Genomic DNA, 144,179 nt, shown 5'->3' with positions numbered 1-144,179 from the left:
ATGTGTACTCTTGGGAATAAACAGTTCTTGATGTGCACTAGTTCAACCTTGATTGAAGATAAGGGATGTTGTGTCAAGAAATCGTGGAATCATTGGTGTTCCCTTTCATACTACTACAAACTGCAGGACTGAATTTTGTTCTGAATGAACTTCAGAACAAAATTGAAGTCAGCTAATCCGATAGCTGGTGGGCTGACCCAGCACTATTTTGGGAAAATTAACTGGACAACTTGTTTTTTATGACTTTCTAGCAACATAACATGAAACATGTATGGACTGAACAGAATGTAACCTATGCCTGCCAGGCTGTTCATCTTGGACCAAAATGACCACCAACTAAGCCTTCAACTTTGCACTTCAGGAGGCCAGTTGAATGGAAAAAAATGGACAAACCTTTAGGTTAAATCAAATTCATAAAAAATGTATGCAGTTTTATATAAAGACAAATGATGTAATCATGGACATAAAAGAGCATAGTGATGACAGGAGCAGATTGTCTGGATTAAAGTGGTACTCTATTATAACACGCAACCATACGAAAAGCAACCCACAAACACTTCCTTAAGGGCAGAAGGCTGGGTAGTTGATAAAGCAAACTTCAAATCCAGATTAGTTGGGAAGAAATGACAAGCTGAGGACTGCTTTGCAAGATATGGGCTTCTCTCACCACCCAGTCCTACCGGAAAGCCAATGCTGCTGCTTGTACCTCTAACCAACATCTGCCCAGCAACTACCAGTAGTGTGGAGTTGTTGCAGTGATGGCAGAAGACACTGCAGAGTGAGGGCAGGAATACTCCAGAATGTGGATTATTACAAATCAATCATGCTGATGGTCCGAGCTACAGTCTAGCTAGCTTTACTTTGAAGCTACATGCTTGAGCTCTTGTGTGCAGCAGATATATCAATACGGAAGATGTTGTTCGTGTTTGATTCAGCACCAGTTCAAAGTAAACTCCACCTGGTTCAGTAGGCCAAGCATCCATAACTTAAAAAACTTTGGGGGTTATTTATAAAACTGAGTAAATGTTTGTTAATAAAAGTAAAAAGGCAAATCCCCATTCTGGGCATAATTACTTAAACAATATAACTTAACATGTCAGATCAGTACTTTCAGTAAAGGAAAGCAGATTTATATTTTTGAAAAGGAAAACAACTTAACTCAAAATTCGCCTATCAGATTTTGAAAATAACCCCCTTAGTCAGATATACACGTCTTTGCCCTTGTCTGTTAAAATGCCACAAAGACATTTGTCCAGTCTATTGCATGAAAGGTTTATCATGAACCAAAAAACAGCACCCTTTTAAAAAGATTCAAGTTATTTTATCTTGGATATTTTGGACACTATTTACTATTTGAAAATTAACCAGCTGCTGCAAAACTTATAGGATACTGCAGTTAAAACATTACTGTACAACAGGTAGTGTAAATAGCAGGGATTTCAGGTTTAAACTTGTGCCAATACGCTGGTTACAGTGTTTTGATTTGTTTGTTTTTGTGCCACACTAGGGTTTTTTTCCCCAAGGATAAGATTCTTGAGATGTACATTTTAATACTCAAGATTAAACCAAAGCATCAGAATATTTGAATTTCAATGAACATGACAAGTTGAAAGAGCCTTTATAACATGTATGCAAGACAGACCAAGTGTTCTGTATTTCCTGTAGAAATACTTCAGTGCTGCGTGGGATTTGTGTAGCTCTAATCTCTATCAAAGCTGGGGACACATTGCTGACATGGGGACTGCCTTCATTCTTTTCTGACTGTGTGCACCTCAAGTAAAAATCCCTAGTGCGCGACCTGATGATTAAAGACTGTACTTTGATACTGGGAAGGGAGATAAAAAGTCTATCCTAAATAATTGTGTGTGTTTATTGATAATTCTACTGCTATGGCCAAAAGTTTAGCATCACCTAGAATTTTATGATTGAGATTTAGGATTGATAAATAAATAAATAAATAATATATGAACATAATTTAGGTCTTTTGTTTAACATTGTGTAGTCCAGGAAACTACAAAATTATGTTGCAAAAGTCTACCGAAAGCCATAGTAGACGTACAATATTTTGTTAGATTTCAAAATGTCAGTTTGTCGTTAAGTATGTAATTCAAAGTTAACATAATATTATTCAGCAGGTTTAATTCGACTTTATAAAGCCAAATTAGTTAATTATATAGAGATTACTAAACTTTTTGCCATAGCTGTATATTTAATGTTACCTTTTATCAGTAATGTGACAGTTCTGATTACAGAATCCAGAGAATCCTATACAATCATGCCGTAAAAACCCAACCAAGCTGCTGCTACGATCAGATATTTTATGTTGCACCATTGCATTACAGTCAGTCATTTTGAAGTTGCCCCTTTATCCAGGATTATTTCATTTTCCAAATTACTAAGTACTAAGGTAAGTGTCTAAAAGAAAAGAAAAAATAGTTGTACCAAAACATTGCAGAATTAAAATTGATAACACTATGTAACACAATTTTTGTTTTGTTTCACAAAAGCAAAGTTTGTGGGGAATAATAGCCATTTTCTATACTTTTGAGGCATAAGCAATTAGGAAATAACACTTACTACCCAGGAAAAAAAAAAAAAAAAAAAAAGAAAACGTTACACGCTGTAATAGCTCTTGAAAGTTTGTTTGTGATATCATTTTTAAATGCACTTTTCTTCTTTGACAAGTTAATCCTGTTGGTTAAAGTGTTATGTTTTCATACAGATATCTATATATAAAGAGGACTGAAAAATGTTTTTTACTTTTCGTATTTGAAAAGTAGCTACTTCAGTTTATACATGCATGCAGCTTAACACCATTTACTGGTTGTCATGTCATTACTTTTAAATCTACACAGGAAACTAAAGGAATTTAAAAAGTTGTCTGCAGGCATTTGTTTAAACTGGTCAAAACTCATAGCAGATATTTAAAGGTCGCACAGTTTAGAAAAACTTTAGAGGATGCACAGTTGTAACATTTTACTTTTCTGTTTGCAAATATTGTGTTAAAAATAACAATAATCTTCAAAGGATACAGCTTATAACTGCAAAAGAATATTCTAGTCGTTTAGTATGCTAATGATCAAGGTCAAAATGGTTTGTGTGGTTACCATTGGTGTTAAGATTAGTTGTTTTATAAAAGGGATCATTTGTAAAAGCCCTTGGAGTATATATTCAGATTTCTGAATCTGCTGAAATGTATTAACAGCCTATGCAAAATGTGTGAATTTTGTGTTATTATAGTTGGAAACAAGTATATTTTTTCCATATTTAAAAAGCAGCCACCTTATTGTTTTCTGTAGTATTTATATGATTGTTAATTGTGTATCACGTAGAGCTAAAGATAACTTTAGCCTTACACAGCTTGAACTAAGATGATTTTAAGAACAAACAAAAGTGAAAGATTCTTTCTTTTAAACCAAAGGTCTTTCTGGCGCATCTGTACATGAGTTTTAAGGCCAAAAAAGCTATCAGTAACATGATGAAGTAAATCTCTGTGACCTGCGTCCACTGTACACAGATGTAAAAATGTTACTTCGACTTTGACGGGCGGACAGATACCTCTGTATCTTTCCATTCTGCTCTTTTCAACTTTCATCCTCGCTGGTAAGTGGTTATATACTGTAGATGTAGATTGTCAGACAGACAGACTATGCCCCCAGGTTAGGACTCAGTACTGCTAAAGTTTCTGAACAATTGGTCAAGCCCATTTCAAGGTATATATTTAAAACTGTACAGTAAAGACGTACGTACACTCGCCTCCATTTTAACTCCAGCTGGGAATTTGCATCCCCAGAGCTGGAGACAAAGCTTTTCCCTTTTGATAGAGTACATTTTATTTTATTTTTTTTAAGCAGCTATTGGTTCAAATTGCTGTACAAATTACCTGAAGTAAATCAAATTTACAGGATTTGTGCACCACCAACTCAAAATTATGTTATGAGATTAAATTAATTTGGTGGAAGCTTCTGTGTTTTGGAGTAAAAGGTAGTTTTCATGTTGGTTTCTTTTTATGGAGTGTTATGGATGGCTGTGTTTCCATACAGTAATCCGTGAGTGTGTATTGGCTGACTGTATAAACTATTGACAATCATAGTACATTCTTTACTTAGTGTGTTTCAGGCGCACAGTAAAAAAACAGCATTTTTTAAAAATGTGTATACTGTATGTATTATAGTTATTTTTCAATGTGCACTATTAGGGGGGAAATATGTTAACCCCTCTGGGTTTCTTAAGAGTACTGTAATAATATTTAAATATGTCTTCTTACCTCATAAGCTTCAGAAGCATTACAACATTAGAAAAAGCCCCCTATTTTTTTATTTAGATTTTTGACTTGGGTAAGACCATTTTGTTTTTGCCACAACACTGTAAGTTCCTGTGTTAGTGGTTACAGGGACAGGAATAGTGAGTGGATATCGAGTACTACAATCACACTTTAGGATAAAAGGGAAAACAAAAAAATCAAAGGGGGCTTGCTGAGAGGTAAGATGATTTGTTTAAAGCTTTGATAACCCCTTTCAGGATTTTATATCTAAATGTGTAATATTTCCACCTACTGTCCATGAAGAGGTTTTTAGAGTAGCTTTTGTGTATTAGTTCAAATGTTTTTAGGCTAATTTACAAATGTATGTACACTGTACCTGACAGTAAGTAAAAAATCATTTTAATGGTTAAAAAACAAAATATTGCTCCACAAAATAACCATGTTTAAAAAAAAAAAAAAAAAGAAACTGACAAATGTTTGAACTTAAGGGTATTCTCGGTTCTCTTCATTTGAAAGACTCATTTTAAATGGAAAATTTGTGGGTTAAAAAAAAAAAAAAGTGTTCTCATTATATTTGTAGTTAGTAATCCAGTGTTGTTTGTGTAAATATGTGCCTAATATCATCTTTATAATTTGCTAGCATAGCGGTTATAGTTTTCAGTAACAACCTGCCAAGTATTGTTTTTAAAAATGCAATTTTTCAGGTAAAAAAAGAAAACACCACCGTGTGTGTGTGTGTGTATGTAAGACACGGCATTTTGATGACTCAGCATAAGGCCGTCCTCATATTAAAATACCTTGGATGGATTGATTGTCCCACTTCAAGGGGATTATTTGATTAGGTAGGCCAGGGTTAAGCTGTATGCATTGTGTTGTGCCCATATAGTTATAGAAGTAGTAGATGTCTATCTTTGTCAATGTTCGTGTGGATTTCTGCAGTAATATTTTCTCTCTTGGAATGTTTTATTAAGAGAGTGAACAGTTAAAACGTGATGCTTTTGACTTGGGTTTTCTAGCATGTACATGGTAACTTTTGTATTGAATTTATTTTTTGAGTCAAGCACACACAGCTCCAAAGCCAAACTATCAGATATAAAAAAAGAATGTAAGATCCAATTTTTTTGTGGGTGTATTGCGGTCAGTGTTTTACAAGTCCTAGAAATATTAAAGGAACTGCAGTTTGGGTTCTAGATTTAATATTTAAATCTTTGGTGTATTTGGGTGTAACTTTTTTTTTTCTCCAAGCATCCAACAGCCTTTTTAAAACATGAAAAACTTCTAACTTTGTAATGAAGGGACACACCTTTTTATTTTATCCATTTCTTTCATCTTGACACCATTTTAAATATGTTTTCCTCTGTGTGCATAAAACTTTATATTTGAAAACCCTGTTGCAGTTTTCAAAAATATAAAAAAAAAAAAACATGCAACAGATTTGAACTTAAAGTGTAAGCCTCATGTTTTCTGTGATATTCCTTTTTTTATATTGTAGTCCTTGTATGAGAAGAAAACTGTACATTGTAAGAAATTACATTTTATATATTGTATGAAAGATAAATATCTTGTAAGAATCATTAAAAAAAATAAATAAATTCTAGCATTCTTTTGGTGTTGGTTCTTGATTTTATGGTTTCCAGTGAACCTCAGTTTCAGTATGTCTCTTCTAAAAATATTCTATAGCAGATAGTTTTACATGTATTTTACAAAATATCTGAAAGCTGCAGTGTAACAGTCATTTAATTTTACACCAAAATAGACTCCTTAGTTATAATACTTTTGCCTTCAGTGTGCCTGTCAATCGCATCTAATATTAAGGTACTTTTAGCTTAAAGGACAAAAGTCACACCCCGTCCCCCGTCCCCCATCTACTATTTCAACAACTGTAAATAGATCTTAGGAAGTAAAACAGAAATTAAAGACTGTCGCTGTTTTCTTCTATGATGTTTTTGTTAATCGTTTAATAGGAAATCTATTCAACACCTATGGAGCTGATTTCTTTAAAAACAAAAGTTTAAATAATTAAGGTAAGTTTGACGATCAAACACCTGCTCTTTATCTGCACCTGCAACCTATTTGTCTTAAAACATTTGACAAGCTACATGTAAAATAATGATTTTAAAACAGGGCTCTGGTGATGGTTCTGTATTTCTTTCCCTCTGTGGTCAGTACCTGTAATCTACAACAGCTGAAACATTTTTGGTGTAAACGGTAATCGGCACACACACTTCCTTTCATTCAGTTTGGTGTTTTGTATTGTGATTATTTCTATCATTTTTAGATTTGGTGTTAGTTGTTGCACAAAAGTCCAGTTTTGGTAGAGCTTTGCAGAGTATATTTTCATGGTATATGTAGGTGGACAGACACAGCATTACTAAAGCATTGTTACCACAGCACAAATAATACAACGCTCTGCACAAATAACAATTTGGTTCGTTCGCGGACGTGGATCTTTTCAACAAAAATAGTCTTTCAATAAACAAATAAGATGTGTTCGATAATTTTTAGTACTGTATCGTTAGAGGCTGAAAAAAAAAAGTCAGAGCTGGGTATTAAAATGAAACTGCGCTGAGAGCTGTAAATGTGTTGCCAATAACCAGCCTGTTTCTATAGTTCCTTCAGGTACAGAGATCAGCCAGAATCTGAGCCGAGAGGGTTAAGAATGAGATTAACAAGTGATTGTCGAGATAAATCAAGAGGAAACAATAATTACCACTCAGTACAGCAATAATTTAATTTGGGATGCAAAGTTTTATACAGTGGAATATTTTTCTTTACAGACACAAATCTCCACTGTCATCAGGATCACACAGTGTTTATTTACTTTTACAAGAATGCTCATCAGTCTCGGCTACAGAAAACATTCAATAATTTCTCAGACAGAAAAATCCAACCAAACACAATCAAACTTTTTTTTTTTTTTTTCCCCAAATGTACAAAAGATGCAAATCGCAACAACCCATAACGTAGCTAATAAATGTACAGGAAGAAAAACGATTAACATTTTCAACAAACTAAACAAAAAATTGAGGCAATGTTAACAAAACAAGATACATGCAAATAAAAAAAAAAGATAGTTAAAAAATATTGGTATTAACAAGTTTTACTCTTTGTTAAAACAAACCCATTTGTACATTGCTTTTAATTTAACATAACAGGAGATTAAATAGTGATGCAGATGGAGAGCAAATACCATGTATGATGTATGGCAGAGGATGGGCTTTTGGAAACTTAATTCTGCACATTAAAAAGGATTGATATTTTTAACATCAGACACGAAAGTTATATTAAATAAAAAACAACAACAAAAAAAGTGACACCATAATTGTATTACTCAGTTTGCTTTGCTACACAAGAACAGTGATTCGTTTTCCAGAAAACGATTAACAGAGTAAAGGAAACTAATTCACATCTGTTGATTTAGGAATCTTAAAAACAGATTGACTAAAGGAAAATATGCAATACAATGTAATAATAAAAACTATAAAGAAAAAAGGTATCCATTAAAATGTTAGACAAAAAACCGAACAATTAATAATGGGGCACCTATTTGTTCATAGTTTAAAATAAAAAATGGTACATATTGTACTTAACCCAAATATTGCCAGTACCACGAAGAGAATCCATGGAGCTTAATACATTATAGACTGTGTTAAGCAGTCGAAAGAATCATCTTCAGCAAAATTCCAACCCCTGGAAAGAAAAACATAGCAGTATTTCCTGATCAGGAGAACTAGCCTTATATGGTTTTAGGGGTTGGATTGAGTTGATTTTTTTTTTTTTTGGAGGGGATGTGGGGTGTGGAGGAAAGAAAGGGCTGCCACAGTTTTTAAATGGTGCCTGAATGTGTGATCTGCTTTGTGTTTCTTTTCCATGAAACCAAGCTTAATTCGTACTTTTGCAGGGATTACAGTAAAATGTTGTTGATCCTTTACTTAAACCCTGGTAGTCTAGTGCCCACTTCAATAGGCCTGATCTCTTTCAAAGCGGTTGCTTAGTGACATCCCTTCCTTGTAAAGGTTGTTCTGTTTTGTATATATATATTTTTTTGGGGGGGGAAGAAGGGGGGGGGGGGGGTGGCTGTATTTAGGACACAAGAACATGAATGGCTTTACAAGCTGGATTGAACTCCAAAAGTTTCCTGGGATGCATAGACCATGTAGAGAAAGCCGTCTTCATCCTTCTCGCGCTCGTACACCTCTGAGATTGGCGTGGAGACGCTCACCATGCTGTGTCCGTTCACCAGGAGGAAGAAAGCCTGGTTGGAGTTAAGCTGCAGGCGTCTCCTGCAGGACACAAGAGGGAAGTACGTGCATTTAAAAGTAATCTAATGCGGGTGGGGACAACTATGAAACATTCATCGGTAAAATATGTATTAGTACTAAAACATTTTGACTAGAGGCTTTTCTCAATGCTGAAAGGTTTATTTTAGTATGGCAAGACAGAAGTACAGTATTGTATCGTGAACCCATGATCACTTTGTGTGGTAGATTTAGTGGACATGTATTACAAAACCACGATACCATGGGCAGTCTCTGCTTGAGAGGCCCAGGACTGAGATGCAGGAAGACTAGTCAGTGCCACTGTCCCTTCCCTTTCATGGACTGGATCAATTAAATACTCTAGTGGAGACCTTCACCTTTTTAGCCTGGACAAAAAATCTCTTGTTTTACAAAGTTTGTGGTAGGAACTGGATATAGGAAACAAGGATGACTGCCTGATGCGGTATTTCTAATTAGTCAGCCTCATCATGTGGAATGCTTCTAATAATCCCAGTTCACACACGCTCTACTGTGTTTCCTTCTCACAAAAAAAGAACATAAGTGCTCCACCTACTAAGCACCATGACAGAGAAGAAGCTAATCACGAGAAAGGCCACACTGCTGCCAGCAATAGTCGAAAGCTGTGCTGATGATCTTTTCTAGGACTTAAATCTCAAAGACTTCAATGAAAATCTTTTCAGACCAATATCTTATTTCATTGAAGTGTACAAAAGTGAATTTACTACGTCTACAGGTTGTAGTTTGCATGTAGCACTTCATTATCTCATAAACTAGGTGATAACCCAAAACACTTTTCTTGCCTCTAGCTTCCAGATTTTCCCTAAAGTAATTATTTTTAATTCACTTCATGTGTAGCAGATAGTAGGACACTGCACATGGGGTCCCAATATCTGCTGCACAGGAAATTAATTTATATTGTGGTGGCAGGACAACAAAGGTCAGAAAAACAACCGAGAAAAGCCTGGGTAGAATCTAATTCACAGCAAAATAAGGGCCTTCTAGAAAGCTGCTGTGCTAACTAAAGTAAAATGAATACTGGCTCAATACTGAATGCTCAAAAAGCAATGATGGAATGGGGATTATTGCAGAAATTCTGCACCACCTGATTATCTTGATCAGCTCACTCATGTTCACATGGTCAGGAACCAGGAACTTAGTTTTGTCCAGGATGGGCAGCTGCTTCTCCCCCTTGTACCTCTCAATGATCACCTGAAAATACACAAGGGAGAGGTTTAAAGCACCATGGCTCAGAGTGATTGTTTCCCATGCAAACCCAACAAGTGTTCTGACGAAGGTGAAAAGTATGGTTTCAATTTAAGTTTTAAAAACATTGTTAGGACAGATTTATAATTAAGATCCCTTTTTTTATCTGTTTGAAATTTGCAAACATTTCACCAGGCTATAAATGTTACATATGCAGCAGGTACTGGAGCCCCACCTAAAGTATATGTAGCACTGAAACGTGACAGGTAAGTGGGTTACTAGTACAGTACTTAATACACAGCAAGTGAATTGGCAGTGGGGTGGAAACAAACGATTAATGTAAATGGATTTCACCCATTTATTCAAAGTGCTGCTTTGGTTTTTACCTCTGACTTTCTTGACAACATTTGTAGCCACTGGAATTTGTACTTCAAGAACGTATATACAGTAAGTCAGTGGTTTTCAACCTTTTCATGTCAAGTACCAGTGTTTCCAGCAGAGCTTTTATAGTGTTTATCTGCAAGTCCTCTGCCAGCTACCTGGATCGCTGTTACTGTTGTTTTAGGAACATGTTTTTCATTTTGGAGATGATTGATCATAAAACCAAACAGAAAACACATGAAAATCATTGAAACAGAATCTTGCAAATGGCATGACAATGATTAATGACTTTGTTCTTAGTCCTTTAAGAAGGTTCCCATGCATTCTCTCATTCAGTACAAAGCACTATGACAGCAAGGGAACCACAAAGAGGCATACAGACACAGTTCAGATAAACATGTGCAGGCCACATGAAATCCAAGGTCACAACCTCACTGGCACAGAGCACAGAAACAAATAAACAAGACAGCAAATGGAAGTGTACAGTTTGTGATAAGCCAAGTCATTTTTCAGCTCATTACTTGAACCTCATTACCATGAGGGTTATGTGTAAACATTTTTTCAGTTGGCAGGGCTTTCACAATATAGTTAATTCTTCCAAGGTTCAAAGGGGATCTTGGTGACTCTCCAGTTTGTTTGATTGCTCCCAAAGGTAGTTTAAACTGCAGGGACTCACACATTCCCACTCTGTCACTATGATCAAAGCAGGCATATGTCTGTTACTACTTACAGCAGTAGCAGGTTATAATGAGACAGCTCTGTTATCTCTGGAAACAAAAGTAAAAAAACATTCTACACTCACAGACCCAATCATATTACACCTGCATAATTTTAATTGTTTCTTGGAAAGGACCGCCTACTTGGTTTTGCATAATTAGTTATCATAGTGCATATTCTATCTTTACTAAATACTGAAATGTCTCAAATAAACCATCTTGAAAGGTAGCTGCAGGGTTAACAATGTACCAGTACTGATTACAGACATTTAAGTACAACCACATTTCACAGTGAAGTGTACTCTAATTTCCTGTTTACTGGGAGCTTTACAACCTGCAGGCAGTCTGTTCTAGTTTGAGGCTGTGTAGCACACTGGGTTATTTAACTCTGGTAGGGCTGGGTTCATGTGCACTGCAGTCAGGGGCTTTCCACAGAGGGGCAGGGTTTGAGTCCTTGGCTAAATAGTATGTTTCATGTTTTCCTCTTTATATCACAGTTATTTAGCTCTTAAAATAACACCACACATTAATAGTTTGTAAATTAGATAGTTTCTTACTTGCACTTAATAGTTAGGAAACAACACTTTGTGCAAGTTCTATATGCTACGAAACTGAAAAAAAAAAAAGTTAGTTTGTGTCACAGGGTGAGATTGGGCCTGTTCGGTGCTGACTATCCTAGACTTTAACCCACAGGACTTTAAAAAACATTATTATATAACTCCAGTTAAAGCTATTTGAATATGGCCCATTATTCACACACAACATTGCAAAAATTGAATTACAATCATCAATCCAAATATTAATAATATTAATTCAGAATTTTTAAAAAGGCGGACATTTATGCCAAATGAGCCTACCAAACGACGTCCAAACAAAATGTGTGTGTTAGAAACCTCCAAAATGCTGCATTCGCAACTGATGCAACAAACTGACCTCCTGAATCCTTACAAACAGAAACTGCAATTTTCTGACTTGAAATGTGACTATGTTTAATTGCTGTTGCTAGTTTGAAAATCAAAGTTTAAATGTATTAATTAATATCATTATTAATTGGTAATTTAGCAGAAGTCTTTATCTAAAGCGACTTAGAAACCTGGGGGTGAACTATGCATCAACAACTGCTGCTCCACAGTCACTTATAATAGGACCTCGGTTTTACATCTCATCCAAAGGACGGAGCACAAGGAGTGACAAAAGTGACTTGCTCAGGGTCACACACAGCGAGTCAGTCGCTGGCTGGGATTTGAACCGCGAACCTCCTGGTAGCAAGTCCTTTTCTTTAACCATTGGACTACTAAGCCTAGAAAAATCTACTTCAGGAACTCCAAACTGTTAAGTGCAATGCCCAATACTGTGCAATGTGTTACAGTAAAAGTCTGAATATTGGTAAATGTAAAGCAGTAAATGTCTAAAATAAACATAACATGAATGAGCTTTACCAATAAGCTTTCAGTAAATGTCCAAAAAGCAAAATATTTTTTCTTGGTTCTGGACATTTACCACTTGGTAAACGTTGACAGCTACCAGTAAAACGTAAGATTTAACTGATTCTGACTTTTACCGTAATGTATACATAAAACAATAGCTTGTCTGCAAATTTATAGCTCTATAATGCACTTACTGGTGTAACTGTGCAAATTCATCCTTCGGTAATGGAAAGTTAATACTGTAACATTTGGAATGCATATTTTATAACTTAATTATCTGTGGGGGGGTTTCGTGGTTTCACATTTCAATTGCTATCTTGCACGATATGATACAAAACAAAGCTAAAATCTTGAAAGAACCTCTGAATTGAGTCACTGGCTGTTCCCATGGTGATGACAAAGAAATTCAATCATGTTTTTGTTGGTTGCTTTTTGCCTAACTACAGTTATAGAGTTGTCTTCCTTTTTTTTTTTTTTTTAGAAACAGTTAAACAAAGTTAGTACATTTTGGCTTGTCTAGATACAGTTAAAACTATCTAAGAAACTAACTAAATAAGAAGTGTGACATTCACAGACAACCACTATACATACAAGTCTAAAACCTTCTTTTAAAAAAGGACTCGAACATAATATTTGAAAGACTTTAATTTTCTGTGCTTAAGTTCTGTATTCTTTATTAACTGTGGTCTCTGGCTAAATAAACCAAATTATTTTATCAGACAGGAATGTGTACTGTACAGATGTTGACCAGACAATGATTCCAGTCATGTGACTTGGGTTTAATTGATAAACCATGGATATAAATAAGTGGTAGCCATTTGACCAATAAAAGTGCAATTGTAGCTCATCAGTTTACTTACAGGGATCTTGGTCGGGTGTTGCTCTCGAATGAGTCTTACATCTTCCACTCTTTGTTCTGTGATTTCAATAAAACAAAAAACAATGTTAGTAACACACAGGAGCTGGACAAAAAAATTACATCTGTCATTTCTAGCACCCTTCTAGCGTAATCGGACTGTCACTCAAAAGACAAATTCATTTGGAATGGCTTGATGTATTCTGTGACACATAAAAGCGGTCCCTGTTGCAAGCGAGCTCATAGCAGATACATGATTAGAAGGTGCTCCTCATCCTGCTGACAGTTTTACCAGTCCCTCTTGGTGTACTCTCTCCCCTTGTCCAAATAACACAGGGATAAACCATGAACATTTATAGAGTCCTGCTGGTATTCCAAGAATGAGTATAGTCGAATAAACTTCAAGGCCGTTCTGAATGAATGCATTAGATATGCTATACCATGTTTAATGACAATAAGTACAGTTAAGGTGTTTAGTAAGCTTGACACATGTATGTACCGCAGGGGATAAAAATAAGCAACGAAACAAAATGGCACATTCAGTACCCTCCTGGCTATCACCCTGAAGAGCTTCTTTGCTGCACTTCAAGCATGCTGTCTCTGGCAGCAACTGGCACTCATTCAGCTGGAAAACTAACTCTGGCAACAATTAACAACCAAGCTGCATCTTTGGAGGACACATAAAACAGTCTAATAGATACAGTATCTATTTTTTCTTATTAAACCCCCCCCCCCCCCCCCCCCCCCCCTTAATTTTGTATGTGTTTCATTTCTGGCCTGTATTCTGATCATCTTTACCATCTATTTCTGGAGTAGCACTGATATGTCTACTAATTTTGGATTATGCATTTAAAGTATGTATCCAAAGTTTCATCACAAATAGGGCAGTGGTTCTCAAGATGTAGCCATACTACTGTAAGTAATATGAAACCATAAATGTGCATTAAAACCACAGTATTAAATGGACCTCATTTGTTAGAACTTGAACAGAATGTTTGGAATGTCAATGTTTTTTTTTTTTTTTGTAGTCCCGTAGAAGTGGGTTAAAAAAAGTAATTAAGGCATGTGGATGTCAATTTAGTGTATTGTCATTTTCTTGAATAAAGTTTTCTTATTTAATATAAATAAATCCAATTCTGATGATGCTTTTGAAATCGCAATGGCTAGCATTACGCTCTACATTAGCTTTCTGATTCCAGATATACTCCCAAAGGGCTACACTAGGTGAACACTACTTTGTTAGGTAAAGTTGGAATATTTTTACAACTGGCCCATAGTGCTGTTTTTGATGATATCAAGCAACACTATGGACGACATGTGGAGCAGACCATGTGCCAACTATACTGTTCATAGGTACACCTGCTGTTGATTCCTCTTGTAACTTTAAAAGTACCTAATGGTCAGTATTGTCTTGAACACATTTCCAATGTGTCTCAAAAGAATGTGGTCTGTATCATTGATATAGCTTGAGGTTAAAACAATATGTCAGTGAAGCAATTTTTACTGTACATGACAATGTAACTCCTGAAAAAAAAAAAAAACATAGAATACAGCTGTGTAGGAAATGTTAAGACAATAACTATGGACTCTCTATATCCACAAGCTGTACCTTCTTTGCATCTGTTTTCAGGGGAAATATTAATAACTAAGTCTTTTTTTATTTTTATTTTTATTTTTTTTTAAGAGTAATACATTGCAAGTAAATCTTCATTTCTATAAAACTAAATATAGGAAAAAGAAAAATATGTTCAGATACAGCCCTTTTATTTAGACCATAGCTGTGTGTAAATGAGATTTTATGCATTCTGTTCAACTCTGCATTGTAGTGGAGTTTATTTTATTACCCTAGTCCTTATGAACAGCTATAGCTACTGCTGGAAAATCAGACCCATAACCTTAGCCCCAACCATAAACCTTTCAAACCAAATTATTATTATTTATTGTTGAAAAATAATATGTATACTGTGTAACCGTTGTTTAGAGGTCTGCCTTAGACACTCCAGTGAAGAAGCAACACTCCAATTTGAAAAAGTACAGTTCCTCCCAGGGGGAAAAGACAATATATTACCTGGCCAAACGCACTGATGAATGATTCAGCATCTTCAGGGTACATTTTAGAGTAGGCCTTGTTCTTTTGTTTACCTTGGTGATAACATTGTTGTATACACAGAGATTTAATAAATGACAAGGGGGGGACCATAACTCTGTATAATTCCAACAAGGCGATCTCATAGAAAACAAGAAAAGTTTTGTTTTTTTGTTCTGTTATACCCCAGAGATGGAATTACGTTGTTAAACACTTCCTGTCGTTTGTTATTTTTACAATATATTCTGGTCTTTAAACTCGAGTCGGTGCATTTCAAAAGCACTATCCAAGAGAAATGGCGGTTTACTACTAGCAGAGAGCTAATCAAATATCCTTTTTATACTTAACTGTAATGTTTTGCATTCCTGGTGGCAAGATACAGTATACAGACGCAAAGGAAAGTTGTTTGTTTTATACTACTGCATATACACATTGTGAAAATTAATTTTTATTTATTTATTTATTGTTAATAACAAATACACAGCCTTGGTCCACGGCACTTCTTGTTTGGTGGAAACTTTTGTAACTGCTATTATATCTCGATGTTTCATCTTTAACTTTTTTTTTTTTTTTTTTAAATAACGCCGTCGTTAGTTTTACTTTATTTTAAAACAAAGTACTGTCCTTTTACCAGTCTATAAGCTGCCAAGTACGACACAGACAAATGAGGTACAGGGGTTGTTGACCTGAACAATTTAAAACAATATTATAGCTGCACCGCACAATGTATTCTAGTAATTGAACATCACGTGTCACTGTCTTCGGACAGTCAAGAGTAACATCGGCTGAAATAGTCCCTGGAAGGATGTTTTGTTTTTTTAACAGTTATTCAAAAATTCTAAGGCTTGTGTCGAATATATATATATATATATATATATATATATATATATATATATATATATATATATATATACACACACACACACACACACACTGCAGACGGAGTCTGTCAAAAGCTTTAAGAAACCGAAACTGTGTTTTTATCAAATGTCCCAGCGATTACAAATTAGCGAAAACTCGTTTACTAATATACTGTATAAAAAAGCCGCGCTATTGTAGTATTAGAATTGATATGTAAACTAATGTACGAAATTATAAATATTATGGTACCTCAACATCACAAGCTAAGAATAAAAAACACAAATATTGTTTTACATGACATGAAAATATTTGCTAGTTTACATAGCGTTTAAAAGTAACAATATGATACAATTTAATAATGATAACCATCTTTACTTATTTTCGACTTATCCAGAGGCCTGCATTGGAGTAACATCAAACGGCACCCATCCCCCAATCCTGCAGCTGAGCTGTGCTCTGCTTTCGGACTCCACATCTTGCCTATGTGTATATCATACAGCAGGCCTAGTATACGTGAACCTACATTTATTAAATGGTATGTTCTTCTGTTTAATACGCAAGGCTACCACACAGCTTTCAATAATATTTTGATTATGTAAGTGCACTGTCATAACTAGTGTAACCCCCCGCTTGTCTTAGCCACCACCCTCACTTTAATAATGCTATCATTTTATTTGGGGGAATCGCTATCAAATAACAAACGTGACTACATAATTGCTACCACGTCCTAAATTACATTAAGTTAAACATTTGATCAGTTTATATAATCTTTTCGAAACATATACGACGGTACCCGGCTTTTATAAACAAAACAAAAACCAAAAAAAAAACCCGATTGGTTATTATATATCGACACACATTTATAAGAAGCATATTCTGAAAACACTACTCAATCAACGTCGTTACATTCAGCAAGCTGTCAACTGCATAATGCTTAAAATTACATTTTCATATTAACAAATATACATACGTACCAAACGTCCTTCTTTGTTTGAAGGTCTTTTCTGAAGGCATATTTTTCGGCTGAGGTGAAAACAGCTATTAAGGCCAAAGGAGCGGGCGAATTAAAATAAAATACGATGTTATATGACGTCTTTAAGAGCTGATTTCGGAACAAAAACAACACTGCAGATCTTTTTTCTTTCGTGTTGCTACGCCTGGAGATTCCACCATAACCAGCAAAAACAAACCAGTCAGCTGACCAGGACGTCAAGGGATGAGGTCACGCACTGGATGAAGTTGTCATTTTGAGGGAAGCAAGGAAGGGCTTCATCATTATTACAGCAAGGACATGGCTGGTTAAAATATTGAAATTCAGCGTCAGTTATGTTGGGTGCAAGAAATACATGACTGAAAGTTAGAGGTTTTTTTTTTAACTTTGTGGCAGTAGAGACTAGTCAGAGTGTATACGGTGTCTTTGGTCGTTATACTGTTGGTCCGCTAGGTGGCGATATATATATATATATATATATATATATATATATATATATATATATATATATATAGAGAGAGAGAGAGAGAGAGAGAGAGAGAGAGAGAGAGAGAGAGAGAGAGAGAGAGAGAGACAGACAGACAGACAGACAGACACATATACACACACACACACACAGAGCTGATGTTACCGTACCAATATTATATCATCATGGTTTATATTTATATTTTCAGTTTTAGATTTTAAAATGTTACCGAAAAATCCACCTGTCCCACAAATTCTATAGGCTGTTTTTTACTTTTTCATACCGATTTTTACCCGAGCAACCAAGTGAAAATGCTATTTCATGTCATAAGCATTGCATGACTTTACATAACAGGGTCTAATACATTGATAGAAAATGATACCAACTGAATTGTCCACACAAGTGTCTGTTTAAATTGTTTTGTGCAAAACCCTTAAACTCAAATAAGTTCTAGGAAAAACGAAGGGGAAAGTCCATACGGTGTTTGAAATTAAAACAAGTGGCTCATCAAGGCTTTCTATCTGCCATTAGCTTTAGTATCATTCTAGTACTACTTTATAATTGTCCCCTTGCACTTTCATTGGGACACATCTCTGAAGAATCCCCTTCCATGCAGAAATGTATTTTAAGCATTATGCTTGCCTTTTTCAAAATTGTAAATAACGACTCGTTATATAACAATTTTTGTGTTGTGTGTGTGTGTTATTTTAAATATATTTAAAGTCGGTTTTGGTGGATTCAATTTTTTTTTAGCATTCATAAAACAATACTAGATTGCTGTTTAAATAAAACAAAGAAGGCCCTTTTCACCAACATCAATAGACCCTATAAATCAGATAAAATAATAATTGTACACACATCTCAAGAGGTGTTTTGTTTTGTTTTGTTTTTAATAGTGTTTGCAAATATTCTGGGTGGCTCTTACTGCAATGCACATTTTTTTAGTATTATTATTTTCTGGTGCAATGACTGAAAGGTGCTCTTCAGTTCTATTTACCACTGACATATAATTTGTAGGCTAGATTTGCCAATGTTTTACATTAAACACGAGCTTCATGTAGTGCAGTGGTTCCCAAACTGTGATACGCGTACCCCCAGGGGTAAGCCAGAGATATCTGGGGGGTACGTGGAAGAAGTTGTGTAATGGCAGATTATGTTTTTCGTTTTGTTTTGTTTTTAGCATTTCCTTAATAGGCTTCTAAGATGAAGCTTCTAAACTCTGTCGGAATTTGCTAAATGAGGTAGTTCATTTAATTCAAGATGTACCAATGACAACACAGAGACGTACATGACGTGCAGAGCCCTCTCACCGCCAATCATCGTACAGCGCGGTTTCAGTTGCCTAGTCACAGTCGAATCTAGTAACTGATTTCAGAATAAAGTTTTTTTTTCTTCTTTCGGTGAACTCGTATATTTCACACAAGATAGCAATATCTGCCACTGAAAATGGACAGATGGTTAAAGACAGGTACAATAAAAAAGAACAATGAGCGAATTAATTAATGTTGTCTTGCCAGTGCCAGCGCACTGACATCACTGGCGAGACGACTACTGACTTGACAAGAGACTTTAAGCCTGTGAAGCGAATCCTTGACACCGGGGACCAAACTGAAGAATTGTCGGACAAGGCTGTATAAGTTTTGATACCGTTTGCTACAACTTACCTGTGTGAAAGCGGATTTTCGTCACTCACTGCAGTGAAATCAAAGTATCGTCAGCGTCTTTCTGTAGAAAACAACTTACGACTCAAGATATCAACCATCACTCCAAACATTATGCGCCTATGCTCGAACAAACAAGCTCATCCGTATTATTAAGCCATTGTTTAAGTTTTTAAGTAAACGTATATTAAAATGAAAAACGTACATTAAATGTATTATTATTAGTATTATTATTATTATAGTCGTATATTATGTGTGTTCATGTGTATTATAATGTGTACATTTTATACAATGCTTTGGCATTAAAGGTGTTAAAATAAACCCTGTCTGCGGGTAGGGGTACGTAGACAGTTGGTCAATCTGGAAGGGGGTACGAAATAAGTGTTTAGGAACCATGGATGTAGTGCAATCAACTACAAAAAAGAAAAAAATATATACATTTCCGCTTACATGCCAGAGCCTCGTTAGCGCAGTAGGTAGCGCGTCAGTCTCATAATCTGAAGGTCGTGAGTTCGATCCTCACACGGGGCATTTTTTTTTCTACTTCCACGAAGGATGACAAAGAAAAAGACATCGAATTCTATGTATTTCAAGGTTAAAAAACACATGTTCTTAAGTGTATATATATATATATATATATATATATATATATATATATATATATATATATATTAATAAACTGAATCAACCATAAGCGCATTTTTCTTCGCCTCAGTCCGATCTACCAAGTCATACTGTACACAGTGGCTAGAGGTCTCTTATTTCTGTTGCGTTCTGTACGAGATGACATAACACAATGAGCAGACTCCTGTACTGTGTACGCCCGACCACGCAGAGCGAGAGGAAGAGGAGTGTGCAAGAGGGTGCGCGGTAGAGGGGTAGTGTCGTGATGTAATGTTGATCTGTCAGTGAGAGAGTACGGATGGCTGCGTGTGCCAGGCTTTGCGGAGTTGGGCAGTCGCGGAGGTGCAGAAGGCGACAGCGAAAGAACCAGCGAGACTCTGACACAGACCCCGAGCTCGATCTGGATGAAGAGGAAGAGCGGATAGTGGGGAAAATGCAAACGGAGGGCAGTGCGCGGTGCACGGCCGACACCGCTGCATCATCGCGGCCGGGGAAGGCAGATATTTCTATGTCTGGTGCTGTTACAACAGCTGGCACTAGTGTAAATAGACTTGGATTTGAACCTCCAAACACCACAAAGCCTACCAGTAATACTTTACTGGATCTGCCTCCTGAGATTCTGGTCGAAATATTCTCTTCTCTTCCCGGAACAGCGCTACCAAACCTGGCGCTGGTATGCAAGAAATTCCGGCAGATCATGAATACGGAGACGATCTGGAGAAGACGGTGCATGGCTGGTAAATATGAAACGCTGGTCATGATTGAGTTGCACTTGTTTGCTGGGCAAATTATTAATATGGAACAACATGAGCAAAATAAACAAACAATAAAAGAGTCGTGTCCCGGTTATAAATACCGTACTGTTAACATGTAAGTTAATAACAACATGCATTGCGGTGAGATATCATTGATTAGGGGCGTTGTTGGGGGTGTTTTTAAACAGTGTAACAAGTAAACATGCAACACCCTAGTATAGTATAATAAATATACCACTCAACGGTAATGAAGAACACTGAAATATAAGCATATCAACTACTCTACCAGGGGAAAACGATCAACAATACGAGTTATCATAGTACACAACGGAATTATGTGTTGGGAGTAAAGTTTAGTGTTGTTTTTACAGTAAAGTATCATTATAAAAGCATCCGACGAACAGGTACAAAGTACTGCTGGCAATACTAGCAGTGCATTATACAGGTTGACATTACCTGGGTTATATATATATATATATATATATATATATATATATATATATATATATATATAGCGTGTGTGTGTGTAGTGGACAAAAAAATGGAAACACCAGGGTAAATGAGGGACGCCAAGTATATTAGAACATAAGAACATAAGAAAGTTTACAAACGAGAGGAGGCCATTCGGCCCATCTTGCTCGTTTGGTTGTTAGTAGCTTATTGATCCCAAAATCTCATCAAGCAGCTTCTTGAAGGATCCCAGGGTGTCAGCTTCAACAACATTTGTCAGCTTCAACAACATTGAAAGCAATGGCTTCCACACAGGTGTGGCTCATGCATTAATTAAGCAGATAACATCCCAGCATGCTTAGGGTCATGTATAAAAATGCTGGACAGGCCTAGTTGCCTATAATTATGGCTAGCATGGCTGCCAGAGGAGATGTCAGTTACTTTGAAAGAGGGGTGATTGTTGGGGCGCGTTTTTGACAGGCGCTTCAGTGACCAAGACAGCTCAACTTGCTAATGTTTTATCAAAAACAGCCCGCTGAGAACTCCAAAGAGTGGGATTCCGTAGTCAGGTTGCAGTGCACAAACCATTCATCACACCTGGCAATGCAAGTTTGCGAGTCCAGTGGTGCAAAGAGCACAGGCAATGGACTACCGAGCAGTGGAGAAATGTGATATGGTCAGATGAATCATCCTTTGCCAACCTAAAGAACTCTACAGCCCTGAGTGCTTGGTTCAAACAGTGAAGGGTCCTTGTGGTTCCGTAATGTTGTGGGGTGCATTTTTCTGGCATAGTTTGGGTGCACTCATTCCCTTAAGGCAAGGTCAATGCTAATCGCTACTTAATGGTACTGAGTGATCATCTTCACCCCATGTTGCAGCATTTCTTTCTTGCCAGGGGGTTGTCTTCCAGGATGACAATGCCCCCATCCACAGAGCACGTGTGGTCACCCAGTGGTTTGACGAGCATGACACTGATGTTATCCATATGTCACAGCCTTCTCAGTCACCAGATCTGAACCCAATTGAGCATTTATGGGATATTCTGGAACGACGCCTGTGACAGCGTTTTCCACCTTCATCAACCAGGCGTGAGTTGATTGACTTTCTTGTGGAAGAATGGTGCCACATCCCTCCTGCAGAATTCCAGAGGCTGGTAGACTGTATGCCAAGGCGCATACAGGCCATACTGGCCGCACGTGGTGGCCCAACACCGTATTAAGTGACTTTACATTGGTGTTTCCATTTTTTTGTCCACTACCTATTTATATGTGTCCACTACCTATATTTATATAGGTAGTGGACACACACACTTCTGGGTAGTTTTCTAGAACTTCCTGGACAATCCAAATCTTCCAGAACCAAATAATCTTTACAATTGTAATTAACAAAAGACAAACCAGTTAGAAGCTAGGCTTAATATTTCTATTTCATTTTTATCTGATAAGAGAGTCGATTAGCTGTGCAAAAATTAGCTAAGAAGGGGTTTTGTGATTGCAGCTGAGGCGGGTATGAGAATGTTCCTGTCGGCTGCCAAAATACTATAGTATTAGAAAATCTTCATCTCACAACCAAGTCGTTCAGCGCACACTGTGTTCCTGTGCGCAACTGTTCTGAAGCCCTGCCCTGATTAACACTAATCTTGGACCACCTTGCCTAAAGTAACATTGAGTGGTTAATTTGGCTCTGTGAATTGATCTGTTTGACTTGCACAGTGAATGTTTTGCCAAGTAATATTTTGTGTAAACAGAAACTTTGATAACAGGAACACATCAATTGAAGATTTTATTTGCTGTTGTGTTAGTATTCATTGGCACCCATCATGCACCATGATGGTTCTCATAGAGTCTCTGCTCTCAATGCAAGCACAGCACGTAAGGGTACCACAGGGCTTTTGAATCAAAATCAAATACAACTCAGTCGCTAGTCTTCCGTAGTCCAACACATAAAGCTATTACACCAGTCTTAAAGGGATATTATTATAAAATCTGCAGCCATCATAACAAGTCCTCCATCCCTTTTTAGAAACAGCAAAACTGTACATTTTATTTAATTGTAAATGGAAAAGATTGTGTAGAAATAGTTAATATGAAATGTACCCTCACCTAGACTGTAAATTCACTGCTAAGTAAACAGTAAGGTTAACACCTTTATTTGGCCTGCAAAGCTACTATCACTCCTATCCCTTTGTTTATAATCTGTCCTCATAATCCAGTCTTCCATCATTGTTTTTTTTCAGAGTTCGGTATGTGTGAAGATCTACGGAAGATGGAAGTTGTGGGCCTATCCAGCAAGGATCTTTACGTGAAATGTAAGCACAGAGGGGTGTCAGTACTAACCGCCCTTTCAGCCAGATGCATTACCCCTAAAATAAGCATGTGAGGTCCAGGTTGATTCCCTGCTTCTGTAAAATGCTCTAATAAAATACACCTGTGGCTTATCCCATCAGGGTATTGTTTGATCAAATCAGCACCTTAGTTTTACAAATGATAAATATTTTTAAAAATTGATTATTACTGTTAGAAGGATTCATCAGCACAGTGTAATGCAGCACTTTAGTACTCTGGTCATCAGGAAGCTGTGGCAGAGTTCCAGAGTTCGATTCTAAAGCCTTTCAGAGTACAGACTTACTCAAGGGAACAGCTCCACTCGAACCGGAGGTAACCCACAAAGGTTAAAGAAGAGATAACCAATGCTTTAAAATCAGTGTTCTTATCTTAGCTTTATTAAATGGTCTTAAGTTATTTCATTATTTTTTTTTTACATCAATTTAGGATATGCATTAAATAGAATGATGAAGTGCTACATCCTGGTTGTCTTTGCTGTAGGTGTGAGTGCAGCTGGTCCTTTGAAGTAAGTTTGAAATACAATAAATGAAAGGGTTAGGTATTAAAGAGGGAGCAGTGGTCATGTTGTTAGTACTGATAAGATGTAAGGAAATGGATCTATGTTATTCCCAGGGTTACAAGCTCTGGTTTATCCCAGCAGTTTACAGGTTGATCAAATCACAAGTATGGCGTATTTAATTTAACAAGGTCAATATATAATTCTATAATCACGTTTTCTGTATTTACTACCCATTTATGTTTTAATTTTACTGTTACATTTCATTTCATTTTGCATTTATGTGAAATAGCAACTTGGAATGAAATGTTACAGTTATCCAAATGTTTTTTATTGTTCTTTAGATTCACTTTCTATATCATTTCTATTTCAGTCATCACAAACTTAGAGCTCCATAGAGCTCCCAAACATGTCTTCTCTGTAAGCACTTCTAGGTGGAGCACAGTGTGGTCTTTCTTAAATCCACTGCAGGCAAAGGGGGTGGTCAAGTTAATCTGAAGAGAGAATGTTTGAGAATTCAGAGGTGCTTTCAACTTTCATTTGTGATGGCTGAAGCACGAAATTATTTACAAAGTGATCCTAAACAATCAGAAGAATACTAGTGAAGATAACTGTGATATCTCGTCCCTGTACCAAACTGGCCTGCTGTGTCTGTGCAGGTATTAACCCGCGAGTGAAGTCAGGGCGCTTTATGAAGCTCCTTCCTGACTATGAGCACATGGACTACCAGGATGTGTACACCCACTGTATGTACCTCAGACACGAGCCTGTGTGTGTGCGTGTGTGTGTGCGTGTGTGTGTAGCCCATAACCACTCGCCGCACTAACAAACTTAAGAACTAACAAACAACCACGTTTTGGTTAACCTTTTTCCTTCTTCATTAGAGATGCAACAAATATAGGTATGTTGTGTTTTCATATTCAATACAAATTAACACTTTTCAGAAACAAAATACAAATCAAAGACAATGGCAATGGGGCCATATTACCACAATGTATCCCACGATGAAGTATAGAAGCTGAGTCTAAAGTAAGGCTGAAGTGAGGCGATGCATCCTAGAGTTTGAAAACTATCCATAGTCAAGCCTGTGCATCATTTTTTTGTATAGGGTTTAAGCAAATGAAAGCTATTATTATTATTATTATTATTAAATTTGGAATCAGCAATAATTTTTTGCATTAAGCGCATTGTGCATAGCTTCTCTGCTTCGCTCTAGTCTGCGTCACTCAATCTGCATGCTATTGAGCTCACCTTCTCCCTCTCCCCACCCCTGATCACCACGCCCCATGTGAGTGTTGGAATGCATCTGTGCAGGAGGCTTCAAAGTAACAGAGCAAGTTAAGAGCGTTGTGCTAGAATTACAAATACTGTATCTTCTGAGCTACAATGCCTTTCGTTGTCTGACAATTGTTTTCTAAAGGAAGACAGATAGAAAAAAAAGTAACGACAGTAATGTTTACGATACTCCGGTAACACGACTAATTTGCGTGACCATTTAGCGATGCAGATGTCGCGCTAGCCTTTCAAAATGTGCATTTGTAAAAAGCATACCATCTCAACCATAACATCTGCATTTTTACATATTGCATAAACATAGTTATATTATTTTCCAGTATAACTATTTCAGATTAATGAAGTTAGCATGCAAAACAGTACACAGTATAAATAATGGCAGTAGAAATAGACATAAAGTCAAGCTTACCATGAAATGTTTTCTTTTGAAAATCCCCCAATCCCGACGTAAAAATCAATGTTAGAACGTGTACCAGTGTCTCTGCGGGTAGCTGCCAGCGTCATAACTGCTTACAGTTTTGCTGTTTAAAAGTTCTTTAAATTTCCCTTTTATCACCCAAGTCAAAAAATGACTCGTGCTCATTCCAAATCAAAGCTGGTCTGCACTCTGTTCTGACAGCTAAACCCCGTTCTGCTGTAGATACAGGTATCATAATTGCTGCAAGTTTTGCAAAAGCAGGAAATATGTGGAATAGTGCTCAATAAAAACCCTGCATGCCTCATCCATGGTCTTAAAACCATGATTTGTGAGCATGTGTTTTACTTGTCCAAGTTCTTGGCTGAGAGTTAACAGGTAAGATGCTCTGATACAGATGGTAGCTGCCAGGGACGTGCGCAGTGCTACATGGGATACTGAGACCTCTGCTGCTTTTTTTTTTTTTTTTTTTTTTTTTTTTTTTTTTAAAGAGGATGCAGGGAGCAGTGGAACCATGTTTACACATTGCATTGCATACAATTTATTCGCAATGTAAACACAATTGTTGGCTAGGGATGAAAAGGGGATCTGCTGTCTTTACATCTGCGTTTTAGAAACGCCGTGCTATTATTGTTATGCGTTTTATTAAAATGTCCTGCATAGTTTTTCTCTTGAGAAACAAATTTTTTGAGGGATTTTGCTTTGACCCCCAACTGGTACAAATCAGCACAGTAATCCACAGCTCAATATGTATTACTGCAGTTTTTTTACCCTTTCATAACGTCGATGCATCAGCTTTTTTGGATGTCTCTGATGATGCTGGAAAAGCTGTTTCACATGCATGTAAAAAGCACACATTCTTTCTTTCCATTCCACAGCTTTGTAATACACGCTCTTAATATTTCAATCCACTGAGCTGCTCATCCACCCCTGTTTCCAGAGGAGAGGGTTTTATGCATGAGAGGGAAATGATCTTGCACAGTTTATTAATAGCTGAGACTCATGGGGGAGTACATAACCTGGGTCAGTATAAGTCAGCTGCTTTCTTTCTGAAATGAATCCAGGCCCTGTTAATCTCTTTATTATGGGGATGCATGAAACTGTTTGTCAAGTACCTAAAAGAGAGATGCAGAAACTAGCAAAAAGGGTATTCTATCCAGTGCCTTTGACTAGAGCTGTTTTACTGTACATTGACGAGAGGTCTTGACATAAATATTGTTTAACATGCCTCGTTTTGGGTGGGAAAATACAGACAAGGAACTGCAAAGCCTGATCTGAGAGTGGTTGTTTTTTTTTGTTTGTTTGTTTTCAGTGGTCTGCTTCTTTTTTTTGAGACCATGTACTGTGGAAAGTGGACAGCTAGCTTGGAGTCCATTATAAGTTGGTAAAAGATTGTGGATGAGGTTATAAATCGTGAGCTGCCTTTTGCCTCCCTACTAGTCATCTCTTATCATTTGTAATATGCACCTGTACTGTAAATATAAGAATATGCAAAAATCACTCCTTTTTCATTCTCACCTACCAATGTGGGCTTTGCTGTACTTTGTAGCCCTAGTACATCAATGCCTTTTTTATATTTTTTTTTTTTTTTTTTCCTGTTCTGTTCTAGTGTTGCACCCAAACAGACACATCCTGGGTTTGTGGCAGCCTGATATTGGACCCTACGGAGGGCTGCTCAATGTTGTGGTAAGCAGAATACTACATATTAATGTAGGAGCAGATATTTGATAGAGAAACATGTAGAATAAGGGGGTTCCTGAAGTATATCAGTTAATGTTGGATCCAAGGCAAGAACCTATAAGGCCAAAAGCCCCAAGGTTGAGGTTGAGGCAGAGGATGAGAAACTCAAGGACAATCTTGGTGGAGGTCAGTGTCCAGGCCAGGATCCTGTTTGCCAAGGTCGGTGTCACGGCTGCACTTATAAAATTTTACCACTGTGAAAGCATAGTGTAGGTGTAACAAAGCACAGTGAAAGCATAGTATAAGTGTAACAAAGCAGTGAGCATGGTAAAGCATAAGCAATCATTGTAAAGAATAACAAGTTACAGTAAAGCATATTAATAAACATGGCAAACCATGGGAAGACTATGGTATGATTAAGATCCTCAAAGCTGAGGTTAATGTCAATAACCTATATAATACAAAGAGAAAGTTAAACGTGCAGTCTATTTATTGTGAGGAAAAGTTGAGGTACTGTAAATATGGTCAGTTTTCATCAAACGTTGTATTTAAATGTAATTGTATTTTATTTGGTGTGCTACCCTGCGATGGACTGGTGTCCCATCCAGGGTGTATGCCCGCCTTGCGCCCTGTGTCTGCTGGGATAGGCTCCAGCTCACCACGACCCTGTAAAGGATTAAGCGGTTGATGATAACACTATGTAACACAATTTTTGTTCCTGGGTAGTAAGTGTTATTTCCTAATTGCTTATGCCTCAAAAGTATAGAAAATGGCTATTATTCCCCACAAACTTTGCTTTTGTGACCAGGACAGTGATATTTCAAAATATCACTATTTCCAATGGGAAAACGGGCAAATGTGTGTCTTTTTGTTCACATAAAGTCAGCTATACTGTATTTACAGTATAATCATAAATCTCGAAAAACTACTCACTTCTAAATCTTTTGTAGTCATTTTTGTATTACTTTAGTATAAATACATGTTAATTTGGATTCATATGTTGTTTTTTCTGACTTTATGTGAACGAAAAGACACACATTTGCCCGTTTTCCCATTGGAAATAGTGATATTTTGAAATATCACTGTCCTGGTCACAAAAGCAAAGTTTGTGGGGAATAATAGCCATTTTCTATACTTTTGAGGCATAAGCAATTAAGAAATAACACTTACTACCCAGGAACAAAAAAAAAAAAATTGTTACACGATGTAATGGATGGATGGAAGGATTTTATTTATATTCACACCTGTTTGTCGTTTAGTTCAATTGATCCACATGATTCAGCTACTCAGACATCTGTTCTTGGCTGGTTATTTATTCAGTGATGTTTTACATAAAAGTGTGTAAAATGGTGTCTGTTATAATAAGAGATACCCTACTAACATACTGACACATTTCCTATTATTATTAATAACTACTACTACATTTAAAAATAGTCTTTTTATTGTGCCATTTGCTCTATGCGCAGAATGACATCTATACAAAGGATAAAGGTGTACTGGAATTGTGATTGATTTCTGATATTTGAAGTGGAGACCAGTGGGTGATTGAGCCAGTTCACTTTCCCTGCTGTGTCCCTGTTGTGTCTCTGCTGCCCCAGGTGGATGGCTTCTTCATCATTGGCTGGATGTTCCTGCCCCCCCACGACCCCCAAGTGGATGATGTCATGAGGCGCAGGCCCCTGTTCCGCATTCACATGTGGGAGACGAGCAAGGCCACTGTGGAGTGCATGTATGGACACAAGGGACCTCACAAAGGAGACATCCAGGTATGAGATCGGCAGGGAGTACTGGACTGCTTGACAGCTCCTGCAGTGGTTCAGGTGGGAACGGCTGCAGTAAATGCAAATACAAATACAAATACGCAAACGCAAATGTTCTCTGGCTAACTCTGTTCAAGGTGAGAGGGTATTTATCACGCATTTTTTGCTGTGTCAGGCCTGTAAGCAAAGCGAGTCAGGTCTGTCATAAAAAGATTGGACGAGAAAGCACGCTCTCAACTTGATTAGAGGTAGCCACCAAACACTTAAAAACATATTATAAGTCATTAAATCTAAATGAAAAACAGACAACCCCTGATAATGATGTACTTAATCTGTTGTGGTTTAAACATTTAGAATGCTTTGTCATTGGCATTCTAAGTGCAAAATCTACACTCTGCGGAATTATAAGTGTAGTTCCTGCTAATTTCTTTTTTGTAACATTAACACTATTAACAATAGTAATATTGCATGTGAATATTTTGTAAATATTACTGGAACAACCTGACATTGGGCACAAGACTGATGAAAGCACATAGGATAGTATGTTATTGATAGTATCACAGTATATCAGTTTTTAAGACGGTGGAGGCTACTGTTATCGTCAGATGCTTAAACAAATTACAGACACTTTTATGCACGTCTAATGTTCTCATTGCAGATAGTGAAGAAAGATGAGTTTTCCACCAAATGCAACCAGACAGATCACCACCGAATGTCCGGGGGGAGGCAAGAGGTAAGAGACAAGTCTAGACATTTAAAGGACCTTCTGCACTGATATTGCCCGTTTGGCTGGCTGGCGTACTGGGTATGTTGAACATGTTAATTGCCTTGAATTTTTATGAACTTACCAAACTGTCCCCCAGTCTCCTATAGATCTCTCGTATTACCTTTGTATAATCCGATAAACTGCTGTTATTCATTTTTTTAGCAAATGATTGAATTGAAAATGTGCTTACCCTGCTGTGGTGAACTGTAGATTAATGTTTTCCGTGTGTGTATATGTGCCCTGTTTATCGGTACTTTATTTGAAATATTGGGCCTAGGCCTGCAATAAATCTAAATTATGGCGCCACAACATCTAGAATAAAATACAGCTAAGATGGCACACAGACTTTGGGATTCAATTCAGGCCCAAGTTGCAAAGCTTTAAGTCAGGAGTTATTCAAAGAATCGTCAGCTCGCCGCGCACCAGTGACCCCTGTAGACTCTCCGGGCGCCTGCGGGCTTGCCTGTAAGATGCCCAAAGCTGTATGGTCCTCCGATGATGTAGCTCTGAGGTGGCTGCATGGCGGGCCTGCAGAGTGACAAGAAGCAGACGGCTGACGGCACACGTTTCGGAGGACGAGTGTGTCCGTCTTCGTCTCGCCCGAGTCAGCAGTGAGCAGGGTTGAAATAAAAAATAATTGGGCTTTCCAAACTGGGGAGAAAATTTAAAAATAATAGGAAATTCCAAATTTTTGAAATTAAAATTTAAAAAAGAGCAGGTGACTACATTTTTGTATTAAAGATGTCCTCTATTAGCTTCATTACAATTTCCACGTCTCTCTTTATCATTTTGCATTCCTCTATTACTATCCCCATTTTAACCACCTTTTAACTGGTTCTTTACTTACATAATGAAGAAAGGGCAAACATTTCAAACACAGCATTGTAGACTGCTCTGCACTGGTACATTTTCCTGTTGGTCACATGGTCTGAATGCAACCAGACCATCAGAGAGAGAGTTTGAACTACAACACATGAAGTCATTAGGTACTAAAAATTAGCAGCAACTTTTCATCTACAGCGGTGAAATCTGCTTATTCAAAACCAACAGAAGAAAGGAGGGGGCAGTGATATAACTTTGATAATGGATTTTAAATTCTCATTTTGGGGAGGAGGGGGAGGGTGCTGCTGACTGATGTCTTTGCTGTTTTCGACAGGAGTTCCGCACATGGCTAGAGGAGGAGTGGGGTCGTACTCTGGAGGATATCTTTAATGAGCATATGCAGGAGCTCATCCTGATGAAGTTCATTTACACCAGTCAATACGAGTATGTCTCCATTTCAAACGCTGACACAGCATGCTGTCATTGGTTTCTTGCAAGGCATCTGCTGTCAGCTAACTAAGAAGTGGTAGCAGCTTTATACCTAACTAACCATCAAAGCGTTTTCATGAGCAACACAAGTCTCAGATGTTTAGTTCTGAAAGAAACACACATTGAAGCAAAGCATGAAATTTGGTGCTACTTTGGTACTACCAAATTAGGTTAGAATCTTCAGTTTTCATTACCTAATCACAGAAAATGTAATAAATCAGAGTTAATGGCCCTTTCAGATTCTGCCATGACTTTGAATACAAAATTTGCATTATAAAAGTATAGCATAATGTAGCTAGGAAACTTAACAGTGAACAAAGGGGAAATGTATATATTTTTCAGAAGTGTATAACAGTAGCTCTACCATATGGTCCTATGTTTTTCCTTTACAGTACCATAGTATTCTTGCCGTTTTCCAATTCTTTTCATGACTATACTGTGCATTTCCCATAGTTTACCCTGGGTTTCCACGTTTATTACTCTGTTGTACCATACCTCACTGGTCTTTACAGTGCTTACCTATGCTTTACTATGCTTTCAGTATGCTTTTTGACATTTTGCAATGCTTGTACTGTGGTAAACCTTTTAGAAGCGGTGTCGGTGTCAGTGTGATCCTGGAGGGTTTTACCTGTGTGTTTCAGTAACTGCTTGACCTATCGTCGTATCTACCTCCCCCCATACCTCCCGGGAGACCTGCTCAGACCGGGGCTCTTCAAGGGGACCTATGGGAGCCATGGGCTGGAGATCGTCATGCTCAGCTTCCATGGCAGGCGGGCCAAGGGAACCAAACTCACTGTGAGTGCCACTGCTGGAATAAGAGAAGGATGGTTACCTGCTTGCCAGGGGTCCCCGAGCGGCACACCTGGTAAAAGCACGGCAGTGTGGACTGCAGGGGGAGTCATGTAGTCAGGGGAGAGCAGGTTCGCGTCCTGGCAGTGCAAAGTTCTTTGCTTGAGATTCCACAGGGAGTTTTGCACTGGCTCAGGTGCTCCTGAAGGTTAAGTGGCCATAATCTGCAGGGTGTGTTACTCCTACAGGTGAGCTGAAGCAGACACCTACAGGCTGGCCACTGTCCTGGTGGTGAGATCAGAGGACTGACCTTCAGTTCTCCTGAGCTGTTGTTGAATTTCTGCAGTGAGGGAGCGTGAGTTGAACATTTTAAGGTTGTGAATTCATATATACGTAGCAATTATACAGACACATGTTCTTTTGTGTGATGTCTGTTTGCAGATCGGATTGTATGGTGCAGTGGAATGGACTGAGATTGAGAGACTGGTTTCATAGCGCATTTGTGTCCAAGTGGGTGACTATAGCTCAGGTTTGCATGTTCCTTTATATCGTCAGGGGGACCCCAATGTCCCAGCAGGCCAGCTGACCCTGGAGATTGACCTGTCCCGCCCCATCCAGCTCCCGGAGATCGAGAAGCAGCACAGCATAGAAGAGTTATCTCGTCTGGTGCTGGAGGTCCACGAGCAAGTGCAGCGAGAGAGCAATCCTGCCCAGAGCGGGAGCACAGAGCCAGAGGCCGAGGGACAAGGAGAAGGAGGAAGAGAGGAGAACCGGAATGGACTGGGTGCAGCCCCTGCCACCCCCACCACCGCTGAAGGAGCCGAGGCCAGCGCTAGTCCACTCCCAGCTCCACAGCCCTTTGTTCTGCCACAGGGAGTCGTGGCACGGAATGAAGTTTACCCGCGCACGTGCAGAATATGGTGAGCGTTGAGAATTTCTTAAAGAGCAGAATCCTATCACTTTCTCCTCTGACATTATTAAGCAATAATGCCTGACTCGCAACTGCACAAGGGGTTTCCAGCCATTGACACACTATACAGGATTACTGTCGCGGTCCTGTGTTGTGGATGATTAAAGGTGTAAGGTGCCTTACGGTTTTAAAAATAGTTAAACTCCCTGAAAATGCCCTATTGAATTTTAATTCTTTAGTTTCTAGAGATTTATTTTATATGTGTTTTATGAAAAATAAAGTGGCAGGAGGATCCCTGACAGTTACCTTTTTTATTGCTGTTGTAATTTCAGTACTGTTAATATTACACAGTCCCAAGGAGCAAGAGGCTTACATCCACCAGGGACAGTGTTGCCGGGGGACAGGTTAATGGTTACACTCTGATGTACCAGGTGTACTTAGGGTTCTATTGTGTTTTAAAAAGTCACAGAAGATGATACAAAGTGAACCTAAATGAGAAGAATAAAACTTTGGTTAAGGTAACTTTGAGATTTATACCCCTACGAAGCTGCTTTTTAAGAAATATATATATAAAAATAATAAAAGAAACATAATAAATTCAATGACAAACGTTTCGACAATCAGTCTCTAATCGAAACGCTTGTCATTGAATTTATTTTCTTCTAGTGTTAATAAAGCTATTTAGTGTTGAATAACTTTAGCCCTTGGTTTTAACTGGAGATTTCATGATCATCCAATCCTGGCTGAAATGATAAAATAGGAAGAGCCCACCACCATGCAGTTAAAACAGAATCTTTGAAAACAGTTAATTTCAAAAGGGTTACAACAGGAAGGCGTGTGTTGCTTTTGTTATGTGTTGTAACTGGTTTGTCTTTTTCAGTTTCTATGGGACGGGGCTGATTGCGGGCCATGGCTTCACCAGTCCGGAGCACACCCCGGGGATATTCATCCTGTTCGATGACAACCGCTTCGGTTTCATCTGGCTGGAGCTCAAGTCTTTCAGCCTCTACAGCAGAATCACGGATACACTGCAGTACGCAGAGGCCCCCACCTTGGAGGCTTTTGAAGAAATGCTGAAGAGTATGCAGTCTTGGACCTCCTGACAAGCCAAATCTCCAAAAATGGGAGGGAATTACAAGAAAGAAAGCAAATAATAAGTTGTGATTAAAAAAAAAAAAAAAAAACACTAAAGCAAGCCTGACCTCGGTACCTCTCCGTAGAAGCATGCACTTTTACACAGCTTTTAAAAGTAAAAGAAAATAAAAACATATTAACGATAAAGTACATTTAAAAAGATAATTTTGATGTGTTGTCAGAAGGTTTGATGAGGCTAGAGTCTAATTATTTAAAGCTACAAATCCCCCCTCGCCTTTTAGTTTCTAGAAAGCTGCTGGAATTGCCGTCCTCTGAAATAGTTTCACACTTCGATTGCAGTCAATCTCTGTGGTTCTTACTGCAATTTCTCAAATACCATGCTTTAGTTTAGGAGCTGCCCTTCAGATCTAGCAGCCTGCCGTAGATATGTAATGTAAGCTAGATCAGCCAAATGGTCTTATTAGAAGTTAGAGCCATCAGCATCTATTAATCTGCAACTTTGGATCATTGTGCTTTGCTGGAATACACTGTTGTGCACTAGAAGGTGCTGTTGTTTACTAATGTAAAGACACTAAGGCTGATCTAGTCTACATTCCAGCTATTTATGGCTGGGAACTAGAACTGAAGAGCAGCACCTTAAATACCATAAAAAAGGTAAAATAATAACAAAAAAGAACATGTATAAACCAAGCAACACGAACTGGGTGTTTTTACAGGGTGTGATTAAGAAGTGCAGTAACCGGTTCCCTGGACTGTTTCTGCACTCATCTCAAGCTTGAAAAGGATTATAAAAAGGACTATAATTTGAATACTACTTCAGTGTTGCTAGTAATTCATTCAGTATAGAAGCTACGTGTGGGTGTTGCTTTCCTGTCCAGATTTCCCTCGAGTGTCTTCTATATTAAAGTGAGTGAACTAACAAATATTTGAGAGATCCTGCAATTCCATTCAGCACACAGCTTTCAGAACCACATGTTAAAGCAAACAATTAGTTTCATTTGAAAAACTGCTGATACCTGGTATTACACTAGGTTCAGGTACATGGTTGTCATTTCCCCTACCACTCTACTACTTCCACGCGTTTATTCCATCATGAACCGACTGCTTGACTGATATGCTGGGAACATTCCGCTGCAGGGAAAGAACCTAGGAAATGAAGCAATAACAGACTTCCTATGAAAATGCATGTTTGCTACATGTGTTTATTTCAGAACTATACCTTTAAGACCTAATTAACCAATGGCATTGCGCGACATGTAAGATTTAGGGACTAAGATTTTCCTTTAAAGGCTACTGTGAAATCAGTAGTGCATACCTGTTTTTTTTTTTTTTTTTCTAGAATATGTACATTCAAATGAAGCATGTCTCTGAAGCTGAGCTACTCTTCAGGTGGAGGTTAAAATCTTTGTCTATGCTAAAATCTCTTTCATAAATAATGATAATAATAATAATAATAATAATAATAATACAAGCTTAAAATTCTACTTGCTATTGCTTTTTAATGTTAGTCACCCATGTATTGGTAAATACTATTTTTTATTCGTTATTGATACAAGGAGATTACAAGTGTGACAGAATGAATGTTGGTGAAAATTCAATTTGTATTGTTTTGTTTGTTTGATTTTTAATGCCAACAATTTATTTTACACAATTTAGATATCATACAAAGTATGTTCTATAGTATATTTTAGAAAATAATATCCGACCCACCTGATAGTATTAAAACGTAAGGAGGATATTAGGCCATTATAGAACTGTACTTCTTCCCAGCAAACAGGGCCTTTTACAATCTTCATTGTAAGCAGCGGATGGGATGGCACTAATACCCAACACACATGACATTATCAGTCAGATTATTAACATTTCACCTATCATTAAATCATCTTGGTCTGTAGTCTTACAAGTCATTCCCACTGGTCTGCTGATGATAGTAGTGCGTGTTCCTGATTCTTAAAATGAACTATGCATTACAGCAATATTGCTACAGTATTCATTTTCACCAATCCCGGGCAAAACTGTGTTTTATTATGAAGACAAGCCTTTACGTGGAAATCACCAATACTGGTAAATTTGTAATAGGACATCAATTTTATTTTAAGGACTAGGAACGAAATATGAATAGATTTTACCTGTATAAACATTTTGCAAAACAAATAATAATATATACAGAATAATATAATCAGGTGGCTTGGTTTTTGTATGATCCTATGTTGGAAAAAGGTTTCTTGAATTTTGCATAAAATCTATTTATTTATCATTCTCTTGTGTGCTTTAGTTTGGTGCAATTTAATAGCAATGCTAACAGGTGACAATCGCCCTGTACTGCAAACAAAAATTGGGTTACCATTTCCTCCTGTGTCAGTGAACAGGGCTCTTTCAAAGACATCTGATTGTGGGTTGTTGTGCTTTAGCACTAGCCGGCATTAGTGGAGGCCCAGGAGTCGATTCACTTGGTGGATTTCAATACCGCTCCATTTAAATAAGTGACATTAAACAAAGCAGTCATGTAAAAATACGTCCATCTCAGTGGCTCAGCGGTAAAGGCACTACCGCATGGAGTGCAGGCAGAGGTGGCTGGTTCTAATGCTGCCAAGTTGCCAATCTTGGCTGGTGGCCCACAGTGGCCTTTGCACCTCTTTGCTTAGGGGGATTGTGGGATCTCTGTAAATTACTTACCTACAAATTACAATATAATGGTTGATTGTCTTTGGCAAGTGGAAGTCTTTTACCCTTAATAAAGCCACCGAGTCAGGTTCCTATGCAGAAGGGTTCGGGCTCATGTGAAAATGAAAAGAATGGGTAATAGGCTCCCGCATTTAAAGTGCACCTTTTTTGCAGGGTGCCGTATAGTTTAACGAAACTAGACAAGCATATAATTTTATATGTAATACTATGTAGCTAACTTATTTGATTTGAAATCTGTTTTGCAGTGTGATGCATTATAAACATATAAACATTGAATTATTACTTGTAATAGGTGATTTTTGTTTTCTATTCATGTAAACTGCTGTTTGGTTTTCTGAGTTGTAGTTTTTTTTTTTTTTTCTTGTGTTTTATTATATCGGGAAAGTAAAAATATTTAGATTTAGAAAAAGTTTTAAAGGGGAAGCTTCTAAATGTGATAAGAAATGTCATTTTCAAGACCGTTTCGTGGCTGGGGGCAAGAACACTTAACACAGAGGTACAACTATTTATCTTTTATCTTTAATAAACATTCATTAATCATTTTAATTGCCAGGATGTCCTATTTGTAAGCTCGCAAAGCTAGCCTCTTATACTTACCACAGTAAATCACAGCTGTATTTTGCAGTTTTCCAATGCTTATACTATGGCTTATATGTTTACTGTTGCTCACAAAATGTGAGCATTCATATTGCCTGTTTTTCTCTGTATTGCTGATGTACACAAAATTAATTTTGGTATGTTAAATTAATTAATTATAAAGAACTTGCCATCAAAACATTTTTAAGCACATATATAAGATTAATGTAATAATGAAACGGCATATTGAGTAACAAGAAGTGTTTATGAATACATGTTTTAAATATTTATTTCAATTTTTATTTATGCTGCTGTTATTTAAATGAACTACTTTAGAAAGCAGGGCTTAATGTCGGATTGCTACCTTTCACCCTGGGTTCTCTCAATCATTTGCTTTTATAATTCGAGTTAAGAAACCGTTTGAGTTTAACAATCGGTTGTTTGGCATTAGTGTCACTGTTAGTAACAACAACCATTGACTTTTAACAACATGCCCAGTCACAGTGAGAGGCACTGGTTTACACTGCTGTGAAGAAGAGTTGTTGGTTTGTTGCTGTTATACACTGTTTTAAGAACCCTTGACATCCTATTGCAACACGTAGCAAACATTAAAGCCTTCTAAACGTGAAACGCCTAGCGTCAATGTGTCAAGGAAAAATGATGAAGGATATAATTTACATACTGGCCAAAAATAAACACAATGTCTAAAAAAAACAAGATATTGACACTTTTTGGAGCTATTGTAGCAAGGCTAGCTTCCCCTTTTAAGTCTTGAAGTTTATTTTAGCAACTGCATCGGTTATGTAATCCCGTTCAACCCTTGATATGTATTTACATGTCTATATAAAAGTATTACGAGGTTGTATCAGTTTTACACTAGAATTTCAGGGAGCTTTCAAGTATGCTTTATCAGTTCTCAATAAAATAAAAAAAAACAATTAAAATATTTAAAACATTGTGTCTGATAAATATGATTTGTAATATAATGTACATCTGGTACCATCCTAGGTTAAATAAAGCATGCTTTAGGTAGCCCTTCATAGGTCATTTCACCCAGAGAGTGAAGTTGCCCCACCCCTTCAATGTCTTCTTTCCTCTCATTAAACAACCAGCTGCTTCCAATAATGAGTGGCATAATTTGCAGCCACAGTGACAGGTTTTGATGCAGATATCTGCGATAGTGTGGTACTTGATGTTGCTGAAATGAAAATGTTGGCATCTTTCAATCCCTTGAAGGTTTAGGAAAACTAATGTAATTTTAAGAGAGGGGTGTTAACAACAGTGATGTGAATATACATTATACATTGTGAACTGTTACACAGCAGTGTTAAGGCAGGCATTTCAGATTTTTTGTTCAAACCCTGACGTTGCATGTTATACTATAAGTTTACAGAGGTGTAAAAGGATCATATCATTAAGATGTCTGAAGAAATTATTTGCACACCCTATTCATCTTTTTGTTAAGCAATGTGAAATCTGATTTGTGTAAACTGTTTATAGACATTAAACAATGTTAACATTTTTTCCACTGGCTTGGTAATCTTTCATTCTACTCAATGCTCTGTTGTCAGCCCCGTGTTTCGTAGCTCAGTATGCAATGCAACATTAAGTGCTGCAGCTGCAGCATTCACTTCCTGAGCAGTATATCCCACAGGGTCCAAAAAATCCATAGATATGCAGTGATCTAATCTGACTGTGTGCAATCAGGGGTGCTGACCTGTCATTTCCCTCTGTTAATGTAAAGGTATTGGTTATTTACAGTGTTGAAATACAATACTGTATCATTTGAATAATACATAGAAAGGGAACTGTAACATCCATATTTAAAGTCTGAAATTTTTAGAGGCGGTACACATTGTGATGCTATACTGCCACCTGGGAGCAATGGTAAAGAAGCAATTTTTATTTTATTTTTTTAAGTTCTGATGTTTTCACCACCAGGGGGCAAGTCATTGCATAGAACATCGATGTGAAATGAAAATAAATGACCAATCAAGCATCTGTTCATATGTAAATCATTTATTGGGCATCATACAATTTGATTTTTGTGCAGCACATGGAGTGAATAAAACTGTTATAAAAACTAAAAGAGTGACAATATTACTATTAAACATTTTTATTTAAACTATGTAGGACACCACACCTTTAAGAGTCTTTAAATATTGAATGTAACAATATAAGAGTTCTTATCTGTTTCTGGCAAAATTAGCCCAGTAAGCCATTTTTACCCTGCACAGCTTCATTTCCTCCTCAGTTAGTATACCTGTCGGAAACACATCTCTTCTTAGCAGTGATTCTGACTGAGTGTAACGGCAAAGATCTAGAAGAACAGCATTGGAATGTGCCTTTGTAAATGACGTTATCAAATGAGGACAACACCCATAGGACAAGATTCACTGGAATTGTTAATTCTACATTCTTTTAAGTTGTTTATTCCACGAAGCCAATCTCACATTTGTCATCTATTTTCACCCTAATTAGTTTATCCCTGACTTTCTCTTCAATTTGAAATGTCCAATCATTTTAACCCTTACTGCAGCAGTTCTCTTCACAGCTCAGGAGAACTGATGGCTTAGTGTGCATCCTCTGATCCCACGACCAAGAGCTCAAGAACGGATGTCAGCAAGCTACCGACCTCTGGAGGACAAAGGCCAGCCCTACAGGTGTCCGCACAGAGCTCACTGGGCAGGCACCTGGCCAGCAAAGTTTGCTGTAGTGCGATGAGGAGAAACTGTCCATGATGGTTTTGCAAACCCACGCGAGCACCAGAGCCATTCCCTTTGGAATCCCAAGTGAAGTCCAACTGCTTCGTACAGCCAGGATGTGAACCTGCACTGTATGACTCACCCTGCACACCACGCCGCTACGCTTCTAGCGGACGAGCCACTCGGGACACTACTTCAGATCAATGTTAAAACCTTGTTTAAAATAATAAGGTTTGTGGTCTCATGTGTTTGGAACCAGTACTTTCACAACAGTTTACAACAAACTAACAAATTATTTTCATGAAGCGAATGTGCAGTGGAAAGACGCAACTCACAGCAACATTTATTCTTGCCAATAGCTTCTCAGCTGCTTCAACAGCCCTGATTAGCACTAGTCAAGATAAGCTCTAATCTGTAAAACCTCCCACACCAAGAAACGCAATGAATGCCTAATGTGACTCATTTCACTATTTTAAAAATAGATGTGTGTCACTACAGTGTAACATCTACAATAAAAGACAGCAAGCTACCGCAATTACGGTGTAAGAATGTAAAACAATGAAGACAGTGCCCACCGTTCCATCATGTCCAGCAGGGTGGCTGATCTGCTTTATTTTACATATGTCCTTGGCAGGCATGTGGAACAGGAGACTAGCTCCTGACCTCGGGTGAAAGCACCTGAACACAGTCTTATCAGAAAATAAAAAAGTAATTGAAGGGAGATTCACTCCATTGCAAACATCATAAAAAGGTAAGACAGTAGTCAAAAATGAAATGTGATGCTATTGTTTATTTCAGGGTACTAATAGAAGATGAACAAATCTCCTCCAGGTCAAGTGTCACTAAATAATCAGAGTTGACAGCAGTCACACTGAATCAAAGAAGTAATTCAGGGTAGAGGTGGAATCAGGCACCATTGAGTAAAGTACAGATCCTGTACGTTTTCTTGAAATGGCAGGAGAAAAAAAGCCTATGGTTAAAAAAGATTAAAACATTAATATAGTAATTATATATATATATATATATATATATATATATATATATATATATATATATATATATATATATATATATATATGCAGTGGCTCTCAAAAGTATTCACCCCCTTGGACTTTTCCACATTTTATTGTGTTACAACATGGAATCAAAATGGATTTAATTAGGAGTTTTTGCCACTGATCAACACAAAAAAAAGTCCATAATTTCAAAGTGAAAAATGAAATCAACAAGATGTGCAGAGTTTAAAATCTCAACTCTCCCTAGTTGCGACGCATGCCAAGGGATTGATGGATCTGATTCAGTGAAAGAATGAAAGAAAGCCGTGAAGTGACAGTCCATCAAACAAATAACAAAATTGCAGAATTAACAAATACATACCGAGCAATGGCACAAGAGGTACATAGCACGGACGCCTCAATAAACAAATTAGGTGTAAAAACCTTCCACAACTTTTCTGAAAAACTGACCAATTACTACAATCCGGATCAATGCAAAAAGAAACCATGTTTTTTTCAACCAGGTCCTAACTTTCTGATGGCAGTGAGGATATTCAACCCACAACAAGTGTGTAGTTCCGATCTGGAAGCCCTCCCATTATATTCTGTTCCAGGATTTGATGCTGACTGTAAATCAGAAATGGACAAATACCTACTACATGCAAAACAAAACAGCAGAAGAATGACTTTGAATAAATTTTGGATTAAAGCTGAAGAATTATTTCTCAATTTAACACAAAAGGCTAAAATATATCTCATAGTTGTTACCAATTCTGTAGACGCTGAAAGAAGTGTTTTTTCTTATAACCATGTTTTTACAGATCAATGTCAATCTATGAAAGAAGGCACGGTTAACCAACTGACGATGCTGAAGTTTAACAGCAACATTTAATGCATGAGACATTTTCTTTCATGAAACTGTACGTAACACAATGAGCTGCTTGCAAACAACCTTGCATTATTAGTAGTAGTAGTAGTGGTAGTCGTAGTATAATTTAACGGTTGTGGTAGCTGAATGCAATGAACAGAGGGTTTCTGGGAGATATGCAAATTTAAGAATTACAATAGCCAATCAAACGCACTCGTATTTAATAAATACAAAAATACCAAAATAAACAGTTTGAACAAAACCACACAAAGAAAAGGGCTGTCTGGCCAAACCAAAATAAACTCTAACAATCACATTTACTTAAGCACACAAGTACCTTGTTCACTGACTGATAGCATTCATTCTCAATTTTCTTCTCCTCATAACTCTCCCAGCAATAGGCTAAGGTGGTCCTGTTCTGTCCTGAGGCTGGAGTCTTAACTACCCATTGATCAATCAGTTATCTTATCAAGGCTCCAGCCACATTTTCCTGTGTTTGTTTAAGGATAAGGAAGTAATAATAACAATAATGCTAGCTTTTTGCCAGCCACAAATAATAAACAGTAACGTCAAACGGCTTTCATCTGTCCGCACACAAGTATAGTTGTAAAATAATAATAATAATAATAATAATAAACAACACAAATACAGAAATAATAGAAAGGGCCATCACATTGCCTCAGCCACCCACTAAACAATTCAAGCAGGAGCATCCCAGAGTTTTGAAATACCTGCACTGTTAAATATTTGATTTTCACAACCATGATACACCCTGTTTAATTGGAGGTACTCAGATCCACCACTGTTTAGATCAATGGATTAGACCCCTGCTCATGTAGGCAGAAAATAACAAACTTCATTTTTTTGTCAGTGATATCTGCCAGCACTTTTACAGTCAGTAAGAAACAGTGCTAAAAACACACCTTTTTTCCAACAGCCCTAACTGAGGAGGAAATGAAGCTATGCAGAGCTAATTTTTCTAGAAATGGGTAAGAGATTTTTACATTGCCAGACAGACTGTTCTGTATTTAAAGAATCTTCAAGGTGTGGTGTCCCACAGTTATTTTAAAATATATAGTCTACAATTTTTTTGCTTTTTGCTTTTGCAAACTAAAGTGTTCTAAGCCAATTCATTATTTTCTGATATTCAACTAGGAAATTTGTCACTGATTGTATCGCTCTATAAAAATAGAATATGCTTTTTGTTTTGCTTCTAGAACAATAAAGACTGTATGAATGTACTGAAACAGACTAAGGAATCAAATTTTAGTGTGAACTAATTGTAATTGTGGGGAAACTGCATCTGTTTCATAACAAGTACAAACTATTTTGTAACCATACAGTGCCGTGAAAAAGTATTTTCCCCATGTCTGATTTTATGCATTTTTGTACATTTTTCACACTGAATTTGGTCAGATTTTTTTGTGGGTTGTAGTAGTATATAGAGGGAGTCTGAGAGAAAAAAATGACACCAAAGTTTGGTGCTTCTTTCATTTGTTTGGTGTGCAAGGTAATCAAACATGCAATCTTCAGATATGAAAAGCTGTTTGAATACTTTGGTTAACAATCAGGCCTGATTTGGGCCAGCCCTGTCCAATATACATCTGACTAACTTTGGCCCTTACCATCAGAGTGAAGTTGTCAGCACACAGGTTCTAGAGGCACATCATGCCATGATCAAAAGAAATTCCTGAAGACCTCTGGAAAAAAGTTGTTGATGCCTATCAGTCTGGACAGGGTTAAAAAGCCATTTCTAAGGCTCTGGGGCTCCACCAAACCACAGTCAGAGCCATATTGTCCAAATTGAGAAAGTTTGGGACAGTAGTGAATCTTCCCAGAAGTGGACGTCCTGCCAAAATCTCTCCAAGAGCAAGACGTAAAATCGTCCAGGAAGTCACAAAGAATCCTAGAACAACATCCAGGGATCTGCAAGCCTCTCTTGCCTCAGCTAAGGTCAGTGTTCATGACTCCACCATCAGAAAGACACTGGGCAAAAATGGGATTCATGGCAGAGTAGCAAGGCAGAAACCACTGCTCATTAAGAACATGAATGCTTGTTTGCCAAAAAGCACCTGGATGATCCTCAAGAGTTCTGGAACAATATTCTATGGACAGATGAGTCAAAAGTGGAACTTTCTGGCCAACATGGGCCCCGTGTCTTGTGAAAACCAAACACTGCATTCCACAGTAAGAACCTCATACCAACGGTCAAGCATGGTGGTGGTAGTGTCATGATTTGGGGATGCTTTGCTGCATCAGGACCTGGACGACTTGCCATTATTGAAGGAACCATGAATTCTGCTCTGTATCAGAGAATTCTACAGGAGAATGTCAGGCCATCCATCCGTGAGCTGAAGCTGAAGCGTTGCTGGGTCATGCAACAAGACAATGATCTGAAACACATAAGCAAGTCTACATCAGAATGGTTGAAGAACGAGAAATTTTTAAGTTTCGGAATGGCCTAGTCAAAGTCTAGACCTAAACCCCATTAAGATGTGGTGGCAGGACCTGAAACCAACAGTTTATGCTCGAAAACCCACAAATGTCACTGAGTTGAAGCAGTGGGCCAAAATTCCTCCACGCCGTTGTGAGAGACTGATCAATAACTACAGGAAGCATTTGGTTGCAGTTATTGCTGCTAAAGGTGACGTAACCAGTTATTGAGTCTAAGGGGGCGATTACTTTTTCACACGGGGGCATTGGGTATTGCATAATTTTCTTTACTAAATAAATTAAATAAGTATCAAAATGTTGTGTAATTTGTTCACTCAGGGTCCCTTTTATCTAATAATAGATTTTGGTTGAAGATCTGATAACATTCAGTGTCAATATGCAAAAATGCAGAAAATCAGACAGGGGGCAAATACTTTTTCACAGCACTGTATGCCCTATATCAGTGGTTTTCATGCAAGCCAGCACTTGCAGACAGCTGCTCAGTTTAAATCGGTTTGTTACAGTAATTGTTCTGTGCTATGCTCATCAGTGCTTTATGCAATACAAATGTACCTCGTGGAAACCAAACCTGGAGCAGGGTTGCCAAGCATTGCTACACGACCTGCTCAGTGACGTTAGTTTTATGCATGTTTGAACTTCAGGACCCCCAATGGGGATGGGTTGGTGCACTGGCCAGCTTATGACAAGAATGAAGAATACATGGCCCTCGGTTTGGAGCAAAAGAGCAGGAAGAAGCTCAAGGGAGACATCATGAACTTTTCAACAAACATAATTTCTCAACAAAATAATGAACCTCATGAAGAAAGGGGAGAGCTCAGTGACTTGTAAATTAGTCTGCTGGCAGCTGAGCACATACAAGGCAGAATCATATATTTAAACATATACAGAATTAATTTGTGTTGAGTAATAAATGAATGGAAGCACGGCTGTTTTCCTTCTTTGTGATGTTGGTGCTAATGTAGTGACTGCTGTCAAGGGGTAAAACATCAGTAAAGTCCACTTCTAAATTCACTTCTAAAGCCAACAGGGAGCAGTATAGCTTTACAATGTTTATTCCAACTGAATAATGCCAGGCTCCAAATGGTTAAGTTACATTACAACCATCTAGCTATTGTTCAACTACTGCTGCAGTTTATTCTATATTCTAACTTTTTAAAAGCTAGAATTTGAATGTGGGAATTTTATAATTATGGTTTGCAATCCATCACATTTTTGCTCTGCCACTCTGCTAGACACAGAATACTAAATGTTTTCTCTTTATTTGATCATTCCTACACCTAAATTTCAGTAGCTTACAGTGCTTTTGTGTAGATTTTACACTGTAGAAACACAATCTGTTTGCACATGTTTTTGGTATTGGTCATTTTTTAAATGATATGTATAGCTTGCATCTACAGGGCAAAGCTTTCCAAATTTACAGAAAAAAAGCCCACCTTGCCAAATGCTCTTGATCTTATTAAAAGTAATATCATTACAACGAATAGCAGCAATATTTCATTTTTATTTTTTCCTCTCCAAATTGTGCAACCAGCACAGCCCAGACATGATTACAACATACTACAGCACAATGGTTTCATGGCAATAACAGTGATTCAGTTGCTGTACATTTTACTATTAAACTGCTGTGAAATCATTTAATCCAAGTTCCAAGTGGAAGGAGTCAGCCATTGCCTTATGTAATTTACGGTACATGGTAAAAGCAAAGTATTGAAAAACTAAAATGTATGTGATGTAATACTGCCTGCATGATGTTGGCCTACCGTACCAGAAAATCAGCAGTAACCGCATTGCTCACCCTATAGGGAAAATATATCCCCAATCCTAGCTGAAGCTCACATCATTATTTGTTTAGACCTCCTACTCCAAATACGTTTAATATAACCCTTTATAGCTAATATAACCCTTTATAGCTATTGTTTAGATAGGAGTTAAAGCAGAACCGAACATGTAGTAAAGTAATAGTACTATGCTTTTTTAAACGATTAATTATGTGTGGTGCTTGCAGCTCTTCAAGTCAATTCGAATCCAGGACCTTGTTCCATCAGTGTCCTTAATAATTTAATTAAGCATTGGTTCAACTAAACAATAAATTCCTTGTTTAAAAATGACCAGGACTGTTCAATTAAAAAATTAAGGATGCGACTGGCATAAAGTCCTGGACTGGGGTTCACTGAAAGCGCAATACTTGGACGAGTAGTCAATACAATATGTGTACTGCACCCGAGGGAAATGCATAAGAACCATTCGCTTGAAACAGTAGGGACGGTTGTTGGAAGAGGCAATATCCGTGTTTTTATCTGACGGGCTTTTACTCCACAGAATGGCCGCAGAAGAGAGTCGATTAGAATGTGTCCTTTTGGGAACACGAGACGCTGAAATAGATGCTAAGAGAAGCTCGTCTTCATGTTTTACCAGCAAAATTGGCGAACTGCCGGTAAGGGGAAATACTTTTAAAATACTAATAATCACGCTGCTAGTATAAAACTGTGCTGGAAGAAGAGATACATAAGGACACTTATTCGTTAAGTTGCTGTATTCAAAATTGAGAATTGTGTGTTTGCCCAGTAGTAATAAGATGGAGCCTGAATAAATGATGCTTATGTCCTGTAATTTAGGCTTAGACGAACTTTTGTTCACGTTTAAAGGGAATACTAACCGCGTTAGGAGTTTAATAAGAGCCGGGCAATTCCAAAATCAAGTCCCCGGTTTCAAGCAACTATTATTGATGACACTATAAACGCATGCCTTACACCCGTAAAGTGAATTAAAAACACGTGTGTTTGTATGTGTTTTCAACCCCCTAAATAGCTAAACACGTGACATTTTCTGTAATATTATAAGGAAGGCCTATCTCGAGATACATGTTGCTACTTACTGTACGAGCTTGTTTTTATTTCTGCGTGGTTTCGCATTCTAGGCGATTATTGTTAATTTCGATATGGTGAACATGACAGGTATGCAAGACGAATTTCAATTGAGAATTTCAATTGAAATTTCTATATAATGGTATAGTTCGTTACTACTATAAGGTACGGGTACAAGAGAAACATTATGCGGGCCAGTGGCGCAATGGATAACGCGTCTGACTACGGATCAGAAGATTCTAGGTTCGACTCCTGGCTGGCTCGTCTCACTTTTTTAAATAAGTAATTTTGCATTTTTTAATTACTGTGAAATGTAATATTCAAATGCTTTCTGGTTTGTTTTTATATTCTTTTCAGAACTGCTTTCCATCATTGACACTGCGCTATCCTTCTTGCTCGATTTGTAATGGCATCCTTGTTCATGTTGTGCAAGTATATTGCCCCCTGGAGGGGTCCCCGTATCATCGCACCATAAACGTTTTTGCATGCCCTAGCAGAGAATGTTTTGGAAAATCAGAAAGGTGAGTAATTATAACGTCAATCAAAATGCACAACAAAAACTCAGTTGACACAACAGTACATTATGTAATATTGCCTTGGAAGTAGGAGACTGCATTATTTTTAAACCCCAGTTTTACAGTTTATTCATGTTTCACTTGATTTAAAAAAAAAAAAAAAAAAAAAAAAAAAAGCCTCTAGATAGCATTGCAGCAGTCTGTATGTGTAAAAAATGTACAGTTGGTTTCACAAGCCCCAACAAGAACTTGTACTACTGTAGCAAGAATAGAAATGACTCCCATTGCATAGCAATTTGCTCCATTCCTAGTTTTACTATGAGTTTAAGAAGACACTACTGAGCTTGTTACCTATATTCTGTGGCTAATCAAGCCTGTATTAAACTGTGGAATGGGTGAATCTGCTATGCGGTAGAAGTGTTATTTCCATCCTTGACTAAGGTAACATTTGGTATTCCAAGGTTAGTGCTTGCCCGGCTCTGGGGAAACTGCTTGTGAAGTTATCATTGCCACTTCTGAAATGGTATGCCTCTGTTTCTCTGTAGCTGGACAGTATTGCGTTCCCAGTGTTTGGAAACAGAAGCTACACAGGCACAAGAACCTAAAGCCAACCAGGTACAGTTAAAAGCTAAAAAGGGTAATGTATTGTCAGTATCAAATGCAGGGATGGAAATAAGACTCATTACATAGCAGTCTGATCCGTTCCTGGTTTTACTAGAGTTTAATGAGGCACCCCTGAGCTTGTTACCTATACACTGTGACTAATCAACCCCTTAGTAAAGCCTGGACTGGGTGAAAGTGCTGTGCAACAGGAGTCTTATTTCCATTATTGAAACGAATCAAGTAAATCCTCCATGACACATTATCAGATATACTTCAAGATTAGCTTTATGGCTCAGACTCTTTGGAACTCTCTCCCAGCTTTGGTACGTGATGCTCCCACCGTCGCTCGCTTTAAATCAACTCTCAAGACCCATCTGTTGTCTTGTTTTCCAAGACCTTTAAGCCTGGTATCTGCTATTAGCTGCTGTGTTGCTGCTACTAGTTCATGTATTATGCACTTTCCACTGTATTTATGTACTATGTATTATGCTTTTTTTTTTACTGTATAGTGTGTATTATGCTTTTCTCTGCATTTAAGTATTATGGATTTTCTTGTTACTGTATCTTGTAAAGCGCTTTGTGATAGTGGTCCACTATGAAAGGTGCTATATAAAATATTGATTGATATACAGCAGTATAACTTTGTCTAAGTACTGCTATAACAGTACTGTAATTGTTAAGCATGTTGAAACTTCTTCCTATTGTTTGGATACACTGCAGATGGTGAGGTGAATGGTTAGTCACAGATGTGATTTGTTTATTTTTTTATTTTTTCTTTTTGGAAAGAGGTAATTTAACGCTATGCCTGGCCAGTTTTTGCTTTTTTTTTTTTTTTTTTTTTTTTTTTTTTTTTTTTTTGCTGCGCAATGAATTTAGGTAAATGCTAGTTAGAGGGAATTAAAACTTTAGTATTGGAGTAAAACAAAAACATCTGCAAAAGCAGCATAAGAATGTATGGGGAAAAGTCCATTATATTAGGGGGCTAGGTCGTGCTGCAGCTTAATTCACCAGCCTTTTATCTGACTGGGGCCCAGGTAGGGGGTGTTCAGGTGAGGATGAAGTCAGAGCTGTGAGGGTTAGCCTCCCATGGTGTCTATCTGCCATTTCACCTCACCACTAAATTCACTAAACATTAAATAACACAAAAATAATACGTGCCCCAATATACCAGGAGAGGCCTTATTGGAGGCCCTACTGGGTTAAAGATTGCCACTGACAGGTAAATAAACACTTTACCACCTCTTTTATTCCAGGAGGCTACCATGGCAACCAGAGACTGGTGTGAGGGAGCAGACGACTGGGGAATGGACGAGGAGACAGAATCTTCAGCTCCTCCAGCCAGTAGCTCCATGGATATGGACTTCACGAGCCAGCTGCAAGGCCTTAGCCTGAAAGAGCAAACCCAGAGCTCCGTGCCTGCAGGAGAGGGGCTGCTCCTCCCGGGCCCTGTACCCACCTTCCAGCCCTACTACATCAGTGTGGAGGACGAGGGGGAGTTCTGTGTCGATGCAGATATGGACCATGCGCAGAGATTACTGAAAGAGTATCAGAGAAGAGAGGGGGTTGACGTGCAACAGTTAATAAGGTAAATAAGTGATTGGTTTATGCACTACTTGTGCTATATCACTGCTGTGTTGCCTTGTAAATGTGATATTCTTATGATTTTTATCCAAAATATACTGTATCGTGCTGTACGTATTCCTATAATTGTTTTTGCGCGTCTGTGTTTTGGTCAAGTCAGTTTCTGGTTATTTTCTGCTTTCAGCTGTGATGAAGGAGAGAGTGAAAAATATGAGAAAACAAAAGCCACACATGGAGATGAAATCTTCCACAAGTTCATGAAAAAAATATCATTGTCAAGAACAGGTGTTGAGGTAATTCTTTTAATCGCAGCATCCCACAGTCGACTTCAGTATACCAGGGTGAAGGCGTACTGGTGGCAATGTGTGGTAAAGCACAGTAAAATCTTATTGAAAGCACAGACAAGCATGACAACTTACAACTAATGTTTCTATGCCACGCTTTAGTTTTCAGGGATGCATACTGCACTACATATATTCTAAAACAAACTTTTTTATTGATTGTTTCAACCTCATTTTTCTGGCGGTTGACAGCCTCCCTGCTTAAGACAGTACCAAGCGCCCTGAAAGGCTGAGCATTTCTATTTTCACCCAATGTTTTTTTTTATTTAACTGAATGTGCACTAGTTTGGCATGCCAGTACTGTCCTTTGCAAAGAAACCTGCAGATATTTGGAAAGGTGAATCGATTTTATCAAAGGAAACTACCCACGTGAATTTGAAAATGTGATCACTGCAAACCTTTTCCCTTCCCAGATATTCTCGGAATGGCCAGCCCTTGTTTATCACTGCCCCTCTCTCCAATATGAAGCAGATGGTCCCTTGTTGTCGGAGCTGTGGCAGCCTGAGAAGATTTGAGTTTCAGATTATGCCTGCTTTGGTCGGCATGCTCAAAAGTATCAACGCAGACGGTTGGTGTTTTTCAGAAATGTACTTATGAAGTCAACGGCACAATATCAGACAGTCGCCATGCTGACTTCTTGTGTAGGAGTTTCAAACCACAGTATGTCAATGAGTGCCCTTTGGTCTACAGATGGAGAACGTGAACTGAAAGTGTTCAAGGAAGGCCTCTGATGTCATAATGCAATGTTCCACAGAAACCCTGTACTTTTTGGTTGATCTGTGCGTCTTTTTTAGCAATGTGGGAGAAATCTGGATGTATTAGTCCTTCTTGTTTTATGTCTGATTTTTTTTTTATCACTGCTTTTATAGTAAAACTCTGGAGCTTCCACACTGTACGGGTGTATGATCTGCATGGACTATCAAAATCTGAAAAATGTACACCAAACACTCCATCTGCACTATGTGTGTTGTGTACTGCGCTGCAGCCTATTTAAGATGCTGATTCTTGTCTTCGCTTTTCAGGTTTGACAGTGGAATTCGGGACTGTTTTAATTTACACCTGTGAGAAAAGCTGCTGGTCTCCCAGCAATCAGACACCGTTGGAGGAGTTCCTGTTTGTACAGGCAGACCCTGATCAGAAGCTCTTTAAATAAAAGAAGGGGACTGTGTTGTGCTGTTTTAATAAACCATTCAGTGTGTGAGGCTACAAGTTGGAAGGAGAATGAGTGTATTGAAACTATAGACTTATCAATGGAGTAGCTGTAAAATGCTCAACCAACCTACCGTGCCCAAGGGCCACGGGTACTGAGAGTGGCATGTTTTGGGGTTTTCCCTCCAAACCTAAGTCTTGAAATGCCATTTACTGTACAGTAGTTGAACCTGAGTGTAACTGAGGTGCCCATTTGAGATCCAGTTGGTAAACTGTGGTGGTTTACTGTTACTAGGTAAAGGTAATCTCCCTTATAAATATTTATCTTCCACTAGAAGAAAAACAGGCCTTTATTCCTGTTAAAGTCTGCATATTTTCCAATTGTTTTGCGTTAAGGTGTTGTTTTTAAACGCAGTTTCACACAATGGATAATAACTTATTATAATTTCAAGGAAATGCATTTAGCCTTTTTGAAGTAAAAGTCACATTCTCCTTGGATAGTTGAAACTAGCCCCAATGATGCAGAGGGTACAGTGAATCCACTGGCAGATTACCAAGAGAAGCCACTTGCTGGAAGGCGTCTCAGCACCCGAGGAGCAGATTTCCAGGAGATGTATTGTTTGTATCTGTATCTAGAAGCTATTTATTGTACTGACTATAAACATTTTATTCTATTTTGAGGGACAAAAAAGTTGACGTGGCATTGGGAACCAACTAACTTTTTTTGGAGAAGGAATAGAAGCGAGATCCATGGGGCATTTAAAACGCAGATTCAAGCAAACGCACTGGTTGAAGAAAACCATATAGAGGAAATGTTAGACATTTATAAAAACTAAACTGGCACCTGTGACGGGATAGTTCTTGGTATACGTAAAACAGAATACATAATTAAAACACGACAGTGCCATTCCAAACGATGACTAATGTTGGTAGTTTGCAGAGCAATCGCTAAACTGCAGCTGCTATGTCATTTATAAAATATGGCTACAGTCCTCCAGGCCCACAGATGGAGATGTAGGACTACCAGGCAGCTTCAGCTTGGCGCTATTCGTTTCTCTCTTTATTTTTGATGGCCCTTGTCAGTCCGTCCGGTTTCTGTGTGGAAAGGAAAGTAGTAAACTGTTGTTGCCGTTGCCGCTCCATGATGGCGCTGGTGGGATCCCTCCATAAAGAGCTAGCCGAGACAGTCTCCGTTTGTCGGGTTCTGGTGGTAGGAGCCGGTGGAATCGGTTGTGAGCTTCTCAAAAACCTCGTCCTTACCGGATTCTCCAACATCGAAGTGGTGAGTGGGGATACATGCTGTACCCGCTACTAACTCGCTTTGCACGTTGGGCCTCTCTGTGTCTCTCACGGACTATTAACAAAAAAAAGAGGGAAAAGGAATTCAGCCAGGCCAACACAGCGAGAATGAAAGTGATTTAACTGAATTAAAACTTGCCTTAGTCAGTTAGCAAACTCATATTCTACTTGCTATTGTGTGATTGCCGCTTATTTATATGATTAATAATATACGCGAGGATGAATCGGAACCCGTACTTTCAAAATGTTTTAATTATATGAATAGTTAAAAAAAAAACAAAAAAAAAAACAGACAAATCCAAAATAGGATTACATTTTTTTAAATATATATTTTAAAATCAAAGCAGTAATTCAGTAGTACGGCCATTCAGATTGTGATTGAAAACTGCCATCTCCGTATTCTGTAGAGTGAATTTCAAAATCAGATTTACCCGCCTTATATGGCATTGCGAGTACAAACACTCGGTAATATTGGTTGTCAGCAACCATTGTTTATAAATAAACAATAGTAATACAAAATGATTAATCGATGGCATGCAACAAAATTCAGAAACAAAAAAATGTTTGTAATTTGGAAATGTAATAGGTCGCTGACAAGTAAAGACATCCCGGTTTGTTTACATTCATTAAATGTTTTGAATCTGCAGCAGACGCAAGTCGCAGTGAAACAACATTGACACTAGTCACTACAGCGCCCAGTGTGAGATAAATAGGGAAGCTGCTTCTTACACTACAGCACTAGTTCTACTTTCCCTAGGACTCCAACTCTGTACAGCTATGGCCAAAAGATTTGCATCACCTAGCATTTTTGGATTGAGACATAAATAATAATAATATAAAAAAAAACTATATTAACATAATTTAGGTATTTTATTTAACATCGTGTAATCAAAACCATATCGCAAGAGACTACTGGAAGCCAATATAGTAGTAGTAGAATATTTTAGTTATGTCAATTGTTTGTTAATACTGTATGTAAAACTGTAAAGCGGTATGTAATTCAATATGCTAACATATTCAGCAGCTTTCATTCGATTTAATTAAGCAAAGTTAATTAGCTCTACAGGGTGATGCAAAACTTTGAGAGATTTGTTAATGTAATCTTTGGCAGTTCCAGATTTAGGAGGCTCTGATTGTGATTTTACATGGCTATAAGAACAATGAAAATGCTTTATGTGGCCCATGTTAACTAGGAGATTTTGTGTACACGTTTAAACCACAACAGGGTCTATTAAAACAGATTAAGTATTTATTTATTTATCTATATACAGCTTTAATGACTTGTTATACTACGTAGCCACTAAATACTTATGAACATACATTAGCATATGATAATCAGGCCCATGGCAAATGTAATTGGACAACAGTCACGGAAGGTCTGGTAATCATTTTAAATTTTCTGTAATACTTTCCAGATTGATCTTGACGTGATTGATGTCAGTAACCTTAACCGTCAGTTTCTGTTCCAGAAGAAACATGTTGGAAAGTCAAAAGCACAGGTGAGAGGGAACGATTATTAGGTCATGTTTTGTGTGTTTAGTTGCTTGACAAGCAAAGAGATATTGAGGACAATATTAACAAAGAATTTACCCAGCCTTTTTGTTTTTTTTGTAAAAGTTAGGCTTTTCTAGAGCATGCGGAGCTCTTAAATTAAACCCCACCATATGCTACATATGTGAATATGGCCAATAGCACATTGATAGTCAAGTTGATTGCATGTTTTTTGTTTTTTTCAGGTTGCTAAGGAAAGTGTTTTACAGTTTTGTCCCAAAGCTAACATTACAGCCTACCATGATAGTGTTATGAAGTAAGTATCAGTGTTTTGTTTCATGCTAAAGCATTAAGTATTTCTCTTAAGTATTTTTCATTTTCATGTTCTATAAGTCCCCCCCCCCCAACTATTGTTTCAACGGGTTCGGCTTGCAGTCTAGAGATGGACGTAAACTCTTGAGCAATCACTGAAGCTACACGCTGTTTAAAGACTGCAACTGTTTTTATGTGCAATGGTAAAACGTGCATATGAGAACCAGGATGCAAAACCACTCTAACTAACAAGTAATCAATAAAGCAATTGTTTTGCCTGTTTACTGTACGTAACAGCTTGCTAGTAGTGGTGCAGCAGTCTAAAAGGGCCCCTTTAATTTTTAACCTGTTGAATTGGATGGTTAAAAAAATTAAAGGAAGAGAACTATTTTGACTGCTGCACCCTGACATTGCTGATGAGCTCTCATGTCGATTGCATTTTTTACAACTAGACAATGCATTCCCTGGGTTTTATTGGTTGATTAAGTTATGATAAACTCTAATGCAGGGCTTCTCAAACTCGGCCCTGGGACCCCCTGTGGCTGCTGGTTTTCATTCCAACCGAGCTCTCAGTTACTTAACTAGACCCTTAATTGAACCGATCATTTGCTTAATTAGACCTTTTTACTTGTTTTCAGCTCTTAAACAGTTGCATAGTTCAGGTTAGCTGTAACATTTGATAAGTAACTTGAACTGCAACTGGTTAAGAGCTGAAAACGAGTAAAAAGGTCTAATTAAGCAAATGATCGGTTCAATTAAGGGTCTAGTTAAGTAATTGAGAGCTCGGTTGGAATGAAAACCAGCATCCACAGGGGTTTCCCAGGCCCTGATCTAATGTGTGCTTCTCTATTTTCAATTATTGAGCTGTAGTTGCGCATTCCAGTTCTCCAGAACTAAAAGGACAGTCTGTGCTACTTGACTGAGATCGTGAAATTGTATGGGATATGGGCTTCCTCTGGGATTTTTCTGTACCTTTCTAAAGGGCTGGGGTGTTTCACAATCCTGATGTTATCTCAAGCACAGCTGTTTTTGAACATTATGCTCACTCTAAGGATAGTTTTCACTCAAGTATTTCAGCAATTCACGTCAACGAGGTTTTAAGAATCAAACCAAACCCTCAGGCAAGGATAGAATTCATTTCCAGAGGGAATTTGAGAGAGAGACAACTTGTTACGAAGCTATTGGGCTATTATTGAATATAATTGTTATGCTACTTATTTATTTCATATCATTGAGGCAGCTGACAGGCACAGTTTGTGTACAGAAGAATATTTGCTGTGTTGTACAGTAAGAATGCAGGGATGTATTGGTCTGTCTGTGGCCTTGTGAATTGTTCATTTGTAGTAGTCTATACTTTTTCTTTTTTCTACAGCCCAGATTACAACGTGGAGTTTTTCAGGAACTTCATGCTTGTCATGAATGCTTTGGATAACCGAGGTATAGTCAATTTACAAAACTGAAATATCTGCATGAGCAAATTCAGTGATTTCACTAGATAAGAGCATAGTGTACATTTTAGCCAGGTCCCTACTGTATATAACCTTTTGTACCCCAAGTTATGCCTTGTTATAAGGAAAAACAAGTATTTGAAAAAAGTTCCTGGTTAATTATGAATGGTGTAGGATAATAAACAATTCAAAGCATTGAACCGATGTCTCAACTAGAGGGGTGGTTGCCAAACGCTGCAACGATAGTCTGCTTGACTTGGTTCTTATAGAAATCATCAAAAGAGTGTGCACTGCCAGCTCTCTAATTGCTTTTGTTAAACAGTGGGGTATCTGGCTGACTCAACACTTTGTGCCGCATTTTAAAACAAGTGCAAAAAGAGATTTTCAGAGTGGAATGCAGTTTTTGTCAACTCCAATGTTTTACTTATTTTAGTCCATCCTAAATTGACTTTGAATTTGTTTTCAAAATACGACCTCTTGTTGTTCCCTTTTCCTGTATACTTTATTAACGGTTCCTTGTCTTCCAGCCGCCCGTAACCATGTGAACAGGATGTGTCTGGCTGCTGATATCCCCCTTATAGAGAGCGGGACGGCTGGCTACCTGGGACAAGTCGCTGTCATCAAGAAGGTAAACTCGGGAGGATCATTTTTACCCTCATTCACCACCGCTTGCCTTCAGCCATGCTTGAAAGTTGGGAAGTTTTTATTGTAAAAACACAATCTGCAGGCAACCATTTCTTAACCCTTAGCGGTCCATTTATTCAGCGCTTGTCAGGTGCGTTGGGTCCAATTTATTTTCACGCGCGCTCTTCTTTGTTTGTGTCCGTGTTATCTCTGTGGTGCAGGGGCTATGTGTATTGCTCAGATACGCCCCCCTTTTTTTTTCGGCTTCTCTTGGTCCTGCTCGGCCATTGAAAGGTTTTCTCGGCTTTTTCTGGAGAAAAAACGACTAGAGACCTGTGCTTGACGTCTTTTTGATGTCGGACTGGAAAGGGAAAATGATAATTTTGGACCTGGTACAACATAGGACCGCAAAGGGTTAAACCTCTGGAACTCATTTGTAGTGGGGAGGAGTGGGGGGGGGAATCTGAAAAGTGACACCCTGTCTAAATGTGGGCTGATTTCAGTGGACCAAAATATGAGAACTTACTTCTTCCATTTGTTATTGATGATAGGTAAAATGGAGATGCTGGTGAGAAAGTGTCTATAAAGGTAGTAAAGTGCCCATTTTATCACATTTTTCCTCATATGGGGGAATAACACAGACAAATGACGTCGGTATAACCAAGTCTTTTGTCAAGAGCTTTCATACAAAAATATAAATGTACGTAAGTCATTGGCATAGCCCCCATTGGTCCACTTCAGCTGGAATGACCCTCCTGTGTAAAATGTTTACTTGCAAATTTCTGTGTTTTTTTGGGGGTGGGGGTGCAACACAGTTTGTACACTGAATGAATTGAGAATACAAAACTAGGGCAGTTTTTATTTGTAACTTTAAAAAAATTCTTTACCATCAAGTAAATACAGTGAAACTGAAAAAAACAATGATCAAAGACACTGAACATCTGTGGCTGCTTATTTTAGGTCCCTCTGTCATTTGCTTGTATTTGGAAAACAAAACATTATTCGTGGTTGGTAAGTATTGGACCACTTAGTGAATGGCAAAGGGATCTTAAATAAGCAGCCACAAAGATGTAGACCCCCTGGAGAGAGGTTAGTTCTGGTTTGACTGTATGAGAAGCGACCTACCCTGAAAAAAGTTCACAGTTCTCTCTTGCCACACAGGGAGTAACGGAGTGTTATGAGTGCCAGCCAAAACCAACTCAGAAAACTTTCCCAGGCTGTACCATCCGCAACACCCCATCGGAGCCCATCCACTGCATCGTGTGGGCCAAGTATCTGTACAAGTAAGGAGCTCCACAGGAAATGTGGAGGGAATCAAGAGCAGAACTAAACTTCTTACCAAAATCTCTTGTGTATGAGAAGTACATAGGTTCTTATCTGTCTTATTTTGTGCTTGTAAATACAAGCTGAAAAGCATCATTTTGTGTGGGTCTGCAGTGGCATATCCAGTGAAAGTACTACTATGCAAAAACAAGTTATGATCAGGATCTTGCTGCTTTTAATCCTGGAAGTGACATGTTGCCTATCTTGTCTGGTGACCCACAGCGGTCGCTTGATCTTTGTGCTCATGCAGGGTTAGAGATTTTATATACACATATACACACACAGTATATCAGTTAATTACATACACACAGTATCTATGTTTTTGGTGCTTTTAGTTTCTGTTCTAACACACAATGTACTATTTCTAGTAATAACACAAGAATGATAATTGCTTCAAGAAACAATTGCAGCTAGTCCTTTTCTTACAGCAGTGTATTTGAAAGTCAGTGTGGGGGCTGGAGTGAAGCGCCTACTACAGCATATTATCCAATTATCATTGGTTCAAAATAGAAACACTTGGTGTAGTTCTAAAACACTAGGAGATCTTTCTAAACAACATCTTTTAACTATTGCATTTCTTTCAGCCTTTTGCATGATAAAGTTGAATGAAGCCTGCTGAATAGTGTTGCATTAACATATTGTAGTTTTCCATATGCTTAATGAAAAACTGACAAATTTTTTTTAATGTGACATTCTGAAATTCACATGAAATGCTGTACTACTGTTACGGCTTGCGGTAGTCTTTTGCGATTTCGTTTTATCATTGTGACAAAATTGTACTGTTTTTATATATATATAATAAAATATTTATTATAGGATTTGAGGGAGCGTTGTATTGGCTCTGGCTCTCCCATAGGTTATGCCGGTTATTGGCCTACTGTGGACTCTTCTTGCCAGGTGCCTAGTGAGCTCAGGCAGATGCCTGCAGGGCTGGCCTTTGTCCTTCAGAAGCTGCTTGCTCACTCTTCAGTTCCTGGGTGTAAAAGAGGAAGTTGGTCGTGGGATTGGAGGACTCCGTCTGAGCCTTCAGTTCTCCTGAGCTGTGTGGGGAATTGCTGCTGTGAGAGAACATATTTGGACATTCTAAATTGGGGAGAAAATCCATGCAAGATGTTGTTCGGTTTTTTTTTTTCAACTTTTTTTTTTTTATGTTGTTTATTCTTCCAGCCAGCTCTTTGGAGAGGAGGATGCTGATCAGGAAGTCTCCCCTGACACGGCAGACCCTGAAGCTGCCTGTAAGTTTGATATAAAACGTACTGTTGACACCTAACCATTTCGCCATGCACGTTTTATAAGGCATGTTACAAGGCAAGTCCGTGACAGTACCCAACAGTGTGTGTTTCACAGGGGAGCCAGCAGAGACAGCAGCGAGAGCAGGAGCGTCCAATGAAGACGGGGACATCAAGCGAGTCTCCACAAAAACCTGGGCTAAATCCACTGGCTATGACCCAGTCAAGCTCTTCAACAAGGTACTGTACCAGCAGTCTATTCTATCCTGTTCACTTTTATAATGGAATTCCTTGGTGTCTGTCATTGGGCGTTTTGTTGCCCAGTACCTTTCTGCCCCTAACTATATAGAGGAAAAATGCCTGAGAGCTTATATTTTTAGTATTGGCATATATGGTGGTAAGGTTGCATACATATTAATTGCTGTACAGTACATCCTATGTATGTAGTCAGTCCTGAAGAATAAAGCTTTCAATACATTATTCTAAATAATGGAACTGTTTGACCATTTTCCTGCTGTCATTTCTGGTTCATCTTAACCTTTATTTATTTATTTAAATAGCTTTTTAACGATGACATCAAGTACTTGCTAACTATGGACAAGCTTTGGAAGAAAAGGAAAGCTCCTGTCCCCTTGGACTGGAATGAAGTTCAAGAACTAGGTAAGCTTGTGTACACGGGCGTCCACAGAATTCATTCGGGCGGGCGCAAAGTGTTTAAAACTAGTCAGGGTAATGTGGTTTTGTATCGCATAGTAATTATTACACTTCTAAGCTTTGTTTATGTTTACAACTCAGACGGAAGCTGGCCTAGGTCTGGGTGGCAGAAGAGATCCTTAGCATTTTCAGGTAGTGTTTCCACTTGTCTATCTATTTAATTCAAGAGCACAGACTGTGCTGCACAGTAAAGCTGCATTCACACTGAACGCAAGCAAAGTCGTCAAATGTCATTCCATACCAGACACGACTTGGAAAAGATCCATCAGACTGGAAATAAATGCATGACCCCTCCCATGCATTCCTATTGGACTTACCAGAGTAGTAATGGGCTGTCCCAACACAAAAATGTTACCACCCTGATATTAATATATTTATATATATATATATATAATATATATCTATATATACACAACTTAAAGCAATCTCAATTGTCTTGCTTTACAAATTCTTTCATTGGTCTTTTTTATTAACTTGTTTAAGTATTTTAAAGTGCAACATTATGAATATTAGTATTATTATTACGTTGTTATTGTTAAGCATGCATAATCACATTATTATTGTTATTATTATTATTTGTGTTATGCGCAAGTCACCACTTGTATTACTACCGATGACGTTCTGCAAATCTATTTTACTACTTTATCGTAAACGCTATTGACGACTGACGCCTCAGATCATGGGATGTGTCAAATAGCATACAGATGTGTTTTTTTTTTTTTTTTTTTTTTTTTTTTTTTTTTTTTTTTTTTTTACACACAACAGAGTAGTAGACCTCAATATGTTTGTTTGTTTGAATCTCCACAAAACTTCACTTTATGCGTATGTGAAGACATTCTTGTCAAATTTGTGCCCCAGAACTATTTAGTGAACAAAACGTTATTTATCATGCAAGCAAACAAACCAACCAAAAAAGCCACTGCTTAATTAGGTCACATGTTCAAACTGCAGGACCTTTTTTGTGTCGTTTTTAAAAGCCAGCAAAACCGCTTTTTTTTTTTTATTTTATTTTAAATGCTGGGTATATAGACTGCATGTGTGGTCCGGTTTAATTTTGCTTACTAATAAACCAATTTTTATGCAGCTTGCACAATCAGAAAGAAAATGTCTTGGTGCTGCTAAATGCACCGCCTTCAAGCCACGACTACATGTGTTTGACATGTGTCAAGGGTGTTAACCTTGCTTCTGTGGTCATGTGATGGGGGGAGGGGGGGGGGGATAGAAACGGGTAAGGTTGTGCCGATATTGTAATTTTCATACCGTTATGGTAATATAAAAAAGTATTGTGATATTCAATAATACCATCATTTGAGGCCACATGTGGATTTGAGAACATAAGACTCTACAGCATACCCTCCGCTGTCACATCAAAAAGCATACGCAAAGTCAGAAACATGTGCCTCCCCAAAAAGTAAAAAATAAAATAACGGCAAAGTCAAAATTGAAGCACATAAACGGAAAGTAAGATCAAGTCAACATCAATATTAAAAACCAGCCCATTTAATGTCTGTTTTAACCAACTTAGCATGGTTATCTAGCTGTTAGTTGTTGAACATTTTGAAATACAGTACACCCTCGCTATAATGTCCTTCATTAAAAGAAACCTTCAGCTATAATGAACCTGGCCCCTGGACTCCAACTAATAATAATAATAAAAAAAGATCATATTGTAACGTATACTGTGTGAGCTCTGTGAAGTGCAGGAACACTTCGAATTGGGGGGGACCTATGCTCCCCAAAGGAGCAGCGCAGGTATAGTTCTGTCATGAATATAGATTGTCAAAAAGCATTTTGTTTTTTGGCTTGTTCAGCAACCGCGTGGCAAAGCAAAATTGATTAAAATTAAAAAAAGAAAAAAACTTGGATCTGAATAACTCCTCTTTCATGTCAAACTTTTTATGTCAGGTTGATTTGGAATAAAAACTCAGTTTGGGATTCTTGCATGTTGGATTAAGATTTGGTGCACTTTTAAACGATTTGCGTCAGATTGATTTTGAATAAAAGTTCAGCTTCAGTTTGGGATTTTTGCTTTTTGTACTGCGTTTTAATTATTTTAATGAATTAGGTAAAGGCAGAATAGTGCATGCATGAAACAAACAGGTACGTGTAATTCTACTTTTATTCACAATCTCATCTCATCATTAACTTAAGTTTATCGTTCATTTTGATTGTCCTTTCACTGTGATATAATGACCAAAAGGACCTCAACAGGGTGTGCTGTACATCTACTCTGTCACTGAGAATGATTTTCCCACAAACACTACGACGTCCTGTGTGTTTTTTTTTTTTTTTTTTTTTTTTTTTTTTTAATTCCCGGATCATTTAGGGGATGCAGCTTGCATGTTTGCGTATGCCTAGTGGCGGGCTTGCACATTCACATTTGTTTTTTACCATAGTGAAGCATTAAGTTTAACAGTCTCATTGGATTGTCAAAATTTTAAAAAATTACCTTACCTCATATTTGAACGTAACTTGTCCAGCTCATTATTTGTTTGTAAAATCCTTTGCAAAAACATTTCTGTTTGTATCACACAAAAAACTGCCTCCATGCAGACCTGATATCTGGTTTGTTCCGAGGACCAACACAAACACAGTTTGGTTGAGTAGCAAAGTGTTTCTTTTTTTTTGTCTTCTCGATTTTATACTATTCGTTAAAAGATGCTGTATCTGAACACTATCTATTTTATGTTGTTCTCAATACTGCTTCTTTTGTAAAATTGCATTGTTAATAAAAAGAAAGAAAGAAAATAGTAGCAAAGTGTAATGTCACTGCCTTAACAGTCTCTCTTAGCAAACGGTAATCAATTGTTAAGCGGTGGACTCATGCTGGCTGCAGCCACCGACATTCAAACTCACTCTTTCTCCCTCTGCTGCTTGTGTGTTTGGATGCAACAATGTGGATAACATATCCAGTCTAAGACACGCCCTGCCCCAATGTCACACACACACACAAGCACGCATACAGCAGCAGCGGGAAAAACAGCATCCAGGAACAAAGTAACAGCGGTCTTGTTCTAAACCTCCACAAAGTTCTCTGGGGTGCTACAATGTTTTATCACGGCATGGTATGAATGAAGGACGTTTTAGAACGTGTCTTATTTTATTAGCTATGTTTATTTTAGGACTAGTGATGATATTGATGATATATATAGATGTAGATATGTCAGCATTTTCCTATGTCGCGATATACTATAATATCAAATATTGGCACAACCCTAGAAACAGGTTCTATTTTAGCGACGCAAAATTCTCAAAGCGTCTTTGGTTGTTGCTAGTGTGTGGAGAATCCCATTTGACTGCAGTGACTTCTGATTGATTTGCTCGCTTCCAGTGCGGATGCAGCTGAAAGGGAATTAGAGAATACATGTTAGCTACTGTCTCCACATCTGTGGCGTTAAACCTTGTAGTAACTGTTTGCTTATATGAGTAAAGTCCAGTAAGTATGATAAATGGATGAGATTGATTTAAAATAAGAGCAATTACAAAAAATATGAGTACAGATACCTATAAGAGTAAAATCAAATACAAGCTATAGTAAGTAAGTTATAGGTAGGAGCAGTAGTTGAACGCAGCAAGGTATGGAGCAGTTCAGTACAAGTAAAAGCTGATGCAAGTACTGGTACAAGTGGGTGCCATAATCCAGCATGGTCGAGAGTTGTAATGTTTACAGGTGCGTCTTGAGGTGGCACCGGAAGTTGGTCAAGGACTGAGCAGTCCTGATATCCGTGGGTAGGTCGTTCCACCACTGAGGGGCAAGGGTAGGGAAGGAGTGGGCTCTGGAGGCAGGAGAGCGGAGGGGGGGTGCAGCTAGTCTGCCAGAGGTGGAGAGCAGAGAGGGGGTGTAGGAAAAAGTGATAGTCTAGAGATAGGAGGGAGCAGAGTGGTGAAGACTGTGATAGGCGAGTACAAGAGTTTTGAATTGGAGACTATGATGTCATCACACATAGGTTTGTGTGGCTCCAGAGTCGGAGCACTGACACACCTAACTAGAGGTACAGTATTACAATCTTGTAAATGGCTAGCAGCAAGCCATTTCATTAGTGAGTTGAGTAAAAATTATTTTATTGTAGAAGACATGAAAACAAGTTTCCTGATTATTCATATTTATAATGAATAACTATTAGCAGTATATAGTAATAGTAATTTAATAAGCAGACACCTTTATCCAAGACAGTTTACAGAGGCTAAGCTGTGAACTATGCAACAACAATCACTGTTGAAGGGTCATTGGAATGGGACCTCTGTTTCACACCTCATGCTAAAGACAGAGCACAAGGAAGTGAAGTGATTTGCTCAAGGTCACAGAGTGAGTCAGTGGCTGGGTTGGGATTTAAAGCCAGGAACCTCCTGGTTCTCAACCTTTTCCTTAACCACTGGACCACACAACCTCCACAGAATATAACTGAACAGAAAATAAATAAACTTGTAAAAACATTTTTCACTTAAGTAGTCTGCACTGTCACACATGAAACAAAGCAAGAAAACGATACTGACAGTCTGGCATTCACATTTTAAGAAATTTGATTTAATACACTGCTTCAAGCAAATGCTTATTTAAATGCAGTGCACGCAAAATAAGTTTGTAAAGCTACAGAAAGTACAACATGAATACAAATTTATTTAACTTTGTATATGTTGTACTTTGTGAAAGAAAGAATGCTTTAAGTTGCTTGCAGACGCATAGAAGAATAAACAAAATAGCCCCTCATTGATGCGTGATGTCATAATAGTTTTTGTAAATGCAATTTAGCTGGAGCAATCTGGTTTTCAAGAAAAACACCACCAGTATTCACAGAAATTCTAGTTTCTTGTATAATAAAAAAAACAAATTATCTGCAGTCAGATTTAAGATTGAATTATTTCACATTGAATAAAATCTGTGCTTTCTAAAGTGGGAGATGCAAGACGTTTCTACACCAAGACTGCAACCTAAGGAAGAAGCCTCCATTGTTGACGGCTAGTGAATTTAAACACAGTGTTGACTTTGTCTGTATCAGGGACTCTGTGCAGGCGCATAAACAAGATGTACCGATGTATGTCCCTTTATAGTAACCATTAATGTGATCATTAGATAAGGACATTAATTATCATTTTGAGATTATCTGAATCTGGCGCTCTGTAGTTTTAGGTTTACAGCCATGGCACCTATGTTACTGATATGTCTTGATTCTAATTAAATCTACAGAGTACAGTTTGTGAATGAACGATTGGTTGTATGGTTGATGTATTTGCTTTCTCAGAGGACAGCAGTGCCCTCCAGACGGAGTCCTCCACTGCAGGGCTGAAGGACCAACAGGTGCTGGATATTAAGAGCTGCTCCCAGCTGTTTGCCAGGAGTGTGGAGACTCTGAGAGCCCAGCTGTGTGAGAAAGGAGACGGAGCAGAGCTCGTGTGGGACAAGGTGAGCGTTGAGTAGGGTTGTTAGTTTCCAATTCATTTACTAAACATTTTAACTTTGTAATGGGGATGTTTATCAATCAGAAGAGCTATAATGCAAAACATTCCATTTACTTCTTTTTTGTTTAAATAGTGCAACATGTATTTGTTTGTCTGTGTACAGCATTTAATTGTACGTTGAAGAGATAACTGATTATGAAAAATTGTTTCACACCATAAATTACCTTTATGTAAACACACATAACACCTATACTTGACAATTGTAAACATTTAGCATTGAGATTATTAAATGCATTTTTTAAAGGTAAAATTCAGTTTATATTCTGATAGTAAACTGAAGGATCCACCCTAAATTACGTCACACGTTCTTGGCAGTTGGGTTGAAACTATAGTTCCCTTAGAATTACCACTTTAGGGTTTTGTTTGTTTGCCAGTTTACTTTCCCAAGTTTTTCAGAACAGTAAAGTGCATCTCTGTGATTGCTGCTCACAGGATGACCCTCCAGCGATGGACTTTGTGACATCGGCGTCCAACCTGCGCATGCACATCTTCAGCATGAACATGAAGAGTCGCTTTGATGTGAAGTGTGAGTGCTGTGCTGTACAGAAGAGAGGAATCGATGCTGAGCAGCAGTGCGTTCTGCACATCACTTGCCCCATCTAATAGAATGTCTTGGTGTTTTAGACGTTGACGTTAGCTTTTTGGAAGACTTTTTCGGCAAGGTTTACTTCAGCTGATTTTCCTAACTGCGAGTTTAACCCTTTCAATCCATAAATTTGTCACACTGAAGGAATACTTATCAACTATGCATGAGAACATGTATACTTAATTGCATATGTTTACACAATACCTCAGACTGGGACCTAGCAGTCCCGCGAGGTTCCAACATGGTTTCCGGCGGTGTAGGTTAACATACAGAAGGTTCACAGGTCCTTAAAGTCCTGGAAAGTGTTTGAATTTCGTCTAATGAAATTCAGGTACTGGAAAATCAACAAATTGCTGAGAAATCGGTGGGGTGAGGGTTGGGGGGCTGGAGGCTTTTTATTTTATTTTACTGACACTCTGGGACGGGAAGACACTGGGGTGGATATAAAACTTTTTTTTACTAGACTTGACTTCATATTGGAACTAGAGGTAGGGAGAGGAAGGCGAAATACTGTAAACCCCCCCCCCCCCCATTACATTTTTTCACTATACAACTTGATTGACAAAAAAAAGCCAGTGCTTACGTTTGATTGAGTTATTGAGGCAAACGCCAACACACATCACTAACTTCTTAGTGCACTCTCTTTATTTACTTGCATTCTTATATATTTTAAATTTAAGCTTTGTGTAAATGGCACAAAAAGGCACAAAAGGAGATTCTTAACTTCTTGTAAGCAAAATTGTAACAAAAAAATAGCAGAAATTTAAAACCAATTAAAAGTATCACCTATTTCTAATGAATCAAAGTTGTTCTCTTAACCTTCTGAAGAGTTAAATGTGAAACTGAGATCTACTGTGATATTTGCAGAATTTTTTTTTTACTTTTACATATTTTTACAAGCCTTAGCTAAATGACATTGATTTTAGTAGAAGAGACTAAAAGGAATGTTGTCATACTTTGTTGGGTTAAAGCATTTCCCTGAGTCATGATGTACAAAGGCAATTCAAGTATTTTCTGCAAGAGGAAGTTACCAACCAGCATAGCTACTTCCTTGACTGACGGTCATCCCGGTGGGAAAGTGGCACTTGGTACCTCTTTTGCTGAATAGCTTGAAGGAAATGAGAAGTATGTAGAACTCTGGTACATTATCACACTGGTGCTGGTACTTTCCCGTGGGCAGGCCACAGTCGAAAGAGGTTTTTCAATTCATTCAGATCTTACTGTCATTAACAAGGAGGTCACGTACATCTCCTGAGGCTAATCCAGGATGCAGTCACAAAAGCTGGATGGGTAGAAAAGATTGATTACCCCAAACATGATTTCTTATTGCAAATGTGCTAGGCAGAAATACGAGCAGTACAAGAACAAAAAAGCAAAGAAAAGGCCACATGAGCAAGAAATCATGGCGCTGAATGAAAAGAGGTGGCTGTGTAAAGACATTGAGCATCTGCAGGAGGAAACGGAATAGGAGGCTGTAAAGTCATTGAGCATCTGCAGTAGGAAACAGAAGGCTGCATAAGATGTAGAAAAAACATCAAAACCACAAGAACCGTTAAGTTTCAGAAAGAAGAAAGCTGAATTAGGAGTAGAGAGCAAAATACCCAAAAAATAAAATAAAATAATCGGAATAAATGCTTGGTTTGCAACCATTTTAAAAAAAAAAAAAAAACGATGTCAGATGTTTGGGCTTTCTTCAGGATTCTGCCCCAACTTATTTTGTGTTGTTTTTACATCCCCTGACAAATCATTTTGTTGTTGACAGTCTGTTTTTCCAGTTGAACATTGTTGTTCTTGTTCAGAGTCTGGATAGGGTAGCATTTGTGATTTTTTTGTTTAATTTTTTTTAAGTTAAATGTTTCTTTGTGAAAAGATTTGAAATGACAATACAATAGACAGCTGCTTTAAACTGCATTTCACCCTTTTGACATTTTTAAATCAGTTATTGTGGTATGTGTATTTTACCAAGCATTATAGTAACTGCTTTGATTCCTTAGTGTTTGACTGTGCTCCGCTGTACCTTTTGAATTTTAAACGTACCATCTGTAAATGTAATCTAACTACCTACTGTTAAATACTACAGTAATCTCACCCGTCTGAGTAAACAGCTCATCCCTACTGTTAAAGGCAAATTCTACACCCCCTGTTGAATTGGTCGCATCTGAAGGTTTAAACTTTTTATTTTATTTTAAGCATTTACCACATGGTTTGATCTTTGATCATTTCTTATGTAATGTATAAGGATCAAAGAAAATACATTCGGTAAATGCTATTACAGTTACATAAGTTGGTTTTCAATGCATTTGGTACATGAATGGCGTTTGTTTAATTAATCAGCCAATGATGCCCTTGAAAACCAAATTCTGGTCCTTGCAAAAGGTCTTGAATTTTATGTACCATGTCCTGTATGAACCTTGCATACAGCGCTAAGATCAGGTGGGACCTTGAGCCAGGACTGAAAGGGTGAAAGTGGTTGTAGCTCACACAATACTTCCGTAAGTCTTACATATCGCACTTCCAATAACTATACTGATCTAAAATGTGCAGTTTTGAACAGGCAAGATCCGAGGAATTATTGTTAGTGTTAGCGTTACAGTATTGTTTATAAGCCAGCCTCAAAAGCCAACATTTGCATATGTATGTGATACATATGTTTTTCAGGACTATTATAGTACAGCATTAAAAACTGTAATTGCAGTGCATTCCTTGACATTTGGCGATGTTTTCAGTACTAATGGATTCATCTCTGTTTTTCTCTAGCCATGGCAGGGAATATTATACCAGCTATTGCTACCACTAATGCAGTAATAGCAGGCTTGATTGTACTGGAGGGTCTGAAGATTTTATCAGGGAATATTGAACAGTGTAAAACAGTAAGTATCTCCAATTACTCAGACGTTAACGGTTTAGCAATTTAAATTTGTCAATTTACACATAGAAAATATGGCCAAGTTAAAATGTGTTTTAATGCATAAAACAGATACATTATTCAGATAAAATATCTTTTAAAAAAAGATACTTGGATGTGTTTAAAATTTAGCCTTAATTTTGTTTTTATTTGCCTAGATCTTTTTGAACAAGCAGCCGAACCCAAGGAAGAAGCTCTTGGTGCCATGTGCGCTGGACCCTCCCAATGCCAACTGTTACGTGTGTGCCAGCCGGCCAGAGGTCACGGTCAAGCTGAATGTGCACCAAACACTAGTGCTGAGCTTGCAGGACAGGGTGAGTGGGCTCTTAACCTTGAGCAGTTAGGATTGTAAACTGTATAAACTACTCAAAAACAAGCTTTTAAAAATGCGATGTATGCTGTTAATCTGTGCTTAGCCATTTCCTGAATGTTACGTTTCAAGCAGTGCTTTGCCACAGTACGCCTGCCAGGGCTAGTGCTGTTTCTAGCACCGTAATTCTAATAATGAAACAGGCAGTTCTATACCGGATTAAAATTAATTTATCTTTTGTGTACCAAAAATGACTTTCAGATTTTGAAAGAGAAATTTGGCATGGTGGCTCCAGACGTTCAGATTGAGGATGGTAAAGGGACTATTCTGATTTCTTCAGAAGAAGGAGAAACGGAAGGTAAAGAGATTTTGTTTTCCTTATAGCTGTAGAATTTGTTTAGTTCAAGTCAGGAAATACATTGGGGTTCTGATATTCAGTTTTTAGCTGGATTTATACCACCTAAAATAAAAACATTTAAATGAGGGTTACATTTCATTTGATTAACCCTTCGTTTGATGTGCGGAAGTACAGCAAGATCCTCCTTTAGTCCATTATTAAATTTTTTACACTTTTTATTTCAAGGCAACTCCTATATTCACAGTATACTGGATTCAAATCTAAAGCTTCTGAGAGATAGAAGTAGAATCTGTTGGTTCTATTTCTTGTGGCTGTGTTTATTTTAGTATTTAACCCAACTTTTTAACATGGAAAATGACAGTTTGAACTTGTATAAATACATTACCGATGCATGTTCATCCTGATGGCAGAGAGGCATACTCTGGTTAGAGGGGCTGTTCAGTCAATCTAAACAGAGGTGGGTCTAAATACTACTGCCATTTAAATCGTTAAAAATAAGACACTCACTGGCATTTTTCATGCATGTATACAGGAATACACTGATTTTCATAACCTTGTTACTAAACAAGCATATTTTAACTATATAAATGGTATTTAGATCCACTGGTTTAGGTTGTAGGTTTATCTAATTGCTGCAAAATTAATGCATTTCAAATATTTTGTCTCCATTAATGTGAGTGCAGATCCTGCCCCATGTAACTTTCATAGGCAACTGAATGGCAGTCTTAAGTGAATACATTTACACTACAAGCAGCTTCACGGTTTTGTTTGTCTCTTCCCAGGAAACAATTCCAAGTGTCTGTCTGAATTTGGAATCCGTCATGGAACCCGGCTGCAGGCTGATGATTTCTTGCAAGATTATACTCTCTTGTTAAACATCCTTCACTGGTAAGAGCAGGATTGGGGCCTTGTTCTTTTACTGTCTGTAGCACAGTCAAAATTGCGTTGTTACTAAATGCTGTCTTGAACAGTGGCTATTATGGTTTTCAAGCTTTGTCAGTTATTGATTTTGTATAAATTAATCATGCAAGTTAATAGATTTAAATCCCTGTTATTTTTGAGCTTGTATTTTCCCTGTTGTACGTTATATGTATTAAATAATGTAACAAAATGCAAGTATAATATCGCCACTGAGTCAATGTCCTGTATTTGTTCTCATATAAGACAGTCCTCTCCCAAGTACTAGCTACCCTGAGTTTTATTATTGAAATTCCGAGGAGACAGTTTGTCGGACACATGTTAAATAATCTTTTCCTCCCTGATAGAGTAGCTGCATGAACTCCTTATGGTAAATCTACAGACTCTGGTGAAACATGGAAGTGCAGTCAGTCCAGAGTAGATGTTGCCTGATTGCTGGCACCTAGTTATTTCAGTAATAGTATATACAGTATTAGACTAGTTCTGAAATGCAGACCCATGTGCAAGACTAGTTTGAGTTTCCAACCATGCTACTGTGTCCTGACTTGCTATATTCTCAGTGAAAATGGTGTTGACAGTTTTTTCCCCTCTTTGATTCTCCAGCGAGGACCTGGGGAAGGATGTTGAGTTTGAGGTGGTTGGGGACACCCCTGATAAGCCCATAGAGAAGACTGCAGAGGGGTCTGCCAAGAGCATCACCAATGGCAGTGATGATGGTGCGCAGCCATCCACTTCGAAAGGTGACTGCAGGCTGTTTCATCTCACTGATAACTAGAACCTGGGCTGTACTACTTACTGTGTTTGCCTGTTTAAAACACGCAGAGAGAAATACAAAATCACTGAAAAGCATTCACTGAAACGTTTGTCTGCCTGACCTACTTGGTGTTGTGAAGTTATGGAATAGGTATAAAGTTTAGGAGTCTATGTACGATTTGTTGTAGGACTGGTGCACTTTTGTTTTAAACCTTCATCTGTACATTGGGAGGTAGTGTAAAAGACAAGGGCCGTGGCTTCAGCTGCTACGCATTGCTCATCTGTTACTCTGGGGTCTGTTTCCAGCTCAAGATCAGGATGACGTGTTGATTGTGGACTCTGATGAAGAACCGTCCTCCAGCAGCACTGACGTCAACATGGAGGGTCCCAGCCTCAAGAGGAAGCTGGAGGAGGGGGAGGAGAGCGTGCGATCCAAGAGGATGCGCACAGACCCGCCAGCTGCGCAGGAAGAAGACGATGACATCATCGCACTAGATTAGACTGCCTTGCAGATTGCATTATGTCTGTAATTGGACTGTGTACAAATGTCAGAAGAAAGTTGTTAATGTTAACAAACACCCCTTCACTTTTTGAACAGCCTTGCTACTCTTGTACCGTATATGTGCAAATAGGTAGTTGTGCATATGCAGGACTAGTAGTGGAGAGGTTACAGACTATTAGAAACTCAAGTAGAAGGCTTTATGTGGTCTTTTTTTTTTATCACATTTGAACAATCCCCCGTCCTGTATTATAGTTAATCAAAACATCTTTGCCCCCATGTTGAGCATTTACAGTCAAACATATGTGAGCTTCTGTGAATTTCAGCTTGATACTAGAATACCGGCACATTGGCCAAAATATGAAACCAAAGCAGCAACTCACATGTTCACAGAAAATGTCATCTGTAATGTTTGTAGAATTATTACAAGATGTACATATTGTTGGCAATTACATTTTAACAAACATGTTTACATTTTTTTTTTCATCACAGAAAAATGCCTCAGTTTATTAATGACCTATAGCAGGTGGTTTAAAAAATATCAGAAATTGCACTCCATGTTTTTGAAAATAAATTGGCAGCAGTACAACTAGAGCAAAGCAGTAACCTCAAGTAGTGGACATGTTACAAAAGCCAAAGGGTGCTTAGCCATGTTTATATTTTTGTCAAAAAAAAGCCGTTTGCAGGTCTTGAAGTCATGGGGTGGGTGAATGGAATGGGTTTCTCTTCAAAATGTGTGCTTTTACAGCTGCCAAGTATTTGGTGCACAATTCTATTTTAGAAGAAATATGAAGTATCAGTTGGAAAATCACCTTTGAATAACTATGTACCGCCATTTTCCTTTGAATTTAAGACGCCCTTGATTTATGACCCTCAATTTGACGAATAAAACTCATGCATTTACAAAATCAGTTGCGGCCGTCTGCTATCACACAGCATCACAGTTATGTGCTGCTTTTCATTTCCAGTCGTTATTACTCACACCTGTTTTGCTCTTTTACTCGGCAGTCAGTCACTGCTGTTTGTGGACTCGGGTAGTCACGTCTTGGCGATTTTAATACATGCGTAACTATACTGTACTCAAATTAAGACGCAGGATATTTAAGAAATTTGAAGGAATATGGTGTATTGAGAGGAAAGTTTATTTGTGCCAATGTAAGTCAAGTACTTGATTGAAAAAAACCCTGTTCTAAAGAACTGATAACCATGGCTGTTAGTTAAACCACACACACACATTTTGCCCTCTTGGCATTAAAAACATTAGCGCTGGGCCTCATTTTCTTGTTTTGTAGTGCAGGTATTTCAAAGGCAACTTTTTGTAACCAATTCTGCTGTGACTTACTGTTACCTAATCACTACCTGTGATGTAGGTAAATTCCACTCCAGTGGTCAGACTGACCCACGTCACAGGAAGTGATTAGGTACCAGGAAGCAGCTATTTTAACTTTGCTGGATTTAAAAATAAATACCTTTTTAAAAAATATATAAAAAAAGCAAGCAAATAACCCAGATATTTTCATCACAATAAAAAGGATGGTAAAGTTTGGGATTTTACAGCCATGGTTATTTCATATTTTAATATGAAAAGAATTTGAGTTTAAAAAAAGATATACTTTAGTGATGTGGAGGGCTGACAGCTGTCCTTGTGCACCATAGCTGAACATATTTACACCTGCTATTCAGTGTAAAGTGGAAATTTCGTTTAAAATCTGTGGTGGTTCAAACATGCTCTGTCAGTTTGAATCCGTCAATAGTACCATATACATTTCTGTAAAACACTTTTTTTTTTTTTTTTTTTTTTTTAAGAAAGTATTTTTCAGTGGACAGGTATACGACCGGATTACAATGGTGTAAGCTGTGTTTTTGTGTGTGTTTGATTAGTGAATTATTTATATTTGACATTTTTGTAAAACACAAAACTATACTGTACCTCTTATGGACCAAATAAAGAATTACTAAATATTGGTTATACCTGCAGCTTTTAATGATTGGAGCACTGTCTTAAGAGACAACAGGACTGAAGTAAGAAATTAACCATATTTTACTTTGGGTGCTGATTTGCTGTTTTTTATTTATTTGAGATGTCTTTGTTCGGTAGAAACAAACAATGCACTGGCTCAACTCTGATATGTTGAAATGTTTGTATAATTAACCACATACTTGTCAAACACAACAAATGTAAACTGCTTTATTGATAAGTTTACAACACATAAATAACATTTAAAAAGTAACTTTTTGAAAAGCGTGTAGTACAAAACCACCCAAAAAGTAGCAACTATTTTTAATGTCATATACATAAGTTTCTTTAAAAAAAGCTAAAATTAATGTATGATACATTTTTTTTTTAAATACTTAAAACACATCGCAAAATGTGTAATTATGCTGGTCTTGCTCTCGATCAGCAGTATGCACATGTATTATCGTACTGAGTACCATACGGAAAAGACTAAGCCACTTCAGCATGGCATGACATCAGCAAATGTATTATTGATCTTTTGAATGTGCAGTTTACCGTGAGTGGAATAAAAGAACAGAACACCTGTAGATGATGCAAATTGCCATAGGTGGCGCCACCTACACAGCATATACTCCATCTGCTGGCAGACAGTCACCAAGTTGATCCTTGAGCAGTACCCTGTACGTGTGTATACTTATACGTCAAGCATTAGCGCTGATTCCCATTTGTTTGTGGTGGAGATCTGATGGTTACTAACTTGTTTCTTTTATATAAATTAGTGACAAGTACAATTTAAAGTCTCGGTATAAAGTCACTAAATGTGCTGTAGTCCAAACTGTAGTAAAGCATACAAACAAACATTCTCAAACAGAAGAGAGGGGTAATATTTCTAGTACTAACAAGGGGTATGAAAACTAAACCTTGAACTAAGAATGATATATTTTTGCATCGTACAAATTCAAAAAATGTTCTTTACGTGTCTTGCATTTGATACTAATACCGTAACGTATTTATAGATCTTTAGAAAACCATTAAATGTTTACACGGAATAAATTGCAGTTAGGCTTGTGTCGAATGCAATCAAAACATGTGATTTTGTTTTGCTATTGTTTATAAACCGGCTTAATAATGACAATCCCATAAAGCTAACGGCTGTTTTACAGGCGCATTAATAATATCTGTCGTGTTATGGTAATTGTATTTAATAAACAGTGACAGCTGATAATTCTTTAAAAAAATAAATAAAAATAAAACCTATATTGAATACGTAAGTGAGCCAGGTGCAATTAAATAACAATTATTAGTTGTCATGGAAACAAACCTTTGACTTAAACGTAGCAGCGCAGGTGTTGTTTAGCAAAGCAACTGCACTGCATCTGAATAGCAGCTGATAGATTCTCTCATATCGTGGGTGCCCTGTCTCGCGGATTCCTCAAATCTAATGTAAAAGGTGTTAGACGACCTTCTGCTCTTTTCCAATCTAATGTATCTGTTTTCAGCTGAGTCGAAATTAAATGTTTATCAGTCCATTTAATTTAGGATTCCACATGCATAGGTGGCTATAATTTTATTTAAACGAGCGCATCGCCGTTTTATTTGTAAATGTACAGTGCAGATGCCGCGTTACATCAACCAATAATGGCAATGGGGTTAAACTGATCAGCCTGTACCCCAACCAGGACTGCACCGAGCTCCTGCTTATCCCGGGAGTACCTCTAAAATAAATGGTCGATGCAATCCGAGGATTCCTTGGTGCTGTAAAATATTTACAGTAAAATCAGCTGTATCTTATCCAGGTGTGGTACAACTTGATCAAACTACATCCCAAATCACTACAATAGGTAAAGTATGCAGACTGTAACTGCATTTTTCTACAGTAATGTGTGCAATTTATAGTACTGAATTATTACTGCAATTCATTCCAAATATATTGCTGTTTTCCAGTATTTCACAGCGATATTTGGGGGGTTTAATTATATTTAAAATATAATTAGATTACACTGTTATTTTTGCTCCTGCTATGAAGCATGTTACATCATCTTTGTACCCATAATATGCGAAGCAGGCACTGGTATATGTGTAAATGTTGACACAGTGTATAATATATTCAATATAGGATACAGTTATTTGTTTAATGAACTAACTTGCTGCTTATTAGTCTGTCGTCAATGATTTTTAAGGGGCTTTTTTTTTTTTGTATGTTAGAATACCTTTGAAACTACAGCTGTGTAACCATGACACTGTTCTGTAGTTTATAACCACTAAGTGCCCACTCTAGAAACATTAAAACAATGTAACAGACTACATCCCATAGTTCCGAAAATTATACAGATTTTATTGGTGCTAATTAATTTGCATCCGCCAGACAGCCGCTTTAAACACATTTTTAGGTGACATGGGAACGCAGTATAATTTGTTGTTTTATATTTAGAAAGAAGACCTGGCAGCAAAAAAAATAATACTCATTACCTGAACGTTTTATTACTACTTAGAGATTTTTGGGGGTTAATAATTTTAAATGTGCTTAAATACTACATGCGTGCCTAAACTTTAATGAGTGCATATGCAAAACATGTTTGTTCAAATGCTATGTAAAATAATTAAGGAAATCATTAGATGGTTCATGAAATGCGTGGAGTTTAAGCGCTGCGCTTCTGCTCCCCCCCGCCCCCTCCCCGAGCTCGTCGCTATCATCGTTAACTACATTCCACAGAGACGCAGCACACCCGTCTCCTTCCTCGCATTCCTTCCTGGGAAAGAAGTCCCTTTCTTCTTTTTCTCAGCTCGTAAAAGCTATTGAAGCACAGTTAAGGCAAGTGGCATGAGACATTCCAGCTATCCGTCAATCATTTTTTACAATGTTTGTGGAAGGGATACGACGTTGCAGGTTAAAAAGCTGTAAACCTACAAGAGAAAATTCCTCCGCTCAGCGCGCCATTGACTGCATAGACCTTTCAACTTATTAAAGGCTGCAATTGACGAACGTTTTCGTTTCACGAAATCCTTTGCAAAAAGTGATTTGTGCCTCTAATCTCCAAAGGATTTGGCTGCGCAACGAGTTTAGATGTGGGGGTGGCGAAGTTACCTCGTTGAAACAAGGACTACCACTGATAAAAAAAAAAGACGGCTCTACACAGATCTCTGTATTGTAAACTGGATTTGCGACCTTAAACGAGATAGTTTTCTAACTTGTTCGCCGGGAACACAATCATGGATAAGTATGAGGAGGATATCGGATTGAAAGCGAGTAAATTCATAGAGAACCTTTCTGTGTACGAAGCTTGCAAAGATGGACTTTACAGCGGGAGAAGGGACGTGCTGATTAACCCCGATTTGGATTTAGCTGGACAGATGATTACGAACCACAAAAGTAAAGCAGCGAATGGCAACGCACAGCAGCAGTTCCGCCAGCAGCAGTACTCAGGCGAAAATTACCAGGCTGGGAATAAAGTTTACAACGCGCCCCCTTTGCGCCCAGTCAACGGCAACAGGGATGCTCCCTCGGATATTTGCAACCCACAAAGAGAGATGGTTTATTGTGAAGATGGCCATTGCACCAAATCTGAAGTTGCCTTGCCGTGCTACAGCGGGATTTCCGAGAGGAACCGGAGGTATTCTTTAGAGGCGCAGAGCCATAGGTACAGCACGGATAGTGCATATGACGGAGCGGTCGTGAACAAGCAAGGATCCTTATCTGTCTACCCAAGCTCGGTCACCAGGAGCAACAATGTGTGCGTCAGTACCAGTCAAGACGGCAGGTACAATGCCACCAGCCCCAGGTCTAGCCTGTCTTCTTCCATGTCTTCCCAAGAGCAAAGCAAGCACACAAGCCCCAGATCGAGCTTGGTGGTACCCGGGCAGGACAGATACACCAGCCCCCGATCAAGCCTAGTGCAATACGACCCGAGCAGTATGCTGAGCCCCCGGTCTAGTTATGCAAGCACTGTCAGTGATACCAGCAAGCATTCCAGTCCCCGGGCCAGCTTGAATAGCTACGATTGCGGGAGCAAGCCCAGCAGTAACCGCACCAGTGGCATCAGTATGGGGTATGACCAACGGCACATCAGCCCTAGATCAAGCACTGCAAGTCAGTACTCGTGCACCCCGAGTCCGAGGTCCAGTTACTCGGATTCGCGTTATGTGTCATCTGGGAACACCGAGCACGAGGGCACAATCGTGCATGGCGTTCCAGTGGTCAGCCCCCGTGCGAGCATTTGCAGCCAGGAAGGCAGCAACAGACCCGGGGTAGCCAGCAACTGCAACCCGTGTGTGATTAGCCCACGGTCCAGCATCTCTAGCCACAGCTCCAAAAGCTCCCGGAGTTCGAGGGGCTCCATGACCGCTTACCCAGACCTTCAGCAGCTCTCGCCCAGGTCGTCCATCCTGGGTCCGGGTTTGCAGGAGGAATCGGTGGTGAATGATTTCGGAGATAGCAGGATCTATCCCCAGTTGTTCCCAGCAAGGCATGCGCAGCAGCCGTCTCAGGTCGGATTAAACACAGACGCCGCAGCGAGTGTTCCGGCACCTTTTAACTACTGCAGCCCCGCGAGAACCTCGGCCCCGGCGCAAAAGTTTAAGCTGCCTTACCAAGTCACCCCATCCCGGGAAAGTGGCCCAAGCCAGGCAGAAAGAAGACTAGAAGCCCTAACATTGGAACTGGAGAAGGAGTTGGAGATGCACATGAAAAAGGAATATTTTGGTAAGTAATTACAATAACTCTCCATATGCTTACTGATGCATTTGTTACGTTGCCCAGGTGCACGGTACTGTTTGAGAGTAATTTAGCAAACTGTTAAAAAATGTGATGTAAATAAGAGAGTGTGTTTTTGATGGATGGTGAATGGTCATTGCTACAACACAGCGTTTTAGACTGAAATCGCAGTTTTCCTATTAAATAGGAAAGGCCTATTATCTCACAAGAGGACCACAGGTTTCTGACCCTGTTTACATTTAAGATTCCAAGAACTGCTAGATTAATGGATACATAACATTTATAATTTTAACGCAAGACAGTCATTTATACTTTTGTTTGTGATTTGAATTATACGCTGTGTGATGAAATCATGCACAGAGGTAGGTATTCAGTTGTGTTACTGAACCAGTCGGCGCTCTGCTTAGTGCAGTAGTAGTTTATGGCACAATTCACACGGTCTTCTTCTAAGTATTAGTATTGTTGTTGTTTTTATTTATTTCTTAGCAGACGCCGTTATCCAAGGCGACTTACCGTTATTACAAAATATCACAATACAAAGTATCACAGTACAGAAAATAACATTAGTTAAGAGCAGTTATAAAGTAATCAACAGCTTGAAACAGGCAAATGAAAATATGTACACTGCCGCAGAAACTTCAGTCCTTATTCTGTGTGATTTAAGATTTTAATAATACATTGCTTTTGCATAAAATAACCCAATGGGGGTTCGCAAATTGGGATACACAAAGGTTGCTCAGGGGACTACAGGAATTGGAAACTTGTGTTTTGTTTTATAAAACGGCACTTCTTTCTAATGCACAAAAACATGTTCATTCACTGTTGTGGCCAGAGACAGGCTTGTGAAACTTTGTCAGTTATTTTCAAAAAGGGTTCTCCCAAACGTAACAGGCTGCAAACCTCTTTTTATAGTCATTGTTATCACAAAATAATAATAATAATAAAACAAAGGAGTAGGAATCAAGACAGGGCACCCACTGTAAGTTTTGCCTCGGAGAAGAGTTACAGAGAAACTGCCTAAATAGCCATGCCATCCTCTTTGTGTTTATTGATAGCTGCCTTACCTTGTAGAGATGGGATCTATTTCTTTTTTTTTTAATGGTCTAAGCAGTGGAGGATCTGCATGCCCACACTCTTTAGCCCTGTATTAATCCTGCTGGCAGTTTTGTTTCTTAAGGTTTTCATGGTAATAGTGAAAGTGGCAAGCACACACAGGTTGCTGCGCTATGCAGGCTTACTTAAGGTTTGTCTTGCATTATCTTTTGCACTTTGCAATATCCCAGGTTGTACAGCCCTGTGCAGTCTTTCTGCTGGTCTTTTCCCACATGACTTTCAAGAGTAGCAGATTCCCACAGCAGAATTCTGAATGTCTTCACTCTGGAGATTTAAAATGGCTGCGGGCGCCTCTGTCCACTCTGCTACACAGTGGTTAATGTTCCACTGGGCAGTGGGGTGGCTTTTTTTAAATGTAGTCGTTGCCAATTATTTTTTTTATTTTCTCCCAATTTGAAATGGCCAATTATTATTTATTTATGCTCTGCTCAACGCTACCAACCCGGTGCTGACTCAGGAGTGGCGAAGACGAACACGTGCTGTCGTCCGAAGCGTGTGTTGTCAGCCGACCGCTTCTTTACACACTGCGGATTCACCATGCGGCCGTCCAGGAGCTACAGCGTAGGAGGATAACGCAGCTCCCGGGCTGCTAACAGGCAAGCCCACAGGTGCCCGGCCAGACTACAGGTGTCGCTGGTGCGCGGTGAGTCGAGGACACCCTGGCAGACCTGGACACGAGACCTGACCAAATGTGAAATTATGTTAGTATGAAACCGCTAATGGGATTTATGCAGCCTGTCCTCCTCATTATCCTGTTGTCCATAATGAAAAATGATCACACTCCAGTTACAAATCTGTGGCACTCCAAACTGATTCACACCCCACTTAATATCACTTTGGGAAACAAAAGCATACGATTCAAATGTTTACATGCAAGTAGCTTTACGGTATTGAAAGATGGAGTGAATCTGCAAGCTTTCTGTGCAGCCATATCCAGAACTTATAGTGTCAGACAACCACTCTGTTCTGAATTGCGTACATGCTGGCCTGCAGGCGCCTGGCCAGCCACAAGAGTTGCTGGTGAGCCAAAGACTCCCCAGCCAACCTAACCCCTAGCCCGCCCGGGCAGTGCTTGGCCAATTGTGCACTGCCCCCTGGGAACTCCCGTCCATGGTCGGCAGTAGCATAGCTTGGATTTGAACCACGGACGCCCAAGCTATAGGTCGCATCCTGCACTCCCGGGTGAGTGCTTTTATCGGATGCGCCACTCGGGAGCCCAGCTTTTTCTGTTGACTAAATGGAAAAAAAAAATAGTTCTTTAGTTCTGGGACAAATATTCTAAAACAAGCACTGCACAAAATGTTTCTGTGGCAAAAATGACTCCATGTTCATATTTGTTCAGATAACATAATTTATAAATTACTGTGTATCAAAGTAGTACGATGCTAAGGAAACCATAAATTACACACATTCTGCTGTACAAGAGTGTTCTCCCACTAATACATATGATAGGTACCAGGTTTGTTTTACTGTGGTATGATTTTGTTACTTTTGTGTTGCAGCTAATTCAAAATGAAAGAATAATCTCAGTCCTTTAAACTTGGAAAGATTATTAATATATGAAAAACGCAGTCGTGTCATCACAGCAGTATTTCTACTTATTCGTGGAGGATATCTTCAAAAGGTCTTTTTTTTTTTTCTCAGATGGTGGTATTATATGTGTCAGACTCTGGAGGTTCTGTGTTTTTTCCTTTTTGATTTTCTTTTTTCTCTGGTAAAACTGGTTTATTTCTACGGAAAACCCCTTTCATGTCCACTTTAATTTCTACTGTTGTCAAAAAGAAAGCAGAAATATAGAGAAAAGCATTGTTTTTTATTACGAATTGGGCGTGCAGGTAAAAAGCAACTTGGCACAATAACCCATTTGTACTTTGAGTTGGGGGTGTGTTGTCCTTGTCCTTGTTCTTGGTCATTGTTTTGATATGCAGTGAGATAGTGCCTAATTTTGTGATTACAGTGCCAGCTAAATGGAGCATTAACACAGACAGCACAGAAGCAGAGTGCGGAGACAGTGTACTGGCACAGGAGCCCTGTGGATTCCCAGTCACCATCACAGGCTGGTACTGCTGCTGTCACGGGCACTGGCATTGGCACTCAACCCAATAACTAAACATGTTAAACTTGGTGTGAAAGATGACACCTAGCCTTTGAAATAAATCCTCTTACTGCCTCAATACCTCTTTTTAATGTAGTTTATATATCTGCACAGTGATTCACTACTGCATAATGTTTTGTTTTCCATACTTTGATCCTCCTTTGACAACTTTATTTGGACCCGTTTTGTTCCGACGACAGCCTTAACAGGATGTGGCATAGACTCCACAAGGGGCTGGAAAGGTGTTAATCCATTCAGTCATTAATAGTATTTAACCCTTTGCGGTCCTAGGTTGGACCAGGTCTGACATTACAGTTTTCCCTTTCCAGTTCGATGTCGGACCTTGTCCAACGTCGTCAAAAAGACATCAAGCACAGGTCTCTAGTCGTTTTTTCTCCGGAAAAAGCAGAGAAAACCTTTCAATGGCCGAGTGAGACTGATGACCAAAAAATAAAAAAAATAAAAAAGTAAAAAGGGGGGGGGGGGGGGGGGGGGGGTGGATCTGAGAAATACAGATAGCACCTGCTCCACCGAGAAATAAGAGCTGCTTCCTCATCCAGCGCTTAAAGAATATCACAGACATCTGCAGAGCTTTTTGAAATGTATATACTAATAAAACAATCAGCAAGAACTGACCAATTCACTATGACAGGTGAAAGTAACAAAGTAAATAATATAATGCAAACTCATTTATTAACAAAAAAAAAAAATCTATAAACAAAAAAAGCATACCTTAAATTGAAATTCAATTTACTCAAGGTCAAAAAACAGCTTCCCTTAAATTTGAAATTCAAGGTCTTTATTTGAGCTGAGTGTTTTTGCTCCACCTTTTTTTATTTACTTTTTATTTCAACTGTGCTAGCACAAAGTGTCAATCATACCCCTCAGCCTCGCCCACTTCCATCAGTGAAATCAGGGCTGGCTGTTGCTGTCTCAGCCAGTCACAGATAACATTTGTTGGAACCCAAAATTGACACTCAACAGACAAGTTCTGGATGGGGGCTCAGAGCTTTACAGAAGGACCGGGCTGAAGTTAGTTACTTATTCTCGATTCGAGGGCTGAAGTTAGTTACTTATTCGCGCAGTTAAGTATTGAATATTAGCTCAGATTCTAAGGGGGAATCACATAGATAGTCTGGATGTGCCACGTCAAGCAGGGTATCATTTTAAAGCTTGAGCATTTTTCTTCAACATAATGTAGATTGGAGAGTGGCACAAGTAGGCATTCATAGGCTATGCTGTGAAATATACACACACCCTTCTTTTCCTGCATATTAGTGCACATTTTGAGGGCTTTGCCACCTCAAGCAGGACCACAACATAGGGATTCTTGGAATCACTTTTTGGAGCAACAGTCAACAGTGGAAACCACTTTATCTCTGTGATATGAAGAAAGAGTAATTGGTTTTTATATGATGGCCTAAAGGAAGACTTCCATATAGTTGAAAAAAATTTCAAAATAAAAGCTGCAATGTGTAATGTAGTTTACATACAGGTGCGAGTACTGATGTAAACAACACACTTTATAGTAATTTTAGAGAAATTTTATTTCCAGAAATGTGGTGCATTGCACGTACTAGGCTACTGGTTGATAACATATGTGTTGTGTTGTGTTAAATTTCATTCAAAGAACACAAGACATTTTCATAAGTTAAATGATTTTGTACCTTTCAAATGTTTTAGTATAAAATGAGTATATTTCACATACTGTTTGTTGCTTAGTTCAAAACATGTGACTTTTTAATGAAATATCTATCATCAAACAAGGCCTTTTTTTCTTACAATTCATATAAATGCTCTAATTTTCATACTGAATAGCACTTAATAGTACTGTACATGCCACTATGCATCATACCAGACAGCTGCTTAACCTTCAACATTACACCCAGCTTGAGGTGGCAAAGCCCTCACAATGTGCGCTAATATGCAGGAAAAGAAGGGTGTGTATGTATATTTCACAGCGTAGCCTATGAATGCCTACTTGTGCCACTCTGCAATCTACTTTTTGTTGAAGAGAAATGATCAAGCTTTAAAATTATACCCTACTTGAGGTGGCACATCCAGATTAGCTATGTGATTCCCCCATTAGAATGTGAGCTAATATTCAATACAAAACTGTGCGAATATGTAACTAACTTCAGCCCTCGAATCGGGACTAAGTAACTTCAGCCCATTCCTTCTGTAAAGCTCGGAGCTCCCACCCAGAACTCGGCAGTGTCAGTTTTGGGTTCCACCTAAAGTTATCTGTGATTGGCTGAACGTGTCGGCAGACAGCAAGAACAAGCCCCGATTTCCTCGATGGAAGTGGGCAAGGCTGAGGAGAATGATTTGACACGTCAAATAAAAAGTATTTAAATAAGCAACAAAGGCACACAGCTCTGATAAAGATCATGTGCACCTAAGCATAAATTGAATTTCAATTTAAGGAATGCTGTTTTGTTACATTTTTTGTTAATAGATGAGTTTGCATTATATTTACTTTTTGTTACTTTCACCTCGCGTAATTCACAGCCTAGTGCACCCCTAGTGGCCACTTTTCTACTGGACACTGTTAAAGAACTTCTCCTTGCTCAGAGACTTGCTGGTGACTTTATTAATCACCACAAATACCTTGCAGTGCAGAAACAGTAAATCAAGAGAAACTAAGAAAACATAGCAAGGGATAATAAACAGAGATGAGGGTAGGAAGTGTTATTTTACCTTTAATTGTGAATATATAGATGTTTCACACGTAACCCTACCGATGATGCTGCTCCCTAGTAAATCAGCACTGCGGCTTGCTCTGCTACTGCAGCTCCTGTTTTGAAAAGGTAATAGCCAGAGAACTAGCTGTCAAGATAAAGGGAAAGTCTCATGAGACAAATCCTATTCCTGTAAAGCCTTCAACTGGGGCTGATGTAAGTCTGCTGTGATCAGATGATCAAATTGCAGAGAGGTTTGCTGCTTTTTGAAATAGCAAAAAACTCTGACAGCAAGCGATTTGTGACATTTGAATTTATTCATCCCAAATGTTACGTGCTGGTATCTGACAGCTTGTGTCAAGGTCAGTGCAGGCGAGTGCTTCATTGAGGCGTTTCAATTCATTGAAATACAGCACAAGTCTCGTCTTCCATGTAAGCAAGGTGTATAGAAGATGCAGCAGAGCATTTGTTTATTTTATTTTCACACTTCTGACAGCACCACCTTGGAGCCTGACATTGATGGTTCTTAAAGGCTTGGCAAGGTGGGGCGTGGTCAGAACTTGGATGAGGATCCATAAGGAAAATGAGGTGTGTGCTGTTGGAGGCACTGTGCCATATCTCAGCCAATGCATGTTTTTTAATATTAGTGCCAGAATGAATATTTGACATGCATTCTGATACAAAGAGCATATCATTCTGGTAAGTGTAGTCCTGCTGCAAGAGATACCTGAGACGGGTAAAACATACCAGAATGCATTGTTATATTATTTGAAAAGCCTGAACTGTTTCAATCTGTCCTAGTGTACATGAAGTCATATAGTAACCCTAGGTAAAGCAAGGCCTACACAACGTATTCTTTATTCTACTTTAACGTGTTACATATTGTAAAGTCTTGCTGTAAAAAAGGCACACACACAAGGGTCACGCCCCCCTGCCCCTGCTGCTATGCTCGCTTTGCTTGTATTCTGAGCAATGTGTTGGGTTTTATTGTTTTTGAAGAAAGAGAATATTTTAATTGAGTGAATATCCGAACATGAAAATCCTGTGTTCGTCCCAGTGCTAAATACAGTGCAGGGCTGTCCGCACATTGACATCCACAATATGTCACTTTTGAAGTAGACCATTTAGGGTTTTAATACATTTGAAAAGACTGCAAGGATGATCTGCAGACTTTGATAGAAGCATGTACAGTACAGTCAACATGCAGCAAAATTTTATGTTGTGGTTTTAAAATACAACAAGTTTAATGAGCAGCAAACTACAGAAGCAGCTTTTTAGTGGAGTCTGGTTAAAAGATGCCTGTTTTTTGTGACTTCTTTGCTACTGTTTAATCAACTTTTTACTAAACTTTTTTTTCCCAAATAGTGATGATTCAAAAAAATCAGGACCCATGTTCACTGATCCTCCCTTGATAGCCACCAAACGTTTATCATACACTTCTAGCCTCCTATAGACATTTATGATTGCATTGTAATTCGATAAACTAATGATTTTCAATACAAATATTTTAGACTTTCACGTTGTGCTGTTATTGCTCAGTTATGAGGTATTGTCTCTTAACTCCATGGTCATTATGGCTCTGTAGCCAACAAAGTTTCAAATAGTATGTGGTGCGCTGTGCTGAAGGAGGTATTATCCTTCAGGTGTTAAACTAATGTCTCACATCAAGGACATCAAATAAACTGCCTTGATAAACTAAATTCTACCCTGACCCGTAGTTACTAGTTGTCAAATAGAAGTCTGCTGTTCCACAGGTCCCACTGTTCTTAACTGGATGCCTAAAGCATTTGATTGGATTGAAGACAGTGTGGGCATTTTGTTTTGTTTTTTAAGTAAGGGAAAAAAAAACTTATGTGGAAAATAACTGAAAATCACTTTGTTCAACCCCAGATCATTTTCTTTAAGGAACATTGTGTTTGCACCTGTTTTTTAAGCAGGATAACTTGACCACTTTTCCCTAGGTGCTGCAAGTTTTGTCATTTTTTCAGGGCAAGAAATAAAAGTAGATAATGTTTGTTTAGGTCCAGGTGAAAACATAAAGCATGAACTGAAGAGGTGCAATCAGCAGCAGATTTCCTAATGGAATATTGGACTGGTAACAATGGACAGTAATTGATGAATTGAACACTTTAGTATTCAAAACCAAAATGGGACACGTGCAGACCCGTCACAAACTCAATACATGCATGTGCATTATTATACAGTGCACAGTCTTGTCATATATGGATTGAGGTAACTTCATTATTAAGGAGCAAGAATACAGAGTCTTTCATTTGTTTTTGCCATTTCTTACCACAAAGAAAATACAAACAGAGGATTCTGTAGTTTTATCAACGCGTAAGGAAAGCATATGAGGATCCAAATAGGGCACCAGGGATCAATAGATCAATGTATGTTTTAATTGATTTTCTCAAAATAAAAGCTATGACGACCAATAGTGGATTAACCAAGTCATTGTTGAATCCCTACTGGACTGTTTTATGGCCATCAGAAAACAATGAAAACATCAGGTTAACCTGTTGAGCACAGTAAAATCATAGCAAAGTGTAATAAAGCATAGGTAAGCATTGCCAAGAGAGTTTTAGTAAAGTATATTAAAAAAAAAAAAAAAACATGCAAACTATGGTAAATGCATAGGTACACTGTGATATCTGTGTACTCTTCCACGGGTAGCTGTACAGTAGTTTAGGAAAGGATGCTGTTCTCACACTGGCTGTGCAGTGGGAATATTGTGTGGTGTTGTGCAAATGGGTTGCTAATAAACAGCTGGTGTGGATGGAGCTGCAGCCCTGCTAAGTGGCCCCCTCCTGTGCCTTTTCATTAACCAGCCAGTGGGATAGCCAGCCTCTTGTGAGTCTTGGCAGGGTCGCATGGCTCAGTGACTAGACAGTTACGACTGGGCTAAAAACCCTTTAAAAAAATGCTGGTTGTAATACTATATACTGTTGTCCATCAAGTGTCACGAGATGGATAAATGCAGAGTACATGTGGAATTTGACCCCATTCAGGCTCTTTGCTCTATATATCTTGATATCACTGCATTCAGGCTGTAAATCTGTACTCAAATAGTATTCAGATAGCATCAAGGCATTTAATGAGCAATACCATACTGTACCAATAACACTTAATTGTCACGTGTTCTATTTTACTGTATGAGGCCTTCACAAATTAATTTGTTTTTAATACATTGTATTGCTTTCATAATAGCCAGTTATCAATATTTCATAATTTTATTATGTACAAGTCTGGAGGGCTGTACTATGTAGTTTCCACAGTGAAACAGACAGTCTTGTTTGTGTCAGCACTTCTTTTAATGTTTAATTTTTAAGGTTCTTGATGAAAGTCTGATAAACTGAACTCTGCTTATTGTCTTCATTTGTGCTTTTTGTAGCTAAAGGTTGGGCTGTATCTGAGACAGTTCATTACAAAGATGATTCCATGCAATAAAAACCACCCCACCTTCCAAGCCCATCTGCTTTAATCAGGAAAAAAGCCCAGATGACGCTGAAGCATAACTCTTAAATGGCCTGGGGAAGCTCACTGAGCCCCTCCCCAGTCTTTTCACTGTATTTTACAGCCTTGGTTAAACATTGTGCTGTTTCCTAATATCTTGGAACCGATAATTAACTGTTGATTCATGTGGAAATTGCTTTTCCGACTAAGCTTGTGCGGTTTTGGAAATATTTCTACTACCGTCTGGCTCCATAATAAAATAGAACTCTTGTGCTATTAATATATTGTTTTACAGTACAGTGTTTATTTAAGCATCCCTGTGAAGATTTACAGATCTGTCATTACACCTACTAGTGTTAATATCTCTGGAACTTTATATTTTATTGGGTATAGGGGTACCCCGAGTGGCTCGCTTGGTAAAAGCACTGTGCACGGTGTGCATGGCGAGTCATGCAGTCAGGGGAATGCAGGTTTGCGACCTGGCTGTGCCAAGTTGCTGCTTTTCACTCTGGATTCTTGAAGGGAGTGTTGCATTGGCCCTGGCACTTCCACGGGGCAAGGAAGCAAAACCAGCAGGGATTGTTTCTCCTGGTGGATACCTGCAGAGCTTTGTTCTCCAGTGGCCAGTAGCTCCCTAATATTCACTCACAAGTTTCTGGGTGTAAAAGAGGAAATTGGCTTAGTCGTGGAAGAGGAGGACTCCCACCGAACCTGCAGTTTTCATGAGTTGTGGGGAATTGTTGCGGTGAGGGAACATAATTGGACATTCCAGGGGCTAAATAATTGGGCACCCTAAATTTTAGAAAATATATATAATGGCACTCTTCACTTGGACCTCAGGTGGCTGTCATATTGGGGTATCATGTGTTTACGGATGATAAAGACCTGACACTTCGGGTAACTGACATTGTACTCGGTACATTGCTGTATTCTGTGATTCCTTTGGTCAAGTTTGACCATGGGTATTACACAAGAAAAAGGAACCCTTTCATGCCAGTTGTGTGTGGTTTTTGTTTTTGTTTTTTGTTTTTTTAACGGAAACACAATATCAAATGCTCAGAAATCTTTTGAGGTAGAGTCCTGAACCCGTCGGGTACCCGCGGGTGTCTCGCAAAGGTGGGACAGGTTTTGGATTGGAATGTGAACTTTTTTGTTTGCTGTTCGGGTGCGGGTCAAATAAATATAATATTTGGGTCTGAATTTGAATCCCCAAAAAAAGTTTTCTGTCCTTTTCAGTGTACTTGTCTGTAACACTTTCCCAAATAACATATTGAAAGGTAAATGTACTGGTATTTCCTGCACTAAAGCAGGAGGTGATTAGGGAGGAGTCATTTGACTAAGCAGTGTTCTCACTTGTTTGATACATCGCAAGATCCTTTGATCACATCTGCTTGGTGATTATAAAAATATTTGTGGATGAGGTGAAACAAAAGATAGTGCAGGGTTTATGTCATGTAGTGGATAATAGTTTGAGAGGTAAATCAGAAGTTGGTTGGATTCATTGCTTGTAAAAGCTTTAATTTATATTTATGTAAACACAAAACTGGTGCATCTCTGTGAAAGCACAGGTGTAGCTCCCTTTCAGCTGGTGGCATGAAAGGAATAGACAGGTATTTTATAGTGATGTAGAGATGGTTAATATGTTAAAATATATCCAGACCACTAGAGAAAGCTACCACGCTGTATAGCCTATTGTATAAACTCAATCTGTGGAGAATGGTAGCGATATCTGTGTGAATGTGAGAGACTCTGTTGATGCAGGCAATAGGTACAGGACAGACACTTGCAGGTTCGGGTTGGGTTGCGGGATCGGGTCGGGTCCTGTAGTAGTAGGTTCGGGATGGAAGCGGGTGGTAAAAATCAGACCCATGCAAGACTCTGTTTTGAGGTATGAGTTTTAAATATGCTAAATGTTCTGGTGACCATAAAATTGACCACTGATTTAATATAGCTGCCATATTGTGAAGTTTTACAGTAGCTGCATACTTTAATTTGTTGTCTTAATGTTTGCTACAGAGCTGTATTGTGATTCCATTGGTGGTGATTTTATTGGTTTAATAAATTTAAAAATGCTATGTCAATAGTGTAGAAACAGTATACAGTCATGCTTAAGAGAATCTAGGATACAAACATTTTAACACTGAACTGCTGCCTGCGTGGGTAATTGTCGCCTGCATTACGGATAACTTACTAATATCAGTGAGTCGGATATATCGCTCCCTAGAGGCTTACAGTACTATTTAATTACAGGAGAGAAGAAAAAAGAGCCTGCTAATTATCCAAGTGATTAAAAGAAATACTGAGGGTGTGGTCCTCAAACAAATCCTGGGGACAGATTTAGTCTGCATCTGTTTAATTTCCTGACAAAGTTTTAACCAAACTGTCTTATAATTCCTTTTGCACAAAGAGGCAGAAAATAGCTGATTAAAAAGAGTGCACAGTATAAAGTTTGGACACCTTTTAAATTAATGATAGTAATAATACAAATACAGTTTTTCATTGAAATTGAATAATGCGTTGTTCAGCTATTGACCCTTAGAACCAGCAATGAAAATAATGCCAATATTCCCTGTTCTTACTAAATTGTTAAGGCAATGGCCCAGCCTTGGCTGGGTCCACCTGGCCTGATCTGTCACCTGTCCAGTAGGGGTCACTGTTGGATGGTGAGGCGAACCACCCTGAGTCGATATTTTTACCTCCCTAACCTGTTAACTGACTTTATAATTGGATTTTTGAACAGCGACACTCTGTGGCCAAAACTTGTAACTGGAGGCAGACCTGGGGTTAATTCTAATAATTACAATAACAGCAGAATTGTTTGCTGAAATTGCAATTACAATTACAGTTAAAATTATGCTACAGTAACTACAACTATAATTAGTTGTACAAAAATAAGATGAACAACTATACACATTAACATGTTCACTCTGTTTATACTTTAATAACGAGCAATAATCACAGGTACAAATACAGAAACTTACTGTATAACGTATTTATTTTAAACAAGTGGTTGAAAATGCATTGATCAAATGACAAATACATTTACAATTAATCAATAATCGATCAGTGACAGTATACAGTATAATTACTATTACGCTGGTGTGCCAAGGTTGAACTACAGTTAATTAGGAATTGCACATTTAAAATCTAAACTACTGTTGACCTTTATTCAGTTTCTGAAACTAGCCTGCATAAATCGACCTGGAAGTAGTGTAACAACTTTTTAATCTGAAGCCTAATTTAAATAATTTAAAAAATCAATACAGATTATAATGTTGCTTGAACTTGTAAAATAAATATTGGTGGTAAATGAGGGGTCTCCAGAGTGGTTCACTAAGTTCAAACACTGCTGTGTCACGCTCCAGGTGAGTCATGAGAACATGATTGGAATCCCATTGGCGCCGAGTTGCTGATCCTTCTTGAGAACATTATTAATACAGGGAGAACTGCTTTGGCTGTTGCACCCCACAAGACCAGGGGGAGACTCAGCAGGCTGGTCACTCACCAGTAGTTGGCACATTTGTTGCTTAGGTTTCAGCAAGTGGAAAGGTCTCCCCTTCAGTCTTTCTGATCGGTAAGTGGATTGAGGCAGCAGAAAGCCAAGGACGAAAATGTATTAAAATTAGTACAGATATTAAGAAGGTAAGCATATAAACTTGTTTTTAAACCTTGGCCAAAACTTCTTCGATAACATGATTGTGATGAGCGACCTAGAGACGTCATCCTGTCATAATGACTCATTGAATTTTAGAATTCTGTCTGTTGCTGCAGGCCATTAGCGCACACTATACAGTGGTGACTACAGGCCTTCCTAATCTACATAGAAACATTTTTCTTCATCACATCACAGAAGGAACATTGATGAAACCACAATCGGCAGATTGCACTGTTATACCTGTTATCAGGACATGAAAAGAAAGGTGACTTGGGTGAATATGACCTTGGACTGGAACAAGTGTTTGCTTTAAACAACAAGAGCATTGTCCTGTCATTAGACTGGGCAGAGTGTGTGGACATTCAGACAGGGCTGTGCCAGTCTACGGCACTGGACCCCGCCCTTCAACCCTACATCCAAATTAGAACAGCTTCCTGAAGTGTCTTCCTTTCAGGCAAGGTATTTCAGTGACATGTTTATACCACTCATGTTGCTAAATTCCCACAAGTTATTAAGTTATGATATAAAAGTTAATGACCGGATCTTTTTTTTTTTTTTTTTTTTCCTCGTTGTGACCATGCAAATACATTCTGTTGAGCATCCTGCATATAATTTGAACTCCATTTTAATAAACTTTGATGCCTGTGAAAGGGATGTCTGAGTGGCGACGTCAGGCCAGATGCAGGAACATAAACAAACAAGGCACTACTGCGGTGCAAAAGCGCGGTGGCGCCATGTTTATTTAAACACAGACTTAAAATAAAAGGTTGTACCAAAAAAAAACCTCACAGAGCAAAATAAAATAACAATCAAAAACAAGTGATGAACACAAAATAATCTTAACTAAGCAAATACGGTGCTGGAGTTTCCAGCACTCATAGCAGCTTTTACTTTTTTGTTTTGTTTTGTTTTCTTTCTCTTGTCCGTCTCGCACACGTTCATTCTCCGAACAACCCATTCGGAACCCAGAGCGCTGCAGGCTTTTACATTGGTGACCATCTCCCGATTAGCAACAAATTAAACAATTAATTAAATAGGGAGATGGTTGCCTTCTGCACGAGTTTTAGTAGAGGGGTTTCTAATCACACCCACGATGCCATGCACAACAAAACAGCGTGGTTTTTAACTAAACACAAAATACCTTTAAATCATAACACACTAACATCCCCTGTTGAAGTCACCCACCAGACATTGCATTTGTTTTAAATAATAATACAATACACTATAGCTATTAATTAAATCACCCGTTCTAAAATAAACAAAATACAGTACATTTAAATAGCAGGGCTTTGCCCTGCCCCCTTTTCATGTGCAGGGCTTCCTAGCCCTGTCGCACACATTTTAAAGAAATAAAAATGTTGACTTAGATGACGATATTTTAATAAAGGATTTAAAATTTTAAAAAAAGTAAGAAGTAATAGATTACTGTCCAGTACCTTTAAATGTGTTCGGGCATCTGGTTTTCATATCTTATTTATAGCAAATGTAAACCATTCTTGGGTTTAAAATGTTCAGAATATACAGTAGCACAGAGTAGAATACAGAACACTGCAATGTGTGTGTTTACAGTACAGGTGGGTTAGAGTACTCGAAGCAATTATAATTACTCGACCACTAATTTATTACTCGAGTAATGTAAATAATATCTCTTCATTAATGTAAGTTCATTATGTTGTAGTGACCCGGTCAGTTCAGGTTTGCACACTTTTGTTTCCTCTGGTCCTGTGCTTTCATGTTATTTGTATTGTTCCAGGGTGGGACCATATTACTAGTTTCGGTAGTGTGGGGGGTGGGTTTGTTTGGTGCGGACCATGTCATCCAGACTCACTTGCTCTGCCCCCTAAATTTAAATTCCTCTGTTTCTGAAAGTTATGGGGTTGTCCGTTTTATGACTTTTCCTAAATAAATGCCCTGACTGCATTTGAAAGGGAGGATCATGAAAAAATTTCAGTTTTGAATATACATGTTTACACACTAGTTTCTTTTAAAATGTCTATTACATTGACTAGATGAGCCACAGTATCTATGTCGCTAAGCAGCAGTGAAATTGGTTGGGGATATATAACAACAAATTGAGGTACAGTAAAGAATCTTGCTAAATGTGGTAACTTTGAATAGTATTGCTTCAAATACAGTCAAACCCCATTAATAGCACTTCAATTGTACCGAGCATAAATAGACAATAAGCCGACCTCCCCTGGAATTCATCAATAACCTGGCAAACAATTAATAAAACCAGATTAGTTTTTTTAATAAAGTGAAAGATATTGCATTTATCACAATAGTGCTAATGACATTTGATATACAGTCTATTACACTGTAAACTAGGGGTGGGAATTTGGAGTAAATTAGTGCTTGAGTACTCAAACCTAATGCCAGGCAATATTATTTACATATGCGCCACAAAAATGACCACGTTAACACTGGAACCGCTGCGGTTGCATTAACCCGAAATGACCAGGTTAACACTGGAACCGCTGCGGTTATACCTTAACCGCCGCCGGCAGTCAGTATGACCGTACGTTTTAAACATCAATACTAAAATGAAAGACAACTATCTGATACAACAAATAAAACAAGTTTTATTCAAGCAAGTCATATCAGACGTCTGCACAGCTGAAACGCCCTATTTTAAATGAACAGTTAAACATAAAGGGTTTATTTTCTAACTTGCCCCATATAAAGCACTACTTCAAAAAAAAAATTAAAAATATAAAACATTTTAAAAGAAACTAGTGTGTAAACAGGTATGTACATCCAAAACTGAAAAAAAACATTGCTGTAAGGATTTTACTTTGTTTTACAGAATAGTAACGACCGCAAGAAGACTTACTCATTTGTCTGCGTTATGAAGCCTTTGTCTTTTTGGCTGGAAGTTTCTACGTCATCAATTAATTGTTTTTGTTTACATCTGGTAACCTGTGTTGCCTATTAACAGTGAATGGTCTTTGCTCCCTGCCACAGATGCTGGCTTGGAGAGATCATTTTAACTGTACTTCAATGAGTATTTATAAACACGCACATGTTGCCCCTTTTTTAAAAATATTTTTTACTTGAATCTCGGGTGGTGGGTGATAATGAAGTAGCTTATTTGGCAGTAGATTTTTCACTGGCTTCATCAGTCGGGACAAAAAATAAAATCCCTCCAGCGTGGTATACTAAGGATTTCCTCAGTAGGGTTTCAATCCCCAAGGCTTAATGGCTCATTTTTTGCCCAGGGAGGCATGAGATATACCATAGAATGTCAAAAACAGATTCCGTTCTGCTCAGAATATTACACACAGTAAATAACACACAAAATAAATAATACGTAACTGATATAATTCCAGTCGGGAGTCCTCAGTGGCTTAACTATTAAGACCCTGAGCTTGAAGCGCAGGGGGAGTCATGGAAGCCGGGTTCAAAACCTGTTCACATTGGGGTTCTGTTCTGTTATCACTGCTGACCGAATTCTCTGCTGCACGATAACTTTCCTCAAACTAAAGATAATATGGGATGGATTTAGGATTTCTCACAAGACAAGCAAGCAACAGAAATTGATAAAACAGAGACACCATCGACAGTCCAGAAATACAGGACACTGATGACCTAAAATTTACATATCATAAAGGTTATTTTAAATTAGTGCATATAAGTTACAAATGATATGATCACTATAATCAAATCAATAATGTGCTTGTGAGTATACTGTAACTCAACTCCCCAGCCTATCCTAAATATAGTATAGGGATCAATCCCAGGGCAGTTACTTGACTGGAGTGGAGGCAATGCTGGACTTGAACTGCCTAAACATGTAAATAATTAATCAACTATATAAAGCTTTTTATTATATAATATATATTATTGGCAGCGAACCACCCTCCAGGGCCAAATGCTTTGGCAGGCAGAGTAAGTTTGAAACTGCAGCATTTGGTTGTAGTTTAGCATTGATTTCTAGCATGAGAATACTTATCTTCGGAATAGATGGTTAAAATAGCAGCTACAGCTTGGAGGCACAGAGCTGGGTTGTTCTGTATTATGGTTTGGGGGTGTGGGAAGTTAGTTGTAAGTTGCAGCAGCCTGATCTGGGGGATTTTTTTTCAGTGGCATTTACTATTACAAGGACCACAGGCTCTCCTGTCTTACTGTAGAAACATTTTGTTCTCAGGGTAAAAACCTGCCAGTTCAGAATTTTGGCTATAATCCAATAATAATATATTGCCACTTTTAAAGACAAACTTTGTATATGTATGTATGACAAATCAAAGTTATGTTAACCATTGAATTCTTGTTGTTTTAGAATTACTTTGTATATTATCAGTTTCACTCATTAAATTCTTGGGTCTTTTTAAAACTTGTGTTAAAAGCACCTCAGTGGCCTCTATAGAGCTCTGAAATAGGGTTGGCAGTGCTCAGTTTACTGGCTCCAGTAGCTCAGCTCAGCTCTAGGCTGGCTCCGGAGCCACAAAAAATAGTGCAAACTGGGATGGTATCATTATTTTATAAAGTGGTTTTTTTTTTTTTTTTTTTTTTTTTTTTTAATTGATGTTGCTTGGATATAAATATTCAGAGATATTTTTTAAATGGTTTTAAAGCTTTATTGTTTTATTTTCTCAAATCAACATATTTACAACATAAAAACATCTGTTTAACCATTCAAACATAAACTAGAAAACCCGTTTTGACTGAGAAAGGGTAAATTATCAGTGAGAAACCTTCAGCCACGCATTAACCCTTTTAATATTATATATATATATATATATATATATATATATATATATATATATATATATATATATATATATATATATATATATATATTTTTTTTTTTTTTTTTTACTTAATATATTTTTGTTGCATTGTACAATTTTGAAACAATATTACAACACAAGTATCTCAGCAATTTTACAATTTACTTTAAATTTAAACAAGACATTTATTGTGGTCCTGCCTCTGATTTTGAATCATCCTCTGGTCCTATGCAGCCCTGTCAGTTGTTATCATTGATATAGACTGCATGCTTAACTGGTGGCCTGCATAAAACTGCTTTATACTACTGCATAAAACACTGGCATCTGCAGTGCCTTCAGTTGTAACCATCTCTAGGGTTACTAATTGTTCCATTCTTGGGAATACCAAATTCAGTTTTTCAAAAATGGTCAATTCCATTTGTTCCCACTTTTTATCAACATATTAATTTAAATATGGCATTTGAACATAAATATAATGTTGCTAGTTAAAATAAGTAAATTTTAATAAATATTACAATTCTTTTTTTTCAATCGCTCTTGTTTCTGTAATAAGTAAAACACCTGAAGACACGTCTTCAAACCTGTCATAGTGTTTGTAGATGTCACTTGGCTCATTGCTGGCATTAAAATAAGCAGGAAAACCTAAGAATTATATTACAACAGCTCAGAAAACCAAATGTCTAGCAAAGCTGTGAGAACCCTATTTACAGTCTTCCACTAACACAGTAGTTCAGTCTACAAATAACGGTGTTGTGAAAAGACCTGTTTAGCTTATTGCTGGAATTTACAATAACAATAAAAAATATGAAAGTTGAGTAACAGTCCAGCAATGTCATGTGAGAGTAATCCTATGTACAGTACTCCACACATTAAGTTTAGCGTTTTACTAGCATTCTAATAATAACCAGGATAAAGAAACCCTGATAAAGGCGTGTTGACTGACTTGTTACTATGTATTATTACCTGATTGTAGTTTAAATCACGCTCCTTTTAATGTAAACGCGTAATTAATCCTCTCAATTGTTTCTTTCCTAACTGCAGTGTTATTTGATAACACTATTTAAAGAGGCGTGTCTCTAGACAGAGTGTCTTTATGAAACCAGCGGTGTGTAGTGTGGTGACTACATCCTTTACACAGTAAAGTGAGCAATTTCCTTTAAGGATTGTATAGCTAGAAAAATTGTTTTGAGCTCTTTTCTTCGTTGTTAGAAAATATAATTCAATTAAGAAACGGTCATTGTTTAAAATTGCTAATTATAGCTTCATTAAAGGGAGGTAGCGTGGAAAGAAATAAACTAAACAGTGAAATATGCAATTAATTTAGGTGACTTTGGGAAAGTGTCTGCCTTGAGCGCAGTACCTCTTAGTTTTTCAGCATAGAATGCAGTGTTTTGCCATTGTTGCCGTCTTATTTGCTTTCTTATTCTTTACGTCTTTACGACTGGCATTATGATATGTAATGGTATTGACTCGTACATGATCACACGAATTACAGCATAACTTTAAGAATACTATCACACCATCCTTGTATAGATAATCACATTTCTTTTAGTTCTGTCTTGCTGAAACATTGCTTTTTTTTCTTCGTTGGTGCAGCCGCCATGTTGAGTTTCAGCAGAGACATGGAGTGTCACATAATGAAAAACTTGCAAAAAATAAATAAATCAATAATGGACATGGTATGTCTTCAGCTACTATACACTTAAATGTGTATTTTCAGTTAATGTACTGATTACTGTTTCAAAACGCTTGAGATGATTTCTGAAATGGTCTTTTTTTTTTTTTTTAAAAGGGAAATAATAAAACAAAAAGTCAAAGTGTGAGTATTGTGATTTTAATTTGTTTATCAGAGTATTTGTACTTCTAAATCATGCAGGGAGATTGTGCTTCACTGATTTTAGTATTCAATTATACGACTAATTAAAAACTGTAAAGTTCATGAGCAGCACCGAGCTGCACTCTCTATAGAGGCAGAATCGCCAGATGCCTGCTTCACCCACCCTGTACCTGTAAATTCACTGGTGCCTGAGCGAGCTGTGCACTTGTGACGTACATTTTTAGAGGGAAATCAGAGAATCCGCTGCAAGACAGACACGCATATGCTTATGTTATTGCTTTGTAATAATGGTCTCAAAATAATAGGTTTACCTTGCGAGGCTGGAGTCTCGATTTGAGGTTGATATTTATGACAACTTGTGAAAGTTAGTAAACCGAGTGTGAAGGTTGTTGCCAGTTGCTGAGAAAAATGCGTGCAGTTTAGCCTTAGAGGGAATGCTGTAATAATCACATCCTTCCCGGATGATTTGATTTTTATAAGTGGTCAATTCTTAAAAGCGGACCAATATGATTACAATTGGCAAAAGCGTGCGTCCGCATCAGCAGTTTTAAATACAGTATACAAATGTCAATGGTGCTCAATCACTGAGGACAACACATCAAAACAAGTCCTCATGGGTAAGCCACTTGTTGTATGATCACGATTAAGGCTACAGAATCCTATTTTACTACAGTATACCTGAGAAGCGATCTCGTCTCGTGAGGGTGCCTACTTTAACTGCCATGCAGTGTTACATATAATGGCCTTTGAATTAAAATGACATTACAGTACAGTATTTTACTGTCAGGACTACTACTGCATTTAAGCAGCTATGGCTTGCTTTTGTTCAGTTGTGAAGCAAATCTAAGTTTTTCACTAAGCGAAGATGCAAAGCTCCATAACCACCAACCCCTTCCCCCCATCACGCCGCTATGCAATCCCCCTCCCTCTACATGCATATCACACAGTAACAGTTCTGTACTCGGTATGTATTCAATGAATGTGTATTCACTTTATTAAAAGAAATACCTGTACAGTGCAGTTTTGCGCTGTGTATAGTGCCTAATCACGCGAGATGTGATCAAATTCAAAAACAGCTTTATTGGTTGTTCAAGTCATTTCACATGATACCGTATTGTATTACATGCAGTCAGTTTGCCCCGAAATGATTCTTATACGCGGATTGGTTGATTCCTACAAGCGGAGTATTTTAGCGTGGTTAGTATAGGAATTATTTTGTCCCAATGGTTTTGATTACTATATGTGGTTGATTCTTAGATCAGTAATTCTCATAAACAGAGTGCACTGTATAATAAATAGAGAAACAAAAAACAGTGACATTTTTCCTGTTAAGTTAGGTGTATATTAAATACTAGAGAAAGGAACATATTTATGAGCGATTATTATTTGGAAATATTAACATTACACACATGTTTTCTGTTTAGTTTGACCTATTTTTATACACTAATGTTCAATTATGGTGCCTTCTAGCAGTTACTCCCTTTGTCTGACCGTTTGTTTCTCTTTCTCAGTCCTTACTCAAGGACAAGTTAGGGTTTATCAGAATGTTGTTGTTGTGTGTGTTTTTTTTTTAGTTTTTATTTATTTATTTATTTATTTATTTATTTATTTATTTTAACATTTTGCAGAATTCAGTCTTGGTCTCCGATCCATGATTAGGTCCCACGCTTTGGAGAACAGTTTTTCACTTTCCACTGAAGTTGCAGGTGCACAAGAGAAACTATGTGACAGCTGTACCAACAAAGGCAATTAATCTTTGCAATTCTTCCAATAAGCCAAAGGGCAGGAGTCCAAAGGCTCCCTCTTCTGGGCTGCATACACCTTCAGCTGATTGTGCAAAGCAGATCCTTCCATGTTATTGTCTTCAGGGCTGCTGTCAGAAAGCTCAGAGGTGCTTGTAGATGCGCTTGCTCTCTTGGGTGAAGCTGGATCACCTTCAGCAGGTCTTCATTAAACAGACAAGCCTTTTGGTCACAGCTTCTTTTAGCTCATTGTCGAAGGTGCAGGATTTTTAACGAGGAAGGTTGATATCTGACAAGCAAGGTAAGCTTGATAATCTTGTTGATTTGACTCAAAAGATAGTCTCTTACTTTCAAGCCAGATTTAGTTTCAAGCTTTCCAAGTGCTCTGCAAATTCCAGTCACTGTAGAGACAATGAGAGATGCAGTTGGTTACTTTGCTCCAGAGAGAGTTGTGTTGGCTTCCTGAAATGGCTTGAGCATCTCACACACTTCTTCTAGGAGCATCTTATGTTCAGCAGTAATTTTTAGTGCTGGTCTCTTCAGTTTCACAGCTGAAATCTCTAATTGTTCTGTTTGCTGGATCACTTTTTCAATCATTGGCAAGCTTGAGTTACATCTTGTAACACAGTCCCTTGGAATTTTCTGTGGTTCAGATCCAGTTTCAGTCAGTTACACCTTAGCAAAAGCATGCAAAGGCACTCTGTGACTTCTTTAAAAAGGGTAGCTGTGGGCTGACATCTTCCAATTTACTGAACATATTTATTTTACTGAAACTTGCTTTCCTTCCCTAGGAAAAATCATTTGCCGTAGGGAGATGTGTAAGCTGTGTGCCAAAGAAGAGCGCCGTTTGAGACTGTGGGCACATACCACGTTGTTTCCACTGTCAGTGACAGCACATAAGGCTTGCTTTAAGTTAAAGTAGTACAGCACAATTTGCACAGAGGAGGCAATGTTCTCCCCAGTATGGGACTCATGAGCAGGAATGCAGCCAATGCATTTTAGAGTTAAATTCCACTCCTGGTCAACAAAGCAGCATGTCATTATCTTTGTAACATTCCTCAGTTTGCTCTCCCTGTGCCTCAGCCATGTTGATATGGAGAATACTGAAGTGGTACTGATGCAAAATGTTAAACTGGAGCATCCCGGGGTGGGGGATAATGGGATTGTCCACTCAAGTTGAAAAAAAGGTTTATTTTCTTAAGTAAACAAGTAGTGAAGTTGTGTGTGGAGTAGGGGTTGTGGAGTCAGGTGATATTTGGGTTGGTCAGAAAGAGGCCTTATTTTTATTTCTGTGGCAATTCAGGTGCAGGGGGCTCCATGACTCCAGCATGTGACCTTAACTCACTGTCAGCCAACTTTTGGCCAATTAAAAATCAGGACATCATTTCTGAAAACAGATTGCTATAAAATGAGATGAATGTAGGCAGAGCAAGGGTTTAGTTAACATTACATCATTTGAAAATACTTAACGTGAAAGTACTTGCTGCCTTTTGCAAGTGTTTTACAAAAGATTGCATTGAGATCAATCTTGTATGTTATAGAGTGCCTTTCATAGTGGATCACCATCACAAAGTGCTTTTACAAGATACAGTAAAAAAAAAAAAAGCATAATACATTAAGTACAGTATAAAAAAGTTAGAAGTAGCAAAGACACAACAGCTAAAAGCATGGAAAGCAAGAGAGAACACGTGGCTATCAAAATTCACTTCAATCTACCACAGCTCTAAACACTTTAGAAAATTAATTACTTCAACCAGTTGATGTTGTTACATCAGCAAACTAGCATTTAAATGTACTTGCCAATCACTATTTAGTTTTATCCCGTCTAACTGCAAACAGCATCAGAATGCACGTGCCAAGCAGGTCGAGTCTCTTGAATCAATTGAGATGATAGTCAGTTCTGGAATAAAGAAAGGGAAGGTGTCCAAGGATTAAAATAAATAAATATAATGTGTTATTTACTAATAGCTGGGGTGCAAATTGCTTTTATTTCATCACCCCCAACACTTAACTATACTTATGAAGTTACAAATTCTGTTAATCCAAGTAAACTGGACTTAAAATTTCGGCGTGTTTAATGTAAGATAGGAGAGATTGGACCTCAGCTTCCGCTCCATGCTCCAGAGCACTCTGGTGAGCCTGAATCCAGCTCTGCTCCGGGTCTTGAAGCTGGCTCCGGGCTCCAGAGCTGGAGCATGGCCAACCCTACTCTCAAACTTGTCTTCTGTAAAGTACAGCTGGTACACCAGAGTATAACCGTTAACCTGTAAAAACTATAGACTAATACAAATACACTAAATAAAAAGTTAGTCACATGAGTATTAAATGTTCGTATTGTACTACAGAACATTTGCATTTGGTTGTGAGTTGTTGGCTGATTGGGAACTGTTCATACAGTATTGTTGGCTGATTGGGAACTGTTCATACAGTATTGTGTGCATTTTACTTTTTAAAATGTTAAACTATTCTGCAGGGACCAGCACTAATTTCTGGGGGCTTTTGGTGGAAACAAGTGGATGGTGGTAGTGGTTGTTAAAAAGCTACTTGTTCTTTTCCTGACAGGAATCTGTATAAAGTGTGGGAAGGGGGTGTATGGAGCAAGTCAGGCCTGCCAGGCAATGGGTAACCTCTATCACACCAACTGCTTCATCTGCTGCTCCTGCGGTGAGTACATCCGCTGCTGCTACACATTGACTGATCGACTACCGGGCTGTCTGTCTGTGTGTGTGTGTGTCGTATATATATACATACATACATACATACATACATACATACATACATACATACATATACATACATACAGCTCTGGAAAAAATTAAGAGACCACTGCAAAATTATCAGTTTCTCTGGTTTTACTATTTAAGTATGTGTTTGGGTAAAATGAACATTTTTGTTTTATTCTATAAACTACTGACAACATTTCTCCCAAATTCCAAATAAATAAATAAAAATATTGTCATTTAGAGCATTTATTTGCAGAAAATGACAACTGGTCAAAATAACAAAAAAGATGCAGTGTTGTCAGACCTCGAATAATGCAAAGAAAATAAGTTCAGATTCATTTTTAAACAACACTCAAGCCAAGTACAGGGTTGTCCTAGAAGAAAACTTGCTTCCTTCTGCTCTGACAATGTTCCACAACTCTGAGGATTGGTTTTTCCAGCAGGACAATGCTCCATGCTACACAGCCAGGTCAATCAAGGTGTGGATGGAAGACCACCAGATCAAGACCCTGTCATGGCCAGCCTAATCTCCAGACCTGAACCCCATTGAAAACCTCTGGAATGTGATCAAGAGGAAGATGGATGGTCACAAGCCATCAAACAAAGCCGAGCTGCTTGAATTTTTGCGCCAGGAGTGGCATAAAGTCACTCAACATCAATGTGAAAGACTGGTGGAGAGCATGCCAAGACGCATGAAAGCTGTGCTTGAAAATCAGGGTTATTCCACCAAATATTGATTTCTGAACTCTTCCTAAGTTAAAACATTAGTATTGTGTTGTTTAAAAATTAATCTGAACTTATTTTCTTTGCATTATTCGAGGTCTGACAACACTGCATCTTTTTTGTTATTTTGACCAGTTGTCATTTTCTGCAAATAAATGCTCTAAATGACAATATTTTTATTTGGAATTTGGAAGAAATGTTGTCAATAGTTTATAGAATAAAACAAAAACGTTCATTTTACCCAAACACATATCTATAAATAGTAAAACCAGAGAAACTGATAATTTAGCAGTGGTCTCTTAATTTTTTACAGAGCTGTATATATATATATATATATATATATATATATATATGTATATGTATTTTTTAAATCTATGAAATATGTGTCTAAAACTACTTGCAATGTTTTTCTTCAGCTATTTGTAATGTTTCATATGTGAAGGGGTTAAGATGTGATGTTGGCCACTGAGGTGCCTTTTTACTTTTAAAAATTCCCCAGCATGTGTTGACTGAAACAGAAAGAGAGATGCAAGGTGAATTATTTGACAAATTTGACCCCCCACCCCCCACCCCCCACCACCACTGCTGCAGTAAGCTGGTGTCTGCTGTGGTTTCAGCCTAATCATCTGTTGGCTGCTCACTGCAAGGGAACATGTCTGAGGCTGTTGCTGGAGGGCTGCAGACAGAAACTGTCTCCCAAACTTTGTCAGGAAAATGGCTGGTCTGGCGGAAAGCCCCCATGACCCAGGCAACTTTGGTTCAAAGGTCAATACAAGTAGTAAATCAGAAACCGGGTGCCCGTTCTGGAGTTTAAGGTAGTCTAATGTTAGATAAGTACATTTCCTGCTTTTGAAAAACTACTGAAAACTAATTTTGTAGATAGACCTGTTTTCAGACTTATTGAAGTTAATAGCCATCACTCTTTATTCCTGTTGAAATGTACTCCTGGGCGTGTGTTTTTCCAGTGGGGTTGCCAGGACACCTGAACGAATCACAAGGAGGCTGCTGCAGTTTAAATGTGTAAAATCTTAAAATCTAAAAGGAAACTATCTTCTGTATATCCTACAAGTTAAAAGTGTAGCAGCGTAAATGCAATGTGTTTTTTTATATTTAGTCGTCTCCAATTTTTTTACCCCGGTTTTCTCCCGAATTTAGTGTGCCCAATTGTTATCTGTATCCTCGGCCCACCACTAACAACCCCCCCGCTGACTCAGGGAACAGAGGCAGAAGCACCCGTCCTCCGAAACGTATTCCTGCCAAGCAGTCATTTTTCGCACTGTGGTTCCACAGCGAGGCCACCAGACCTGTAGCTCCAGAGGACAACACAGATCTGGCGGCTCCACTGCAGAACCACAGGCACCCTATCGGCCACCGCTGATGCATGGTGAGCCGTGGATTCCCCTGCAGACCTAAGCCCTCCCAATTGTGCACCACCCCCTGGGAGCTACCAGTCACGGTCGGCTATGACGTAGCCTGGACTCGAACCTGCAATCCCCAGGCTAGAGGGTACATCTGCATGGAGCGCCTTTGCTGGATGCGCCACTCAGGAGCCATAAATACAATGTTTTGAAGAGTAAATAACTTTGGTAGTAATTCCCTAGCTAATAGCACTTTCAAAACAACAGGCATTGTTACACCATGGACTTGGGCGTTACTAAACACACTCTTTGTGAAACCTGCATGTCTTCAAGTGCTCTACAATGTCTTATCATTACCCCACCCCCTGCTGGAGTTTCCATGCGCTACAGCCTCCAAGCTGAAGGTCATGTTTGTGTTTGTGGTACTTATGCGAGGAATGCCGTCCCCCAGCACTCACAAGCGCCTTAAATCAGACCAGAGGGACTGATTGTACAGGGCTGCTTATCACAGAGGCATGCTTGGACTGAGTCCTAGGTAAACAGGTGGACATTCCTTCACATTTAAATGAAAAATGGGCTAGAGAGGACCAGCCAATTAGCACAGCCCACATGGACTGTCGTTAAAGATATTGATCTCTGGTGTTTAACATGGCATAGGTGCTGGGTTTACTTAGGAACCGTGCATTATGAACTCCTTGTTTTAGTTGAACTAACTCAGCACTGAATGGGTCTGGTTTTGGGCAATAGAGAATTACATGGGAGGGAGCTGTTTGTTAAACATATACTTTTTAAGAGATTTCATATTTGTCAGTATTGAAAAATTGATACTGTAAAAACCTTTAGATGTCTATATACAATCTCATGTTAGCACTTCCTCATTTGTGAAGTTTTGCTGTGGATTTTCTTTTAAGTTATGTTTTTTTTTTTTTGTTTGTTTGTTTTTTTTTAAATTTAATTTTATATTTAACTTTTAATTTGACTTCCTGTGCAGCAGAAACCAACCTGAACGCTGTACTTGCTTTCTGTTTGGAGAGTCTATGTGGCATCAAGTGGTGCTTTAATAACTTTTTTTTTTTTTTTTTTTTTTTTTTAAATATATAAAGGTTTTAAATAGTGGTAACCAAGGTTTAAAAGTCAATTTTCTTACCTATAACTGGCATCAGGGTCATTCCAGCTCAAGTGTGCCAACATGAATTACTCTGCCTTTTTTAAGTCAGTTAATTATTTGTTGGAAACGTAATGATTCTAACATTATTTGTCTAGATCATGAAGGTTATAGAAATGAGCACTAACACCACCTTCAGACACAGCCTTGCCATGTGAGGCTGCATGAGTTACACAGCTCTTCTTTTACATGCACGCAACCCCTGCCCTGGCACCAGTTTCTATCATCAATCACAAATGGAGGAAACATCTCTCCAGAATTGGGCCTGCTTGAGCTGGATTGACCAATTATCATTATCACTGATCCAGTTCTGCTGTGCAGAATATCTTTTGGTTCTTTGCCTGCTATAGATCAGGGGTGGCCAAAGTTGGCCCTTCTACTACTTATCCCAACACTGTTTTAAATTGTTTATTTGAACCAATTATCCTCCATCCAGACCCTGAAGTAGGTAATTATATTATTTTACCATTTAAACCTGGAGTGGAATGGCCCTCCAGGACTGTGATTGGGCACCTCTGCTATAGATCATACATTTGGCTAATCAACTAATCATTTCCTGTGCTGTAGGTCAGATTGGAGTTGAGTGAGTCTGACCTACAGCATAAATAGTAGTTGGGTACCAGGAAGCAACAAGCAGTGAAAATGTTGCTAGCATTAATACGAGAAATCCTTGGTTATCTCTCCTGTTTAGTTTCTAAAAGGGACAAAAGTCCTTCCTGCGCTTACCACGAGTGACTTTTGGATTGTAAGTGGATCCTGTTGGCATACCTTCCCTTATCTAGTTATACACAGATTAGGTGTTTGCAAGTATAATTTGAAAGGGGGAAAGAAAATAAATCTGTAGCGGTGATTTTGAAAAAAGAAGTGCCTGCACTTATTTTACAGTGAGCCAGTGGTATTGACCCAACCCCCTCTCCCCCTCAGTTTAGAAATCCATGGCTTAATGAATAAATTCTCCTTGGCATCTCTGAATAACAGGGGTTCAGGGCATTGTTTCCAGCCAAGACGTCTGCAGGTAATAATCAGGCTTTGTTAGTTCAGAGCTTGTGAAGTTTCTGACACGGGAGACTGCTCTGTGTCCTCTTGGCTGTGGCTGGGTCCTGGCGGGGGGTTCAGGAAAAGGATACAGGGGTCTGTCTGTGAAACCCTGGCCAAGAAGTTTTTACTGGCTGTCCCCAGTAAAGGCAGTCACTTCTTTACAATTAGTAACACTAGCTGCTTTTTATTTCCCTAATCTTACATCTTATGGAATTTTAGCATAGCGCACACTGCCACCAGTGCCGTGGCCACATCCTTCAATTGCACATTCTGGGATTGGGATATATATATGTGTGTGTGGATCTCGCTCTGGAGGGCAGGGGGCTCTCAGCCGCCGACCCGGGGTCAGCTGCTTGCCGGATACCGGCGTGTTAGTGGAGGAGTGCCTGCTGGCAGTAGGAGGGATAGTCAGCTATGAAAACATAGTGTCGGCTTCCCGCTTGAATAAAAGATTTGTCATCTTTTTAAAAGAGGTGTCGTTGGTCAATCAACTAGTGGAGGAAGGATTTTCAGTGAAAGGAGATTTTATACAAGTATCCCCCTTAGTAACCCCTGTTACCAAGGTTATTATGTCTAATGTGCCACTGTCTTTAAAAAATGAGATCTTGGATAATGAACTTATGCATATTCAAGCTGGTGTCCCCAATTAAAAACATTCCCTTAGGGTGTAAAAATGCTAATGTTAAGCACGTCCTGTATTTTCGGAGACAGGCGTTTTTACTGCTGAATAACCCTGGGCAGGTGATTGTCGCTTGGAGCTTCAGTGTGGAGGGTACGGACTGTGTTGTATTTGTCAGCTCAGACACAATGCGGTGCTTTAACTGTGGGGAACAGGGACACCAAAGGAGAGCCTGCCCGAGAAAAAATAGAAAAGAGGAAAGGCAGGAGCAGAGTACTGATAGCAGGGAGGAGGCTGGGGATGTTGGGGGTGAGCGGGAGGATGAGTCGGCTCCCCCGTCGCAGCGGCAGCTGGAGTCTACAGAGACCAGGGAGCCGCCGAATCGAATGGAGCCACCGACACCAAAGCCGAGGCTAAAGAGACTAGGCCGCGGTCCTTCACAAAATGAAGTTACTGAAAATGATGAGTCATTTGTCACGGTAACAAAAAAAAAAAAAAAAAGAAAAAGTAAAAAATAAGGAACCTGCAGATCTGCCTAACAGCGAATGGGAAACGGAGCAGAGCCCCAAGTCTGTGCTGGAGGGGAGCCTGCAGTCTCAGGCAGGGGTGTCTGTGCCTCCTGATATGGAGGGAGAGGGGAGCAGCATGGTGACTGGCTCCAAACCCGGCGCTGTGCAGCGCTCTTCTCTCTCTGAACCCTAGCAAGTGGAGACAGAGGCAGAAGCAGCGGTGACGGCTGTGGCTGTGCTGGGAGGAGAAGAGGAGAGTGGGGTGGTGGAGGTGGAGAGAGCCGCAGAGGAACAGACAGTCGTGGATTGTGGATCAGTCAGCGATGACGGAGCAGAGGAAATGGATGGGGAGCTCTCTGACTCCTCACTTATCTCTGACATCCCTGATAGCCAACCCGTTAACAGGGAAGAAAAAGTTTATACCCTGGATGAATTTAAACAGGTCATGGAGAATACAAAAGGAAAAAAGGGGTTGAAATTGAAAACTTCTTCCCAGATCTGAGATTGTCCCTCCACTCAGCACACATCATCACACAAAAGGTAACATTAGAGGAATTTGACCAGCAAAAAAGGTACCGTCTTAAAAAATATGTTCAAATAATTAAGAAAAAGATTGCTAATGTTGCCAAATAATATTTTTAAAATGGATACTTATTTTAAGAATTTTTTACTGTTGCTTGTTTTACTCTGTCAGTTTTATTATTTTTAGCCGCTATGGAAAAGTGCGTTTTTATTTCTTTTAACGTGAATGGCTGCAGACAGTCTTTTAAAAGAGCGCAGCTGTGTGAGTTTTTAGAGCAGAAGCTTGCAGGGGTAGCGCTGCTGCAGGAGACACACAGTGAGAATGAAGTGGCGTGGCTGGCAGAGTGGAGGGGGCCTTGTGTACTGAGCCATGGTTCAAGCACTAGTGCAGGAGTGGCAATTTTATTTAAGCCCAGCCTAGGAGCAACAATTTTAGATATTGAAAAGGGGAGGTTATTAAAAGTGAGAGCAAGGTTAGGTGGCACTGTATTTGTTATTAACATTTATGCACCAAATAAGCGGAGGGAACTTATTTTTACCAAACTAAAGCAAGCTCTTTCAAGGGTTGATAATGATGATGTGGTGGTAGTGGGAGGAGATTTTAACTGCACTATTGATTTTACTATGGATAGAAAGAATGAGGAGCCCAATCCCCAATCCTCCAGTGAATTAGCTGCAGTTTTTCAGTTCAGTGGCCTGGTTGATGTCTGGAGGTGTCTGCACCCTAATGCAAGTCAATACACCTGGGCTGATTGTCGCTCACAACAAATATATAGAACAAGGTTAGACCGCTTATACACGTCACACACTCATTTGAATAAATTCATTAAAGCCAACATCATTCCCAGTAGCCTGTCTGACCACCACTGCCTGTTAGTTACAGTAATACCTACAACCGACATTTTAATGTAAAGTTATTACAGGACACAGTTTTTGTAAAGCAATTTAAGCAATTTTGGAACATATGGAAAAAAAGAAAAAACACACTATAAAAATATAAGGCAGTGGTGGGACATTGGCAAAACACAGATTAAAATCTTTTGCCAGCAATACACACTCAAATCAACTGGGTCACTGAAAGAAGCGGTGAGAGTTTTGGAGCTTAAAATTCTCCAGTTAGAGAGCAGCCTGGACACAGACCACCAGGAGCAGACCCTTCAAACCCTGAGGGAATAGAAACACATGCTGGGCAGTCTGCTGAAGGAGAGAGTGAAGGGGACACTGGTGCACTCTCGCTTTATGGAACTGAAACAGACATCCCCTCCAGTTTCTTTTTTGGCTTGGAGAGGAGGAGAGCAGACAGCTGGCAGATGCATTGCATCCGGATACCTTGCGGCAGGGAGCTGTACAGTCAGGAGGAGATAAGCGGGGAGGCAGTAACATTTTATACTGAATTATATAGTAAAGAGCCATGTGACCAACAGGATATGGACCTGCTGCTTCAGGATTTATGCACCCTTAGCAAAGAAGAACAACATTAATTAGATAAGCCGCTAACATATCAGGAGCTGACCACTGCTGTTACACAGCTTTCAAACAGAAGAGCTCCTGGTACTGACGGACTGCCTGCTGAATTTTTTAAACAATTCTGGACTGTGATTGGAGAGGACTTTTTGCAGGTGCTGGGAGAGAGCTTCAGGGATAAAGAACTGCCCCTCAGTTGCAGGAGGGCAGTAATCACACTGCTCCCAAGAAAGGAGACCTGTGTTTGTTAAAAAAAAATAAATAAATAAATAAATTGGAGACCTGTTTCGTTTTTATGTTCTGATTTTAAAATAATATCAAAATGTTTGGCCAGTAGATTAAAAAAAAATGTATAGGAGCTGTAATTCACATGGATCAAACTTAATGTATACTGGGACGCTCCATTTTTGATAATTTGTTTTTAATTCAAGACTTTTTATCAATGGCTAATAGATGTGATTTGAATGTTGGACTGGTCTCTTTAGATCAGGAGAAGGCATTTGACAGGGTTGACCACACATACCTTTTTAAAACCCTGGGAGCCTTCAGGTTTGGCCCTGTTTTTATTTCTTACATTCAGCTTTTATACTTAAATGTTTTTAGCATTTTAAAGATCAACAATGGGCTGAGTCAACCCTTCCCAGTGTGCAGGGGTATTGGGCAGGGCTGCTCCCTGTCTGGAATGCTTTATTCACTGGCCATAGAGCCCCTGCTGCACCTACTGAGGGGTAGGCTGGTTGGCTTGGCAGTGCCCTCTTCACCCTTCTCTGTCACAGTGTCTGCATATGCAGATGATGTGAATGTGTTTGTGTGCAGTGACAGAGACATCAAGGCACTGCAACAGAGCCTGCACACATTCCAGAGAGCATCTATGGCAAGAGTTAATTGGGCAAAGTGTGACACCATCCTGTCAGGCACCTCCTGGCCTGCCCAAGGCGCTGAGATGGGACAGGACAGGTATAGAAGTGTTGGGTATGTTTTTCGGAGTGGAGAATTATGTGCAGAAAAACTGGGAGGGCCTGGTGGACAGGGTGAGGGTGCGGCTGCAGAGGTGGAGGGGACTGTTGGTCCAGCTGTCCTTTAGGGGAAGGGTCCTGGTGATTATTAATTTGGTGGGCTCCATGCTGTGACACAGGCTGGTGTGTCTGGACCCTCCCTGCGGTATGATGCAAGAGATCCAGAGAATACTGCTGGAGTTCTTCTGGAGCGGGAGACATTGGTTGCGGCCAGCAGTCCTGTATCTCCCCACTGAAGAAGGGGGGCAGGCGCTGGTCAGCATTGCCAGCAGGGTAGCAGCCTTCAGACTGCAGGTGGTTCAGAAGCTCCTGTACGCTGGGGAGGACGCTCATTGGAAGAGGCTGGCTTGTTTTTTTTTCTCAGCAGTCGGGGGGCTGGGGATAGGCAAACACCTGTTTTTAATTGAGAGTACTGGATTAGCTAAAATAGGTCTCCCTTGTTTTTACTTGAGTGTTTTAGATGCCTGGAGGGCAGTGAGGGTGGAGAGAGATGAGGGGTCTCTGATAGGCAGGGTCCTGTTGGAGGACCCCCTGTTCTTCTTCAATCCCCTCTTCCCTGTGCATTTCTTTCAGTCAGTGACGCTCTGAGCCGGTTTTGTGAGGGCAGGAGTGACCAGGCTGAGCCATTTGATCAACCTTGACCTCTCCTGCTGGTTGACTGCTACACAGCTGGCCGGGCTGCTGGGCTGGCACTCTGAGAGGATGGCAGAGAAAATGGTTAGTGAGCTGAGAAGCTGTCTCTCCCCCGAGCTCAGGGAAGCTTTGAGGGAGGAGATGTCCAGCTGCACAGGGCAGAGACAAGACTTCATCTTTCCAGGGTTTCTAGTGTGTCCAGCAGTAGGTGAAGGAGAAGGGGATGGAAGGAATGAGGAAATGCTACTCAACTTTAACACACTCTTCACACAACAGGGAGTAAGAAAATCTACCAGTTGTGTGTGTGTGAAGACATCACATTTTCACCAGTTGAGGGGGTTTGTAGATTCAAGGTGGAGGGCATGTCTGGAGGTAGAGGAGGGGCACAGGCAAGTATGGAGGTTGCTGTATAAACTGCCTCTCACCAAGAGAGCAGGGGACCTGCAGTGGAGGATCCTGCACTCTATTATGTCCACCGTTAGGTTTCTCCACATTGATTCCAGTAATAGCTCAGAGTGATGTTTCTGCTCTGCAGAGGAGATAGTGTTTCACATGTACAGCAAGTGTGTTAGGCTAGGACCACTCTTCCATCTCTTACAGGAGCTCCTAACAGCTTGTTATCTTTGGGGTTCCCTACAGTTTTAAAAAGAGAAGCAGGTGAGTTTTAATTAATTTAATAATGGGTCAGGCAAAATTAGCCATTTTAAAGTCCAGAAAGAACAGGATCTCTAGGACCGGGCTGACTGATACCATGCTGCAGTTCAGGGTGTTGGTGGTCAGCCAGATAAGAGTGGATTTTGAATTTTTTAAACTAAATAATAACCTGGAGGACTTCGAAGAGAGGTGGTTTGTGGGAGACGCCTTGTGTGATGTGAGTGAGGAGGGAGAGCTCCAGTTTTTGTTCTAATTTTAATTTTATTTTAATTTGTTATTGTTGTACAGTGTTTTTATTAATTTGGGCTTTAATCTGTTTTTAACAGAAAGAAAACACTGTTTTGTTTTTTTATGATCCTTTTATTCTGTTTTTAGGGAGAACATGATGTATTTTAGGATTTTTTAATTCTGCTGAGACAGTAGGAATCTTAATTTTTGTTGTATTTTACCTTTATTGAATTTTAAGGGATTTTATTTGGAATGTTTAAATAAAGGATCTTAAGTCTCTCTCTCTCTCTCTCCATGCCTTTCATAGTGCACCACCATCACAAAGCACTTTACAAGATGCAGTAACAACAAGAAAATCCATAATACTTTAAATACAGAGAAATGCATAATATATGATTGACAAGCTCATTTTAGTGGTGATGTCACACCAGAAATAAACACACACAGCACTGCATGGGGATATGGTGAGTGAAATGCACTGCTGCGCTGTTTAATGTATAAACAGAAAATAAGTCTGTACAAACGAGAAACACTTTGTAAAATAAAGTAGCCAAAATGAACAAACAGACAGACAAACAGAGATAAACAAATAAGTATTGTGCTGGTTGTAAGCCAGGACGTAGCAATTGTTAATCTTTAAATTATTTGTCCCTGCCCCCTGCCCCCCCCCCCCCCCCCCCCCATTCTCCACTCACCGAACACTCAACCCTGAGTAAGTGAAAACATGCTGCTTTTATGCAGCTGTACCGAGACTCAATTGCTAATCAATCATTCAACTGGAGTCTCGGTACAACTGCACGTTAATTAATTTAGTGCAATTTCCCATGCTCACATATGACATTTTACCTACACGTGAAGTGCTGTGCAGTCCTTGTGCCTAAATACAAATATACATTTTATATCACCCGTGTTACACAGACCCATTTATATCCCATGTACCAATGACTGTACACCAACATTAAAACACTACGTGCAGCATATAAGCATAAATATGCACAGGCGTGGGCACTCTGCCACAATAATGTACAGTTTAAAAAAAACCCGAAAAACAAGAGGCTGGTTCCTGAGTATAGAAGAGGAAGCTGGCTCAGTCGTGGGATTGGAGACCAACAGAACCTTCAGTACCCCTGAGCTGTGTGGGGAATTGCTGCGCTGATGGGGAAAATACAATGGACATTCTAAATTTGGGTGAAAATCAGGGATAAAAAAATGTGGCACTCTAAAGGGGATGAGGAGAAAGTGGATTTAGTGGACAAATCGATTTCATCTAGTTGAGCTGCAGAATTTCACAGAATCAGACATAAACCCAGCGAAAATGTACTGTGCAGGGACGAAAACAACTGGAGCCATGCTGCCCTATCTTCCATTCTCCTGTATATTATCTGCTTTTATCTGCATATTATCTGTTTGAGAATAACATCTAATGAGATCTACGTATGTAGAAATTAAACTACTGTGCTTACTAATAGCCATATGGAAATTGTTTGCGTCTGAAATGCTGTGCATGTCTTGTGCTTGAGCGGATGGAACTCTCATGTATAAATGCTGAACGCAACCCAGCGTCTGGGGCTCAGGTACGTCTTGCTGAGGTCTGGAGTTAGCTGCTGTGTTTGTACTCTATTACTACAATAAACTAAACCTTTTTTAAAAAAATAAAAAAAACTTCTACCTTTACACATTAGTGGTGTGTGCTTTCTTACACAGCTGAACCTTGAGTTAAGCCACACACATTCATCCCTGGCTAATTGCACAGGAGAACGGGCGAAGGCCTTGCCTCTGCTGGGCTGACAAGGGGAGAACAGTCCTGTGGGAAACAATGCTGCTGTTGTACCTGCCTGCCAAGGAGGGCTGGTTCTCTGGATCAAAAGTTAGACCTGTGGAGAGTTCCTGATTGGAGGGCCTCAGGCCTTGCCGGATGAAGCTTAATTAAGTTTCATTTCAAATAATAGTGTATAGAAGTAGAAATATGCTGTTTTTTGTTTACAAATTTAGTCCCCAGTAAAGGACTAAACGCACTGGATAATACTGTTAGCTTTAACTAAGGTGCATGTTCTCTACTGATGCATTATAACCCTGATGTGAAGGACCACCCTGCTGCTGTTCCAGTCCTGGGCCTCTCCCAAACAAGTTGTCCTAAATCGTGCTAGAATGAGTTGTGATTTATACGTCTTCATCGCCAGTGAAACAAGTTTAACTGAGTCATAAGGAAATAAATCTGCAGTTATGCGGTAAATTTAATAAATGCCAACACTGTAAATTGACTTCCTTTGTGGTAATAGGGCCCCAAATTAGCTTTAAATGTCATTTTAATTGCACCATAAATCTACTTTATGGTGTTTGCCATCATTCAAAGCGGTTCTTGGTTCTGTTCCTCCAATATTGATCTTGCACCAGTCTTCTATTTAATCTGTGTTTTTACCTTTTGAGTTTGTCTGGATCATCATAATTGCTAAACGCAAAGACTTGGCATGTCTTTTAGGAGAAAAGGAACATATGAAACAGTCCAGCTGTGTTTCCTTTGGGTTTAACACAGGATTTGAATTTACAGCACTGTTGCAGGATAAATGAGCCTTTTCAGAATCGCCAGAATTCCAACTATTCCACATCTTAAAGTATATTCCTGAAATGAATGGAGTAGGTAGCTTCAAATTTAAATGTTTTGGATATAGTTTTGCCATATTCATATATAACGTAGGCTAGTTCAGCCAGAGTGTGCCAGCAACATCTAGACCACTGCTATGTATTGCCAGCAAAACAAAAGGAAACTTGTTCTTGTTTCTGTAAAGATACTTTGGCAGCTAGAACAGAAAAGCAGCTCCTCAACTCAGGGGAAAGCACCTTGACACAGACTTGCATGAGAAATAAGTGTTCCGGAACACCAGCTTTTGCAGGCTTCTAGCATGCGATACCACCTTTTTGCTTGGAAGTGTATTAACGGTAAATAATGCTCTAAGCATCGCTGTGACAAAGGAGCGTGAGCGAAGCATCTTTTTCCAGAGTGCGGGCCTCTCCCTGATCGCAGTGCCAGAAGCCCCAGGCTCGACTACAGTTGAATAGGGCAAGCCAGTGACCTCAGGCAGAAGGAATGCGCCTGTTTGCACAGCGCCTCCTCTTTTTTAGGCGCAAACAGCCCAGTTTGCCAGACATGGTGACATTTTGAATGGTTGAGGCAGGAAAGGTACACAGTAAATAGAATGCAGTGTCTTGCATGTAGTTAATGCAGGAGTTGCTGTGGTGGTGGTTTTGTTTGTTTGTTTGTTTGCTTGTTTTATCTTTTAAGTTTGTATTTATTTATGTATTTTTTTTTTTAGTAATGTAAGTAACCAAAATGAAAAATTGAGTTTCCATTTAATACTCTGATTTATAGTCAGTCATTGACCACTTTTATTAGGTCAGTTTTGAATAATAGTGTTCTCAACGCATTGAATTATTGCCGTTTATCAGTCCAATGTTCGATTTAAAAAATCGGAAGCTGCGCCTCTAGTTCTTTACTACGTATTTTTTGATAAAATATGTATATCCACAAGCTTCCTACCATTTGAAAAATCACACTGTGACCCAAAAGATGTATTTCTTGCAGAAGTAGGAGGTTATAAACTCGGAGTAAAATAGAAATCAAACATTAGATTTTCAAAATAGTGTAAAGTTTTACAGGAAAAAACCTAGCGTAGAATCTTAAATATGTAACGCATACGGGTCAAAAATGTAATTTTATCTGATTATCTTTGAGTATTTCCTAAGTGCAGTAAGGTGTTTTGGCTGTGGCTGGTTGCTAAGATTGTCCAGTCTGTTATAGATTTGGAAAGCAATCCCTGCAGGCTGTATTGTACTTGGAGGCTTTCCACTAGACTTCTACACACATTATAATTAAAAGGCTGTGGGTAGGCACTATCTAGAACTTGCTTTGCTGAAATGGATTCCGTTGCTGGCATTGGTGTATGGACTTAACCTTTTAACACCTGAAATGGGCTTTCTATCTGTATTACATGATTGCATTTGAAGCAAAATTGGGTTAAAGACAGATACCCGGTCAAAATTTGCTTGAAATGAGTCCATGGGGTTTATCTTATTAATACCTACAGCAGCTAAACAAGGGTTTAACTTGTTTATAAGCTAATATGATGAATACCAGGTTAATTTCTTAATTGTTTTGAATTTTGTAGGATTATTCTAACACGACTGAAAGACATTGCATGTCTACCAGCTGGTTTCACAGACTGTGATTAGCACTAATCTTGGACTATCCAATGTTGCTTTAGATACTGTGCTCGGAGATGAGTGCTGATCAGGGTCTGTGAAACAAACTGTACTGTAGAGGTGCTCATAGTGAATATAACAGTCTCTAGCCCCCCCCATGATGCCAACCGTACCATCTGTCTCCAATCAAAAAGTGCCTCCTTTTTGGTTTTCTGTTTAACTCAACCTTTGAATTCTATTTACAGGGCGAAGGTTAAGAGGAAAGGCATTCTACAATGTCAATGGTAAAGTTTACTGTGAAGAAGATTTCTTGGTAAGTTATTATTATTATTAGTAGTAGTATTCATGGAGTGTTTTTTTGTGAAGTTAGTGCTCATGAAAAGGAACAATGGCATTTTTACAGAAGTAGTTTCATTAATGGAATTAACCATACCCACCCCCTCCCTTGTCAACACCATATAAATACAGTAATCCTAATCTTGAAAGACATCGATTGAAATAAAATACCTTTTGAACTACCAGACCATATTCATGAGCTATTTAAAGAATTCAAACATTTATTTTGTTGTTAAAGGTCCAGTAGAAGTTCAGAACAGTTTTATGAATATCCACAATTTAAATCCATCTGATCTTAGGACCTATCTGCTACAACACAATTGCCATGATGGTATTCACCTACCTTTTTAAAGAAAGCAATTTCCAAGGTACAAGTTACTGAGATCTCTATTCCAATATAAGTTTCATGAGCAGGTTATAGAAAAGTGCATAGCGACCCAAACCAAAGGAAATATTCAAAACAGCAGTGCTCAATCTTTTTACAAATTGATTAAATTCCGAGTAGGGACAGTAAATTGTCATACTCTTTCACAATTGTAAATATGCTAAAAGGCATGCAACAAGGCTGTAGTGTGTAACAGTTGGTGAGTTAAGTAGATGTTTGGTTTGGCTGTAATAAGTGTGCAGTAACCCACCCTGCTCCCCTGGAAAGTTTTATGAACTCATATAGATAATCGTTAGTAGTATGGTAGGTATGTTTCTTTTATCTGTCAACCCCAATCTGCAATTGAGCCCCCTTTTTCTGCAGAACATTGTGGTTTAAAGCAGCATTTCCACTCTGCGCACTTCCCAGTCCAGGCTGACAGCTCGTAGACCAGTGTGCTAATAGACCAGCTATGTGAGGGCCAGCACTTTGTGAGTAGGGCACCGAGTTTTAGTGGCTACTGTCGGAATTGAGTGCATCCTCTGTTGGTCCTGGACTTGTCCAACATGTCATTTTAGACCAATGTATGACCAGAGCCATCCGAACAGATGAAAGCCTGTTAATATTGTGTATCTGTTTTTCCAAAGCAAGACAAAGTTTTATGAACAGTTAATGTTACTTTTTTTGTTGTTCTTGCTTCTTAAACTTAATATTTGGTCTCCACTGCTCCACAGGGTTCATTTTTAATAGTTCAGTTCATAGACACTATAGAGACACAAGTTGTTGAGAACGTTAGAATCTGTTGATAACTGGGGGCCCCTGTCAGTCTGTACATACACTGCCTAGCCACTTTGATGGGTGCGTTATTGTCTTGCAAGTAGTCCTCTCCATCAAGGTATGAGTGCAGCATGGCTGAGTTGTTAGACTTAAGTATTTGTTCAGCTTTCCAGAGTAATCAAGGGACCCAAGGTATTGCAGGAAAACATTTGTCACATCAGTGCAACGCCAATTCAAATTGGGTAGACAGGTCCTAATGGTGACCATGCAGTGTATGTCAAATGCTTTCAAATCAAATCAAATTTGATTTATAAAGTGCCTTTCCTGGCAAGCCATGACAAGGTATTTCTAACAAAAAGAAAAGCACATTCAGAAGTACATTTTAGTACAATAAAAACAATATAAACAATAAAAACAGCAAGAGAAAACAACATTTTTAAATTATAGCAAATAAAAGCAACAGATGAGCATCTCAAACTGAATAAATAGGAATAAAACTATATATAAAAAAGAAATTATAAAGATATAAAAGCCCTATTATAAAAGTGTGTTTTTAATTTCTTTTAAAAAATTGCCAATGTAGGTGCGTCTCTCACTGTGCATCGTAGAGCATTCCAGAGTTCATGTGCCCTGACTTAATGCTCTACCACCGGCCTCTAAAATCCTTGGGACAGATAGCAGCCCTGCATCTTGGGATCGGCGTAGCCGGCCATATGGGACTAAAAGATCCTTCAAGTAGGCCGGAGCCAAAATGTTTAGGGCTTTATAGGCGATTTAAGAAGGACCTTAAAGTCAATCCTGGACAGCACCGGGAGCCAATGGAGGGCCGCTAACACTGGGATTATGTGCTCACTTTTTGTTTTGGTTAGCACCTTGGCTGCAGCATTTTGTACAAGCTGCAATCGTGAAATTCCAGAGAACAGGGCATTGCAGTAATCAATCCTAGAAGATATGAAGACATGCATCAGTCTCTCAGCGTCATGCCTTGAAAGAAAGCGCCTCACCTTTGCAATATTTCTAAGGTGAAAGAAAGATACTTTAATTTATATTTTGAATATGTGGCTCAAAGGAGAGTTATTGGTCAAAAATTACACCCAGATTCCTCATTTCATTTTTTCTTATAGTATGAACTCTTCTCTATGAAGGCAGACAGATCTATGTGTGTTTTTGTGGGTTTTTTTTGTGTTGTTTTTTTTATCTGTTGATCCCAAAATCATTATCTCCTGTTTTATCTGAGTTTAACATAAGGAAATTATTCGACATCCATACCTTGATATCATCAAAACAGCTTATCACATTTTTTTATACAAGAGACGCCACCTGGTTTTAGAGACAGATATAGCTGGGTGTCATCAGCGTAGCAGTGAAAGTTGACCCCATTTCTACGGACAGTGTCACCCAAGGGCAGCATATATAATGAAAATAAAATCGGCCCAAGAACAGGACCACATGCATAGAGTAGGCAGGGACCAGTCATCATGTTCTCTGTGGTGCTGATCGTTCTAATTGTCCCCCACTGATGATGAAATCCTCTATGCAGGGAATATAGAGGAGGCTGTTGTACATACGTATGTCACACTTCATATGTTATCCAATTGTGACACATTTTGCATTGACATTTCTTATTGTATACTATTCTGTACATACTGTTGATATATGTCCTCGTGATCAACCTTTTTTTTTTTTTTCATACTAACAGCTCTGATTTTGAGTTTGCAGCTATGCTGGGGGATGGCTGTTACTGACGTACTTATTTTGGCACCATCTTAGTCTTCCTTTTGGATTTGACAGTACAGTATATTTCCCAGGCTTTCTATTTATACCAGGAGAGATGTCCACTCGATTTAGCATTTAAAGTCATTTAGATAGATTTAAATACTGGCGTCTATTTTCAAATTTCTTCTGGACACACTTTTTTTTTTAAGTAGTTTATTTTCATCACGCAAAACCGTGAATCAAGGAATATATTGCAGGCATTTAAACTGGGTCTTAATTCTAAAAAGCAATTTACGTTTCTAAATATTGAGAAATAACCTGTAGCCCATAATAGATGTGGACAGTAATTACATTTTCAGAATAACATAACCAGGTTTAGCTTAAATCAGTTTACAGTTTGCATTTTTGTATTGCTGTTCATGGGCTTTATAAACTAAAAAAAGCCAAATGGTAATCCTGCTAAAAAATGAGCTAACTCAAACAAATATGTTTTTCAATTTGATTTAAAAGATTAAACTGTGCCAGCATTCCTGATATGACTTAGGAGGAAGTTCCAAAGGCAAGGAGCATAACGACTAAAGGCCCTTGCCCCGCTTGATTTTAGATGGCTTCTAAGAACTACCAAATGTTCAGCATTCACTGATCTCAAGGTACGACTAGGAGCATAAGGTGCCAACAGTTCCTGTAAGTATAAAGGCCTAAAACCATGAAGGCCTTAAGTAGTAAGCAGACTTTTAAAATCAAACTTGAATTTACAAGAAGCCATTGGAGTGATTTTAAGAGCCAGAGTGATGTGTTGTGAACGACATTTGTGAGCCAGCACTCTACAGCCTTTTGAACCGGTTTAGAATGGGGAAGGTAGCAAACAAAGCATTACAGTAATCCTAACTAAGAAACAAAAAAAAAAATATGAACCAACATCTCAGCATCTTTCTCGGATAGATGGGGTCTAAAAATGTTTTTACAAAAAAGCCATGCCACTGTTTGATCTCACAATAGAGCACTGAATTCAAGTAACTTTCTGATGGCCAATTCCATTTATAAATAAATATATCCTCACATCATAGTAACTTTTTAAAACTCACAATTTCAAAACACTTCTGCAGACTAAAAAAGGCTCAGAAACATGTCTTGTCTCATTTCCTCTCCACTGAAAATGTAGCAATAACTGAAGCAGTACTCAAGTATAGTGAAATTAAAAAAAACTATTAAAAAGTATGGCAAACTATGATACCTATGTCCTACAACCATAAAAAAGCACAGCAAAAAACTGCCAATTGCAAATTTAGCATGGTAAGGGAGAGCAAATGGGCAGAGTGGGAGTATTTCCTGCAATCAATTAGGCCTAAAATAAACACTGTTAACTTGTGCAGTGACTGTTGTGCCATAAGCAGCTATCCACCCCCCCTCCCCTCCATTCTAATCAGTAACTAAGTGAATGCTGGGGCTCCACCACATCAAATGACTGCCAGATGGTATGTCTGCAGTGCTTTCTGTAACAGGATTGCAGAATTAGCTGTCTGGGAGCTATTGTTAATCTGCCGCTGTTGCTCACTCAAACAGGACGTCCACCTGCTTCTAGATACCTCGAAGGGCATGACCTCAGGAAATGCACTGGCCAGATGGTTCATGCAGAGCGACCCACCCAGAGACTGCGGCTTGTCTTGCACAAATTCCTTTTTTTTAAATGTTTTAGGGGGTAAAAAAAAAAAAAAAAAAAAAAAAAAAAAAAAAAAAAAAAAAAAAAAAAAAAAAAAAAAAAAAAAAAAAAAAAAAAAAAAAAAAAAAAAAAAAAAAAAAAGGTTTTTGAATGATGAATTTGGAATAGATTAAATTTTTGCTTTTAACAAAATACATATCTATGTCTGTCTGTCTAGCCAGATTGATCAGAGATATAATATTAAAAACAAAATACAAGTTACACATAGAGTAACAGTGGAAGGGATCGTCAAATGATAGGCAACTACAATAGACCAAGTCTCATTCTTAAGTGCTTTTTTAGTTAAGGTTACTGAACAGTGTAAAATGTATTTGTTATAGTGTGCATGAAACCAGCAGATCTAATCACCCGCACCATTTAAATTTAACCAATCCTGCCCTTTTTTACCTGTTTTTAAAGACAAAAATACTCCGATTCGGCGTTAGAGATGGTGGTTTTCGCAAAGTCTCCATTTATCTAATGTTGTAAACAATGCCAGTATTCAGGTCCACCACCAGTTTAGATCAGTTGTATGGACCTCAGTGTATTTATTTATTTGAAAAAATACCAAAAAACTGCTCCAGTGCTAACGTGTGTTTAGAATTGTGTAGGCAAGGCATACAAGCAATTTTTGAAATATTAGGCAACTACCCCAACTGGTTCAGAAGATAAGTTGTTCAGCAAGTTGTTTTTTAAAAGTGCTTTCTTTTGTTTTTTAGAGTGTTTCTTTCTTATTTACAGGAACTTTTTTTGGCTACAGCCTTCAACACTGAAGAAGGCAAAGGCTGAAACATTTGTCTACTTGACTTGGTTTTGATAATTTAACGTTAGAACATTTTTGAGGTACAGGCTAGTCTTTATGTTCACAAAACTTTTGACATGTTTCGAAGAGTGTTAGTAATCATATCTTTAGTAAGAGAGAGTGTATTGAAACACGGTAATCAACTCCAAACCCCACAAATGCAGAACATGGTTTAAAATAAAAAGCAGGCTTTCAGGCTGTCTTTGAGCAAAGCACATGACATGCTTGAGAGAGGCCCAGGATTTAGGTCTGCTTGCTATTTATCGCTATTGTCTCTAACCTTTCATGAGCACTAAATTCACATACTCCAATATATTATATATTTTTATACAGATAAATGTGCAGTACTGTACTAATCCTTACGTGTTTGCCATCGCATAGCAAAGTGTAATAAAGCACTGTCAAAGCACAGGAAGCATTTCAAAGAATAGTGAGGTATAGTAATCCCTATTAATAAACATAGCAAAGCCAGGGTAGACTATGGTAAAACTGCAAACATACTCAGCTAAACTTTTATAAGGGAACCCTCATGTGTTAATAAATACCTAATAGTAAAAGCTAGTGATAGTCAGGGGCTCTGACTCTCAGTCCACAGTCCAGTAATTGTGGGTGTTTTCTGTTTTGTTTCCCTCCAGTATTCCGGGTTCCAGCAAACAGCAGACAAGTGCTTTGTGTGTGGCCACCTCATAATGGAGACGGTAAGGGAGCAATTTTCTTAACGAGGAATTTGGTAAATATTACTCATTCCACGCTGTAGCAGGGCAGATAGGAGGGCAGCCTGCTATTTAGCAGGTTCACTGGAATTCACTTGCAAAGGGCCATGTTCATGAAGCAACTACCACAGCGCGAAAAGAAAACCGTGAGGTTCAGTAACTTCAATTTTTAAACCCGGGTTCATTTCACTGCTTCCACTTGCACCTTTGTTGTTTCTTGCTAGTTTTGTAACAAACAGTAGTTTGGTTTTCAATTTACAAAATTAAAAAAATGGTCAAACCTAGCAAAGTTCTGTACACAATGAGGCTGAAGTTAGTGTCTAATGCGAAATGAGACCACCTGTGTTTTATTACACCCCAGAATGGCTTGCAATAATACAGAACGTTTCAATAGACTTTGCTATTAAGGGGATGGCCTTAATACTGAAGGTACATAGAAATTCTTGGCGCAAATTTGTAAGTACTTTGAATTATTTAAAGTATATATATATTTTTTTAAATAAAGCATTAACCCACAACAAGTTGTATTTATGTAATTTGATACATCACATTTATACTTAACTTTTGTCAGGTGAAAGTGCACCAACAAATAAAGTAACCTGTCCTCAAATTAGGACAGTGGCATTTATTGGGTTAAAGCATGTTTTAAAGCAATAAACAGTTGAAGGATAATCCTGGCTTGTGGACAAATGTCATGCTTGTCTCGCACACACTGTTTGCTAGCCCTTGCTACGGAGTCAAGTCCCCATATTTGCAAACACAACCCTCCGGAATTGGCAGCCTCTGATGCAAGTGTTACAAAATGTACGATTCAGATACCAGATAGAGGAGGTTGTAGAACTTGAACTGGCCCAGAGCCAGATCTTGGTGTTGTAATCCTTTTTTAATTAGATCTAATTAAAAAGGCTAACAATGTTTAGTTATATTCAAGAGAGGTTATGTTAAGGTTGTATAATGCACTGGTGAGACCATTCTGGTCACTACATTAACAAAGGGACCTTGGAGGGAGCACAACGAAATGCAGCCGGAGTAATCCCAGGGCTAAAAGAAATGAGCTTAAAGATCATTGAGGAAACTGAATTAAGATTTAGAGGGGGACTTGATTTGTAGTCTTTAAAATCTTGAAAGCATGTGACCTCAATTAAACCTAGCAAGTTCTTTTAAGAAACCAGCGCGCCAACGTTTTGAGATTGGTCGAAGGAACTCCTCTCGATCTTATGTTGTAAGTGTGGTGGCTGGATATAAGTGTGTGAGTGGTGCTGTGCTAATGAGGTGCGCTCTCTTGCTTCAGATTCTGCAGGCCCTAGGGAAGGCCTACCACCCTGGCTGTTTCCGCTGTGTGGTCTGTAACGAGGGCTTAGACGGGGTCCCTTTCACAGTCGACATGGAGAACAACATCTACTGCGTCAAGGACTATCACACGTAAGGCAGCACAGGTTTTTTTTCTCATGGGAGTTTGTGTTATAAACCCTTCAAGCTGGGGTTACGCAGTTTGTAATGCAATTTGGATGTGGTAATAAGACAGTGGAAAGCTGAGAAGGTTTATTGCCCTTTAGTTCCTAATAGATTTAACCCTTCGATCATGGCAACCTCATGTGGCGACGGATTAAAAAAAATTCTAGTTTTAATATGGGGACAAATGGAAGATGCAAATGTGTGATGACCTCACATGAGGATGCGCGCCCCCCCATATAAAGCAATGGGATTTTTTTTTAGTTTTTTTTTTTTAAATGGTCAATGAAAGTTGTTATCTGTCCAAAATTACATTTTGTTCATCTATTTTCAATATTTCATGCATAAAATGTTTGCCATAGTGTGTTTCTACAAAAGGCATATTCAGAACCTACACAGCAAACAGAAGTGCAACAGGTCAGATTTATGGAATTATTTTGTTAGCTACACATTAAAGCACGGTTGTGATTCTGTTTGTCTTTCCAGAGTTTTCGCACCCAAGTGCGCGTCGTGTAACCAGCCCATCCTGCCTGCACAGGTACTGTACCCACTGTCTTCCTGTCTTTTTTGTCTTTTTGTTTTAATGACTCTAATCTGCAAAGTCTCTTAAATTGTGCTGCAGAGAGATGTGACCGTTCCTCAACGATTATTGAACTCCTTTTAAGTTAGAGGTGGAAATCTGTAAGGCCCTACCCCCAAACATTTGCCTTCTCAACTTGCCTGTTCTGATTTGAGTGCTCTGAAACTGTGGATGAACTTTTATACATTACAGAATGTCAGGATGCTATTAAACGGTTACGAGGAGGGACGGCTCATTTAAAGTGTGTGCTACATGTTGCAGCTGCTTCTGTCTGGAGGTGTTTGAGTTCTAGCAGGCTCTGGCAGCCAGTCCCTTTCTCCCTGTTGTAAATGCAGCCATTCCTCCAGCAGTCAATGCAGGGGAGAAAACCTAATCAGTTCTAAATTAAAAGGCTGCTTTCTTCTGCCCTACTTGCCATTGGAAATGCAGGGAATGTTGTTGACATGATGGGGCGCTCTCCGTTGGATTCTCCAGCCTGTGCTGCCCTGGATCAATGGCTCTAATGAAGGAGGGGAGGAATCGGATTCCCTCATAAGAGGCTGTCCTTAAACTGTGGCCCCTGTCAACCCCAGAGAGTAAACCAAGCTGAGGGAATTCTCCATGGATTGTCAGACAAGCTATATTAGGGAACACACTGTTTATGCCTGCGTATTTAGGTTGCATCAGTGATGACAATTATGGATTTACCAGCAATTGCTTTATTTACCAGTAATTGATTATTTCTAACTAATATTTTTTTTATAAGTTGAATTAAACCATAAAAAAAATAAAATAAAATTACAAAATTAATGGAAAGGTGTTTGTTATTTCTGACAGGGACATGATTGATATAAACATAGCATTATGAAACTTTGCTAGACTACCTGGGTGTAACATGAAATGGAGTGGGGGAAAAAACAGCATAACAGTGAGCTGAGATTAAGATGCATCATTAACACTGATATAATGAGTTTATATTAGAGCAGGACAAGCTGACTGAAAAAAAAAACATCTTGTTTATCCATAGAGAACACAAAGTTTTTGCAATTTTTCCAGCAGATATAATGTCAGTCAGGTTCCCTTGCAAAGTTTCAAGTACAGTGATGCAGAAAAGAGCTGAGACATAATTATTGGCATATAAATTTTAAGGTTTTGTGCCAGCCATGGACCAAAAAATATATATATATACATTGATACACGTCCTTTTAATATGGAAAACATATGTAGCGGATTTACTTTTCTACTGGTTACATCATGTATACATTCTCTGCCCACAAGCAGTCTTATCGGTTCTTAAACATACCCCTGGTTATCGGTTGTATGTTATCGTGCGGTTATATATTGCCCGAACTGCACAAGGTTAAACTCTTTTACAATAGGTGGTATATTAACACACAATGTATTAACATGTAGCGAGTTCATGCACGTCAACAAGAACATACACGAACATATACAGTGTTCCTTGTTGTTTCACAGTTTGACTTCCACAGCTATGGCCAAAAGTTTGCATCACCTAGAATTTTAGTATTGAAACACAATTTAAAAAAAAAAAAACTATATGAACATAATTTAGATCTGATAGCAGTAATAGTAGTACAGTATTTCATGTAAGATTTTTAATGTAACATTATTCAGCAGTTTCAGTAGACTTTAGTTCATTCTGTAGGGTGAAAGTCGTAATTCTCTCCCAGGTCCTTCACTAGTTGAGGACTGTGTGGTAGTACCCTGCACTGGGGTTTCCTGATTGGTGGATGAAGGTTCTGAGGGCTCTAATGCTTTATAATCTTTTACTGCAGGGTTCTGAGGAAACAATCCGGGTGGTGTCAATGGATAGAGACTATCACGTGGAATGCTATCACTGTGAGGTAACCAGCGCCCTGTTGATTCTCATTTTAGTATCGAGGTTGAGGGTTTGTTGTTGTCGTGGTGTTAGGTAACCTCTGCCGGTTGCCAAGGTCAGAGGCAAAGGATATGCATCAGTACCTGTTTTCAACTTGAGAGAGAGAGACTTTTTGTTTGTATGTACAGTACCTTGTATTTTGTAACACCTGTGTATAGGAGCCAACTGCAGTCTGCTGGGGTTTTGGAATGTCTTGTTCACTTTAAAAATGAAGAGAAGACAGGAAAAGTTTGTCTTAGTGTGCCAGTATAGGAAATCTAACTCCACTCAACACTGCAGACCACTCTAGTAGTATAGGAAAGATAACTCCAGTCAACCCAGCAGACCGCTCTAGTAGTAAAGGAAAGATAACTCCACTCAAAAGTTGATGATACCAGGTCAGGAGAATTGTGGAGGCTACAGTTCTTTTTAACAGGCACTTGTATGCAAAGATATACGGTCCAGGATAGGCAAGTATGTAAAGAAATACGCAGGTCTCCCAAGTGGCACATCTGGTAAAGGCACTCCTCGTGGAGTGCAGGATGCGCCCTATAGCCTAGAAGTTGCCGGTTCAAGACCAGGGCTGCGTGGTCCTCCAATGCTGTATCTCTGTGGTGACTGCATGGCGGACCTGCAGAGTGAGGTCGCTGGTTCAGGTCCAGGCTATTCCACTGCTGGCCATTCCCAGGGGGCGGTGCACATTTGGCCGAGCGCCACCCGGGTGGAGAGGGTCTAGGTCGGCGAGGGTGTCCTTGTCTCACGGCGCACCAGCGAGCCCTGTAGACTGGCTGGGCGCCTGTGGGCTTGCCTGTAAGCTACCCGGAGCTGTGTGGTCCTCCAACACTGTAGTTCCGAGGTGGTTGCATGGCGGGCCCGCAGAGTGGGGAAAAAAAGCAGACATTCAAATTGGGGAGAAAATAAGACAAATAATTGGAGATTCCAAATTAGAAAAATAAAAAAATAAAAAAAGTCTATATGCGATTGCAATGCTATATAAAAACAAACAGGAGATAAATAAGATGCATCAGCTGTTCAATGCAAGATTATGGGTTATGGATTTAGGTTTTAAACTAAACAAAGGGAAATGCAGGTTTACGCCTTGGTTAATACTCCTGAACACTGGAATCTGCCATCGTTTGAGCTCTGTGTGTTAGGCCTTTGGCTGTTGATTTATGGGGCTCTCTTAAGAGATTCAAGTGCAAACAATACATGCCAGCATTCGAAATACACTGCAGAGCTGTACCAAGGCAGGTTAAGACAATCAATTACAATCACACGCACGCAAGCCAAGAGCAAAAGATTTAAACCGGTCTCATCACTGGATCCGGCTCAGTTCTTGAATGACAGTGATGATGCCAGAGCATGTCCGAATGCATCCGGCAGGCTTCTGCTGGCATGAAGCAGAACGCGCAGTCAAAACACAAACACAACAGATAAAGAATTAAAAAAAACAAGTTTGCCTGTCAAATAAAAAAAAAGGAAAGATTATCAGCTCAGGTTTCTAGGAAATAAAGGTGCAGCAATTTCTAAGAAAAAGAGCTTCAGGAGAAACAGCTAGCTGTAGCGTGTTTGCCTGAGTGTGAAATGCCTGTCGTTCTGACTGGGATGTGATGCACTGCTTAGTCTGTAATTAACCCGCCCCGACTGACACTTATGTCAAGTTCAAGGCTAATTTCAATCTCGGACCCCTTGGTCCTGCCGACCATGTAGCTCTCTGTTCAGTGCCTCCAATGCGGCCTGTCATCACTCTACTAATTAGGATTGAAGCTCAGAGCACACTGGGCTCTTTGTTTACTTTTACAAGCAGAAGGAGGTACATTGGAAAGTGAAAAGTTAATTCAGGGATGAAGAGATTTGTTTCAGAGCATTTTTTAAGAAACTGTCCATAGCAAATATGTGGTGTTGGCTGTAATGAGCCTGCGAGTGTGAAGTAACATTCAAATTAAAATATGAGCACAAGCATATTGCAGAATGTTTCATTGCCTTAAAACGAATCACAGACAGTCAGTGTGCAGTGAGACTGAGGCAAACATACCTGATGTGTTTTTATAATAGCTACTCCAGCCTCTAATATCTCATGTACCATTTGATGCCTACTTTATTTTTTCAATGTTATGGATTCTACCCCAGGAAAATATCTTAACGTTACCCTTAAATCTTTATTTATTTATTTATTTATTTTTTTAAAATGAGATATTGATTTCATATAGGTGGAACATCTCTGATAATTTCCCAGGAAAAACAGTGTACAGAGCACAACCTGTTCTACCTGAGGTCAATTGCTTCATCCATCCAGAACTTCAAAACACTCACACAGTATATAAACCTTGTAAGAAACCTTTCAGCTGTTTAGTTGCATCATATTGATCTTGAGGTACAGCATGACATGATCATTAAAGCTGGTTGGTTAATAGTCAAGAAATAATATCTCTAGGGCAGGCTGAGAATTAGTTTGTATGGGGCTAGAATCGGAAACACAGAGCAATGTATTTCAATGAAAGGAATTTCCTTTATGAAGTATTTGAAACTTTAGTTTAACCGTGAATTGGTACGCTATAACAGCAGTTGAAACCCCCCTCTGCTCTTGTTGTGCTCTCCAGGACTGCGGGCTCCAGCTGAACGATGAGGAGGGTCACCGCTGCTACCCCTTGGACGGCCACCTCCTCTGCCATGGCTGTCACATCCGCCGCCTCAAGATCCAGGTGCCGCCCCACCCTCCCCCCGGCTACCCCATGCACGTCACCGAACTGTGAGACCACGAGACCCTGAGGAGACAGCAGAAGGGTGATGAGAGGAGTGTAATGTAGAACAGCCACCCGGCAGGATTGTTGCAGAGGAATGAATGCAAGCGATGAACCTGCGCTTCTGTTTGTGTCTGCTGTAGGCTGGAGCACTTTGTAATAAAGCGTGAGGAGCCACATGTTGAGTAGAGCGGCCCTGGTTAGGCTACTACTCGGCAGCTGTGTTCGGCGGTAACTCACTTATGAGCAGCATTTGGGGGAAGGTCTCATTCTTCAGAAACCTTTTCTTTTCGTAGTTGCAGTACACAAATGATTGAACTTACAGCCATCGACGCACGTGAGCAGCAAGGCCTGCCTCAAACGGACACACTTCCCTGAGAAGAAAGGGAATTCTTATCACCGAAGGCCTCTGAGCCAGGAGGAAAGGCTGCACTTGTGTGTAACCAAAAACGGATGCACAACTTCGGAAAGCCACACAGAGACAGCTGCTGGAGCGACCGCTGACAATTCAAAGTGGACGCTGTTCCAGAATCTCTGCACTTATAAAAACTGCTCATCATTCCCTGCTTCTGCAAAAACACTGTAAGACTGCAACATCACATTGGCTATGCAAGGAAACTCTTGTATGCAATTTTGCATTATTTCACTGTTAACCCAATAATGGTTTGTTTTATTATTTTTTTATCCTACAAGGGGCCATGATTTTTTTTTATTATTTGCAGTTGACTATACATTGTTAGAGCACTGTTTTTGTATTAATTGCAGTTGACATGTCTTCAGCAAACCAATAGCATTTGTGTCCTACAAGATTTACTGGCAATGTCTTAATGATATAACAAGTATTAGATATATGTAGCTTGTATGTACAGTTGTTTTTATATTGGGCAGAACTTTCACCGGCGACCTTAATTTTATAATTTTTTTGGGCAGAGGGGGGAGGAATACATAGATCTTACATAGCTAGAAACAGTTATTTTATATTGTTGCTATTTGTTATCTTAAAACTACTGTATGATGAGGGTGTTGCGGATATAGAGATGTTTTTCTTTGTGCACCACTGAAACGTCTAACAGAACTTGCAATTTGTGATCACCAGATCCCATCACTGTCTCATTGGGGGGCATTACAGTGTTAAACGTGTTTGTTCTTTAGACGCTGTCTGCTGTTTTCAAAGACTTATTTTCTGTTCTGAGAGTGTATGCTGTGCCAACTCCATAATCGTTCAGTGAAATCAAATGCACTGCTGTTTCAAAGGCACATTGTTCCCCCCTTCCTCCTTATCAGCATCTTCTAGTGACAGCTAGTTAACAACTAAACAAATGTGTCTGCTTTCATCAATACCCTCTGATCTGGGTTCTGATCTCATGTTACCTGCAGTAAGAGGCCAGCCCAGTGCGTCTTCAGGGTTCATTCAGGCCTTGTACCTAGAACAAACAAACTAACTCCAGTAAATCTCAACCAATATTACTATAGTTTTCTTGTATAAAAAATGCACACATTACTCCTTCTGGATATTTCAATGCAGCACTTCAGCTGTGTCCCATTCTACAAGTCACACGAAGGAACGTAGAAGGATTGAAATCATTCACTGTTGCTTCTTGGAGTTTTGACAGAACCTCATGCTTTCTGTGATCCTTCAAGTGATCTCTTGAAGTAGAATACTGCAAGGTGGTCAAAGTGTAGCACTGAAGTTTTGAAGGAACGGTGTCTAAATTTTAGTTCATTAGTAGCCATCATACTGTAATGTGTTAATGTTTTTGTAACAGAAAATGTGAGACCCAGGGTTAGCGCTGTGTACTTTAAGGCTGCAGAAACACATTACTGGTGGATCCAAGTGCTGACCACAAACCCATGCTACAGTAGAACTTGGAAACGACTGCTAGAATCTATTCCAACCTTGAACAGGTTCGTTTTCGGTCACTGCATTTTTGGAATGATTTAAAAAGTGAATTTAAGTATAAAAACTGCTGAAGGACAGGAACGGTAAAATTAAAAAATGAAATGACACGCTATGGAAAGCTGTAAAGTTTCGCTTCTGAAAACTACATGGGTTCCAAAGTCATAAGGCTGAAATTCATTCTCTTTCATTTGGGTTTTTATTCGTCACTGGGTGTCTCCAAGTTATTTCACTATTTAAATGTTTTTATTTAAAAGTGAAGGCTTTTCGCAACATTACAAAACCTGCAAAGAAAAATCATTCTGTTACTATGTATAATTAAATCTCTGGGGCCAGTTGTACTAAACGGATCCGATCCTGGATCCAGGCTCCGATCTTGATCCTATGACACATTGGGTTGCACTAAAAGTGTCAGAGCTGACCTTGAGCTCAGTTTTGTCTCAAAATCTGATCCTATTTTGGTTCAGTCCAAGATCAGAGTGCGATCAGAGCTTCATTGAACGTTTTATAAATGGAGAAATTTAATATTTTTAGTTTTGAACAAAGAAATAAACAAAATAATGTAATCCTCCATTTAAAACTCAGCTCTGATCCCAATCTGATCCTGCTCTATGGTTGATGGTTGTGAATTAAACGAATGAAACTAATATTAAACAACGGAGATGTTTGATATACACCATCATAATACGTAAAGGAAACTCTTTACAAGTAATCTTTAAATAAGCACACTGTTTAGATAATTGATTGACATAACGGTAGCTTAATAAACTTTTCAGATATTTGCAGGATTTCACAAAATATTTCCTTCCAATTTATTATATGAAAACGGAGATGTTTTAATGTTTTAGAAAACATTAACGTTATCTAAGTAGCGGTGCATTTAAAAGTAGCCATAAATTCTATATTAAGAAAATATCGCTATATAGAAAACCCTCGGTCAGGTGTATAATATATCATGGCCTAATACAGTAGACCTGACTGAGTGACGAAGCCTCATAACTATATATTATTACACATGTTTTGTGTGTTGACAAAGTCATACTGCCGTTGTCATTCTATCAATTACAATGAAATCATTGGTTTAATCAGATTGAACACTTTTTTTTTGGTTTTGATTTTTATGTTTTTTTATTAATGAGCTTACCTTCTCTGACAGCTCCCCCTGTCCGCAACATTTTTCTAGTGGCAGCTATCATCAGCCCTTGATTCAATTTGCTCAAAATGTGTTGATAATTTGCCCTGGACCGATGCTGCAGCTAGCTGTTTGTGTGTTTGGTGGCTAACTTTCCGCTGTAAAGAATACAGCATTGTGAGTGAATCCATCAGATAATGCACAAGACCGTGAACGGTAACATTTATTAAACTTTAAAAACAAGAAGAAAATATTAACGTACTCGGTCTGTTTTATAGAAGCGTTGGATTTACATTAAATGTACTATTCTGACATTAATAATCTTTAAACGCTGCAGCATGAAAATTCGCTTCTCATTGGTCAGTTTCCCTAGTTACAGCATGCGCAGCGCCAGAATCGGATCAGTGGAACCTGCTCATGATCCGTTTAGTAAAACGCCTTTCAATGCACAGAGGTCTTGTAATTATTTGCCATTGATATGGGAATATCACATCAACAGTTACACAGTAATTGTATTATCCATGTATGATTTTACAAACTCACTCTGGTCTCCATTAATTCAGAGGTTTTACTGTATTGTGAAAATTATTTTAAAAAGGCTTCAATTGTTTGCCTTTGTATAGTTTAGTATTTTGAGGAGGAAAGGTGTTTGTTTCATCATGAAAGGCCAATATTTACATTGAATAAAAATCACACAATACCAGTGAGTCAAAAGGAAGGAATGAAAAAAGCATAAATGTCTGAGAAAGAGAGCTGACCATTAAGCACAAGTTCCATATGCATTCCAAGATATGTTTATATATATATATATATATATATATATATATATATATATATATATATATATATATATAATGCCCATGGATATAAAACATATTACGTACTAGTTTTCTTGTACAAAAATGTTAGTTTTGTAACTATTGTCTGAATTCTGTAATATCTGTGCTTTGTGCCCTGTGTGTAGTTTGAGAACAGCATGTGTGACGATGGTTATGTGTTTTCAGTGCTTCATTCCCTAGATTGTTCATGGGGGGGGGGGGGGGGGGGGGGGGGGGGATGTAGATTTATTTATCTAAAGATGAAAAATGTAAAGTTATTTAATGTGTTAAAAGTCAGAAGTGTCATTTAACCTTAGATGATATAATCTGCTTTTTTCAATAAAGATGTTTTGTAGTTAACTTAAAATGTGTACTTTTTGTTTTAAACTAGGTGGCTTGTGAAATCTGTTGCTACTCCCAGTGAGGTATAGGTTGATCCAATCTACCTCTTGGTCGATTCTGATAAAGAACTGTTAATATGAGCTTGGTTGGCACATTGTAAATGCCATCCTTTCTGCCAATGGTGGCCTTACAGCCCTTTATTAAACCTTGGTTTTAAAATCTGTTTTGTAATTAGACGAAACACCATGATGTGACAGATTATGAAGGATTTGTGGACCTCAGAAGTCCTTGACAGCAGTGCATATTCATAGAAACAATATAGCAACGGTATGTAAAAATACTTCCGAAGCATCTTGTCATTAAACAAATTTGGAACGAAAGAGTCAAAAGCTGTAATAAAGACAGCAACATCTTTCAGCAATATCTCCATTCCAAAAATATACATTTAAATAGTGAATATAAAATATAGACTATGTAGAAATACAAGCCTCAAGACCTGAAATGCCTTGTGCAGGAGTTCCACACCACTCTCTGGAAACCGAATGGGATAAAGCTCTCTTTGAAGGATTCCAGGACAATGTTACCCTCACCATTTGCCTGAATCCACTGTCGGACAGTTCTTCACTATACATATGTGTGCTTACAATGTTTTATGAACTTCTTACTGAATATCCCTGTGATAGCTGAACATCTCCCAGAAAAAAAGATATTCTAAAAATCTTCTTTAACCAGTAGGTATTTTTATCCATTCCTTTCATGGTCACATCAACAGATCAGTAAACTTTCACAAAAATGCGATAAGGCCCACATTATTTACTGTAACAAGATGCTGGCACGCATGTACACTTTTCATAATTGTTGTTCCTCTGAAACTTAATGTAGCTACCCCACTCTGTGTGAATATTGGGCATTTACTGTAAATAAAACAACTTTTACCCCAGGGTCCATGTATTAACCTAGTAATGGCCAGCAAGACCGACCAACAACTTAAACACAGTGAGCACAATGCACAACCATTAGGTATCCAGACCGACTGCCCTCTGAGCGATTGCCACAACACCCACATACTCTAGTTTTATATACATACTGGACTCCTTTTACTTCGAAATACTGTTTATATACATAAATCTATTGGGTCAAATATCAAAAGGTGTCCACTTCAAAGATGAACAGATAGATTATATAGGTTTGTAAAATAGTTTATATATATATATATATATATATATATATATATATATATATATATTGATATATACTATCACAAGTGTCAAATAAATAGTTTTATAATACCAATATACTTTAAAATGCTAGGAGGAAGACACATTTGTTCTCTTCACATATGCCAAGTTAAACATATAGAAATATATATATTGAAATGAATGCATTGACACACACTGAGAAAGAAAGATATTTATATACAGTAGTATATGGCTTCATGAAGCAAAGTGTGTGAAACACATCTGATTATATGTCAGATGTCTAGAAAACAATATATTTACATCATTTAAAAACTGTCATATAGTTCATTGAATAGAAAATATTGATGCCCTTTTAAATGTGTCTGTTTTTGATAAGAAGCAGTTGCTGGAATATATAGAACATCAAATTGTCATTTTTTTTCAGAAAAAAAAAAAAAAAAAAAATATATATATATATATATATATATATATATATATATATATATATATATATATATTAATTAACAACCCTTGTTTTATATATATATATATATAATACACACACACACACACACACACACAGTTGTAGTCAAAAGCTTAAATTTCTCAAAAACCACTTTTGTGGATGAAGAAAAAAGTTACAAGAAGAAGATGTCTACAATTATTTATTTCAACATTTTTTTTTTTTTTTTTTTTTTTTTTGCAAAACTCTAAAAATGCTAATTCAAAAGTATTCATACCCTGACAAGGAATATTTAATTAATAGCTAGTTGAGGGAACCTTTAGCAAGAATAACCTCTATTAAATGATTAGAATATTTGCCAATGAGCTTTTGGCATGATTCTGTAATTATTTCTGACCACTGTTCAATGCAAAATTGTTCCAGTTCATTCAAATTCTGAGGACTTCTCTTGTGCACAGCCTTCTTCAACTCATGCCTCTAATCGGATTTAGATCGGGACTGACTAGGCCATTACAAACCTTGATTTTATTCTTCTTTAACCATTCTGGATTAGATTTTGATGTGTGCTTTGGATCGTTGCTGTGTTGAAACGTCCAGTTGCGCTTTAAAGCAAGTTTTGTAGCTGAGGGTTTCAGATGATTGGCCAATGTCTTTTGGTATGCTATGGAATCCATTTTACCATGTACTAGAACTGCATTTCCTGTGCCATTAAAAGGAAAAACAACCCCATAGAAGGATATTACCACCTCCATGCTTGACAGTAGGTATGGTGTTCTTTTCTTTGTATGCCTCACCAGACTTTCTACAAACGTAACTATCAGAGTGACCAAATAGCTAAATTTTTGTTTCATCACTCCACAAAACCTTTGACTTTAAGCAATTGCCCTTTTTGCCCAATTGTCATTTTCCTGAAAGTTGCTTTTTCCTTGGCCTGCGACCATTGAGACCATCACCATTCAATATGGTTGAAATGGAAACCCCAATCCCACTTGCAGCCAGTTCACTTTGAATATCTTTGCCAGTCAATCTCAGGTTGTTATTAACTGTCTCACAATTCTTCTACTTGTTCTTGGTGAAAGAACCTTATTTCTTCCATTCGAGGGAGCATTCTGACAGTAACATGAATCTTGTACTTCTTGATAATAAAACAGCTATTAACACTACAAATAACTGTAGTGAACTACAGTTCTGCCTAAGGTCTTCAGACAGCTCTTTACTTTTTCCCATATTGACTTATTAGTAATGACAGCAATCACCCTATGCCTAACCCTTTTATAAGAATCCTACAATCCAGCATTTTCTAGAATTAGGTTCTGCATTATCATACTGAAATTTCTATCCCCTTGTAGACAATACTATCATAGCATCAATGGGTATGAATACTTTTGAATTAGCATTTTTGCAGTGTTGGAAAAAGATTGCTGAAATAAATAATTGTAGACATCTATTCCTTGTAACTTTTTTTTTTACCTCATCCACAAAAGAAAAGTTTTTGCTACAAAAAAGATTTTTCCTATAATTATTTGTTTTTAAAAAAATGTCTAGGAATGATGCATTTCCATTGGGTATGTAAACGTGTGTGTGTGTGTGTGTGTGTCTATATACACACACACACGCACACACACACACACACACACACACACACACACACACACACACACACACACACACACACACACACACACACACACACACACACACACACACAGTGCTCCCTTGCTATAACTCAGGTCTCGAGAGACATACAATACAAGCGTTATAAATGGGGGACACACAACACACATCTGACTAAAATATAAAATAAAATAACTCTTTCTCTATAATGCACATATAATAAAGCAAAAATTTAACTTTCCATGAAATAACCATGCATAAAGCACCATGTAATCAACGCTATATTTTTCACAAAAAAAAAAAAAAAAAGGTAATATTCCCACTTGTGGATCACTTTAATTAGCAGTTTTTAAACTATAAATAGCCTGGCTAAACGGCAGTTGGGAGTTCAGTTCAAAGCAACAGACAAGCAAACCAAGTGTGAGGAGGAGAGCGGGTCGGGCAAGGGGAAGAGGGAATGGGCTCCCTCCAGGTTTGGCTGCCGGAGCGGGGCTGAAGCATCTCGTGTCTCAGAGAAAGCCGCAGTTCCTCTCGCAGCAAAAAAGTAAATACATTAGGAAGGATAACCACATAATAGGCCTAATATTTATTTAGTTATAAAACAAATGCTGAATAAGATGTCTGTGTTATAAAGTGCCAACACAGTTTTTTCTTCAGTTCAGATATTGTATCAAAAGGTAGAGACAGAAACAGAAGTTAGACTGAGAAGTTGGTTTATAGTTTGAACAACACTGGTACTGTATTTACTGTAGAAATATTGCATGAATCACTAGTATAGGGATTTGGGTGACATGCTGTCGGAGTGTTGTATCAGAGGTGTGTTATAATCGAGAGCCTTATATATATATATATAAACCGTGTTAGCTTCCGTAGGAAAAGCTGTGGAATCTGAAACTGTATAGCAGAAATAATTTCACTTCTAACAAGATTGACTTTCTGCAAAGGTTCTTACTGCTGAAACAGGAAAGGGTGGATGCTTTTCTTGCCATTCCATTATGAAGTAAGCTTTCATATCCCCTATTCCTGTAGGATCTCCACTTTTAATTCATTACTACTGACGAAACAACATGAGTGACAATCTTTCTAAATATGCACACTTAGTACTGCTGTTTACGAGTCAGCATGCCTTGACATTACCGGCAGGCCACTTGATTTATTGGCTTTGCGTGGGTGAAGGTAGCTCTGTTAACACTTTCCTTTTCTTTCTGCAGAAGTGGGCCTGGATGAGACAAAGTGGACTCAAGATTTGGGGAAGAGAAATGGAAGATTAATCATGGAAAGCTGTCCCTTTAGAGGAAGGACAGCCATTATGATCAGGACAGGTGAAGGGAGGACCATGAAAAGGCTTAAGAGGATTTACAGTTATATGGTATGCTTCTGTATTTTTTGCCTATGATTAATGCTTGGTTATTTTGAATAAATAGCGTTAGCAAGTTAGTATGTGTATGTATGTCTGTTCTGCACTGGCATTGTGTGTGTGTGTGTCTGTGTACTGTATCTGTACTGCAGCTGGCATTGTGTGTGTGTGTCTGTGTACTGTATCTGTGTCTATGCTGTAGTTGCTGTTTTGTGTGTGTGTGTGTGCCAGAGGTGCAAATTTGTCATTATGGCACTAGACATTGCCAGCAACATTATATGCCAGCAACATTATATTTTGTAATTTGTTTTATTTTTATTCCTTAGCAGCCATTGGTGATAATAGTTTCTCATTGGGTCTGGACTACTCACATGACCCCCCACACAGGAGAGAAGGTTTGTGCTGTGTGTGAAGTGTGGGGATGGAGAGGTGGGGGGGGTGGGGGGGTCTGATGGTTTGATCAGGGCAGGGTTTGACCATTTAGCACCAGTAGGCTCTTAGGTGCTAAACTTTTAAAACAGTTTAGCACCAATTTTCTAAATGATTTGCAGCCCTGCATAATTATAAAATGAGTAAAGCTCAGAGTGTTGCTGATGCTTTTCTGGTGACTTCTACCAGATCCCAGGGGACATGTTGGGATCCTGCTGCCAGCGTTTTTAAAAAAGAAATCCAAATTTGGGACTTGCGTCAGTTTAGACCAAGTAGCCTTCAAGGTAAGTCCACAACTTTCTACGTAAAAAGACTTTGGGCTGTATTGACTTTTCTTCTTATATAAATCGCATCAGATCAACTGCTTCATAGGGTTATGTAATAGAATCTGGTTAACTGTGTGCTGAGTTGATGATCCTAATAATGATCTACACAGAGGCTTGTTTTTAAATGGAACTATCTTTAGTGGTAAAAATTGTATTAATGATACTCTTTTACCCTGGCTCCTGCTCTATATATTAATTGGAGAACTTAAAGTACTTTCTCCTAGCTAACTAATGTTTCATAATCTCTCTCGGCTCGAACCCGATCATCAGTGTCATGGAGGGCCCAGTCATTACAATACATTTCCACATGCGAAACTCTGAGACAAGTGCGTCTTTTGATGAAAAAAAAAAACCTACAGGTAAAGGTTCCAGAGCCTTCCTTTTTCTTTTTGTTAGCTTTAACAGGCATTCTACCAGATGCTTTTTTCTTTTTTTTAAATTTATTACCAGCTAACATCTACATTACTAACCTGTTAAATGTTATTTTTTTTCTGAATGGTTAATAGAAACCACTTTAAAAACTAATAAAAAAAAGCTCAGCTAATGTTCTGCGATCAGAAATATCACCATTACCTTAACCAATGTATTGTTGTTGTTTCAAATCTGTTTCAGATAACACAATCTGGTGGCTGTGAAATGTCATACCATACCAAGTTGCTCTCTACTAATCATTAGTTAAAAAAAAAACTCAAAGGCTTTATGCATGATTAATAAAGGGCCTCTCGCAATAGCACATGGAAATAAATCAGGTAAGGAATTAAATGTTCTGAATATGTAGGTACAAATTCTCCCTTTAAAGAGGTTATGCTGGCTGCAGTGTGAGCTGCTCAGCTATGAAACAGGCCACAGAAACTATTTTGGCCTTCGCTGAAAGGTCAAGCCGAGGTGAGGGGTGGCTCGTTCGGAATCCAGTCAGGAAGTGAAACACAAACATTCCAGCCCAGAGCTCTATGAGAATGTACAGTATCCTGTCTAAAAAAAATGTGCTGATAAAATTAATCTCTGCGCCACTCTCCCAGATCTAAGCATTTTTTCAACTCTGATAAGAGCTTGGCGCTTTGAACAAATCCGTGGCAACCTGTCATTGCAAGGGAGCGCCAGGGGGGCTGTGCATTCTTTCCCAGATTAAGATAGCCTAGCCTTTATCACAAGACTGATGCACGAAGCTGGGTCACGATTACTGGGGTCCTAAAAACATACCAATTACTGTACATGAAAATATAAGAAAATCCATCTTCCTACTTTATGGATGGAGCTACTGCTCAGCTTAATAGACTCAGACCAGTACACAGGTTTAGGAAAGACAACTCCACACAAAAACTCCACTCCTGTTGCCCATAGAGCACAGACGAGCAGAAGGGACACACAGCAGGTTGCGAGTGGGTGTGTAAAAGGTTAAAAGATCTGACAAATAAAGAGGAGCCAGCCCATGGAGAGCCTTGTAGGTCAGGAGAAGGATTGTAAAATCTTCTCGAAACCTAACAGGCAGCCAATCCAAGGTCTCCAGCACAGGTGTAATGTGATCCCTTGAGGGTGACCTAGACAAAATTCTAGCCGCAGAATTTTGAACATATTGCAGTTTGCTGAGAATGCTATTAGAGACGCCAGCGAGCAGGGCGTTGCAATAATCAATCCTGTAGAAAACAAACACATGAGCCAATTTTTCAGCCGCAGATTCAGGGAGCACAGGTCGAAGCCTGGCTACATTTCTGAGGTGAAAAAATGAAACCTTGACAGTATTCAACACATCCGGTTCAAAGGTTAACTCAGGATCAAAAAATGCACCCAAATTTTTCATCTGAACTTAAGCATGGCACCATCAACTGACAAATTTACAGCATTGGTTTTACGTAGTTGATGGAAACTACCTAACAGCATAACTTCAGACTTATTACCATTTAGGGGTACAAAATGTTGCGACATCCAACTTTTTATATCAGGGATACAGGCAGTAAGAACAGAGGCAGCAGCATCAATATCAGGTTTAGAATGAATATAGATTTGAGTGTCATGTGACTGTGGGGAAACATATAAATGCTAAATGACAGGGGCCCAGGATAGAGCCTTGTGGGGCACCAACCTCAGAACTAAACCTGTCCAGGGAGATAAGTTGTTGGTGCCCTGTTAGAATTTAAGAGCAATGCCAGAGATCTAAAATAAACACTCTAATCTGTCAAGAAGAATCTCATGATTTACAGTGTCAAATACAGCACTAAGTTTCAAAAAGAAATAATATTGATAAAGCACCTGAGTTTGTTACCATTAATAGATCATTAGTACCTTTGACAAGAGCAGTCTCAGTGCTGTGAAGATGAAAACCAGATTGAAAAGCTTCATAAAGTTTGTTAGCAGTAATGCTACAATTTAATTGCAGAGCGACAGCTCCTTCTAGTAGATTAACAAGAAAGGACAGATTTGAAATAGGCTGAAAGTTATTAAAATTATCCAAGGTCATATGTGTTTTAAAAGCTACTAGCACCACACCAGAACTCAGGGGATCGTTTATTATATTTAATACCAAGGGGCAAAGCTTCACAAAACAGGACTGAAAAAGAGCAGAGGGAATAGGATCCAACAAACAGGAGGTGGATTTCATTCAAAGGACAAGATCTGTAAGAGAGGCAGAAGCAAGAGAGGGAGGACCCAACAAAGCAGGTGTAATAAAAAAAAGTGTGTTCTAGAAAGTTCTAGAAATGCGTTCGAGTTCATCTTTGCCCTTGCCCTATAATAACCCCATATCTTATATAACTTGTTTTTGTCACGTTTATATAACTTGTTTTGGTTAGAATGTTCTAGGGAAAGGAATGGTTTATTCAGAGGGCCGAGCCTCGAGGGAGTGATTTGGCCAATTACTCTCTCGCATGCAAAAGCCTAACTTGGTAAGTTATAAAGGACGGGGTTCTCCTCTGCTCTGATGAGAGTCAGCCGTGAGGATTAGCGCGCAGTCCTGCTCGGTAATTTCTTGGAGACAGCTGCTTTCTCTTACCAGGGTCGAAGGGCTCTCCCGATCCTCTTGGAAGGGTAAGAATTAGTTCAGTTGCGTCTCATGGATTGTATTGATCTGTGATTAATATAATCTTTGTATGTAACCTTGTTGGGTTGTATCCCATTAGGGATATCGTTATTCGCAGTATAGCATCTGTGTATGTAACTGTGTGTGTGTGTGTGTGTGTGTGAAATAATAAAGGACCTTTTAAAATTACTCTGTGAAGTAATTGTCTTATTTACTTCCACATCAACTTCCTTTTAAATTTAAAGTAATTAAATTTCACACAACAGCAGGCAAACGGAGAGACTGTGAGAGAGCAGCATAGGAAGAAGTGTTGATGTGAAGACGGATGTTGTCAATCTTAGACTTAAAAAATTCAAAAATACTGTTGCATAGCCAACGTGAAGCCGGTAGTGTTGAGCAGCAGTTAGGCTTTAACAGCCGGTCAGTAGAGGAGAACTAGGATTGTCTTGATTATTCGCAATGATATTTGAATAATAGCTCGATCTGGCAGTTGCCATAGCAACCCTATATTCAACCAGTGACTCCTTCCAGGTGTGAAGATAGACAGTAAGACCAGAGTCCCACCATCTACACTTAATTTTACATCAACAAGCTTTAAGAGAGCGCAGTTGGATGGTCTACGATGGAACACGGCGAGTACAGGCCTAGACTTGACTAAAGAGCTATTGAAAAGCTGCACCACCTCCTCCAGAGTAGAAAAAACTGAGAATGAAGAAAGAACAGAATCAAAGAACTTAACATGATCGACAGATGAGAAACACAAGGACAGCTAGTAATAATTCAATCCAATATGTGACCTTTGTTGTGAGTCAGATCATACACAGTCTGCATGAGGCCAAAACTGGCCAAGAGAGCTAGACAGTCCCCTGCCAGATTGCAAAGATCGGAATCATTGTGAATATTAAAGTCACCTGAGATTAAGATCTTGTCAAACTTAAAACATAACAGAGATAACAGATCAGATAATTCACCTAAAAAGGCAGCATTGTGTTTAGGAGGTCTATAGACAATGATAACAACCAAAGGCTGAGGAGCAAATACTTTTAAAACCAAACATTCAAATGAAGTGTACTTAGGGATAGAGATAGGGTTCAGGCTAGATTCTAGCTTACACTAAAATAAGCCCACTGCCATGGTCGACATAGCAGCATTTTTCAAAACAGCCCAAAGCCAGAAGGTACAATTTGATTCAACAAAAAAATTGTCATTCTGTTTGTGCCAGGTTTCAGTCAAACACAAAAAATCCTTGTCAATGATAAAGCCATTTAAGAGTAATGCCTTATTATTCAGAGAGCAATAAATTAAATCAAATGTAACTGAACTCACAGAAGCACAGTAATTGTGGCAAGAAGACTGTTCAAGACTTGAAAGGCAACGTAAGCTTTTAAAATTAATTAAAGTCCAAGAGGAGGCAGTCTGCCCTCAAAACAGGAGCCGATAAATTGAACTAGAAGTAGAAATGAGGCAACGTCCATGGTTGCGGTGTGAATATCTGTGTCTGTGCAAAACCTAAACCTCACAACAGATATAGGAGACACATCTAGTGAGAAAAACATTTTGTTTATAATGCAGTAGTAATGAAGGAGAGTACCTTAAAGCCATTGTAAATGTGACCAGGTCAAGAGGGCCAGGATTCAGAAACAATCCATGATTGGAGAACAGTGAGTATCTGAACCAGCCACAACAAAACCAAGGACTCCTCACAGCATAGCACTGCCAAGCATCAATAAAATCGGCAGATCTACACACAGACAGCAGCAGAAGCAAAAACACAGCCCACTACAGCCACTGGCAAGCCATATGCAAACTCCCATCCAGCACCCAGTTCACTGGGCACGCAGGAAAGAGCACCACCAGGGAGACCGAAACGACGGAAACAGCAGCAGGACATGCAGCCATGATCAGCGAAGCAGGTAGCGACGGTGAGCAGCAGTAGATATGCAGCGTCTGAGACAGGTAGCAGCGACTGAGGCAGGTAGCAGCTTCCGAGGCAGGTAGCAGCATCCGAGGCAGGTAGCAGCATCCAAGGCAGGTAGCAGTGTCCCAGGCAGGTAGCAGCATCCAAGGCAGGTAGTAGCCATGAGCGAAGCAGCAAAGCAGGCAGCTACAGACGATAAGCAGCCAGAGCAGGTAACAGTGGTGAGCAGCAGCGGACAAACCGCAGCTGAGGCAGGTAGCAGCAGTAAACAAAGGAGCAACTGCAGGTAGAAATTGAGTAAAATAATAAAACAAAAATAAATATAATTACTATTTAAAATATGAAATTTAAAAAAAACAAACCATATTTAAAATTGTAAAAATCCCTG

General features: G+C 38.7%; 6 protein-coding genes and 2 non-coding genes across 13 annotated transcripts in view; 7 read left to right on the top strand and 1 right to left on the bottom strand.

Annotated features, from left to right (window-relative positions):
* Nucleotides 1–2,539, top strand: part of LOC121296272 (zinc finger CCHC domain-containing protein 14-like) — a 65,334-nt gene extending 62,795 nt beyond the window's left edge. The window contains exon 12 of the mRNA XM_041221614.1: nt 1–2,539. This exon is cut by the window's left edge and continues 174 nt beyond it. The gene's annotated coding sequence lies outside the window, so the exon portion shown is untranslated.
* A 4,438-nt stretch (nt 2,540–6,977) lies between these two features.
* LOC121296354 (microtubule-associated proteins 1A/1B light chain 3B) lies at nt 6,978–17,301 on the bottom strand. The gene is made up of 4 exons (XM_041221817.1): nt 17,049–17,301; nt 13,132–13,187; nt 9,647–9,753; nt 6,978–8,547 (listed from the first exon to the last, which is right to left on the bottom strand). Exons 1-4 carry the CDS (start codon nt 17,086–17,088, stop codon nt 8,373–8,375), a joined length of 378 nt encoding a protein of 125 aa, XP_041077751.1. The 5' UTR covers nt 17,089–17,301; the 3' UTR covers nt 6,978–8,372.
* A 2,349-nt stretch (nt 17,302–19,650) lies between these two features.
* trnam-cau lies at nt 19,651–19,723 on the top strand. The gene has a single exon. It is a non-coding gene; the product is annotated as a tRNA-Met (tRNA).
* A 281-nt stretch (nt 19,724–20,004) lies between these two features.
* On the top strand, nt 20,005–37,106 carry LOC121296369 (F-box only protein 31-like). Of its 3 annotated transcripts, none has more exons than XM_041221858.1 (10): nt 20,005–20,553; nt 23,258–23,329; nt 24,522–24,608; nt 27,180–27,256; nt 28,849–29,016; nt 29,669–29,743; nt 30,933–31,042; nt 31,729–31,882; nt 32,432–32,796; nt 33,119–33,351. In XM_041221858.1, the coding sequence occupies exons 1-10, from the start codon at nt 20,115–20,117 to the stop codon at nt 33,207–33,209; spliced, it is 1,638 nt and encodes a 545-aa protein (XP_041077792.1). In that variant the 5' UTR covers nt 20,005–20,114; the 3' UTR covers nt 33,210–33,351. The 3 variants fall into 3 exon arrangements, with proteins under 3 accessions (XP_041077792.1, XP_041077790.1, XP_041077791.1); XM_041221856.1 differs by lacking the exon at nt 33,119–33,351 and adding an exon at nt 33,667–37,106 and having other exon boundaries at nt 20,009–20,553; XM_041221857.1 differs by lacking the exons at nt 24,522–24,608; nt 33,119–33,351 and adding an exon at nt 33,667–37,106 and having other exon boundaries at nt 20,010–20,553.
* A 9,253-nt stretch (nt 37,107–46,359) lies between these two features.
* On the top strand, nt 46,360–51,236 carry LOC121296339 (programmed cell death protein 2-like). Its single transcript, XM_041221772.1, is given in 8 exon segments — nt 46,360–46,598; nt 47,386–47,549; nt 48,089–48,158; nt 49,400–49,731; nt 49,912–49,998; nt 50,000–50,020; nt 50,482–50,636; nt 51,091–51,236. Coding segments are annotated over 8 exon segments (1,074 nt in total). The 5' UTR covers nt 46,360–46,484; the 3' UTR covers nt 51,222–51,236.
* On the top strand, nt 47,220–47,292 carry trnar-acg. Its single transcript has one exon. It is a non-coding gene; the product is annotated as a tRNA-Arg (tRNA).
* Nucleotides 51,237–52,297: 1,061 nt separating the features above from the next.
* LOC121296338 (SUMO-activating enzyme subunit 2-like) lies at nt 52,298–73,405 on the top strand. 2 transcript variants are annotated; one of them, XM_041221769.1, is made up of 18 exons: nt 52,298–52,499; nt 53,932–54,015; nt 54,253–54,323; nt 55,692–55,756; nt 56,295–56,395; nt 57,553–57,674; nt 58,882–58,949; nt 59,062–59,183; nt 59,504–59,603; nt 59,739–59,789; nt 64,898–65,058; nt 65,547–65,640; nt 68,458–68,570; nt 68,764–68,919; nt 69,177–69,273; nt 70,056–70,161; nt 70,795–70,931; nt 71,251–73,405. In XM_041221769.1, the coding sequence occupies exons 1-18, from the start codon at nt 52,359–52,361 to the stop codon at nt 71,442–71,444; spliced, it is 1,983 nt and encodes a 660-aa protein (XP_041077703.1). In that variant the 5' UTR covers nt 52,298–52,358; the 3' UTR covers nt 71,445–73,405. The 2 variants fall into 2 exon arrangements, with proteins under 2 accessions (XP_041077703.1, XP_041077704.1); XM_041221770.1 differs by lacking the exon at nt 59,739–59,789 and having other exon boundaries at nt 52,300–52,499.
* A 2,760-nt stretch (nt 73,406–76,165) lies between these two features.
* LOC121296457 (Wilms tumor protein 1-interacting protein homolog) lies at nt 76,166–133,181 on the top strand. 3 transcript variants are annotated; one of them, XM_041222050.1, is made up of 8 exons: nt 76,174–78,099; nt 101,980–102,081; nt 116,512–116,579; nt 122,596–122,658; nt 123,965–124,095; nt 124,612–124,663; nt 126,481–126,549; nt 129,164–133,181. In XM_041222050.1, the coding sequence occupies exons 1-8, from the start codon at nt 76,611–76,613 to the stop codon at nt 129,314–129,316; spliced, it is 2,127 nt and encodes a 708-aa protein (XP_041077984.1). In that variant the 5' UTR covers nt 76,174–76,610; the 3' UTR covers nt 129,317–133,181. The 3 variants fall into 3 exon arrangements, with proteins under 3 accessions (XP_041077986.1, XP_041077985.1, XP_041077984.1); XM_041222052.1 differs by lacking the exons at nt 126,481–126,549; nt 129,164–133,181 and adding an exon at nt 125,135–126,219 and having other exon boundaries at nt 76,166–78,099; XM_041222051.1 differs by lacking the exons at nt 126,481–126,549; nt 129,164–133,181 and adding an exon at nt 124,748–125,126 and having other exon boundaries at nt 76,166–78,099.
* Nucleotides 133,182–144,179: the final 10,998 nt, after the last annotated feature.

This window comes from Polyodon spathula, chromosome 21, assembly GCF_017654505.1.
Source record: "Polyodon spathula isolate WHYD16114869_AA chromosome 21, ASM1765450v1, whole genome shotgun sequence".
NCBI classification, from domain to species: Eukaryota; Metazoa; Chordata; class Actinopteri; order Acipenseriformes; family Polyodontidae; genus Polyodon; species Polyodon spathula.
The sequence above is the reverse complement of the archived record's forward strand: the minus strand, read 5'-3'. Positions and strand labels throughout refer to the sequence as shown.

Coding starts and splice junctions, on each gene's coding strand:
- LOC121296457 (XM_041222050.1), top strand. CDS start 76,611: ATGGATAAGTATGAGGAGGATATCGGATTGAAAGCGAGTAAATTCATA. Junction 102,082..116,511: donor CTTCATCTGCTGCTCCTGCG/GTGAGTACATCC, acceptor TTCTATTTACAG/GGCGAAGGTTAAGAGGAAAG. Junction 124,096..124,611: donor TGCGTCAAGGACTATCACAC/GTAAGGCAGCAC, acceptor TTGTCTTTCCAG/AGTTTTCGCACCCAAGTGCG.
- LOC121296369 (XM_041221856.1), top strand. CDS start 20,115: ATGGCTGCGTGTGCCAGGCTTTGCGGAGTTGGGCAGTCGCGGAGGTGC. Junction 29,017..29,668: donor CTCACAAAGGAGACATCCAG/GTATGAGATCGG, acceptor TTCTCATTGCAG/ATAGTGAAGAAAGATGAGTT. Junction 29,744..30,932: donor TGTCCGGGGGGAGGCAAGAG/GTAAGAGACAAG, acceptor TGTTTTCGACAG/GAGTTCCGCACATGGCTAGA.
- LOC121296338 (XM_041221769.1), top strand. CDS start 52,359: ATGATGGCGCTGGTGGGATCCCTCCATAAAGAGCTAGCCGAGACAGTC. Junction 54,016..54,252: donor TTGGAAAGTCAAAAGCACAG/GTGAGAGGGAAC, acceptor TGTTTTTTTCAG/GTTGCTAAGGAAAGTGTTTT. Junction 55,757..56,294: donor GAATGCTTTGGATAACCGAG/GTATAGTCAATT, acceptor CTTGTCTTCCAG/CCGCCCGTAACCATGTGAAC.
- LOC121296354 (XM_041221817.1), bottom strand. CDS start 17,088: ATGCCTTCAGAAAAGACCTTCAAACAAAGAAGGACGTTTG. Junction 13,188..17,048: donor CAAACAAAGAAGGACGTTTG/GTACGTATGTAT, acceptor TTGAAATCACAG/AACAAAGAGTGGAAGATGTA. Junction 8,548..9,646: donor GAGCTGATCAAGATAATCAG/GTGGTGCAGAAT, acceptor TGTGTCCTGCAG/GAGACGCCTGCAGCTTAACT.